This window comes from Brachypodium distachyon, chromosome 1 (genome assembly GCF_000005505.3).
Source record: "Brachypodium distachyon strain Bd21 chromosome 1, Brachypodium_distachyon_v3.0, whole genome shotgun sequence".
NCBI lineage: Eukaryota > Viridiplantae > Streptophyta > Magnoliopsida > Poales > Poaceae > Brachypodium > Brachypodium distachyon.
Window position 1 is genome coordinate 8,995,265 of NC_016131.3, and position 139,782 is coordinate 9,135,046.

Below are 139,782 nucleotides of genomic sequence, written 5' to 3' on the forward strand. Positions count from 1 at the left end.
TTGCAATCATATAGCTTAGGCTTTGGATCAACATACAACCATTTTTATCTCCGGTTAATTCATATATAGCCTACAGACTAAAACCTGTACCACTAATCCACTATAATGCACTTTTGGAGTTATTAGCTTTAGGTGACTAAGATTCTTCAAAGAAAAAAACCCAAGAAATTAAGAACCAGCAAATACGTTCTGAATAATCGAATCCCTCCAAATCTGCCACCTATTTTTTTTTTTGAACTCAAAAAATCTGCCACCTCAGTTCGTCATCGTTTTCTCCCCCACTTCGTCATCTGGCGCCGCGTCGGCATCCGGCGACCGCGAGGCGCCTCGGCATGGGAAGAATCACTATCCGTCATCCGCTACATGGGCCCAAACCCACTGACGCACTGGGCCCAAACCACCAGCTGCGCTTTGGACGTAGCGAACGGTGGCAATGGCAATGGCAATGGCATTGCTGGCAGCACGTCCGCAACTACCAATCCCACGCGGCCTCTCGACTCTCGATCCTTCTTCCCCCACTTCCAACTTCCAAAAGTCCCCACCGCCCACGCGACGCGAGCCCAGCGGCACCCCCACAGAAGCCAAGCAGCAGCAGCACGGGCGTCGCACGGCACAGCCGAGCTCTAGGCAGGCGCGAGCGCGACGCGGCGGCAGATGGCGAAGGGGGAGGTCACGAGGGACATGTGGGGGCAGGAGTACCGCACGGCCTCCGCCGACTGCGCGGCGGCGCTGGACGACTACTACGCGCAGACCATGGCGTTCGGCCGCCACCGCGGGCGCGCCGTGCTCCGCGCCGCGGACGCCGACCCTGCCTGCGCGCTCGCCTCCGCTCTCGCCGCGCACTTCGTCGCCCCGCGCGACCCGGACAGGGCCGCCGCCTTCCTCGCCGCCGCCGCTGACAGCCTCGTAAGCGAAGCGTCTCCCCTTGCTCGTTCCCTTCGCTCTTTTCGCTTTTCGAATCCTGCCTTGACTAACCTGTGGTGTGGCTCGCGCTGTGTTTTTGTTCCTTTGCTTCAAGGGAAAAGCGACGGAGTACGAAAGGGCGGTGTTCCGGACACTCTCTGCGCTGGTGGGCGAGGACAGGGATGTGGAGCTGGCAATCGAGCGACACTTTGAGGTTCGCAGCGGCTCGATTCTCGTCTAGATTTGGGAACTGATTGTTGCCAATAGATTCTGCTATTTCTCAAGGGAAAAGCAAAAAAAAAAAATGGTGATCGAAAAAGAATTGGTTGATGAGTGGTGTGCTTCGGTGCTTTCATTTGGCAGTTGCTCAAGGAATTCCCCAGGGATCTCATGTCCCTGAAGAGAGCGCAGCTCATCTGCTTCTATGTTGGGCGGCCGGATACATCCCTCAAATTTGTTCAACAAGTAAGCTGAGTATAAGAGGTGTGGTTTTATGCTTACAAATTTCGTATTAAACCCCAGGATTAGTAATGCCGTTTCTTTTCTTCACTGAGTACACTTATGTTAAACAATTTCTAACAATACTCCCTCCGATCCATATTAGTTGTCGAAATATTACATGTATCTAGATGTTTTTTAGGCATAGGTACATCCATATTTGGGCAGATTTGAGACAATTAATATGGATCGGAGGTAGTATCAAACAATGACTTTTGATGATTATCTCTAAAAAAATAGCTCAAATGAGTGAATGCCCAATTTCTAACATCAGCGTAGCTCTTAATGAAACTCTGTCAGAGTTGTAGTGCAAAATCACTTTATCATATCAAAATACTAATGCCATACTGACTGCCTGCGCCAGTGATCTGGTCCTCTTCTGCCCTGAGTTGGGCTCTCTTTGTAGAGAGGTCCTTGTACCTTTTCTTTTGGTTGTGCTGGTTGCCTGTAACTCTTTAAGACCTGTGTATTATTTGATTTTTTAATTATTATTTTCCTCTCTAACGGTACAGCTGCAGTATCTGAACTCACGCACCAAACACACACCTCACACACACCACGCGCATGCCACACCCTAGTGCGCAAGCTAGGACCTGCAAACTCTACCAGTATACGTGATCTACTGATTTCCAGAGTCTAGACTCTGTCAATATGGACACGTGTACAACCTCTTATCGAGCGTACGCGTTGAGAGGAAGCCCCATAAAATGGGCGACAATGAAGCACGACAGTAGCGTGGGCTGGTTTAGGGCACCAGCCACCTGCGCGCACACGCACAGTCCTCCCAAGCCCTCCACAAATTGGAGACAGTGAGACACGCGAAATTTGGTCCCGCGGGACTCGAACTCGTGCGGGCAGGCCGCACCACCGCGTGCCTAGCCTAGCGCAGTTCTCCTGTATTATATTTCTTCCTTAATAGATGACATGCAATCTGCCTACATGGTTAAAAATAATAATTTTACCTTATTTGTTAAAAAATTCTGGTTGTGCTGATAGCGCAATCCAGGAACTTTTGAATCTAGCTGTAAGCCCGGTGCTCATCAATGCATCTCCTCTTATAATTTTTTTTAAAATACTACTGTACTATGCATGCTTTCTTACTAATTTATGGCACTCATTGCTGCTCAGGTTTTGCCAGAGAACCAGGATCAGAACTATATATACGGAATGCTCGCTTTCCCTTTGCTAGAGCTTGGAAGAATGGATGAAGCTGAGAGAGCTGCTCGGAAAGGCTTGGCTATCAACAAGAATGACTTTTGGTCACAGCATAATGTATGTATATTATTTTGCTATATGAACCTTATATACTAGGTTACATGGGTATTAGTGAATCAGTATGCGGAGTAGCCTGATGAATAATAGCATCAATCGTTTATGAACCTTTTGTTGCTGTTAGGTGCACGCGCAAATAAATATGGAGTCAGCTATAACTTTCCACATCTGATCGAAAGAGAAGCAACAGTTAAACTTGGTAACTTTGAACAAATTACCAGTAACGAAAATAATGATTGTTAAATAAATTATAACCATAAACTAAACTAAAACTATTCCCCGCAAAAAGAAAACTAAACTAAAACTATGTAATATGAGAGAGATCAAACTGTGCTCATCAAGGTGCTAAAAGATCCTCACCCAGGCCAGGGTCACTTAATACGATAAGCAAATGAGAACTGCAAATTAGCACCTATTCAGGAATTCAGGTTATATTGGCTGGCTCTCACACTGTAATGCTACACAGTTTCAATACTGTTACTTTAATGCTTTGCTCCTGTCATGAGTCCTTCGCCTTAAGTTCCAATGTGAAGTCTTTCATTGCTTGATACAGATTGTCATAACCATGCTCAACTCTGTGGTTAAACAATCAATATCCATCCATGGCTGACTATCAACTGGGCATCCTATGGTGTCAAGTATGCATAAACATATTAAAAATAGCACTTTTTCTTAGATAATGGGCGATTTTGTTTCCTTGTCGTTACATCAATAAGGTGCAACCTATGACTTAAAAAATGAGTACTAAACAGTCGATCAATCCAACGAAAGTGAATAGTTCCAGTTAAACCCCATGCCCAAGGAACAAAATGGCTTACCCCCAACTGGATCATGATGTACCCATTACACAGTTGAAGATGACTAGAAGGCATCAAGGCAACATGTCACTGGATAGCTTATGGAGGGATGCGTTGGAAAGCACCCAGGTGTTGAGGCTTTGTGCTTTCCTGCAAACTAGAAGTTCTTGCAGGATCTTATACTGATGATTGCATATTTTTAACTAGTTCTTGCACGATCAATTAAAATCTGAACAAATATGACATGATTGTTTCTTTTAGCTTTAACAATGAGTTCATTCAGATGAGTATAACCTTATTTCTCTAAGTTTGATTCTTTGTACTCCATGCCCTCACGTTTTCATTGTGTTAGAAGACACAGTAGTAAAGAATTTTTTGTGCAGAAAAGTCATGATGATTTCCTTGTTACTGTGGGACATTTCTGTACGTTCTTACTGAGTTCTCATGCAAGGGCATTTAAATTAAGACACTTACATCAGCCTAAGAGTTTCACTAGCTGACATGTGCACATTACAAACAATAAAACTTTCTTCAATATAAGCTTCATCCCCCATTCTATCTTGCAGATGTGCCATGTTTTCCAGCAGGAATGTCGCTTCAGAGAAGCTACTGAATTCATGGAATCATGTTCTCCATCATGGAAGGCATGCTCATCATTTATGTATGAAGTTCTCCAATTTGATACCCTTTCTTATGATGCAAGTAAAAGAGACAGCACATGTTTTCTACTTCTCTTAGAAAACTGTTTCCTTCTTCCTCATAGGTTTACCCACAACTGGTGGCATGTTGCAGTCTGTTACTTAGAAGGAGAATCCCCTATTAGGAAAGTTCTGGAGGTATATGACCAAAACATCATGAAGGAACTCGAGAGAAGTGACTGTGAGGCAGCAGAGGTATTATTTGTAGTCACTTTTCTTGGCATCGACGTCCGAGACACTGAATAATTTCTCATGCCTTTAGGTGTACTTGAATGCTCTGGGATTGCTACTCCGTCTGTATGTGCGCGGTGAGATAGGTCCTGCGAAAGAGAGATTAAGAACATTGCTAGACGAACTTAAGAATGAGGTACTATCTCAATCTTGAAACAATTTTAATATTCATTGGACAATGCGGATTAACTCAGCTGCCTATTCTCAATAGCATTTAATAGATCTAAACAAAAACTATAAGAGATTCATTCTCTGACTGTTCCAGTCTGAACTTTGTTCAGTCCATTTGGCATGTGGAGTGGCTCCTTGATTTGCTTGTATTATGGGCATTAGCAAGTATGAATGAAATCAGAACAGCAGAAAATTTGTTGGGCTCACTGCGATCAAGGTCAGATATCTGAAAGGTCCTCTTTTGCATAAAACATAAGACTGTCATGTTATAATTCTTATTACTATTGCAAAAACAATTTAATTTTCAGGGTCTCTTCAATGGACACAAAGAGACAGCAAGCGATGCAGAAGGCATTTCAGGTGTGCTAAGTTCTTTGTGCAAGGTCGAGTGATATTAGAGAAGTGTCAAATGCACAGTGTAAATGTGCAAAAAGGTGACCCTGAGGGTACCCTCTGACCGTACCTAGTTTAACAAAATGAACTAAAAATTTAAAATCACACCACTTTTTGGAAAACTAGTTCATTTGTTTGAACGGAGGGTCAGAGGGTACCTTGAGGGTCACCTTTTTGCACCTCTAAGTGTAATACCTACCCAAGAGAATATTGACAGTATGAAGCAAACAAAGTTCTAGTATTTTTGAAAATTGAATTGGTTTCTGAGTATCATTGGCATTCATTCATGTTGGTCCGTGTATATTGATTTTTTTAGCAATCACCAGGGGGCATACTGATTTTGGATATCTTGCTTTCCTATATCTCTTATTATTTTGTAATTTTATTTACTTCATACATGCTTATCTATTGATCGTTAACTTTTAGTGATAAAACATCACACATTTTTACCAGGGAAGTTGATTGATTTTTCTGTTTGTTGCTTTTTTGATACAGCTAGCAGAAGCTGTTTTTGAATATGGAAAAGGAGAGCACAAGACTGTATTTGACATCCTGGGTCCAGACTTCGATGGGCTTAGCTATAAAGTAGGATCACTGAACCTAGTGTTTCCAGACAAATCATTATGAATTTACTTTTACTAAGCATCAACAAATGGTACAATTAGATGATTGGTGCATCAGATGAACAAGTGGACGTCTTCAATGAAGTTTGGTACACTGTCCTAATAAATGCCAGAGAGACTTCTACAGGTATTTGCATCAGCACTTGAATTTTGTTACTGTTTTGTTGCTCATGTGCTAACACGGTTTAGATGGTACACAGCAATTGAGGTGCTTGTCAAACAAATTAGCAAAAGAGAGGGTGCACCTTTCTTGTGGCGCTTGCTGGTATAGTGCTTCCACAATCACATTGCTTTCCTTCCATTTTATCTTGTATTCTCACCGTTGTGTCTTAACTCAGTAAATATTTGAAAACTGTTAACCAACTGAAATACAGTATATGTAAACTCAGTAGCTGTGCCAGTACAAAACATACTTGACATGCACCAAATACATCAATTTAAGGAACTATTTGAGAATTTTATCGAGAATTTAGTACGGGTCATAATATCTTTTGGACAATTGTGATGGTCTTGAAGGCGACACTTTGACCACCAGTTTCTATAAAATATGTTAACACACATAAAGATAATGTATGTATTATGAAGTTGTATTTTCATGATGAATGTAGTAACATCAATTTCATGTTGTTGATGCTAGTAATTATATCTTACTTTTTTTTGCGACAGTAATTATATCTTTCTAGATGGTCTAAAATGTATTGCCTATACAAATTGCAAAAAGACTGTTACTTGGACGGGGTAGCTTATTATTACAATTGGGCGCCCTATTAGACAATTGCAGCTCCAAATATGTGGAAGGCTTTGAAATGACTACTTCCCTAGGATGGCCTTTTGATTTTTTTTTCTCACCACCATTTTGAAAATGTACCAAACTACCAATTCATTGGCTAATTTTGGCCTATTTTTGCTCCAGTCAATTGTATGTTATTCACTCATACGCCCTATTATGAATGAAGCTGCCTCACAGTTATTGGCCTTTTCCAGCTCAACAAAATCACCTACTTTCTGATCATTATTACACAGCGGGATCTCCTAAGATTCTTGAATTCCCATATGTATTCAAGTAACTCTGAAACTCTGGAGTAAGTTTATTTTTTCCCATGTGTTTTGCAGGAGAAAGCATACTCATTGGAGGGCAGAGGTGCAGATGCTTCAGTGGCGTCCCAAAAGGCAAATACTCTGCAGGCTGCTTATTTTCATTAGCATCTACACCGGCTGCTTATTTTCATTAGCATACTCATATGGAAGGTTGTATGTACTTGATATATAGTGTACCAGTATGCTGAACTGGCTGATGCACATCATGTAAGTTTACCCAATAAATGATGAGGTACCGAATTAGTTTCTGGAAGATTGAGCCTGTCTGTTAGGATCACTATGCATTGCAGGAAGTCTATGATGTTTTTTTTCCTTAGACAATACAGTAACTGGAGCTCATGCCTCTGCAGAATGCAAATAAAATTTGGATCTTTAGGGCTCATTCGGTTCAAAGGAAATCAAGACATAGGAAAAAGAAAAATTTAGGATTCTCATAAGGTGGCACTTGCCATCCTAAAGAATTGGTTTAACTTCATTCTTATGGAAAAAAGGAGGTTAGACCTAATGTTCATTTTTCTCGAAAAACAAAGAAATTCCTATGGAGAACTGCGCCATCGGAGGAGCTCAGAGGACAAACCTATGCCGCCGCCGCTGCCAGGAGGAGGAGCGCAGGGTGGGAGCCGGCGGTGCTATGTTTCTACGCGCCCGAGTCGAATGTCAGGGCCGTGTTTATAACTTAGAGTCCAACGGAAAGAGCATCCAAGGAGAAACAGTGAAAAACTTTGCACTGTGGCATGCCCACATGGACAAATAGCATGTACTGTATATCTAAGCCCGTTGCATTTTGATATTTATTGAGAAATTGCATGGCGGGGTTTTGAATTTGGTAGACATGTTCACTTTCATTCATTAACTTGCAAAATTGAAAAATTGGACCCGTAGACTTGTCTCAATGGTTCAGTTTAGTCCAAATCGTCCGGTTTGGAGATAAATCAGCCTCGGTGGCAGCTGACGCGAGCATGGCAGCTTTGGCAAGGTCCTTTTTGCAATTTTCAAGCGATGGAATTTGGGGAATGCTTCTGGAAAGAAGGGATTGGAGAAGGATTTGGGAATTTTGGCGCTAGGATTAGCCGTCAGGTTGGGGATTTTGAGGACTTGGCTGTGTGGATTGCGGGTTCCAGACCCAAGTGTTCCACGGCAGCTGCCAACGTGGCAGATTTAAAGCCCAAATTCGTCCATTTGAACTAAACTGAACCATCGAGCCAAGTTCAGGCCTTGCTTTTCAAGTTTGCAAGTTAACGATGAAAGTGTACCTCCGTGCGAAGTTTAAGGTCCTGCAAGCTGCAATGCGATTTCCTCATATTTATTCACACTTCTAGAGCAGCTGGAATCAATTCCTCCAGTAGGCACTCCTCGGTTATTCTCAGACCCCACATTTTTGTTTTCAATTACACAGACATAAGGCGAGAATCGTATTTCCTCCCTCTTGAATGTTACAGGTCCTGAAACAAAATGAAAGAAACGGCGTCTTGAGAGCAACCGAGATGTAACAATTTTATTCCCATTTTCTAAGACAAGGCCGCGATGTACTGATTGCGGTACCATTCTTCAGTAGCACCACATCCAAATTTTGTTGATGTCTTCACCCTGCCATTATTCAGTACTGGCTTTGTTCTGTATGGTTTCTGCCCTACTGATAGAGGATTTTGCCTTACCGATAGAGGATTGATATAGTACTCCGTATGATACATTTTCTAATGGCATATACAACTAGGTATATTGAATTGCCGATGATGGCAACTATGTTAACTAAGCTCGAAGGGGCAAAGCCAGCTATCAAAAGTCACTTTTATTCAATGCAGCAAGGATATGTACTCTCTTTTAAGGATATCTAAAACTGTCACACAGTGTAAGATTGTTGAATGGTGTCGATGTCCAGGCCCTTCAGCTTCACAACTGACTCTACATGCCCCTTCAGAGTGTGGAGCTCCCTGAGCCTGCCATGTACCATATCCATAAGCACATTGTTAACTTTGCAATGCTCATTGTGGCAAAACATGATAGATCGTAGAAAGCAAAGCACTATAATTGGTTATTGGGGATTTTATCGTACCTTGCAATCTCGGCCCTCCGTTTTGCCTCTTCAGCCATCTGATTCATCTCGCTGTAGCCCGCCTTCTCAGGAAACAGCTTGGCATCTGGTGGCTGCAGCCCATGGAGCGTCCTCTGTGCATGTGCCCACTTGAGTTCTCTCTCTTCCTTACCAAAGTGCTTCTTCCTTGTAAATGCGACCTATCAAAACCAAATGGTCCATAAGTCAGAAATGCATGGAATTCTTTCACGCAGGTTTGAGTAAGTAGTCAACTATGCACTGTTTATCCGTAGCAAAAATAAAAAGGGAAATTATGGGGTGCAATATTACTCTTTGGTCAATGACAAGATCCCATGCTTTCCCACTCAGAGCATATCGGATGAGGAACTTGATGATATCAAGTGGGAAATAAAAAACAAGGTTGTAGAGCCACACGGTACCAGCCCAGCCCCACCCAATTCCTTTGATTGAAGTGAATCCCCAATCAGCGTATACAGCGATTAATGTAGCTATCTGCATGCAGAAGGGGTGAGGGGGGCTTGCTCAGTGGGATTTGACTTGTCAATATATACATGCAGAAAACAGCAAGAGGGTGAGAGAATACCAGCTGTGCAACGAAGAAAGCAAAGACCAGTAGAAAGCCAGGGCGCTCGACAAATGACCAGCTTCGAGACCTTGTGACAAAGATAAGTGCTTGACTGATGGTGCTGACTTGAAGATACACGGCAGAGGCAAGCATTTGGAAGTCATCTTGAGCTGTCTTCTCAAGGCTTTTGACATGAAAGATCCTCTGAAATTCCATTGAACAGCACGTGTCATTACAATTTTGAGGATCAGACCACATAATGTAATGGTACTGATAATTATTAGCTTCATTAAGCCAATTCATACCAAGAGATTCTACGGAAAAAAGGTCTGAAGTCAATGTTTTTCAGCAAAACAGGATTTAAATTTGTTTTGCAATTTAGATATTCCTTACAGGGAAAAAGTTAGTCTTATATGCAGCCCAGAAGAAAATGACAGTCATCATTGCCAAGTATCCCCCAAGCACCACTCCAGTTGTGAAAATTTCAGCCAACTTCCAGCTGTCAGGTAGTGGAGATGGCTTTACTCGATCCTTCGATATAGTCATTATGGTACCTATTTGTACCAGAAAATGGTTGCAGTGAAAATTGGAATGGTATTTTTGCACTTTCTACTGCAGTATTGTGAGACACAGGAGGGCTGGAGCGAAAAGAAAATACTGTACCATCATTCAGAATTGCTATGATCAAGACCATAAATGGCGGGAAATCAAACTCCCATATGAGGGCAAGCAGCATAAACCCAAGCTGTTGGAAGACATAGGAATCAGATGCATCATCACTAACTAAACACAAGACATAGGAGTAATATTTCGGAAATAATTTCACAGATCAAGGGCAACATCAGGGTTAACAGGAAAATAGTTACATTAAATGAATAGTTATAATTGACCTGCAAAATAATCTCAAACACTCAAGAGAAGCATCCACCATTTAACCACAGGATGAAACAATGCACTTGAGGAATCTAAAACTTATAGTTCAAAAGCAAGAGTCAGGCAAACATACCACAATACGTATTGTAATTGAGACCGCATAGATCTGTAAACATGAAGGTGGATTAGCATATAAGATAATTAAAACAGGCAAAAGTAGGGGAAGAGGCAAATAAAATCTCTTCCAAGGTTCCCATCTGACATACAGTGTAGTTTTTCATCCGCTGGAAAATTGCCCGACTGGTAAGGACAGCACTAATGATCACACTGAGGCCAGGTTCTGTGAGTACAATATCAGAAGCACTCCTTGCCGCATCTGTCGCATCAGCAACTGCTATCCCAATATCAGCTTTCTTTAGGGCTGGTGCATCATTTACACCATCACCGGTCATTCCACAAATGTGCTTCCGTGCTTGCAGGCGTTTCACAATTTCATATTTGTGCTCTGCGCAAATACCAAATGACATGGTTATATCATTATCTTCCACTTTCGATCCTTTGATTTTTCTCATCTGACTAACGGATACCTGGAAATACACCAGCAAAACCATCAGCTTTCTCAATTAGATCATCAACTGGTAAATCCGCAATGGACTCATCCTTGTTCTGCCCCAGCAAAGCAGATGAAGGGTACATATTTGTACCCATTCCTAGACGACGCCCCGTTTCCTTCCCAATGGCTAGCTGATCACCTAAAGAAAAAAAAAGATTCTCACAATCAGATGCGGTAACAAAATTGTTGAAACTAACAAGCTGCAGTATAATTTTAGTACTGAGGTTCAGTGTTCCAACTCTACTTATGGCACAATTTTCTTAAGGGATTCTTAAAGCACAAGTAACAGACAAAAACAAATTTTGCACCAAGATCTAACTAAACAAAGAAAGAGAAGTAAGAACTATAAACATCACGTTAGACATGTTAATGGATACATTTATGGGATGCTGAAGGTTTCTGGAAACTGTAAGCATGCCATGTTTTATTTGGCTAAATTTTGAGCTTTTCTGAGTACTGCCAGTTACTGAATCTCAACAGAAAATTTATCAAGTAATGACAGACTATTTTGAGTGATGTAGTTCCGGCATCTCAAAGAAAATGTAGAAAATGCACAGGACCATGATGATGCAAAGTGCAAACTATTATGACAATATATAATTAACATACACATGCACGTAAAGTACGAACATAAGCCACTAGTGTTTGCAGTAAGAGTTACTCCCTTGACAAGATGCAATGACTGAATTTTGTTCAATGGTAAGATCTTGCGTTTTCTACACTAATATATACCATTGGATGTTGTGGCTTACAGTGAGATTTCAAGCAAAGTGCTCACTTTGCTCTCATAATGTAATACACTACGTGCTACAGCATAGAACAAATGGAAGCAGCCTCCGCACTCGTAGACTCCAAACACTACTGTCTGGTGTGCCCTATTATGGTGATCCCAAGTCCCCAAGATTCAAAACATAGACAGAAGAACAATGGATGTTTTTTCAGTTTCTCGTGATCGTCAGTGTCAATTTATTATTTATGATGCATAGGAGTTACAGGAATCCTAAACAGGATAGATGGTCTGGAAGAATCATAAATGTGAAGTGAAAATTTCTAAGAAATCGACTAGAAGTTTACCTGTGATCATCTTCACATTCACACCAAGGTTAAGCGCCCTTTGAATTGTTTCTGCGCTATCATGCCTTGGTGGATCAAAGAGTGGTAAGAGAGCTACAAAATGCCATGGCCTACCTGGACTCTCTTTCCTCCCATCTGGCACATCCTACAAAGCACAAGAGGATGACACCACTATCTGGCCTTGCAAACTTGGGCTGCACTATGAAAGGGGTATCTCAAGAATCCTGCTCACCTGATATGCTACACCAAGTGATCGGAGTCCACGTTCTGCAAACTTGTCAATAACAGCATGGACCTTTTGTTCAATCTCTGACTTGTTGTGGGCCAGATTGAGAATCTGCAGGTCATCAAGTTGTGGAATCACTGGCACAATAACGCAAATAAAAAACTCGGGTAATGCCTTTAAGCTATTTGTAATCAAACAAAATCATACCTGCTCAGGTGCACCCTTACTAACACGGTACATATTTCCATCACCATCTATGTATGTCAATGCAGTTCTTTTGTCGGTAGGATTGAATGGTAGGAAATGAACCTCTTGAATACCAGCACGCGCCTGTGGAAAATGTTGCCAGATGTTCATTTCATCAAATAAACATGACAGGTGTACTTCCTCATATTTGACAAATCAATATACCTCTTTTGGATCAGCTAGCATCCCAACTATTGCTGTATCAATAGCATCTTGATTTTCTATCCGGGATGCTCTAGCAGCCATCAGAATTACTTGGTCCTGAGTCACTCCTCTTTCAAACACCTAGATCAAAAAAGCATACAAGTTCCTTCATGTTCTATGTGAGATAAGAAAAAGTGAGTGCCCAAGTTAACCTCGATTAGGTTCTTGTCCACACTGAGCTTATTTAAAGTCAGTGTTCCGGTTTTATCACTGCAAAGGACATCCATGCCAGCCATCTCTTCAATTGCAGTCATTCTCTTTGTTATAGCTCCCTGCAGAAAGAAAACCCAGGAATTGATTATATACTGCAGAAGTTCTGGTCTGATTAGAATATGGTTGGCACTATCCCCAAAATGATGCAAACCTGTTGAGACAGGCGATGAGATCCAATTGCCATGGTTACAGATAAGACTGTAGGCATTGCTATGGGAATGCCTCCAATGAGAAGCACCAAAAGGTTGTCGATCCCCGGGCGGTATGCCCTGTGTTGGATAGGGTACATGACAATGATCTCAACGAACATTCCCACAGCAATTGAGCAAATACAAAAGTTCCCGATGGCTGTCAAGACCTGCGTGAATCACATGATAGTGGATACATCAATGTAGTGCTGTTTCAAATGGATAGCAGAGTAAGATATAAATGTATGTGAGGCTACTCAATCTTACCTGTTGGAAATGACCAACTTGATTGGTAGAGTCAACAAGATGTGCAGCCTTTCCAAAGAAAGTGTGCACACCAGTTGCTATGACTACAGCCTTGATCTCGCCCTGCTTGACTGTTGAACCAGAGTAGACACCATCACCAGGACCTTTGGTGGCTGGCAATGATTCTCCAGTCAGGGCAGACTACAAACAGAAGACCAAATTGTGAGATGAGGAAACATGAGTTAAAGAAAAGATGAATTTGACTTAGATGTGAATGATAGAAATAAGATTCCTCAAAAAAATGATAGGAAGAACCTGATCAATCTTCAAAGGATCTCCGTCTAGGAGGCGGGCATCTGCAGGAATGATATCTCCAAGTTTGATACTGATGATGTCCCCAGGGACAAGGACTGCTGCCTCCTCCTCGGTCCAACGGCCATCACGGAGAACCTAACCGCCAATATAACAATGAGTTCCACAATTCAATTCGAATGGACTCCATCAAGGTCATACATGCAGAATACAGTGAAACGTCACAAATTATGTGAATAAGGACCTTTGCTTTTGGTGCAAGACGGGCCATCAGTGCAGCAGCAGCATTGCCAGCATTGTTTTCCTCGATGAAACTGATAGTTGAGTTGATAAGTAGAAGTGTGATGATACCAACAAAGTCTTGCCAATCTGGTGGCTTCCCCTGATGAGCAACACATCTCATATATTCAGAAAAGAGTAGGACGTACACTTTCACTCATCACCAAACTAAAAGACAACGACAACGTTTTGTGATATGTGTTAGGCCCTAGACTCTTACCCCACCGTTTGCCAATGCAATGGCCATGATAGCAGCAGCCTCCATGACCCATGACAGTGGATTCCACATGAACCCCAAAAACTTCAGGAACTTGCTCTCCTGCAGCCATCAACATTCCAGAAGAATATTATTGCTATGCCAAGATCAGGAAGGACAAAATCTTCCCCATGTCCCGTCAAACAAAATCTTCCCCATGAATCAATTGTCCAAATGAACCGGACCTCCTTCTCCTCGAGCTTGTTCGGACCAAAGATTTGCAGGCGTTGTTGAGCCTGCTGGGAAGTGAGCCCCTCACGTCCGCATCGCAGATTCTCGAACACTTCATCAACTGGGATGTTCTCCTGAAATTTTTGTTTGTGAAAACTCACTTTAGAAACCAAACAAGTCCCATCAACACGACACACAACACAAGGTAACCAAGAACCTGCACGTTTCAACATGCAAGTACGCTGGAGCCTACTACTCGAGTGAACTAAGAGACAAATTCCAATACAACAAGTGTTTGAACACCACATAAACACAATAATTTTACCAAACAGTCAAATTTCCTACCGGCAAAAAAAAAAACTCGAGATTTTTCTTTAAAGCAAGGCGTCAACATCCGTGCAACTAAAATACGGAGTACTAAAATCCGGCCTTCAACCAGGGCGTATCACGATTTCATTAGTCATTACCACAAAGAGTGAACTAACACGAATCATTAAATTAAGTACACATAATAAAGAAATCATTCTTGTCCTTGATTGGGGTGTTAAAAGGAATTCCAGAATTGACAGATATTGACAAGAACCATTCACACGAGCCGAAGAATGATTGTACTAGATAATAACAATATTTGACCTATAGCGAAGCTAGCAGACCAATTTCGCCACCCTGCAACGCTAAAACCCCAGCCACATGCCGATTTTCGCCAAGAGTTCTACAAATCATAAATCCCCCGCGCTAATCCATCCAAGAACGGAAACCGCCAGGGTGCAGCCTCCGCCCGGGCACTACACCAAAAATCCCAAGAACCACCACCCCAAGAGGCAAGAGCAGGCCATTAATTACCAGGTCGACGACCTCCTTGAGGACGGCGTCGAGGTTTCCCTCCTTGTCGGCCATGGCGACACTGCACTCCCCCAGCTACTCCCTTCTCTCTCGATCCTCCTCTGCTCTCATTCGGATTTATAGAAGCAAAATTCTTCTCTGCGAAATATGTGGTCTTTTTGGGAGAGAGACGAGACAGTGAGCAACTGATGAATCATCGGATCCTGAAAGTGGATAGAGAGGTGGTGGGGATGTAGGAGGGAATGATTTTCCACGTGTCACACAAGAGACAGCAGGAGAAGAAAAGAGAAGAAGGTGGAAGAAATCAAGAGAAGAAAACAACAAGGAATTTATGGCAGAAGAAAATATAAAGAAGAGGAATGAGGAGGGTAGGTAAATGCTGTCAAAAAAAATGAGGAGGGTAGGTAAAAGCGTAAAAGAAGTTCCTTTCCTTTTAAACCTCTGTTTTGGGTTAGGGGAAAAGTTTATTCTTTTGATGTGGCGTAAAGTTTCAGAAAACAACGGTGTGGCACCATGTGTATGTATATTTAGCTGTTCCTATTCGTGGCATATATTTCTTTTTGGAAATACTTGCACAAGTCTTGTATTCAATTATTCAATTAAGAGTAATGATAAGAGTAGTGATAATTATAAAAAAAAACATGTACCGTAGAAGTGAAAAACCCTGCAACAAAAATGCAGACAAACTTGCACCAACCATAACACGAAAAACGCACAAAAGTCTTCAACTAACGTAACATGTACAACCTAGTGACCTTAAACATAAGACACACAAGCGGTGAAATCTCCCGCACCGTTGAAAATGAGAGACGACAATGCCAACAACCTAGATACAATGACGCTGAATTTCTCTCGGCAAATTATTTTATAAGTTGAATAAGGTAAACAGACAGTTGCGCAATGCTAATATACACATGTGACACCACCTCGCTGAACTTGCATCAAGGAGTTTTGTTATCAAGAATAGAGAAATTCTTATATTGGGTACGTGGCATTGGCTTTGATGGGTAGGAATACGAACTTTTTTCTTTACATTGACAAAGGGATATCAAAGCCAATACTCTGTACACCATACCTTTGACACAAAATATGCAAATAGAGATGTCTATTTGGACATACATTGATCCATTAAATGGCGTAAATTGGCCGACTCACTCTCTTGAGGCCCCACTTTGATATAGGATTGTCACGAGCAATTAAGCCATGATAAAGCTTGTTTAACCTCAACTGGTTTCTTTTGAAAATTATATATTTACAATTAACAACAAAAAATTGGTAAGATGTCTTTGCTGGCTCCATGGTTATACTTAAAATGAGAAATATGTAGCAAGTCAAGTGTGCAGAGTAATAGCAGAAATGGGAAATCCTGTTGCAGCGTATGTCCTAGCATGCATGCACAATTGTAAAATATGTAAGTGTTTATATTGCGTATAGACTTTTTTGTTTTGATGGTTACATATCAACAAAGATATAATACTTCCTCCGTCCAACAAAAGATGTTTCAAGTTTGTCAAAATTTGGATGTATTTAGACATGACTTAATGTATAGATGCATTCAAATTTAGTCAAAATTGAGACATCCTTTGTTGGACGGAGGGAGTAGAACTTATATTATATACAATATTTTGACACGAAACCAAGATGCTTGGTGAGTACATGATAGTGACTATCCATGTCATATTGGCATATATTCCATATAGTGACTCCTACCAATCGGGAAATATTGGTCACCTCACTAATCAGTTGGAATGAGAAACCACACTTTTGTGTGAATCCTTTGCGATATGTTTCCGGCTTAGATAACCATTTCATTTTATTTTTGACAGTACAATACCAGTCATGACAATACCTCTTTGAAATCTAGCCTAGGATGGACTTGTAAATATCATAAAGTTGAACTTGTTATCTGGTAGAGTTAATTTGGTCGATAAAAATCAATAAATATGGAAGAACTCTTGTATAAATCATGTTACGGAAATCCAAATTTCAAAAGCCCTTGAGTATGTTCTGTCAGGTGTACCTTCAGCATTTTGGCTCGTATGCTCAAAAAATGGTAGGTGTAAATTATAACTTGGTTACCATATAAAACTACTTTCCTTGGTTGAAGCACCAGCTCACATTTGCTTGACAGGTGGTCATATCCTAAAGTCGGAGAAACTCCGTATTCGATTCCTCTAAAATTGTAGGAATCAGCTTAGCTGGACGTGGCATTCCCACTAACCGAGCGGTCTAAATCATCGTGGGATTATGTGACACCGAAGCAAGTGAGATAAGCTCCCAAGATACTTCCCGTCATTTCTCTCTTTCCTTTTCCTTTGCAACAAGATATAGCCGCAATAAATACATTTCTGCCATAGCACTATTTGTCGTAGGAAAATGATATCCACAACCTAGGTATAAAAAATAATAAAGACGAACTTACTGTTGAAGTGTCTTTTTTTCATCAGCTTGAGCTTTTGAGTGACCTAGTACAGTGCACGAAACTCTTCGCCTACCATAAATAGATAGAGTGGCAGTAAAAGTGTAGTTTTTTTTGAACAAAACGAGATAATACAAAATTTGTTTTTTTTACGGGCTAACATTTGTTCTTGGAATACGAGATTGCTCGTATGATGTAGCGTGGCCATATTTGTGTGGCCCTTCAACCTCCCGCCTACTTATAGCATTGCTATGTTTGGGAGTGGTTGATGGAGATGGCAAAACTCTTGAAATAACTAATCCTAGAAGTGCCTGCGCAATCCGTTGATCCTTATAGAATTGTATGAATAAATTATTTTAAACAAATAAAGTATCCTATTTTATTTTTATCAGATCATTGGATTGAGTTCGTACTTGGTTCCTACAGCCTCGTGCAGATATGAGGGATCCCATGGACTATGGGTGCAACCGGTTAAAGATGGTCTTGTGTTATTCAACTAAAATGAGTGACGTGTTATATCTCACTGTTACATGATGCATGAGTGTTTTGAATAAGATTAAATTTCACAAAACCATAGTTATGAGGAAAACGGTGCCGCAGAATTTGCTAATTTGTCTAAAAACTACACATCTTGCGTCTAATTGTCTCAAGTTGCTCAAAACAGGTTAAGCCATTTTGACAGGTTTTCTTACATGTAGGCCCCACCTGTCAAGCCACCTTGGGCTTAACCCAACCTGACGGCGAGGCAGCGGCGGCGGCCGGAGCCCGAGATGACAGGGGCCGCCATTATTGGTGGGCTATGGCTCGGGTCGGGTCAAGTCCAAGGTGGCTTGACAGGTGGACTCACATGTAAGAAAACCTGTAAAAATGGCTTAACCTTTTGTTTTGGACAAGTTGAACAATTAGACACAAAACATGTGGATGTCAGACAAATTGGGAAAATGTATGATTCGGTGAGAAGAACGCATCAAAAACTATGATTATGTGAAATTTACTCTTTGAATAATGTTGGTTAACTCTTTATTAATGAAATGTGCGGTTATGTGCATCGGCCAATGCACTTTTTTTTCAACAGGAAAATAAATTCACTACACAACTATTCATCGTAAGTGTCTCACATTTAATACTGAGTTGCACTAAGTCCGAGACACTTATTATGGATCGGAGGGTACAAAAACAAAAACTTCATGACGCTTGTCTGTCAGCATAGTTAGTTACTACATACACCAGAGCCGATGGTCCCCCAACTAAAAGATGGGCAATCTTGGCCACAGCCCACGGCGTGGACAATGCCAAACATGCTTACCGTTGGTTTTTCAACAAAACTCATTGACATGCACCTTCAGTCTTCACTCTCCAGAGTAATTACTTGCTCCGGACAAATCGTATATACACATTTACGTGCACAAATTCAGTATGCATGTGTACATGTAACATGCTTACAATTCTCCATGGAGAAAAAAGAGCAGATTAATTTGCACTAGTTACACACAAATCGAACTTAGTTAATCTACACGTGTAGTGACGATGCAGAATCCTCCGGGCCGATCAAACTCAAACGTGCAGACCAATCACATGCCTCCACGGAGATTCCTATATGGAATATATCGCCCGACCCGACGGCGAGGCAGCAGCGGCGGCCGGAGCCCGAGACAACGGTGGCCACCACTGTTGGTGGGCTAACTGCTCGGGCCGGGTTAAGTCCAAGGGTGCATGACATGTGAGCCCACATGTAAGAAAACCTGTAAAAATGGATTAATCCTCTGTTTTTGGCAATTTGAGACAATTAGACACAAAACACGTGATTTTGAACAAATTAGAAAAATTTGTGACCCCGTGAGAAGAACGCATCAAAAACTGTGGTTCTATAAAATTTACTGTTTGAATAATGTTGGAAAACTCTATTAATTAATTATGCGGTTATGTGCATCGGCCAATTCATGTTTTCTTTCAGCGGAAAAATAAATACACCACACAACTATTTAATATCAAAAGGTACCAACTAAAAACATTGCTCCATGCAATCCATAATAAGTGTCTCAGTTTTAATACAGAATTGCATTAAGTCCGAGACACTTATTATTACGGATCGCAGAGTAAAAAATAAAGGTTTCTGACGCATGTCGGCAGCATAGTTAGTTACCACGTACACACGAGAGCAGCGGCTATCATGCGCCAGATGGTCCCCCAACTAAAAGATGGACAATCTTGGTCACAGCCCAAAGCGCGGACAATGCCAAACATGCTTACCTTCGGTCTTCATTGTCCAGAGTAACTACTTAATCCGGACAAATCGTATATACACATTTACATGCACAAATTCAATCTGCATGTGTACATGTAACATGCTTATGATTCTCCATGGAAAAAAAATGCAGATTACTAATTTGCACTTGTTCCACAAAAATCGTACTTAGATTAATCTACACATGTAGTGACGATGCAGAATCCTCTGGGCCGATCAAACTCAAACGTGCAGACCAATCACATGCCTCCACGGAGATTCTTCCTAGCCGTGCCCACAACCACAACCATATCGCATCCCCTTAAAATTGAGTCTCTTGCTTCTCCAATCGTCACCAGATCAGCGCTTCACCAATGGCATTGCTGCTGCAGATTTTCCTGGCCTTGTTTCTCTTGACAGCACCAATCAATCCCCATAACAGTGTCTCCTCTTGCTATAAATAGCACCCTCCTTCTCTCCTCTCAATCCATCTCTAGTTCTTGACACACTGGTCTTACAAGCGCAATGGCGGCCACCACCATGTCCCTTTCTTCCTCGGCCTTTGCCGGCAAGGCGGTGAAGAACCTGCCATCTTCAGCTCTCTTCGGTGAGGCCCGCGTTACCATGCGTAAGACCGCTGCCAAGGCCAAGCCTGTCTCATCGGGTAGCCCATGGTACGGCTCCGACCGTGTGTTGTACCTAGGCCCGCTATCCGGCGAGCCACCGAGCTATCTGACTGGTGAGTTTCCTGGTGACTACGGGTGGGACACCGCCGGGCTCTCAGCCGACCCCGAGACATTCGCCAAGAACCGCGAGCTGGAACTTATCCACTCCCGCTGGGCTATGCTCGGTGCCCTTGGATGCGTCTTCCCCGAGCTGCTTGCCCGCAATGGCGTCAAGTTCGGCGAGGCCGTCTGGTTCAAGGCTGGCTCACAGATCTTCAGTGAGGGCGGGCTCGATTACCTCGGCAACCCCAGCCTTGTCCACGCGCAAAGCATCCTCGCCATCTGGGCTTGCCAGGTCGTGCTCATGGGTGCCGTTGAGGGATATCGTGTTGCTGGTGGCCCACTCGGTGAGATCGTCGACCCTCTCTACCCAGGCGGTAGTTTCGACCCACTCGGTTTGGCCGACGACCCAGAGGCATTCGCCGAGCTCAAGGTTAAGGAGCTCAAGAACGGCCGCCTCGCCATGTTCTCCATGTTCGGCTTCTTCGTACAGGCTATCGTCACCGGCAAAGGACCACTCGAGAACCTCGCCGACCACCTTGCCGACCCGGTCAACAACAATGCTTGGGCCTTCGCCACAAACTTCGTGCCGGGAAAGTAAGGCGGCCTGGCGCATGTCTCTAGGAGGCCATGCTCAGGGTGAAGTGGGCCTAGCTGGTTTCAGTTGTACTTGTACCACCCTGTTGTAAATTACGAACATTTCCATGCAAAAGTTTGCTAGATTTCATGAAGGACACTTTGTGATCGTCGTCCTGTTGTCCTGTTAATTTCATGCTTTGCTATGACGAATGCGTAAGCAATGGAGGTGACAGTGATAGTACTACTGTAAAAGATGCCACTATACAAACTGAAAGAATTAAAATCACCGGACCTGCATGCATATCTTTAGAAACAATAACGCGTACACGGCATTCTCGGGAGAACGGAGGGTCTACAAAAGGCCAAATCACAATCCAACGCCAGGTGGATTCAGGCTTTTGCGTCCAAGAATGTTGACGGAGCGGCACTTTTTGTCTCAGACTGTCTGGTTTCCGAAAGGGAAGGGTGTTTAGCGGGCGTTGCAATTTAGCGCATCTCCAGCCACGCCCCTCGTTTGACGTCCGGCCTGCCACTTTTTTAGGCCGTATGGGGGGCTAGAATTTGTTTTTAAGGTCAAGCCGGTTCCCAGCCGGCGCCCCCAAACGCTTCCCCAAAGCAAATTTTATGAATATTGCAAATTGAAACAAACACATTATTTGATAAGTTTTGAATCACATTTCAAACAAATTTAATCAAATTCAAGCAAATAAATAAGAAAAACTACAGGTTTCCTCGGAGCCTCCACAAATGCTTGACCGGATCATCTTGAAGCTGCTGATGAGTACCGGCGTCTCGAATTTCTTGCCGCCGGCTGAGGAAAGCAGCAAAGGCGGCCGACACCTGGTGATTGACATTGGCTAGAGAACCCATCCTCTCATACAGTTCAGTGTCAAACACCGGACATTCCCGCTCGCTCTCAATGATCATGTTGTGCATGATCACACAGGCAGTAATGACCTCCCACATCTGATCTTTCGACCAAGTGAGAGCAGGGTACCGAACGATGGCAAATCGAGCCTGCAACACACCAAATGCCCGCTCGACATCCTTCCTGCATGTTTTCTGTTGCATCGCAAACCAAGATCTTGCTCCTCCTGCGGGTGCGTTTGAGATTGTCTTCACAAAGGTCGACCATCTTGGATAGATGCCATCTGCCAGGTAGTATCCCTTATTGTACACATGGCCATTTATCTCATAGTTTACCGGAGGAGCAGTGCCTTCAACAAGCTTGGCAAACACATGCGAGCATTGCAGCACATTGATGTCATTGTGCGATCCGGCCATACCGAAGAAGGCATGCCAAATCCACAGATCCTGATCGGCCACCGCCTCAAGCATCACACTGCATGATCCTTTGTGGCTTTTATACATGCCCTGGTGTGCAAATGGACAGTTCTTCCATGACCAATGCATGCAGTCGATGCTGCCAAGCATACCTGGGAATCCTCTTTCTACATTCTGTGCCATGATCCGAGCTGTGTCTTCTGCGGTGGGTGTCCTCAAGTACTGCTCTCCAAACACTGCCACAATTGCCCTACAGAACCTGTACATGCAATCGATGGCCGTGGACTCGGCCATGCGGAGGTAGTCGTCATGTGTATCGGCAGAAATTCCATAAGCAAGCAAACGGAGGGATACCGTGCATTTCTGAATTGATGTGAAACCAAGTATGCCGATGGCGTCCCTCTTCAATTTGAAGTAATCGTCGTACTCCCGAAAGTACTCAGCGATCTTCAAAAAAAGCTTCCGAGACATTCTGAATCGGTGCTGAAAGATCACATCGTTGTGCAATTGATCATCGGCGAAGTAGTCGGCGTACAGCATGCAGTAGCCTTCCATCCTTTGCCTCGCCTTGCTCTTGCAGTGGCCCTTCCTCGATCCTCCCCTTCCCGGTTGTCTAGCGGGGGTGAAGAGGAGGAAGAGGACGACGAAGACACCTACACCCTCGGTTACAGCCCGGCTCCTAGCATGGACAACACCCCCGCTAGCCAACCGGACCCAAGCGAGGGCATCCGGGATAACGATCCGGAGGAGGTAGGTCGCAAAAGGAACCATGTCCTCATTAGCCACATGAACCGTGTAAAGAGCGCAGACCATCTCACAAAGCCAGTCATCAGCATCGAGTGGTTCTGAGGGTAGAGAGAAAGTCCTTGGATTGAGAGAAAGGAAATCCTTGATGGAAACCCTGTCATTAGCCCCATTGTTTTCATTGTTGCCATGATTATTGTGCTGGTTGTTCATACGCTCAAGGATCTGTCCCATTTGAAGTAGTATGTTGCCTAACTCAGGCGGAGGAGGAGGATCACGACGAATAGGCGCCATCCTGTTTGCACAATGGTTTACACAACAGTTGAAACACAATTGCATGACGTAAAACCTCAAAGACAGGATTAAAGGATAACATGAGGATTAGATACCACATAGGGCCATCCAAAGATTTAGTGATTACAGTCATCCAAAGCAAGGAAAGATTACACTACACATCATGCCATTCACATCGCACAGGAAGTGTGGCCATAGATGGAACTACGGATACAAGAGACCTATCCTGACAAAGCTGTCAGAACCTCGGCAGTAGCTGCGGAGAGTACGGGAATACGTATGCATCTGCCTTCTGTTCCCCGTACAGGAACTGACGTGGAAGGAATGTACTCTCGAACACTCTTGGTGGGCCACGTGCTGGAGTAAACCCATCCATTGGGAACGCATGGGTCAACTCAGGAGCAGGAGGCCTTGGAGGATAGCGAACTTCATTCCCGTACATTCCTGCATCGACCACGGCGGAGGATAGCTTGTGGTAGTGCTCGACCTCGGCGCGCATGTTTGCCATCATGTGCTCCTGGCTTGTCACGAAGTTGCAGATATCGTAGCTGTCATTTGCAACCTTCTCATCGGGCAAGCCTGGAAGTGTGAAGAACTTGTTCTCGCACGTGATGAAGCCCCTTGGGATATACTTGAATGGTCCTTTGTCCAGCCTTTCATACTTCCTGTGGAGTAGGGTCACGCACATGTACGCCACCTGTTGGATTGCCAACTCGATGGTATGCCTAGTTCCCACTGCTTTGTGCACTGGAAACTTGTCTGAAGGCACGTCTTGGTGGAGGCGGACAACGGCACGGTAGTACTCCTGGTTGAAGTCACGGCAATCCTCGAATACCGTGTACTCCGGCTGGTATCGAAAACCGATGTGCTTCATGATCTCGCGGAGCACCTCAGGGAAACCTTGGGTTGTCTCACAGTTGGACATCAAGACCACCTGCGGACGAGGAGGAGTGTATAGCGACATCTGAAAGAAAGTGATTGCAGGATTAGAACTTTGGAAGAACTAGCTTTATCTTGCACTATAGATATGAGCTAAACAAGAAGGAATGGTCTTTTCTCTGACAACGAAACCACAACAGAACTTGAATGCCACCAACTAAAAGGAACTACGGGAAAAATCCCCGAGATACCTAGTTTAAAAACTGAGGAAAGAGGGAATTTTCAAAACAAGAAGGGTGGGTGGGTGGGAAAAGAAGAAAAATCAGAGTCTACTTTTCCATTTTTCAAATAGTTTAGAGGTTAAAATAGTTAGTAGACTCAACTTCGACCATTTCTAACCAGGGAGAAACCTAAGGGCAGCGAGGCTAAATTTAGCCCCAAATGCTAACTCGCGCATAAATTAAGCCCCAATGCCTCCCTACAATGAACACTTCACAACATACACGCAATGTGTTCACCGCAGGTTGGAACAAAAATGATATCATGACATCACTCTAAGACACAAGATTAAATTAAGCTCATACAAGGAGCGAAATACCAAGTTATTACAACTCACGGACACATGTCCACAATCATCATTACACCAGCGGAAGCAAATTAGGCACAAGTACGGACAAGTTTACAATTATTGCCTAAGAGGCTGAAACTGAAAGGAGAGCCCGCCACAATTTCACAGAACTCTGCTTTGGAATCTGCTGGCTAAACGTCGAAGCTGTCGTCGTCGAACTCCACGAAGTAACCACTCACCTGCTCCGCTGGGAACTTTGGAGAAAACAACGTTGCAAAGCAACTGAGTACAAAGTACTCGCAAGACTTACATGGAGAACTAAGCTATTTATGCAACAAGTCTCAAAGGATGGATAAATATTGTAGGGTTATGCAGCAGCAAAATATCGGGAGAGACACACTAATGATATCGTCTAAGTAGAGGATAAGAAGCGTCTACTAAGTGAGGTGATCTTCTAATAACTAACACCAACCAAACACAACCTCTTATCACCCCCTCAACCCCTTGTGAGGAAATGATCCAAAGGGACTCACACTTAAGCAGTTTTAAGCATATCCATGATTAAGGCTAATTACTACTCAAGTTTATGAGATTAAGTTGATCAAGTTCTCTATGATCAAGTAATGACCAACCAAGTCGTCCATAACCACGGACACGGCTTTCCGAAAGATTTATCCCTGCAGGGTGCACCAATTTACCCGTACACGTTCGTCCAACCCTTGCTGCCACTCGAGTAGGAACACACGAAGGCGTGTGCCAGCAGGATTGGGCGACACGGCGTTTCCAAACCCCACAACTAATCCAGGGGACCACCCAACTGAGTCTATCCGAAACGAGAGCCCGGCCGAAGCGTCGTACGGACTCAAGAGTTGCGAGGACAGCTGGTAGCGGTTCATAGCCCGCAGGATGACCACTCCAGACTAGTGCCGCAAGCCCTGTATGAATGCAAAGTACAAATAAATCTCCAACAACACCAGTGTATATGCGATATGCCAAATGGAACGCCCGAACTATGTGGCCCCTGGAAGAGCTATGAAACAAGTACTAGGCCGAGGGGGAAGCCATATCTTCACCCACGAGCGGTTAGCGCGAAGAGTCTTGGATCGGCAAAAACGAGAACTCGGTCCTTAGGTCGGCGCAAATGGAACAAATCACCAATGCGTTAGCACGGCCTCCCATCGTTGCCTTGTTGCAGGTAATAACATGTCACAGTTTAACAATTGCAATTTAAATACAGGAAGTAGCATGTGGATGCAGCAATTGTATAACCCCAAGTAAGGATACTAGACTAGCAATCTAAGCAAGACTTCTAATGACCAAGTAGGGCAATAAAACAAACATGTGACATGGTAATTGGACAAGTAACAAGACAAAAGGCATTTGAGTAGAGCTGACTAAAAGCTATGCAATCCTAAAGGCATCGTGACAAGAACCGAGAATGTAACTTAGTGCAAGAATGAGAGAGAGGCGTTGGGTATAAACAACATGGTCAAGGAATGGCTGCTTGCCTGGATCCTCGATCGCTGGGCACCGAGAGAGGGGGTCCGAGTAGGTGTGGGAACCCGGTTCGTCGGCGGAGTGTGGCGTAGACGCTAACGATAAGATCCAAACACACAAGGTACGGATGAATAAGCATACATAGAGTGCAATGCGCAAACAAGAATGCATGGCATGTGATAAAACGATGCATACAATTTAAACAAGAGTTCTAGGCATTTAGGGAAATAGATTATCCATTAGCTAGTAAGATAGATGATAACAGTGGCTACACTTTGCCCAAATATAATAAACAATGACATGGTCATAAAGTACAAGTTTCAAGGAATAATTTACATCTTTACAGAAGGTTCAAAAGCATTACCAATTTTAAACTAGGAGCTACACAAATTTATAAGTTTGAATTTCAAATCTGGGACAGATTTGAAATTCGAAACCTCAAAGTGGAAATCTAACTGCACAGTTAAATTCCTTACATTTTTCTGATTCCAAAACATATATGGTTTGCCCAAATTGGATCTAGCATGCATTTACTCGGATTTAAACAAGATAACACATTTTCTGCAATTAAACCAAAAACCAAAAGGAAAACAAAACAGATCCGGCGCGTGGACTCGGTTCACCGGGCGCAGCAGTGCACCAAGTCGCTGACAGGTGGGTCCATGGGGCCCACTTGTCAGTAACCGGCGAATACCCAAAAATTGGGGTTTTAATCTTGCGCCGGCGGGGAATCGACCCGCGCCTCAGCTCGGTCGGCAAACGGACGAAGCAGGCAGCCAGTTGGGCTGAGCGTTCGGATCTTAACAGATCCAAGCGCTCGGCTTCCTTAAACCAAAAGGAGATAGCAGCTTGCGGGCGCGCGCGGCGGCCACGGCAGAGGCTCGTCGGCGGCGACCACACGGCACCGCGGAGCACAGGCTCGGCCTTTTCGTCGTTCCAAGACCGGCAGAGGCAAGGTGGCTCGACGGCCACCATGCAAGCCTCCCCGGAGCACCGGCACGGCACGGAGCGGAAGCTCGCCTGGAGGGAGGAAAGGGGGCACGGGTGCGCGAGGTCATGGCGAAGCTCACCGAGCAAGAATTCGCCGGTGAAGAGGAGGGAGCTCGCCGGAATTTGAAGAAGATTCGTCGGCGGCCGGAGACGAAGAAGAGGAGCTAGGCGTGGCTGTCGTCGATCTCGGCGGAATTCCTCGCGCCCCAAGGAAGTAGTCGACGTCGGGGATCTCGTGACGCAGTCAGCCGGGCTTGAAGACGACGGCTCGACGCGGCGGCGCCCACGGCTCGGAGTAGGAAGGCGACGGCAGCGCGCAGAAAAGGAGGGAGGAGGAGCCATCTAGGGTTTCCTTGCGCTAGGGTTGAGAGGAGGCGCGGCTATGCTTAAGTAGGCGGCGCGGAGCCCTCCAGTCGTTGTCGTCGTCGAAGTGGCGCGGGCGCCCCCACTGCTCGGAGAAGAAAAAAGCAGAGGAAGAAGGTGCAACTGTGAGAGATGGCGTATTCAGGAGTTTACGCCTTCGCTGCTGGGAGGCGTAACGCGGGGCGGCGCGCGTGAAGTTGGGCTGCGGGGTGCGGGCGCGTGTAGCTAGGCCGAGTGGGCCTGGGCCGACTCGGGCCGAAGGTAAGAAGGTAAGTTTTCCTTTTTCCTTTTTCCTTTTTCTGTTTTCTGTTTTGCAAATAGTTTTGTTTGTACTTTGTTTTCTTGATTCAAATTTTAAATACCATTTTGAAAAGCTGAGGAGCAGGAGAGTTCAAATATGGTACTATTATTTGGAAATATTCAAATGAGGGTAAAGGTTTAAATCAAAACCCATTCAAATGTCATTTGTAAAGGTAGGAAAAAGAAATTTAAATCACAAAAGAGAAAGAGGGAAGATTCCCACTTGAATCTTCTAGCAACTCTAACAACAAGATTTCAAATAACAAGTTGAAGTGGTAAATTTAAATTCATGGGAAGCAAAAGTAGATATGACATGGGCATGGATGCAAAAGTAAATGTCATGGCAACATTAATTAAATTATAAACAAGTCCAACAAGGGCTTAGAAGTAAAGTGTTGCTCTCGGGCTGTTACAATCCCGTCAAATCCAAAACATGGTACAGAGTATCGACGCATAATCGCATAAATAAGGTGACTCAAAATTTTAGTAGGAGTAGTACTCTTTTAAGGAGAAAATAACAAAAGTAGTGACCATCTGGCGTGACGAAAAGGATGGACACAGAGTCAAGAGAGGCATTTGGCCCTGCATCCAATAAACCGGACCCTTCCAGGCGGCAATAGCCAAAATGAAAGAAAAAAGGCTCCTCTTCCATTCATGGATTGTGTCAATATATGTCCTTTTTATATTTAATTAAAAAAAATAAGGGAATAGCAGAAAAAATCATGGAAGAAAAGAAGAAGCAATCCGTTATTTCTTACCTTTGCCTTCCATACTAAATCATCAAATCAGAGAGCGACACTCGTCCATGGCGGTAAGGGCCAAAATTAAATCGTTGTCCAAACTAGGTTGGAGTGACAACTAAAAAAAGGACTTGCCAAGTTTCGCGAGTCACAATGTCTTTGGTTGCTTTGGTCTACTTTTAACACTCGAGAAAATTACTTAAAACCACCACATTTGGGGCAGATGTCGAGGAAAACCATCTTTTTCTTAATTTTTTTCAAATTACGACCACTTTCTCGGTCTGTTTTCCTCCCGCGCACTAATTTCGCTGTTTATCGCGTTTTGACGGGAAAACTGACAGGGAGACCCACATCTGAGGTCCACATCGGCTCCACGCTGGGCCCCGGCCGTCCACCGTGTCCAGACCCGACCCCTAGCCCGAGTTCGTTCGCTCGTTTGCTGAGCCGACTCGTAGTGCAACACTGGCAATAGCCTGAAGTAGAAGAGAACACTTAGCCAAAAGAGACCACCGGAGGGGCTTCCCCCGGCAACCTGTAAACAGCCAATTTCACAGTAATACAAGCTCAGACAAGCAGGCCGTAGGGTTTTACACCGCAAGGTGGCTTGAACCTGGGTAAAAAGCGTGTGCATGTGTCCTTGATAGTGTTCTCAATGCGTTCTTACGCTTCGCATTGGCCCCGCCTGCGATCGCCGAAGCGATCCCCGTAGCCCACTGCCGAACCTAAAAAGGGGGTGCCCGCGCATCCCCGGTGTCGGAGCCCCGTGCGACGACATCTGGCGCGCCAGGTAGGGGGCTGCGTGAGGAGAGCTCGCCGGTGACCGCCGGCGGCGACGTCTGCACCAGCATCGGCTTCGTCTTTCTCGACGACAGAGCCAGCCACCATGCCCCCCAAGCGGGATGGTGACTCGAGGATCGACCCGCATGCAGCCCCAGCGGCGCACACGCGGTTGCACGATGTACCACGGGCATCGCAGGAACAGGGTGATCCTCAGCTTGCCCGAGCGCAGCCATCACAGCTGCCACCGCCGCCTCCTCGACCGTCGGCTGATAACCGGTCCAGAGGGCCGGCGTCTCCCAGCGCTGGAGCCAGCCGCACGAGCGGTCACAACGCCGCCCGTGCCTTGCAGCGGGGTGGCCCGCAGGCCGACGAACCGCAACAGTCACACGAGGAGCACGGAGCGTCACGGGCGACACCAATCGGCTCGCGTCCGGCTCACCCGAGGGTGTCCGGGGATAGAGCGGAGGGCAGCCGTTCGGGGAACCGGCAGCCTCCCGCGCAAACCCCGGCGGAGGCCATCATCGCCACGCGAGTCATGGTGCGCAACAAGCCGCCCCAGGGCACGCCAGCGCACGAGGCATGGAGCGCCGAGTTGGACGCGCTCCTCGCGCTCGCCGCCCAACAGCGACAGGGCGAATGCGGCCCGGCAGGCTCAGGCCGCGGGCAGAACCCGGGGCATGGAGACGCGCCCCGTGCCTCGCAGCAAGGGGAAAACCCTCCCCCGCAGGGAGGCCCGGGAGGCGGGGACCCGAAGGGGTCCTCCGACTCGTCACCCACCGTCGCGCGAGGTGACTCGCGCGGCATCTTGAATGCCCGCCAGCAGGAGGACCTGCGTCCGCGCCTGGAGCACCGGCGAGAGGTGGAGCGCCAACACCCACAGGAGCAGGAGGATGCTCCTATGGGTCCTGAGAATGGCTGCACTGCGTTTACGCGTGAGTTGCGGCGGGTGACATGGCCCCGCAAGTTCCGAGCACCCGCGCTCGGTACGTACGACGGGACCGTGAATCCCGGGAACCATGGCGGAGCTGCACACTGTAGTGCAGAAGCCGGGAGAGACGCTCCGGAGCTTCGTCAACCGTTTCTCCAGTCTCTCCTACTCCATCCCTGAGGCGGAGGTTGCTGCCATCGTCAACACCTTCGCCATCAACGTCCGTGACCCCAAGATGTGCGAGAAGCTGAGCACGCATCGGAATCGGACGACGCAGGATCTGTACGCCCTGGCGCACAAGTGTGCCATGGCCGAGGAAAGGCGCCTAGCACCCGAACTTGCAGCTAAGGCTGCCGCGAGCCCGGGAGAGGGTTCGCAGAAGAAGAGTTCCCGCAAGCGCAGCGGGAAGCAAGTCCTCGCCGCAGAGTCAGGGCTGATGTGAGGCCTGCAAAGAAGGCCTCGCCCGGTGGCAGGTCTGGCGGCAAGCAGGGCAACGCACCCCGCTGCCCCATCCACGCCAATTCTACCCACGACGCGCAGGACTGCCACATCCTACAAGGTATCACGCGGCGGCGCGAGCAGCGCCACGAGGAGCGCCGAGCAGCCGGCGCCTGCTTCAACTGCGGCGACATCGGGCATCTCTCCCGAGATTGCCCGAACGACCCTAGAGCGGGGCTGAAGCTTGCTGGCGGCAACGCTGGCAGGGAGGAAGCTCAGGGGGGACGTGGCCAAGCCCGCGCTGGCAGGGAGCGCCCTCTCCGAGGACGAGACAGGGCTCGCGCTAAGGAGCAGCGCGAGTCCGACTGCACTGGCGGCGACGAGCCGGGCTTCCAGGAGCCTCGCGGTGTCGCTTGCATCCATGGGGGAGCTTATGCTCTCCTATTTCACGCGGCAGTGAAGCGCCTCACCAGCGACGTGTGCACGCTGTTGCCGGACGCGGAGCCGCAGCAGCCGTTGAGGTGGTCGCATGTGCCGATCACCTTAAGCGCCGACGATCACCCAGCGCGGCAGCTGGGTTTAGGGGTCATACCCTTCGTGGTTTCACTGATCATCAGCAGCATGAGGGTGACCAAGGTGCTGATGGATAACGGAGCGGGGCTGAACCTCCTGTCCGCCAGGTTGTTGGAGAAACTCCAGTTGCCGGTAGAGCAGCTGAAGCCCACCGACCTGTTCCGGGGGGTGAACCCCGGGATCGTGCGCCCCTGGGGCGCATCACACTGCCGGTGACCTTCGGGTCCCGGAAAGCGTTTAGGACCGAGCACATAGTGTTCAACGTGGCGCATACCCCGTTGCCCTACAACGGGATCCTCGGTCGGCCGGTGCTGATCAAGTTCATGGCGGTGACCCATTGCGCCTACGGCGTGATGAAGATGCCATCCGTGTACGGCGTCCTCTCCATCAGGTGCGATCTCAAGGACGCGGCCTGGTGTGGTTGCGAGGTCGTCAGAGCCGCCGCCGTGGCCGACGCCGGTGACGAAGACGGTTCCGGGGACGAAGGCTTGCCGGGCGACAGCCCCGCAACAAAGAAGGCCCGTGCTGCCCCGCAAGAGCTTGCTGGGGGAAGCGCAGGCTCGAGCTCATGCCCCGGCAAGGGCCAAAAGCTTTGGGAGGAGGCCGCCAAGGGAAAGAGGCTGCCCCTCCAAGCCGGCAACAAGGAGCGCACCGTCACCGTCGGTGCAAACCTTACTGCCGAATAGAAAAGCGCTCTCATCACCTTCCTTCGAGAGAATGCCAACGTGTTCGCTTGGGAGCCGTCGGACCTTCCCGGAGTCCCTAGGGGGGTGATTGAGCATCGACTCGCGGTGCGTCCAGACGCGCGCCCCGTCAAGCAGAAGATCCACCGGCAAGCGCAGGAGCGAAAGGATTTCATCAAGCAAGAAGTGGACAAGCTCAAGACTGCAGGGGCTATCAGGGAAGTTCTGTACCCCACTTGGTTAGCTAACCCTGTAGTAGTACTCAAGGCGGGAAATAAGCTTCGCATGTGTGTAGATTTCACTGATCTTAACCGTGCATGTCCCAAGGATTCTTTCCCTGTACCCCGCATCGATTAGATGGTTGACTCCACTGGTGCTTGCGACTTGTTGAGCTTTTTGGATGCTTTTTCCGGCTAGCATCAAATTAAGATGGCAGTCGAAGACGAGGAGAAAACAGCGTTCATCACCCCGGTTGGTTGTTACTGTTACACGTGCATGCCTTGGGTTGAAGAATACGAGCTCAACATTCTAGCGCGCGCTCCGCGAGTGTTTGGGACCCCAGCTAGGCCAGAACATGGAGGCCTACATGGACGATATCGTCATCAAATCGAAGTGCGGGGACTCGCTGATTGATGACCTGCGGGAAACGTTTGATAACCTCCGCAGGATCAAACTCAAGCTGAACCCTGAGAAGTGCACCTTTGGTGTAAACTCGGGCCAGCTTCTGGGTTTCTTGGTTTCGCACAGGGGGGTATAAGCTAACCCACAGAAGATAGAAGCTATCGAGAAGATGGAGACTCCCCGCAAGGTGAAGGATGTCCAGTGCCTCAACGGTTGCGTTGCCGCACTGGGCCGCTTCATCTCAAGGCTGGGCGAACGCGCCCTGCCTTTCTTCAAAGTGATGAAGAACAAGGGCCTGATAGAGTGGACCCCCGAGGCCGAGGCAGCGTTCCAAGATCTGAAACAATACCTGAAGTCGCCGCCCGTCCTCGTCGCCCCCAAGCGGGGCGAGCCGCTGCTACTCTACCTAGTAGCGACTGACCAGGTGGTCAGCTCGGTGCTGGTTGCCGAGAGGGAAGAAGATGTTCCGGGGACTGAGACTGCAGGGCAGGGGGCTGAACGGCCCCCGGCAACCGCCTCGGACCTGGGGACCGCCCCCAAGCTGGCAACTTCAGCACCGCGCAAGCGGCCCATGCAGCACCCAGTGTACTTCGTCAGCATGGTGCTGCGCGACGCCCGTACGAGGTACCCGCAGGTGCAGAAGCTCCTCCTGGGGATTCTGCTCGCGTCCCGGAAGCTGCGCCAGCACTTCCAGGCGCACCACGTCACGGTGGTGTCGGGGTTCTGCCTCGAGCGAGCCCTCACCAACCGTGAAGCCACCGGGAGGGTGGCCGAGTGGAGGATGGAGCTATCGGAGTTCGATCTGCACTTCACCAATTCCAAGAGCATTAAGAGTGCGGCCCTGGCGGACTTCGTCGCGGAGTGGACGTCGACGGGTGTAGAAGAGGAGGCGCCGGAGACCAGCCTGCCGGGCAAGCTAGACGAACGCCACTGGGTCCTCTACTTCGACGGGGCGTTCAGCCTCCAGGGGGCCGGCGCCGGGGTCGTCATCGAGTCACCGACGGGGGATCAATTGAGTTTCTCTGTCCAACTCGATTTCACGAACTCCACCAACAACACGGCAGAGTACGAGGGTTTGCTTGCCGGGTTGCGGGCAGCTATCGCCCTGCACATCAAGCGCCTGATCGTTCGCGGGGACTCTCAGCTCGTGATTAACCAGGTTAACAAGGACTACGACTGTCCGCAGATGGCACCGTACGTGGAGGAAGTCCGCAAGCTATAACGCAAGTTCAAGGATTTGCGATTTGAGCACGTCAAGCGGAAGGACAACTTCACGGCTGACGAGCTGTCCAAGATGGCAGCAGAACGCCGGAAGCCTCCAGCGGGGGTGTTCTGGCACAGGCAAGCTACGCCCTCAGTCGCCACTGAGCTGGTTGCCGGGGAAGCTCCTCCGGCAACCAAAGGAAACCCCGCAACAACAGGGGTCCATGCTGCTGACGTAGCGGCATGCATTGGCAGGGAGACCCCTCCCTGGGCGATGGAAATCGCCCGTTACCTGAAGGGGGAGGCTCTCCCGGAAGATGACATCGCTGCGGAGCGAGTGGCTCGGCAAGCCAAGATGTACGCCATGGTGGACGGGAACCTCTACCGCAGGCGTGCAAATGGAGTCAAGCTCCTCTGCGTGCCCCAAGATGAAGGGCGCGCACTGTTGGAGGAGACACATCGAGGCACATGCTCCCACCATGTGGCCTCCCGGGCGCTGGCCGGCAAGGCGTTTCGGCACGGTTTTTACTAGCCCACGGCCCTGGCCGATGCGGAGCAGCTGGTGAAGACGTGAGAGGCGTGCTAGTTCCACTCAAAGAAGAGCACCTAGCCGGCGCAGGCCCTGCAGGTCATTCCGTCCTCATGGCCATTCGCGGTCCGGGGGCTGGACATCGTCGGCAAGCTGCCGAGAGCGGTCGGCGGCTACGAGTACTTGCTCGTGCTCGTGGCCATCGACAAGTTTTCCAAGTGGGTGGAGGTGGAACCGGTGCGAAAGGTGACCGCCCAGGCGGCCATCAAGTTCTTCAAGAGCATTGTGTGCCGGTTTGGTGTGCCTGACGGCATCATCACCGACAACGGCACGCAATTCACGAGCGTGGTGTTCCAGGCCTACTGCGAGGGCATGGGCACCAAGATACACTTCGCGTCCATTACTCACCCAAGGAGTAACGGGCAGGCGGAGCGAGCCAACGCGGAAGTGCTGCGGGGGCTCAAGACGAGAACCTTTGACAAGCTCAAAGGTCACGAGAAACACTGGGTCGAAGAACTCCAGCCCGTGCTGTGGTCAATCAGGACCACACCTAGTCGGGCAACGGACGAAACCCCTTTCGCTCTTGTCTACGGGGCAGAAGCGGTGCTGCCCCTCGAGCTCAAGCACGGATCTCCCCGAGTACGCGCATACGGCAACTCCAGCCAACACGAGCAAAGGGTTGACGATCTGAACTTCATCGAAGAGCTTCGATGCCGGGCTGCTGTGCAAGCCGCGCGCTACCAGCAGGGACCCCGGGGGCTCGAGAACGGAGACCTTGACCTGTGCCGGATACAAGGAACGAAGGCCGGGAACAAGTTGACTCCGAAATGGGAGGGGCCCTTCCGGGTAGTACAGGTGACCAGACCGGGGGCTGTCCGGCTGGAAACCGAAGATGGCTTGCCGATGCAAAATAGCTAGAATATTGAGCACTTGCGCAAGTTCTACCCGTGAAGCGGCGGAGCCCGACCCTCAGGTAATGCCGCCGATGCATACCTCTCGAACTAGTGTAGCCGGACAACCCCTGTGTGTAAACCACTGGTTATTATGAATAAAGATAAGTGCCGTTTCCTGAATGTTTAGTTGCCTCGTTTTATTTGCATGTTCCTTTCACTTCTATCTCTTGCCCTAGGTGCACAGAAGTGTCTTTCCATACTTGGTTGTGAGCAGGGAGCTGCCGAAGTCTCGAAAACATAAACCCGTTGCCGGATCGCTCCGACACGGGACATGCAGTTGCCGGGCTCCCCGCAACGTGCATCACGGGACGTGCAATTGCCGGGCTTCCCGCAACGTGCATCACGCAGTCGCTGCGTCTGGGAAATAAAGTGCTCACATCCAAGTTTGGCAACGACCCTTCCGTACCCGGGGGCTGGGGAGGCAGGAGAGTTATCCATACTGCTGCTTTGTGTTTTTCGTGAATTTTGAAAAAATTTGCAGCCTTCGGGCTTGGTAAGAATCTAATGTGCATGGTAAAGGCAGAATCTTGCGCACTGTAATGCCCGTGGACCGCCCACGGGTCGCGGCATGTAGCAACGCCTTGTGGTGCGGAGCGACCGCACCACGAGGCACTCGCCGCACTTCGAGGCCCCTGATTCAGGAGGAAGCCGCCACATGTACCACAGCAACTTGGCATGCGGAGTGGCGAGGACCATACCGCACTCCAAGGGGTGGGGCACCACGTATACTGCCTTGACCCGGCACGCGTGGTGGCAAGCCCCCCTTCTGCGCCTATAAAAGTAGTGTCCCGGCCATGGAACGACTCAGAGCGAAGCCAAGGAAGAGGCCGCGAAGATGAGTGGTGCCGCAAAGGCGCGATGGTAGTGCATGCCATTAGCGCCCAGCGCCGACGGGTGCACTGCCGTCGCACCCTTGCCGCATCCCTCCACCGAGCCCACTCCGAGGGGTGCCACGGAGACACGGTGGTGGTGCATCCCGCCCGCGCTCAGCGCCGGCGGGTGCACTGCCACCGTGTCCCTGCCCCACCTCCTCTAGTGAGCGGCTTCGGGGCAAGGGCTGCCGTGGAAGCACTCTGGTGGTGCATTCCATCAGCGCTCGGCGCTGACGGGTGCACTGCCGCAGTGCTCCCGCCACACCCCTCCAGAGGGTATCTCCGCAAGGAGCGAGGGTTGCCGCGGTGACACTATGGTAGTGCATGCCATCGGCGCTCAGCGCCGACGGATGCACTACTGTAGTGTCCCTGCCGCACCCCTCCAGAGGGCGCCTCCAGAGGCGAGGATCGTCGCGAGGACACTGTGATGGCGCCGGTGCCGGCGTTCGCCGTTCGCTCCGGCCCACCACAGCGTCCCCGTTGCGCCCCTCAGGTACTTTTTTCCAGAAGCAGCGAGGGCTGCTGCGGGGACGTCGTGATGTCTTCGCCACCCGCGTTCGCCGTTGGTGGCAAGGAAGTCACGACGTCCCTACTGCACCCCTCGGAACAGGTTCCTCCGAAAGCAAGGGCTCTTCCAAAGGTGAGGGTTGCTGCGGAGACACGGCGGTAGCATCGTCGTCGGCACTTGTCGCCGGCAACAATCCTACCGCGGCGTTCCCGCCGCATCCCTCAAACAGGCTTTCTCAAGGGCGATGTACCAGGCGTACACCTCCGGCAAGCGTACCGAGCACGTGACCGAACGAAAAGCTAAGTGCTTGAACCTGAACGATGAACTTTTTGAGAACTAAACGTAACTGAACGCTACCTCGTTAAGTGTGACTCCGAAACCCGCGTGTGGCTGGGGTGTTAGAAGGATGCTTGCGGGGGGAGTGCGCTCCCCGTGCGGCTTCCGGGTCCGTCCCGGGAGGGCATGGCTTGGAGTAGTTACCCCGCAAGCGCAGTGGCTCAGCGTTGCTGCTTGGTCCCAGGTTGGCACTGCGGGTCCGTCCCGGGTCCCTAGTCTGGTCAAGAGTGAGGCGTGCGAGTCCCCGACAACACAAAGCACAACACACAACGGCTGAGGGATCCACCTCGCGAGGCAGCCCCGGGAACTAGGAACAAGGGTTAAGCAGAACTAAAAGCCGGATCAACTAAGTAGCGAATGATTACATGAACTAATGAAAATGTAATTGTTCGAACAGCGCAAAGCGCCATACTTGCAGGACGAAAACAAAGGAAGATAAACAAGAAAAGCAACAAGGGCCAACAGGAGGCTGCGGCAACTAGTTGCCGGCGTCATCCGCCGGGGGCTCCGGGGATGGCTCGGGATCCGGCTTCCTTGCATCCGCTCGACCATCTCGTCGACAAACCCACTCACTGCCTGAGTGTGGGTGGGCGCAGTTGGCAACCTCGTTGGCGCCAAACTTGGCGATCCTAACATCGAGCGCCCCGAACTTCCCCACCAAGTCGGAGAAGAACGGGATCAGCGTGGAGACGTCCGTGCCGTCCACCTCTGCGGCCTGCAGCTCGAACCTGGGCAGCAGGTCGCGCAGTGCCTGGGCGATCTTGAGCAGCTTCTCGGTCTCCAGTTGCCGCTGCCCGATCAGCGTGTCGTGGTGGAGCCGGGTGTCGTGCGCAGCCTTCTTGGCCTTGCGGAGGCGGCTCGCCAGTGTCGCGAGCTCCGCGGCCTTGGTCGCACCGTCCTCACTAGCCTTGGCGAGCTCTTCCCGGACAGTGGCCAGCTCAGTCTCGAGCCAGGCCGCCTTGTCCTTGGCGGCATTGAGCTGGAGTTAGTGTCGGGCTGCCGCGTCCACCGCACTTTTGGTGGCCTTGATCTGCACCTCCAGCTTGACGCGCAGGCCTTGGATCTCGCCGCGATAGTTGGCGATCAGATCGATCTTCTCGTCGCTCCGAGCTTGGGCTACAGCGAGCACCTCGGCGTGCTCCTTCTTGGTTTCCGCTTGAGCCACCACCAGCGAGTCCAGAGCTCCCTGGAGCCCGGCGTGCTGAGCCTCCAGTCGCCGGTAGAGCTCTTCTTCCGGGACGACCGGTGTGTTAGCATCCTCTAAGGTTTCCTGGGCAAGGCATGCCTCCTCCTTGGCGAGGCGCGTCTCCTCTCGCAATCGGGAGAGCTCTTGCCGCTCCTTCTCCACGGCTTGCCGCAGCTCGCCAAGCTGGCTCTTGGCGATCGCATGATGCTCCCTCACATCGTTGAAGGAGGTGACGAAGGCCAGTTGCTGTTCCTTGACGGCGTCAAGGAACCGGTGCCCCCGGTCGAAGACGCACGGATCCCAGGTGATGGGATTCCAAGCCACCCCGGCAAGGGTGCCGAGGTCGGTGTCGAAGGTAGCGGCCGACGACGATGAGGCCCCCGCCGCTACTGTATAGATGGGCGGGGGGTCGTCCGCTTGCAGCGGAGCGTCCTGCCACTCCTCCCCGGCAACCTCCCCCTCACCCGCGCCCGGGGACTGCGGGTTTGATGAGGTTGCCGCGCCCCCGGCAGGGGCCGCCCCCTGCTGGGTGGCGACAGAATCCGCGCCGGCGGCGTCTACGGCCGTTGGCGCGCCGCCGGACGCCGTTCCTGTGGCGGCGGTGGTCGCAGCTGCCGTTGCGGCCGGCGCAGCAGGGCTTGGCGTAGGGGCTACCTCCGGCCCCTCCGCCATCTCCGTAACCTCAACTTCGGGGTTGAGGTCAACCACCGTAGCGCCCGCTTCCGGTGCGGGCGCGCTTGGGCCTACAACAGCGAGAAGGTTGAGAAGCATGAAGCTAAACGAATTGCCCGGAGACAGACACGGGGGCTCAGGACGGTTACCTTGCGGGGCCACTGGGCCTGCGGGAGGAGCATCCCCCTCCTCCTTTGTCCCGGCGAGGGTCTCCGGGAAGTTTGCTGCGGGCGAAGCGTCGCCTACGAAGAGAAGGTACGGTTACGTGATTAATTGACAATTGAAAATGTAGGAAAGGAGGCAGGAAGGAGCTGTACCTGTTGCCGGCGCCGCCTCCGTTGGGGCTGGGTCACCGGCAGGTGCGATGGCGGCACCGCGGGCCCCTGTGCCGGCCGGGTCGGCAGAGCTGCCGGCGTCCGCGCGCGCCTTCTTGCTCGGTGCGGCAGGCGGGGAGACGTCTCTCCCCCTCTTGCTGGCGCTTGCCGACGAATCGGCCTTTGGGGGGTTGCGCCGGAGCGCGAAGCCCCGGAAGACCTCCCGAGCAGGCGGGGCCGTGGGTGCTCGTGGGGTTGCCGCGGCCCGGGGCACCGCAGGCACCGACGACGAGGCCGCCGAGACGAAGGGGGCCGTCGCCGGTGTGGCTGCCGTCGCGGCGTCGATAGCTGCTGTTGAGGTAGCCGCCGCCGGGCCGCTAGCGGGGGGGTCACCGCCGTGGCTTCGGCAACTGCCATGGGTGTGGTCGCCGCCGAGGTGCCGGCGGACGCCCCTAGGGCGGCTGCCGCCGTGGAGCTGGGAGCCGCCGCTGGGCGGATGCCGCCGCAGCCACCGTGGAGGTCGCTGCGGCCGCCGCGTGCGCCCTTGATCTTCGCACGATCAAGGGCGCGTCGTCGCTGTCCTCCTCCTCGTCGTCCACGGGGACGACCACCTGGGACGCGGCAGGCTGGCCCGCCTCGTCGTCCGAAGACCGAAGGGACGACCAGCTTACCTCTGACTCACCCCCGCTCTCCTCAAGCACCTGCTTCCCGCGAGGTGCCAGCGGGGGAGCGTGCAGGGTCCGAGTGGGGGAGCCGTCCATCAATCCCCACTCGTTGCAGGACAGGAAGGAGGCGACAATGTCGTTCAGCCCCTGAACGCCGGCATCGAGGGAGATAACCCCCGGCAGGAACCCAGTAGCGGGAAGGTCCTCGTCGGAGATCCCTTTCACCCACACCTGGAGGGATTCCCGGTCCACGCCCTCGCGATGGAGGCGTGTCCTGTCTCCGTGCCCCGTGTACATCCACGCGGGCCGGGAGCGCAGTTGGAGCGGCGCGACGCGCCACGTCAACATCGGTGAGCCCTGCCAGCCGCAAAGCCTTGATCTTCTCCACGTTTGGTAGGAGATCGGCGTCGCGGTGGTACCGGTCCCGCCAGCCGTTGTGGGGTTGCAGCAGCTCGGTGGGCGAAAGGATGAACTCCTCGGGGTCTTCTACCCGGACCCAGCACCAGTCGCCCCGCCACTCCTTCTCGATCTTCTTCTCCGACCGGACGATGAACTCAGACTTCATCCGGTCGCGGGCGCGGAACACCACCCCAGACGACATCGCATTCGCATTATCGATCCGGGGGTAGAAGTAATGCCGGAACAGTGCCACCGACGGCATTACCCTGACGAATGCTTCGCAGAGGAACTGGAAGGTGGCGAGGAGGTAGAGGGACATGGGGTGGAGTTGTGCCACCCGCAGCTGGTATGACTCCATAAGCGCGTGGAGGAACAGGGAGAACAGCGGCACCAACCCGGTGAGGATGAAGCGCCCGAACACCCGGAAGTCGTTTTCCGGGTGGTCGGCGCCCGCGGGGAAGATCAGGGTCTTCCCGTGCTCGTTGAACCCGGAGGCGACGGCGTGCCGAATCTTGGCCAGCGCCTCGCCCATGTAACCGGGCCGGTAGAAGGCGAGCGTGGCCCTCATCGCCCGCTTCTTCTGGTCTTTGTCGGCGGCGGCCTTGGCGGCCGCCTCGCTCTTGCTGGTCGCCAGTCTCTTCGAGGCCTTCCCTTCCTTTCCCTTCCTTGTGGTGGGGGGCGCCATGGGGAGCGGGGGCGGGGGCTAGCAGAGCTTTTGGGCGAAGAAGATGGAAGACGAAGGCTGGGGAGCAAAGTGTTTTCCCCTCGCTACAACAGTAAAAGCTTTAACACCCCGCCGTTTGGTAACGGCCGGTTCTGCCCCCTACGGGCGCGCTAGGATAATTGCTAATCAAAAGGATAATGCGAAGAGTGGCCTTAACTTCCCTGTTTAAGAGGGAGGTTACAGCGGAAATCTCGCACCCACTACTCCGTCCGTAACGGCGGGGTACGTGGGACGGCGAAGAGACGCGGGCCCGAGGCGAGTCGGGACGCGTCGGTTGGGGCGTAGCCCGGCAATCAACCGGGGAAAAGTTCGTCCGGGAACAGGTGTTGCCGGCCCACGCCTGGGGGCTACTGTCGCACCAGTGGCACCCGAGGTACCATCGTTGCACGATTCGTGGGTCGCATCGCTGGGTTCTCGGGAGGATCCCACCCCGGGCAGCAACGTATAGGCTGCCCGGCAAGCTACCAGCCCGGAAGGGCTAGCGGGGCTTCGGGGAATATTCTCGCCTGGGCACCTCGCGGGAAGGCACTTGCCGGGAGGAGGTGTTCCCGGGCGCAGGTTCCCGCTGTGAGGGTGGGGCCGAGCGAGCAGAGCAGCGACGCCACGTGGGCGCGCGACAGGTGCCCAGTGTGCAGTTTTGCCAGGGCAAGGAGTGGCACACGGCGCATTTAATGAGCCGACAGGAGGAGCGTTACTCGTCTAGTCAGGCGAACAGTGGCTGTCCAGTCCTATTTTTTAGGCCTTAGACCCCTAGCCGCGGGGTTGGCGCTCATGCATGCATGCATGCCAGCGCACCGAGGAGGAACTGCCCAAGCTCCTTGCTCGCCACTTGTAGATCATGCACCGTGGCACCTTTGGTATCCCCTTGGGTATAAAAGGAGGACCTCCGCCAACGGTCAAAGGGTCCGTTTTCTGGTCGGTTTTTGTTGAGTTCGTTCGCTCGTTCGTTGAGCCGACTCGTAGTGCAACACTGGCAATAGCCTGAAGTAGAAGAGAACACTTAGCCAAAAGAGACCACCCGGGGGGCTTTCCCCGGCAACCTGTAAACAGCCAATTTCTTAGTAATACAAGCTCAGACAAGCAGGACGTAAGGTTTTACACCGCAAGGTGGCCCGAACCTGGGTAAAAAGCGTGTGCATGTGGCCTTGATAGTGTTCTCGATGCGTTCTTACGCTTCGCATTGGCCCCGCCGGCGATCGCCGGAGCAATCCCCGTAGCCCACTGCCAAACCTAAAAAAGGGGTGCCCACGCTCCCCGGTGTCGGAGCCCCGTGCGACGACACGGACGCCGTCCCGGAGCCTCGAGGAACATCAAGACGGAGCAGCCGTGGCCTCCGCCGAGAGCACACCGGTATTGAGCTCCGAGACGAGCCGCTTGAACGGGGCCATGTCGTGGTCAGCGTCCCCTGCCAGGCTCGCGGTGCCCGCACCCTGACAGTCCGCGACCACAAGGCGCACTCCTCTGGCCAGAGCTTCCTCGAAGCAGTCTATGGCGACAACACCCCTGGCCAGACACGGTGGATGCTTTGGGCCAGCGTGGTGCCGACGTGGACCTGACATGTGGGCTCCCATGTCAGTTTTACCATCAAAACACGATAAAGAGCTAAATTAGTGCACGGGAGTTCAACGGACCGAGAAAATGGTGGTAATTTGAAAAAAAAACTAAAAAAAAGGTGGTTTTCCTAGACATGTGCCCCAAATGTGATGGTTTTAAGTAATTTTCTCTTTTAACACTTGGAAAGTTGGATCATTCCTCATACAGAAGTCATGAAGAGTATACACTAACTCAAAGATGAAACCTGTGTTTTCTCAGCACTCGTTTGTTTCTCCTGTCTCTATCACCAAATCTTTTGGCAGAAGTATGCATACAATTCAGTTTCTGAAAGATGTAACCATATTACCAAAATTGTGCGGTGTTGCCACCGAATGTCTAACAAGGAGGTATATTCACATGGAACTTATCTCCAGCATTTTGCAGAGTTTTACAGCTACTTGCCATTGGTCACACCCTTGTGAAAAGGCCAGAAACTAGCCAGCCGTTCAAGCACGCCAGCACCTTTGGAGAAGTATCCTAAGGCTTGTGGTGGCGCAGCTGGGGGGAAGTCCTCAGGGGGCATGGCGAATGGCCGCACCATCTTCTCAAACTTGTCCAGTGTCAAGCAAGAACCAACTTCCTGCAGTCTCTCGGGTCCCATTATCGGCAGGGTGTGCTCCTGGAGCAATGGAGAAGTTTCGCTAGTTTTGTCCTGAACAAATATACATTGATCCCCACTTGTAAATCTCGAATTCATCAAGTAACATGCAAATGCAGACTGTTATGTGCTATTAAGGGAAGATGTGGGTGAGTACCTCTAAAGGACTGAGATCAGCGCCACGACTGAACGTCATCTCGATCCTGAACCTTTTCTCGTCTTCTAAAGGAACCTGCAGATAGTAATTTTTGCAAGCAGATTAACAGGGGCATCAGAAATTTACAAGAATTATATGCATAGCCCACAAATAGGCCAAGGCTTTTAACCTGCAAAAATGGTCGGATTGTACAGAAGGCTGGGGAGGCCACTACTTAGCCGCGTAATTATTATCTACCTTGTTGATTGAAAGTCGCTCCACAATCAAGGACTCCGTAGTTAATAGAAAAGTTATTAGATAATTTTTGACGATATTTCCAAAATAACGCAATTCTAACTTATTTTGGAAAAGTAACTTTATTTAAAAATAAACACTTTCTTGTGGTGTTCGTGTTTGCTCTTTCTTAGGCCTGTACATAACTTCTCTGTCTAGCAATGTATCAACATACAAAGCTTTTTGCGTTTTCTAACAAAATACTTTTCAGATAAATGACTTGCCTACTATGCTATTCCTTGTGAGAGGTAACCAGCAGTACAGAAATACAGACAAATATTAAGATACTTAGGTACACAAATAAGCACAAACCCTGTAGAGAAAACAGACAGACTCAAAAGTAAATGATGGAAGGACACACCAGTTCAGTAGGGGAAATAACAAATACTCCCTCCGTTCCAAAATGTAGGGCCTATAACTTTTGCTAACTGTCAAAGTTTCTAAACTTTGACCAACCATATACCAAAGCATATCAACATCTACGGTGTCAAATGAGTATCATCAGATACATTGTAAAATATATTTCAAAGTACATTGGTTTGACACCGTACATGTTGATACTTTTTGCTATAAACTTGGTCAAACTTTTTAAAATTTGACAGTCAACAAAAATTAATACGCCCTACATTTTGAAACAGAGGGAGTAGTATGTCACTTGACATAATCAATAGACGTGCTGACGCAAAATTTCATAAACTGATGAAATACAGAGATCCCAGTATCGTAAATTTTAATGGCAGATATGTTATAATTTTAACCATGAGTAGGGAATAAGAAATATCCAATTGCATCGGATGCTATATAAAATCACCACGGTTTTGAAAGATATCCATACCTCTGTATTTTCAAACATTCTAAGCACGATGTTGCTCATGTAATCGAGCTCCCTGGTTCTATGTAGTCGGTCCAAAGTACTTTGGCAAACAAGGCTATCCTCTCCTTGTAGAGACTCATCCAAATTGCAATACCGAAGGACATTCATCAATGAGTGTATATGAGATTCCTGGTGGAGATATTGCACATGTCATCACTTGGACTTACAAAATGATCAGAAGAACACAAAAATAGAAGTGCTCTGATGTACCGATGTGAAATAAAGCCGTGTGCGGACATGTCGATCAGGTGTCTTCACGTTCGCATACCTGAAGTACATGAGAAACATAAAATTTACATGCAAATCAACAGAAACTTTAATGTTGCAGTGATCAGAAAAACATGCACGTACTTAGGATCTAAGCGGTATTTAGTTTCTCTATCATCTTCATCTTCTTGGTCCATTGACTTTTCACTTGTGGTGCTAGATCTCCTTCCATCCTCATTTCTAAGTTGAATCTTTTGCTGGTGCTCTAATTCTTTTGTTGGTAGGAATATAGCTTCATCCTCAGTAAAATTTGGATCGGCGACACAAATAGCTTCTTCACGAGTGTTCCGTAGATCAATTAGAACTTTTCCCATTAACCGGCGTGCTATCTAGAAAATCCAACAAAAGTGAAGACTCATAAATAATTTATCGTTTGGTAATATCCTATGTGTATACAATGTTTATAACAAACAAAAATGGTGGCATCTTGCTGGACAACAAACCTTTGAGCCAATTTTTAGTTTTTGTGCTGGGTTGATGCCGTACTCGTTTGGAATAACACCATCAGCAAGAAGCTACAAGAATAGTGTTAGATAAGCTTTGACAAACATGGAAAATGTTCCAGAGAACTAATCAACACAAACAAACTATAAGCAAGTTTCAAACTACAATACTGGTATATGGATTTTTATTTTAAAAAATTCAAATCATCAGCCTGAAATAATGAAGGTATGGACACGATAAGTAGAGCTTTTAACCGCTCAATCGACCCACTCACATACATTTCTTGTAAGATTAGAACTGAATGCCGTACGACAGATCTAAGAGAAGCAATGCTCAAACATAGCGAGTCTTCCTCCCAGATCACTTAAATGGCAGAATTGTATAATCCATTTACTTCGAATTTGTGTTTTGACATTTAGAAACACTCGTATAGTCCTGTGATCATGGTTGAATTCAAGATTCAACAAAAGTCTCTAGTAAGAGTGCAAAGCTCTATGCAAACAGATGATACGATAGCATGCCTTTCCCAAGCTTGTGGCTAAAAGTCTAGGAATTAATAGTTCTATGAAATGATATCCCCAAAGCTTTGGCGGTCCTATTTACTCTTTTTTTGTACCAAAATAATGTCGCCATGTGTTATACATGCAAAAATATATGCTTAATCAATATAACTTTGTAATGACTCGAGAAGACAGACTATAGTGTGCTTAATGCATAATTGATTATATACATTCAGGGTTAACTTTCATATAAAATCAAAAGAAACATCAAATAAAAGAGCACTAAATGTGAACTTACTTGAGCAACTTTGTAAAGCTCTTCCAAGCCCTCAAGATTGAGATGAGCATTATGTACCAGATCATATCTGCCATGCCCATTCAGTAGTTAATATTAGGATGATGACGTAAAGAATCTTGAGGAGAAAAATAAGCATATTATATATATGAGGTCAACAATAGCACACATCAAACATTTCTAACCTTCTGAACTTTTTTTAGCTACTTTTTTTAGAACTATAAAAGTTGGATAGCTTCATGTCATATTTAAGCACATACACTCAGAAAGGACATTGATTGTTTCAAATGGATGGCAAGAATCAGAATGCATGCGATATGGGAAAAAAATCTCCTTAAATACGGCAATCAGTTAAGATTACTTACTTGCACGAGTCGTAGACATCTGGAATCTGTGTAATGTCAAATCGGCTGCATTATGAGTTATGAAGCGCCGTGAGTGAACAAGCTCAAAAGTAAGCTCAACTATCAATAAAATTGGTTTATAACAATCAACAAAAATTCTGAAGGTGAAACACTCTACTCACTCCTTTCTTTCATTATATAAATCTCTCTCGTGTTTTTTCCATCGAGCAAACATTAAGAGGAAGCTTTCACTACCACAAGGTAACCCAGCAGCAATACGTGCAACATCAATTGTTGTTTTCCCAAGAGCCTTTGCTTGGTCATATCTAGAAAATGAGCTTGTCAGTGCAAGCTTCTCATCTTCACCTTCAGCAAGCAGCTTGACTTGTGCAGTAACTTCTTTCGTCAGCTTGGCCTAACCAATGTACAACAAGGAAATATTAATTCTGATAGTAAAACAAGATGCAGCTTAGAAACTCCAAAAATCTAGGACTAACCCCTTAAACTTATAAGTATGTGCATGAATCCTCCAAACAATTGTGTGACAATGTAGCAATTAAGGTAGAAGTTGTTAGTGCATCCTTGACTCCCTATGACCTCACACCCTGCACTTATGATGCTAAAATTACAGCCAAAATCTGATAGGGACTCTCATTAGACAACAGACTCTGACACTAGACTAAAATGTTACTCCCTCCATTCCACAAAACACCTCATATAGATTTGTGCACTTGACCAAGGCAGCTCTCATTTCTAGTGTCTGACCACTCATATTGGATTAATATTAAATGTATGTAAACTGTTATTGGCCCGGTGCGGGAACCAAGAGAAAAACGAGCTATATTATGGAACAAACTAGAAAAATCCATGTGAGTTGTTTTGTGGAACGGAGGGAGTAACTCACTACCAGACATCCATTGCATAGTGCATTGTCACAAGTTTTCAACTTTCAACTGGTTTCCATGGTTCCGCCAAAGAGTTGGCACATTTGGTACAACGAATCCAAATGACACCCAAAGGTCACTAGTTGAAAACTAGTGACCTTTGGATGTCACCAGACAAACTTTCTTAAATTATTTGCATGGCAAAGATCTCCTGCGGAATTTTCGATAGCTTACTGAGAAAAAAATATGGAAATATTGTACTTCCTCCGTCCAACAAAAGATGTCTCAACTTTGACTAAATTTGAATGCATCTATACAATAAGTCATGTCTAGATACATCCAAATTTTGACAAACTTGAGACATCTTTTGTTGGACAGAGGGAGTACACATTATCATGCGAAAAAGTAAGAAAAAAATCATCGTGAATGAATCAAACCAGTACTAGTTAGTACATCACTGAATAACGTTGTGTCTAATGCTATGTACGTATGATATGCTTAAAACTAAGGGTCCATCTTAGATCAATTAAATGTACTTTACCATTTTAGGAAGAAGTTGAGAAGCATTTGCAGGCAATCCTGCACCATCAACCATCCATGGAAACTCCTCCGATCCATTGGTATTCTCTGTTTTAGCATTTGAAATGATGATTTCATGCAATCTAGCCTGAAAAGAAAATCAGTTTCTTTGAATTTTAGCCAACAATAGACGATGAACTAAATTCATTATGATATTCAAGACAATCACGAGGGTAGTGGAAACTGGGAAGACATTAACTCTGCAGAAAGATAATTGACAGTTTAATACAGTAGAATTTATGATATTCCTATTATGACTGACATCACATCACATCACATCACAGATGCTTCTTGAGATTTCCAGATAACAGTAAGAATTAAGGAGGTAGCAGCTAGATTTTTCATTCACGGGCGTGAAAATCAAATAGAAATGTCAGCCTTGTGGTCATAGCAGTTCACACAAGCTACATATTGAGGCCCACATTTTCATCTTCCATATGTTCCAAGACAAGACCAAAAAATGTGAAAACGTTTGGCATGGTGGGACCTGCCTCGAGCTAAAAACAATAGTGACTTCATGCATGCGTGTGGTTTCCTTCCCCCATGAACTTTAGGTAAGTGCTAGAACCCAAGTAGAAAAATACAGTGTGTTTATCCAAAATACGAAACAACAACCTCCTTTTCGAAAAAAAAATCAAAATATGAAACACACCTTAGCTTCATCCATCTCAATGCTAGCATCTTCCAGTCCATCTAGCATAGATGAGTCTTTACTTACTAGAGAGACCTGAAAAAGTTAGTATAAAAGATTAATTTGAGATACAGGCGGAATTAAGGGACACAAAAATCTTGGTAATTGTCTTTCTGTGTTTTAGAGCTTCAGAAAACAAGCAACCGACAAGTATAGGCGTTAGTTGTCCTTCCAGATCAAGAAGACCTTTGGCAAATGCGGCAGCAGACATCTGTCATGTACACCATAAGGAACATATAAATCAGGATTGACTATTTAAAATACCAAAAAGAATTACAAATACTTACATGTAATTTGAAATAAGCTGCACAAACCCCAATTTTAAATAAAAGTTACACTTAACCCAAGGGAGCAAAAGAAAATAGGGACAAAATGCAAAGAAGAGCTGCACAGCAGCAGGATCCTGTGGCAGATCCGCTCAGTCTTCCTCCTGCCTCTGATGCCCTAGTGTCTCTGCAAACGGGCCCAACCCACAGGGCCCAGATTGCATAGCATTCCTCGTATCGGGACATCATCATGCTGTCATGAATGCTATTGGAAATACCCTGAAGAAGCTTATAAAAAAACAAGATTTTGTCCTGCTCTCTTCACTCTCCTGCCACCAGTGTCAACATCCTCTTTGGCAAACTCAATGTTATGGTCAAGGCGAACTTCCTCCAGGAGAGCGACCCAAGAGAACTGAAACCCCTTTTCTAGATAGTCCCACCCTGAGGTTTAAAATGAGACCAACCAGGGAATAGTCCCCCCGGTTGCTTTTTGTAGAAAGAAGACAACCTGAGGCACGCTCTGCTAGCCAACCAAGAGAAGCTCGGATCTCCATGCTGTCCTACACTTTTGGTAGTTTGATACATGGCCAGTTACCACAGCACAAGTATTTGATTCCTAACCAATCACCACTACCTAACAACCTTGTTTGCGGCCTCTAAGTCAAGAAGATCTTAAGGACTTCAAATGTGCTATAGACTGAAAGGACAGTTGAAAGTATTACCTGAACACGTCCTTCGTCTGAACTGTATATTTTTAAGTCGTGTCTATACGTGCTATGAAGGCGAAGCAAACCTGTTCCTTCACCTGATCCAGGATTCCATGCTAGTCAGGAAAACATTTTCAAGTACAAAGAATGCAATTCAAGTGCAAGACAAAATAAGTTTCATAAGTATTCAAACAAGTTGTAAATATATAAAACAGAAAGACTTTATGATGGTTTATCTGTTTCATAACCATCATAAGCTACAAGACATCTAATGAAACCAACATGTACCTACCACTTATACTCCTACCTTAGTCACCTACTCCCTCCGTTGAATTAAAACCACGACAAGAAAATTTAGGAACGGAGGGAGAACTAAAACCACAAGAAGAATTTAGGAATGGAGGGAGTATATGGCAATATCTAAAATTGCTTGCCATATTAGAAGATTTCATAAGTGAAAATGTTGGAGCTATCTAACTGCCTGAAGTTAAAGATTAGGAAACTTCGTGACGAATTGGTGATTTTGAAGTTGAAGGAGTAGACAGCTAGTATTACCACTGTTCCAGTTCCACAATCTCCAATGTAGTTTTCTCTTAAGAACATAGAGAATTAGAGATATCACGAACTTGTAAAAAAAATCATTCTCAAGAAGTCCGATATTTCACTTTTTCACAATATTTTAGAAGCAACAAGAATGTGAACAAATAACCTGGATAAATGTTGTTTCTGAAGAACCTTCCAAGTTCTTCTGCCTGAATGAAAAGCATAAAACATTGATTACACTAGATGTATGTTGATTAATAAATACTAATATAACAACATGCAATTTGTTCCTCCATCATATCCAAATTTGCAAATAGCTCGCCTCACTGAACATAAGAATATTTCAAAACTGAAATAACAGAAAATGCTGGTTCATGATAGTAATGTAATTAAGAAATTCCGGTTACAAACACCATCGACTATTATAGTTGAAGCCAACAAAAATAGGCTCTTTGTGCTAGACTGCTAGTGCTAGCTGTTCTCTGAGGCCCTATTGTAAACTGTTTTGACTGCCCTATCTGCCATGCAAGAAGATATGAAACCAAAACGTAGTGCTTCATAAAGCAACGGAAAACTGGAAAAGAACTTCTGTAACTCATAGATCACAAAAGGTGGCATCAATTAAAAAAGTTGCTGACTATGCTTGCATATGCTAACATATGACCGGAACTGAGAAGGTATTGAAGTTATTTCCAAGGAGCCGCCTATCATTTTGGGTTGTTACCAAAGATGGTTGCAAAGGATCAAGTGTATGCTTATCATTGATAAAATACATAAATATAGCTATCATGTACGGTCCACCCTACTGTCCCACTCAAATAATAGTGAAAACGGACCACAGTAACAGAGAATAGGAAAAGGGCAAAACAGTTGCCAATGCTGTAATCCTCTAGAACTTTGGTACTGAATGACCGTATTACTGTCTGCTAGTTATAAATTACATTGGAAATGGATAGCTCGGATAAACTATCATCATAAGTAAACTTGAGACAGAAGATATAATACTATCAGAGGGAAAATCACAAGTACAGACCTGCTTTCTCCCAGCATGAGTGAGTACACCACCATATTTCAGAATCATCAGGGCTTCTATTGGCCGCTCTTCTTCACCGTCACCATTGTGCTTTGGAACTTTAATCCATTTAAGTGGCTTTAGCTGTACTTTCCGATAAATACCAGAGAAATGCCCACCCTGGTATTAATGGTTTGCATTAATAAGATGTCAGCATTCGTTACAACATCGATACAACCTTTCAATAGCATATGTCAATACAATAACTACTCCCTTCGTCCCATAATATGAGGCACGCACGCATTCCTAGATCATCAATTTAGCTAATTAAATGTAAATTAAATAATTAAAAAATTATATCATTAGAAAGTTCTTTCGATAACGAATCTAATGATGTATTTTTCTTAACGAAAATACATATTTAATTGATCAAATTGATGATCTAGGGATACGTGCGTGCCTCATATTATGGGACGGAGGGAGTAACGCAAACCATCTAAAGGGGCATATTTAGTGCAAACCAATAGCTAAGGCATCAAGTCAAATCAAGAAATCGTTAAGGCATAGGTAGTTCAAGTGTCCAGCCAATCTTTAAATTTCATATTTAGAAGTCTTGGAAGACACAAAAAAAAATCTGTGGAAGTAGTGTCTTCTATGTTTCTCTTTGTTTCAACGTTGGTCCTTCGTTACTCAGAAAATTCTCCATGTTTATACTCAGAATTTGAACTTGATTTTTTTTTATGGATGTACATGAGATAAAGGGAATACTCATTTATCAAGTTTGGATATTTGTTACTATTTTATACTAAAAGGGATTTGCATTGTTGCACCTAGCTATCTAGTGCAGATATATCCAGCATTTAACATGTCACATGACCATACAATTGTGATGGACAGGCTGATTTGAATGAATAGACATCACCTCCTCCAGTACTGCTTTGACTTGACGAAGCTTTTCAATATGCTCCAAATCTTCGGCATCACTATCGCTCTCCTGGCCCGACCTAAAGATACACAAAACAACCATTGGTTTCCAGATTTTGACACAAACTATAGTTGAACAAACAACAGATCAAACTAAAGTTGAGAGGTATGTTTTCTTTAAAGTAATTTTGTCATTCCGTAAATACATAGATGAATTACTTCTTCCAGCATACATACCTAGTTGGTGGTACAAGTTGTCTTGTGGCATCTAACAAGTCTTGTAGTTGTACAGCACTTTTCAGTTTTGTCTGCCAGGAAAGCACAAAACTTTGAATCAACTCAAGAACCAACAGGTTATTTAAAAACTTAAGATTCGACAAAAAAAGGATACCTCAGCTCTTGGCTTTCCACCATTGTACTTCAACATCAAATTCAACAGATTTTCCTCTGTAACTTTCAATTTCACTTTCTGCTTTGGTGTCCGATCACCACTAAATAAATATGTGATGTAAGGAATAGTACTAACTCACTAACAGCAATCATTCATGGCAATAAAGCATTAGTAAAATCCTTACTGGCGTATGACAACAATGACACAGCGTAGTTCTTCTGACTGACCAAATGTACCAATTATCCCACTTCCCTGTCGTGTAAGACCTTCAGTAGACTGATCTGGTTCGTTTGATTTCCATGGAAGTGTTGGAGGAATGATTGATGAAAGATGGGGAGCTTTTGCATCAAGAAATATTTTTCGCAATATGCATGCAGCATCATCATAATACCTGGATCATAGAAAAGTTTATCTAAACATTTCAGCACCCATTAAACGTCACGCATGTTTTTAGAAAGTAAAGAAAATTACTTGTAAGAGTTCTTTACAAAGCTCCATCCGTTCACATCACAAACGTACGATCTCCCATCGCACCTTAAGAGATCAAAACCGCAAACCTGCAGAAAACAAAACAGTATTACAGAAGATAAATGGAAATTAAGAAATATCATGATGATGTGAAAAGGTTACCAGAAGAAGAAATCTACACATGCAGTACTTGGAAAACATCTAAAGCATAGACATGGACTTTATGTAACATTGACTTTCCAAACGATGGCACGTAAGATTTGTATACAGGGTCAGGTCATTCAACCAACTTGAAGCATCTGATGCAAACCTCATCGCTATCTCAAAGAAGTGTTTTGTTTGGTTCCTTATCTCCTATCTAAAGGACCACAAATTGGTCTTATTGAGTTTTATCATGATTTTGTAAAGACAAAAAACACTTCTCAACCCCTGAAATCTAGCAAAGTTTACTTTACAACCCTGAAACCTTTTTAAATGCAAACTTGAATAATGAAACAATCTGGTTTTCACACTCAATTGGTTTCGGCTGACATGGTGCCATGTGTCAGCAACCTCACTGTCACGACACTGTCATGTCATCAAATTTCATTTCTTTCCTCTGTTGTACCCAATTTTCTTCCATTTCTAGTAATGTGAGGATGAAGCGACGACTACCGATAGCCTCGCCTTCCTTTGACCCACCTGGCCAAACTTTCCCAGGACTCAGCCATCTCCAAACTTAAAGCTTCCACACCGCTGATAGCAGTACCACCACCCCAACTGACGGTGTCTCCAGGTGTCACATGGCGTCAATGTCACCCAAAACTTTAACCATGAGGGTGAAAAGTGGACTATTTCAAAAGTTCAAGGTTGCAATTGAAACAGATTTAGAGTTTGGGGGTTGGAAATGAACTTTTGCCAGAGTTTAGGGGAAAGTGGAATTCCCTTTTCTAGATGCAGAAGTTCACAAGATAGGTTGATTAGGGGTGGGAGGCAAAATACGGAATAAAAGAGAACCAGAAGATAATACATGACCACAAAAGCATGGAAACAATGACCGAAAACAGTTTTTGGACACTCCAATGCCCAGCAACATACCAGGCAAAAAGGATAACAGATGATAAAATTGGTTGCAGAGTGGTGTGGAATGGAATGGAATCCTGTGAGAATGGAATGGTTCAGGTTTGTTGTTTGGTTGATGGAATGGAATGGAATGCTTCCATTCTTATGTGTTTGGTTGTGGAGATGGAATGAGATGCCAATGACCATAGGAGAGAGGGGGAGAGAGAGAGAACGAAGTTAGGCTTTTTGGCCCGGGGCCCACTCGTTCCAAATGGTTCCATTCCAGTTTTGAGGAAACAATTGAGTCCTTCATTTTTGAGGAATGAGATGGTTAAGCATATTAGGGGAATATTCCCTTTTGAGGAACCAAATGGTTCCATTCCAGTTTCATATATTCTAGACCAAACATGAGAATAATGCTCAAATCTGGAACCATTCCGTTCCACCATCTTCTAGCAACCAAAACTAGCTAAAGGTACAACCAACTAGAATGATAAATGAAATAAACAAGTCCATTTTACCCCTATGAACTCATCAGGAAGTTCAAAACAAAAACTGAACTATGTAACCGGGCATTAAAAAAAACTAAACTTTGAAGACCAGGCATCCCGACCCCCTGGCTGTTTCTCGGTGGAAAGAGAGGGCATGGCCACGTGGCGGTCAAGGGGGTCAAATCCACTCTTCCCACCGAGAAACAGCCAGGGTAGGTGGGTGGTGGGGGGGGGGGGGTTGAGATGCCTCATTTTCAAAGTTCAGAGGTTTTTATGACCGGTTTCAAACTGAAATTGCATCTAAGGCTCTAGGCGGCATATATGATTTTCCCTTTCTAAAGAAAAATAATAAAGAGTACAACTCGAGCTATGTAGTCATGTACTGGATGTCAACGTCTACAATAACAAGTGAACTATGTGGAAATATTATTAGGAAACTAATAACATTATTAGCCCATTGCAGCAGCATTTCAATAATGCACCATCAGCCAATAACTGAGGCTAGGTATTCATTTCCTGGGACAATTAGAAATAAAGAAGAAACAAATGAGTGTTACCATCTGTCTAAAAGCACTGCAGACATCTCTTGCCATTTGTTTCTCCGTAGGGGTCAAAAGAACAGGATAGCGTACCTTCAAGTAATAAAAAGAAAAGTTCGATCAAAAACCCAAACAAGATAATAAAGAAGCTGAACAGTATGAGACCATAGTCCATGGGATATCAAAAGTAATGTCAAAAAGGTCAACCTAATGGTTAACAAATAACATCCAATAAACGCATACAAAATTACACTTTTCTAGATAGTCTGGATCGCATTCAGCAGAATCAAGTATCTTCCAAAAATAAATGAGATTTGTTTTTGGATTCTCGTTAGTTGTAAATGGGTCCCTTTGTGCATATACAGAAGAAGCCTTTCCACTTCCGGCATAAAAATAAATTCCAAATATCTATTTACATAATACAATGAAAACTAATACACAGGATATTGATAAGACAACTTTTTCCTCGTTCCACTATAATACAATCATTTTACATACCATGCACCAACCAAAAATTAATCCCACACTGTCTCTTTGGATGTATTATGACTCACTAGACATTTTCCTGCATACTATTGTACTGTAAAAAAATCGGCCTACAGGGGTAGGAGCTCACATGGCTTTTTATAGTAAGAGAAGAAGCAACCATAAGCCACAACAAGGAGGCCTTGCCTCGAAGAGCCGGTGGGTGTGCTCATGCCACTGGCTTACAAACCGACCTTCTCTGCATATTATGGTACTAGTGCAGCCAGTATATGTTTAACTAGCTTATTTTCCTTTTTTTCTCAAATACAGAAAAGCTTTGTATATCATTGCCTTGGAAAAAGGAGTTTTTTTACATCACAGTTGGGAGAAACTGTGAACTTAGGTACCAAATTATGCTACTCTCCGGATAAGATTACACGCAACCCTTGGTACCCATGTTTAACTAGCTTGTGATAATAGTCAAAAGTGTACTGTGGTGAACAGTACTACCATGTTGACCTGGCAAACAAGTACATCTCAGCAGAGAGACCTATTAGTATGAACTTTACTTGTGTTATAAGCATTGACTACACTAAGTGGGAAACTCATCAACATATCTGGGCAAGTTTTCATACCAAAATGCAACAACACAAATTAATTAGAATTTTATATCAATATTCACATAACCATATGTAACAAGCATTGCATGGAATAGTCGAAAGACAAACTAATGAGTTGTTTTTCCGAGAAAATGCGAGACCTTGCGTCTCAATATATTGAAAAGGTAGAACGGTATTTACAAGCTGAGACGGCGGGGACAAACTACCGAGTATTTGAATCTGGATTATACAAATAGCATGGAAGAGTGTAATGTCTTACTTCTTTCCCATCTGGATTCCTCATAACAACACCATCGACAACTGGTGATTTGCGTGCCTCGGCATGTGCATATCCTGGGCCAACTGTGTAAACCTGAAAAATGTGTTACAATATTTCTAGCTTTAAAGGCCAATTGGTAGAGTAGATATTGGATGATATGATTTACGTCATACAAGACAATATCTTGCAACTAATGAATGGGCCAAAACAAAGCATGCCAGGCATCCAATTTAAGTAGCTGAGCATATTGTATTGTGGCTTGATTTTCATATTGGTGGAAAAGAACACAATTAGATATTTTCCGTGTTTAATGAGAAACTTCTCATCCATAAATATATACTACCTCTGTTTCAAAATGTAAGAAGTTCTGGTAGGCCAAAATACCCTGAATTTCTTATATTTTGAAACAGAGGAAGTCGCTGACAAAGGATATAGAAGAAGTTGCTTTTAGTTTCTTCAAAATGAGAAGTAACAAAAGATTCATGAAACTTTTGAGAACCACCAGAACCATTAAAACATAACTAAGATGTGGCAGCGGACATGTCATTAAAGTATACATCAGCAGACACAAGAACTTCGGAGAGGTGTCTTACTTTCACATCTGTCCCACCAGTAGGCATGAACTCCTCATAAATGTAAGATCCTTCGCGCCTAACTCTCCTGACATCAGGATGAAATTCACTAGAACGGTTACCAACCTACATTTATTCAGCAATATAAAGTTTAAATTTTCATACCAATAAAAGAAATATATAAAAAAAATACAAAAGGCATAAGAAATTTTTTCAGTTTCCTGTTCTCGCTTTTTTTTTTGGAGGGGTATCCTGTTCTCGTTAGTAAGCACCTAACATGTTAACCTAAAACACATATAAAAGACGAGCTAACACTTCAATTCTGCACACGGAAATCACAATGAACCCAGTATTGCTTAGACTTCAAATATGTCCTTGGGGCAAACATGTCTGATGGCCAAATAGATAGTCTTTTAGAAAAGTAAAGGATAGAGGACCCAAATTTCGATATGCTAAGGCCCGAAGTGGCACAAGAAATCAAAGCACAAACCGACAACTTTAAATTAAACTACATTATTTTCTTTTTTACATGGGTCAAAGCATCTAAGAAATTGATAGGCTTTAAACCCTGGGAGACAGGTCACTGTAATAAGCTAGCTACATTCAAATGACATGTTGATTTTCTAGTTTACCTTTCGGAATAGTTCCTTCATTCCACCACCAGCAGAATTAGGATAATAAATCATTATTCTATGATCATCCCCTGGATTAAAAACGCAAGAAAAGGAATCAAATGGAGTAGCTAATTATTGCAGGTGAAATCCAACCTTGTAATATGTACTACTCCTTATATAAAAATCCAAAATCAAATAATCGAGGATGAATATGTAGTTCATCGTCCACTCTCAACCTTCCCTGTAGAGAAGTGATTAGTGCTTCTTGCATACAGCAAAATCAACATACTACGACACCAATACAATTAAGAACAAATACAGGTGCGGGGAGGCAAATGTATAGCGGAATGAAATTAATTGGGTAAATATTGACACATTACCATTAGCAGGTTTCTCCACAAAGGGCTTAAGAAATCGCTTTCCATGGATCTCAACAAAATCTTCTTGCTCAATGAAGTGGTCTAGCTCTTGGTATGGATATTCTCTATTGACAAGAGCATAACTGGGTACAGGAATTCCATACTTCTCAAGATGCTGAAGCATGAAAGTGGTTGTAGTTAGGTCACTTTCCAAAATCTTAAGAATTGTTCCACGGAAAAAAAAAGAGCAAATAGGAAATCATGGAAAGACATTCCGTAAACTGTGACAGAATGAAAGAGGACGTAATGTCTAATAAAAAAGATGTGATAACTAGATAAAAATACAAAATTAAGACTGTTAAACAGTACAGTACTGGACTATCCAAACTAAGCAATTATTACACAGCCAAGATGAAATTATTTAAGATCAAACTCAACCAAAACAAAGTGCACTGTTAGCCTTCAGACTTCCGCACAGAGGTAATGCAAATCTTTCTGAAGAACTTTTCATGATAGAAGGGGAGACTCCCAGCTTCATTTTTTTCTTGTGCACACACCTAAGTGCGTGTCATTTTGTATTCGAAGAGTATATCAAAACGATGCAAACCGTACAAGACTACAAGCAAAGGCCGAAAAAACAGATGCAGAGGAGGCTAGCCTACAACAAATAGAAAGAAAACAAGCCAAAAAACTATAAAGCACCCCTCGCAGCCCAACACCACCGCCGCTAAGCAGCCAAGTCAGGAGGCCTCGCTTGCAGTGACAAGAGCCCAAGGGCTTTAGCTCCAGCAACCATCCAATGGTTGGCTTCACAGAGGATCAAGTTGACCAACGAGGGGCAGTTTGGCATGGCGCAGTCAAAGACACAGTCGTTGCGCAGCCTCCAGATCCTCCAGTGTGAGGATGATGAGAGGTTGTGCTCCCTTAGTCTTGTCAGGACCCGCCCACACCGCCGCGCTCTCAAACCAGGTGTTGACATCATCACCCAGCTGCGGCATGATTGCCTGGAGAACATGGCCAGCACCGAATACCAGACTTAGCGAACAAAAATGCAGCCTCTGAGGAGATCTGAGATTGTTTCATCCTCTTGGTCACAAAGCGGGCATTAGCCCAGGTGCTGCAGGCCAAGGCACTCTAGGAGATCAGCGGTCCAACATTGATTAGTCAATTTAAGCCACGTGAAGACTTTGCACTTCAGGGGATCCAACTTCATTTATTGAAACCAGATATTTGACTCCAATACTACCTAGTTGTACTCCGGCAAAATCCATTTCAAGAGAAATGTACATGAATATGGTTTGTAACAATGATAATCTGGAATTTGGAATACTGTCGTCAACCCTACTCAAACTGCTCCAGAAAGTTGAGTCTCTATTTACTGACAAACTATAATGAAGCACTAACTCGATATAGCATGCAGAAAAGAACGCTGTTGCATCAAGGATAGTGTACAGATAAAAAGAGGAGTGCACTTGACTTCTAGAAGGTATTGAATGAATTCTTCAGTGACAATACCTCATATACTTTTCTGCGGTCATGAAGGAGATATTGGGGCTCCAATTCGTTCACTAAAAATGGCCTGGCATTCATACAAAACAAAATTGATCTTACTGAATGCAAGTTAACTGAACAACGTGAACAAAGTAACCTTGAGTACCAGAGAAGGTAACCTCTGTCCACTTCAGAAAAAGGTTCTATTACTGACAAGGCAACATAGTACTTATTTAAGCTTTATTTTGGTTGTGACTACACAAATAACTGAAAGTACCACTTTCTCCGAGCTTTCTTTTGATCAAGTCATATTCACTGAAGGTTGTAATGACTGGGATCACAGAGGGACAGTAATATAACTGTCCATGTACATTTTAACTGCCAATATCTAGATACATATAGAAACTTTAATAAGACCTTAGAAACCACAACAGTGCTGAAGATTGAATTAGGATCAGCATAAATTTAAACATAAGCTCATCATTTAAGCACGTATACATGTATAAACAGTAAGCAGAACATAAGGTTAAGTAAGTAAGTAAGTAAGTAAGTAACTGAAAAATTAACAAAATACCAAATAGTTTCAGTATGCATTATTCTATTGTTCCTGGCGATAGATATTCAAACCAGCATAAATATTTGCATGAAGCCATGAACAACATTATAATAGGATATATAAAAATGAATATGCGACATAGTTTTCAGACAAGTTATCATTTCGAACAAAAGTTAGTCCAATAAAAGATGAAGATGTGCCTACACCTACTGTAGCAAGCAAAAGAAATTCCCAACCATACCTTCGTAAAGCAGCATACGCCTGAGCTTTTTGAAGAGGAAACCCAGACGAACAGAAGGCAATCAAGCAGTCACATTTTGGCCAACTGAAAATAATTGTAGCTAAGTAAGATGTTACTCCTAAACATACAGCCGTGCAGACATTATGCTTACGGCCTTCAGTCAAAACATGTACTGAAGGAATGTGGATAGACCTATACTCCTCAAAAAGAATTATGATTAAGCAATCAATAACCTGAGTTCTCATTACATACATCTCAATAGGATCCTCGAGAATAACCTTATCTCCAAATATTATGATCTGCAGAACAGTTAAAAGTAATTCAGAATGACAACTGGTCAGGAAGGCTCCAATAACCGCTGACCTATAGCGAGAAATTTGATTTCCTAAAAAACTTAAAATTGCAGATGGAAAAAAGATAAATAAATAAAACAAAATTCATGGAAATTGATTAGATTATAAAATACAGTGATCCTGAGATAGCAGTTGTTGAAATTAGAAGAACTGAACAAATATAGGAGATGGTAAAATTATTTCTGCAGTAAATCTGCAAAATAAAATACAAGAAGCATAAGAGCCAAGGAGTTCAATAGTGGCGTCACAGGTGTCTAGAAAATCTGTGCCTTTCCTAGATAGAGATGAGTCATATCATTATACACAGATCAAAGCAAGGATGAGTGAGTGAACCATGAGCAGCTGCTTAAATTATAGTAATAGTATGATGGAGCATAAAACATGACGAATTATTCCTCCTAGGCAAGCCTTGGACTACACTAGGTGGTCAATGCCCCAGTGGTCCCCCCTAGAAAGTTAGGAGATAGCAATATGTCAAATGGGCTAATATAAACATGTCGTAGACCAAATCTGACCAAATGTTGAAATTATCATTGCATTGTACTAGGCATTATTTACTGGCAAGTAATCCTGAGCCACATCCAGGCATTCCCTAGAGGCTTAAAAAAACTATAGCCTTGTTGATCAATCGAGAGCGAATCTTTAATTTACTGGACAACAGTGCTTAAACTGATAATAAAGTAAGTACCACAAAGATATTATTTGTCAAGAATCTGCAGTGATCATTAATATCAAGTGCATATTCAGGGACCTATTTGCTATAAGCTGGAACACTTAGGGAAAACCCGCAAAAGCAACCACCTCACGATGGAGACCGCACGTATTATATTCAAAAAGATGCAGAATAAATTGGTATCCACAAAGATTCACGGATGTCTGGCAATAAAGTATTTCGAAAAGCTTTTCCCTGGGAAAAGATATCACATTCAGTTCTACGCCATCCACCCATCCCCGAGGGTAGCTTCAATCGCAGTACGCTCGTTTCCACTCTTGCAAATTGATAGCGTAGGGAGGGAGAAATGCGGCGTGGAGAAAAGATCTCGCGTACCTCGAATTCTCCAAACGCACGGAGCCTCTCGAGAATCTGCTCCATTGGGGAGCAGAACACCTGGGCATAAATCGAGAAAGCGATCAGAACAAAACATATCCCAGAACTGCGCACCGGAGACGTCGACAACACGAAGCAATTTTTTCAGAACAGATCAGAGGTGGCAACCACAGAGAGAGACAGCAGGGGAGGTGAAAATCAAGAAGCGCCCGAGCGTTGGAAGATAACGGTGAAACACCAAAACGAACAAAGAAACCAGGGAGGGGAGGTCCCGACCTTCTTCTCCATGACGCAGACGCCAATGGTGACCCTGTCGGCGCCCTCATTATCATCCACCGCCATTGCTTCCTCCTCTTTCCCGATCTGTCCACGAGGCGTGAACGCGGATCCGGAGGGCTCCGCGAGGTTCGAGGACGGGAGTAGACGTCCTGCACCCGCGAGATTTGAAGTTATCCCGGCCTTGTTCGGGACGGAGAGCCTTCTCGTGCTCTTCGGCGGCGGGCGAAACTCGTCGCAGGTGGTGGCGGCTTCGAGTTGAAAGGCAAGAAGAGGGGGGCCGGCTCTTTGCCTATCGGTTGCACAACGGGGGTGTGGTGCCTAGTTGTGAATTGCGAATTTGCGGTGCTGGTCAGTGGTCAGTGGTCACCCTGTTATGTTATGCCCACAAAAAAAAGCAGATTTTTCTGTTTCGGCCCAAGTGAAATACTATTTACATCTTATCGTTAAAACTGAATAAGATGGTTACAAAATACAGTGACACGTCATCGTATTTGTTTCTTAACCTTACGCTCTACTCGTGTACACGATCTAAAATCTGTGATGTCAAGTTTTACAAATGCAACAAATTAAACAAAAGAGAAGATTTATTTTGGAGAGACTCGTGTACACGGGATTATTTAGGATAGTTGAAACAAAAGGAGTCAAGTGAAGAAGAAGTGGGATCAGGGATCATTGTTGTACTCACTGTTGTACTGAATCGCTCCGAGGGATTAGAGAAGTTAACTAACATTTATTTGCTTTGCTTTGCTATATGAGCTAATGTCCTAGTGGGCTATAGTTGGGTACATGCCAAATACTTGAAAGGGGAATAAGTTAAATTTTCCAAAATAAAAAAGGAAATAACTTGACTTTTGGTCTTATAACTATTCTTGAAATCTAAATTTGGTTCCTCAACTAGTCATTGAATTAGGCATAACTTTGATGAATGCGCTGACCATTTTGCACACGGCCTAAGAAGCATGTACTCAAAATAATGTTCTGAAATTTTGAAGATCTTTAAAACTTGGCTAACCCAAAGAAACGAAAGAGAAAAAATCAGATCTAAAAATATGTACATCTCAAAATTTAGGAAATGAATTTCATATAAAATTTATAAATTAAGAAAATTATTAAAACAAAAATGAAAACAAAAATAGAAAATTAGAAGGAACATATGGGGAAAAATCAAGAACATCCTAGAAGTATACCAAAAGTCTTAGAGTTGGGAACAAAAAAGGTGCATCTAGATCTAGAAAGTTAAAATTAGAGAAGATTGGTTAATTATGCTAGTAAGAAATAGTCTCTCCGATCTAAAATAAGTGTCTCAATTTTAAACTAAGCCTAGTTTAAGTTCGAAACTGCGAAACTTATTTTGGATCGGAGGTAATACTTTTTTTCATGGTACTAATAATAGATCTTACTATACCAGAAAGTGAAATTTGTGTGCTAAAGCAAACCAATTAGACCCGGATTGAGGTATATATATTTTTTGTGTGGTACTTAAACCAAAGCTCGTATGTGCCAAGTACATATGAGTTGTGTAAATTGACAAAAATGATTATTACTTTATGAAAGTTCAGCCAAAAATGATTTAGTACGAAAATTTAACCAAATGTAATCTGTTTGCTAAAAATCCATCTATGATGTTGCACGTGACTAGGTACGTCCCATAGTTGGTGTTGAAAAAAGATCAAATTTGATTAAAGTTTCGTGCTAGGTCATTTATGGCTGAGCTTTTAGAAACGATTGTTTTTATTGATCTAGGCCACGTGAACCAAAGGTCAAGCCACATGCGTGCGAACTACTCCCAAAAAGGAAAACTGATCTTTGCTAGCTAAAGCTAAGGCAGGCAGGCAGTCTCACACGGTTTCATTTGACAATTTCCAACTCGACCTGCTTTTCACTGGTTTAGGGCCAAGTAATTGAAGTAAACCCAACTAGCTAAAGCATTACGTACAAATTGCAACATTCCAGCTTGTTTGTCTGCACATACGCACCGGATAGAGAGGAAGACAAATCAGATTCTGGTCAGCCTTTTGGTGAGAACTCATCGTCCTTAGCCAACCATTTCCTTACTTTAAGCCAAGTATGAAATTCTTTGATTGACTAGATTAGTCTGATCAGTCTTATCGATCAAACTTTGTTCCTTAGCCAACCAGCTGCCTACCAAAGAAGCAATTTGCCTGAATCTCTGGAAAGAAAGAAAAAAAAGGAAAAAGTGAAGTTTAAAAAGAAATAATTGTGGTTAGTTCAGTTTGGCCTTTGAACCACAAAAGTAAGTGATAATTTTGCTAACTCCACCGGTTACATCATAGTCTTACACAACATGCTAGAACCAACTCTCGATGGTTGTAGAGTCAATGAGTCATGACTCAACCCGCTAGAGTTTAAATTCAGCACACGCGGGTGCGTTCTGTAAATTGTGTGCTGTCACACGCCAATACAGGCAGCCAAAATTTAGTGAGATTCGTGAATTTATCTTGTCTTTGTTGGTTAAAACGTGTGCATATGTTGGTGTACTGCGTATGTAATGGTAAAAGAACATAACAGTGTGCTAGCATATAGTATAGTTTTCGCTCACAACTTAAATGAATGTCAAAAAGTTCCAGTGATGTTCTTTTTTGTGTTCTCGGTTTTTTTCAAACAATGGACACCCATCGATTTTCATTAAATAAACCGCTGAATTGGCAGTCTTATACATAAAGCCTCTTCTCAATAAATTGTCTTTTGTTAATATGCTATTTTTAAGCATCAGCCAGAGAAAAGAATTAATCTTGAGGGGGATCTTCGGACTCTTTGCACCATTTCGCCCATGTTTAATGCAATTTCTTCCGTGTCATCATAGGTATACACTAATTTTCTCTATGCGTCTGTGTCATAAGATATCGAAAGCTTATTTCTGGAAATAGCAAACAAAAAAAAATCTGATAGGTCTTGATGGAGTTAAGGGCCTCCTTTAACCGAAACATACTAGAGTGGGCCTAGAAGAAATCAACACACTTTTATCAAGTGGAGAGCGAATAAAACTTTCTGCCAGTGGCCTGTATCTCGTATACTAATTGCTGCTCACTGTTCTGCATTATATTATAGCAACTAGCGGGGTGACCCGCGCAGATTGCGCGGTTAGATTTCTGTTCTGTAATAATGTTTTTATAGTTGTTTTAATAGTTTTAATTTGTATATGCAAAGATGTATTGTATTTGGAATACTTAAATTTTTTTTGGAATATCCTGTTTGTTATTTTTTTAATCTAACAAAAATATATATACAGATCGTCTGATGATAAGACCGAATATTTTGAATGCTTAGATTAGTTTGAATTCATAACTATGCGTATATTATAGATAAGATATACATTGCATGTTTTAGCATTAGAATTTTGTTGTTAACATTGTGTGCATACGAAAGAGTTATCTTGTACATGTAACATGTGTTTTTGCTGCATTTAACTATCTTTTTTTTTCATATGAAAGAGTTATCTGGAATTCTTTTATTTTGTTTGAGAAACATGGTACAGACGCTTCACATTAGTATTATATTATACATTATGTAGTCACGACATGTTTTACCAAGGGATTAGGTCAAGTACCAGCATCCAATACGGTCAGCCCGGCTACGGGTGACACGTATTTTGCATGTATCCCTCGATTTTTTTATATATTTTTAGAAAATATTTAATTTTCCTATAGGACTCGATAGAGTTTTCCGATTCATTCTTCACCCAGCGTTGACGCATCTGTCTCCGCCTCTTTGATTCTCACCATCATTCGGCGGCTCCAGCCTTCCGGCCTTCCTTTGTTGTCGGTTGATGCCTTTCATCTATCAGCCTCAGCTCGCCCGTTGCATTCTAAAAAAATTTAGGCATCAACAATAGCACGGAATAATTCACCAAGGGGACTTATCGATTCTTCTCATCCGTCACCTTCCTAGTGTTGCACGGGACTGGTCTATTATCCTCATTACTCACCTGCCGCTTTCGCCTCTGCAATTCCATCGCCGCCGCTTGCCGACCGTCTGACAGCGCTGTCGTCATCTCTTGGCTTCCCCTAGTTGTCTCCTGTCAGCCTTCGGTCGCCTCGTCTTCTCCTCCGTTTCTCCACTCGCCGACTGCCGAGGCCACCCGACATCTCCAGGCTCCGCACCCTTGCACGTTCGGGAGCAGCTTATCGGCCTGCCCATGCCTCGCCTTCTCCTCCATTCCTCCGCTCACCAACTGCGGAGGCCACCTGGCATCTCTTCTCCTCCATTCCTCCTCTCACCGACTGCGGAGGCCGCCCGGCATCTCCCGACTCCGCACCCATGCACATTCAGGAGCAGCTTATCGGCCTGCCCATGCCTCGCCTTCTCCTCCATTCCTCCACTCACCAACTGCGGAGGCCACCCGGCATCTCTTCTCCTCCATTCCTCCTCTCATCGGCTGCGGAGGCCGCCCGGCATCTCCCGGCTCTGCACCAATGCACATTCAGGAGCAGCTTATCGGCCTGCCCAAGGAGGGCTAGCTCGGAGCAGCGTTGTGCCATGTGACACGTGGTGATCATTGAGTTTGATTGTACGCACCATGCATCGCGTGCGCGTGAATTGGCTAGCTAGCTAGCTAGATCTAGCTAGTTTTTTTTATCGATGCATACAACTCTTTATCAAAATTGCACTCGGATGGGATTGAAGCATGACTTATCGCTCCTGATGCTCACAGCTGACGGAGATGGGCTCGGCGGCTGCGCCATGTCGCTCCACCTGACTGTCTCCTCCAGTCAGTGCTTAGATCAGTAGTTGCAGGCCCTGATCTGCATGTCGTCCTCCCGCACGTCGTCTCCAGCGGGCGCGGCGCAAAGTTGTCCGTGCAGAGGGCGCAGAACACGCGGCGGATGTGGTGGCAGTTTTGGGTCGTACAATTGGCTAGTCTGGCCTTTTTATTTTGGATCGTGATGCTCTTTGCCTAGGCTGGTTCAGATTGGATTCCAATTTCCTCTTATCCAATTGATTTATCTAGACCCAATTTCCTCTTAGGCTTCGTTTGGACGTAGATATTCGATGATTTGGCATCGAATTCGGCTGAATACCAAATTACCAATTCATGGACATGTATATATCTTCATGATTAATTATCACTTCAAAATAATTAGTACTAATAAAAATATTCCTGATTGTCAATTTGTCATGCATAATGTTCAAAGCAACATAAAACTTAACAACACCTGCAAATTGAACCATTGGTTGGATTAGAAACCACATAGAACTGACAGAAGAATGGTGGTGGTGCTGCTGCCGTATAGAGGGAGGGAGAGGTGCAAGGAGGAGAAGATGTGGTGCCTTGGCATCGACGTGGTCCAAAGAAAAGGGAATGGAGGGGCTGCCGGTGGGGAAGGAGATGGGGATGGAGGTGGGCAGCGTCGCAGGTCGGGATGGAGGCGGCCGGCGGTTGGTGGCGGGATGGAGGCGCTGTGGATGGAGGACGGCGGCGGCGCGGGTTAGAGGCGGAGGGGATGGAGGACGGGATGCAGTGGGGATGTAGATGAGTAGCAGGCGTCTGGATGGAGATGGGCGGTGGCTCTCGTCGGAGGGATGGAGGAGGGCAGTGGCAATCGCGCTAGCGAGAAAACTCCTGTTAAATTAGTGTCTCCGTGTTGGATACCCATGCGGATCCCAGGCTTTTTTTTTGACCGTGCGATAATTTTCGCAAAATCTAGGCCGTAAAATTTCTGCCACTTTAATTAGATATTAGATAGTATATGTATCGCCTTATTATATCAAAGTCAACTAAGTACTAACCAGAATCTGCTCGCAAAAAAAAATATTTTTTGAAACCAGAATCAAGAAACAGGTCAAGGCATGTCGTCAAGAACATTAATTGACCAAAGAGTCCCTCTCCGTAGACATAACAATACGTTGCAGTTCACTGTTCATCTGGTCTCACTACACTGCGGATCAAATAGCGCCCGTATATACAACTAGAAGCTAGGCATGTTCATTTTGAACTTGTAAACGGAAAGTTGAGAGTGACGAAGCAAGCAGCGAACAAATACCGCTAGTCTACTACGAAGTATAGAAGCCTAGAATGTATGTATACGTATCACTGTCTCTACTCCGGCTCGCTCTGACGCAACGATCTTTATCCGCTGAAAGCGAGAACCTGCTTAAAAGAATCGCATGCAGTGTGCGGCGAGCTGGACTCCTGTATTGGCTCCGGCGATGCGGCGTGCCGCATCATCGGTCAGTCGGCACAAAAGAACGGCGAATATTACATATAGGAGTATAATAAATGAACATGCCCTGCGTCAGGGCGTTGTTCGTGTGGCCGTGTGGCAGCGAGTAGCGATGACGATCCAGGCAACAAAAGGAGGAGGGGAATTGATGACCGATGATGCATTTCCCCGCGGAGCTTGTCTGCCCGATCACGACGGATGCCGGTTTCTGATCGAGTTTTATTTTCTTTTGAGGGAACAGATAAGGATAAGCTAGACTGACTTGCCTAGGTTCACTGCACTTGTAGACTTGTAGTTGAGCCATGGAGCGATCCAATTCATCCGTGGGACCTGAGTCGTCCGTTCGATCGAGCCGCATCAGGACGGACGATGTGAAAGAAAGAAGGAAATAGATGGTCTGAAGTCCGAACTCGAAGATGTGGAATCGTCGCATTATCCGTCCGGCCGAGCAGTACAACCGACGACGACAGGAAAGATTGTCTCACCGTCACATATTGATCGACGCATGTTAACAGCAACACATCCTCTTGCCAACCTTCTTCCTTTTTTTGCGCAAACCGGCCGTCTTGCCAACCGATTGGTGGTCAGGCAACGGTTATCTTCACTTCGACTCAGTCAGTGGAGGAAAATCTCAGAGACATCACCAGTACTTCTTCGTTTTGCTAAACGTTACTGCTACTGCAGCGAAAATCCGATCAATTGAAGGCCTCTGTCACAGGAGGAACAAACGTAGTGCTTGGCTATGCGATTGGGTTTCTGGAATGGTTTGTAGCCTACAACTGTGCCCGTATCATCGCTGCCCGCTCTCTCTGGACAGTGCCAAAAGAAAGGAGCTAATCGGTGGAATCTTAACCTGTTACTTCACGAATTGTCACGTTCTGCGTCGAAAGGAACCGGTGCCGGATTCCACAACTGTCTGCCTGGCTAGCTAATGGATAATCATAATGCCCATAAAAGCAGACATGCATGCCGCGCACATGAACGATGGAATTATTGACTTGTAGGGCCACGAGCAATGTGAAGTAAGCTTAGGAAAGAAGTTAGAGCCAAGTTCAAGAACAGAAAAAAATTGATGTAATGCTTATAAAGGATGCTTTGATGGGTCTCATCTGATAAATATACACTTTTATGAGACATGAAAGAGAGATTAAGTGACTACTCCCTCCTTTTCACAAAGGTTGGCGTATTTTGTTTCGTTAAGACAAGTTTTTGATCAATGATTACTTTATTGATATGTAAGTTATATGATATGGAACTATGATCATTAGTAAGAACTTTTAAAAACGAATATCATTGATATAAATTTCATGTATGAAAAAACACCTATCAATAGAGTTTTCGTTGGTTAAATCATTATCTTAACAAAACAAAATACGTCAATCTTATGAAATGAAGGGAGTAGTTGAGACAGCAGAGAGGTTGGCATGGCCCAGCCAAAGATTTTTGGAGCTTGGTGTTTGTACGAGAACCAATGCTACAAAAAAAATATCTTAGCGGCATGCTCCAAGGGTAAGATTTGGGTCTAAAGTTTTCTTAGCACCAGCTTATTAGCAAGGCTGCATACGGGCACAAAAGTGTGATGTTGAGGTACTCCCTCCCTTCTAATGTTAACTAGCACGAATTTAGTATAATATGAAACGGAGCTAGTACCATATTTATATAATTACTGCAAAAATAGTATGGCCTATGTTCAGTTGGGCATCTTACCGGGCTGGGTGCCGGGCTCACGAAGGATGTAGCTTGAGGTCCTGAACGTCCATCCGATTCATGAAAAGTGACGTCTCTTGTACTAAATTAGTACAAATTTTGTATTAAATGGATGGCATTTTTTTATGGATCGAAGGAAGTAACTAAAAACAAAAACTATCACATACTCCCTCCGTTTCATAATTATTGTCAAAATATTACATGTAGACATTTTTTAGAAATATATACATCTGATTTTTGGCAAATTCGAGACAAGAATTATGAAACGGAGGGAATAGCTTATTTTGACTGTAGCATCATGTCTTCCTGTCAATGCTGGTATGAGCAAAATTAATTATAAAAAATGTGATGAAAAGAAGAAACGTAATAGTACTTTGCTAAGAAAAAGTTGTCGCGTCTTTTTTGCAAAGAGATCATCGGTTAGTTATGTGTAGCAAACATCGTTTTATTTCTTTCTTCCATATCAACTTTTACATTTTCGGCTTTGCTAAGAAAAAGTTAACATCGTCCTCTTGAATATGCCCTAACAAGTAGAGTTCAACTCGACATACTTTTTATGGTATCTAGACTAGGCTATCTAATTTATATAATGAATTTCTCCATTGAATCAATTCATATCTCCCGTTAACAAAATACCATCAAACTGTCAAAGGCCACATGTGGTTGATAGACACCTTCTTTTTACTTTTCTACGCCACTTGAAGATAAAAAAAAAAGCGTTATACAATGAGCTATCACTTATACTCCCTCCGTTTCATATTAAGTGATTCAAATTTGTCCAAATATGAATGTATCTATGTCTAAAAAAGATCTAGATACATGTAATAGAAAGTCATTTAATATGAGACGGAGGGAGTATCACTTAGTGTTATATGCAGCGCGGCCGGTCATTTAAAATTGCGAAACGATCGAAATTACAAAGACATTTAAAATTAAGAGGTGATGTCTCATACAACGGAGAAGAGTGCTCTATCTTGAGCTAATAGAGTCTCTTGGTTATGACTTATGAGAAGTCTTGCAACTTTTTGTCCTTCATCTCCACATTCAGACGTGATTTTTCTAAGTATAGGCAACCTCTTCGTACACTGCACAAAGATGATCAGACGACGTACGAAACGTCCGCGCATAAGGTCAGGTCACGTAGGACATGAAAATAGATTTTTCGTTTGATGAAACAGAACTCGATGAAACATGATCATTTCACTAACAGGGGCCCCGGCGAGGAAGCTGCACCTGCTCTAGACGGGCTGTGTGTGTGGCTTGTCTGGCCGGATCGGCCTGGTTGGGCTAGAGCAAGTTGTGGTCCACTGGATGGTTCGCGAGCAGCGGCGACTGGGCCCGGACGGCCGCACGTTGGCAGGCTAGATTTGGGCTCGAGCTAACCTAAGGTGTTGGGCTCATAGCGGAGGCTAACGCTGCTGCCACGTCAACTGGGCTCTGTGGGCTGCTTCGCCTGGAGAGGCCTGTCGGGTCGTGGGCGACGGCATTGAGATTCGTTGCAGTATCCCGGTAGTTTTGGGCCCGGCAAATGGCGAAAGTGCTTCCTTCGTGTTCGTGGCATGAGGTGCTTCATGGGGGCGGCGCAGCGTGCACAATTAATTCGGGTCTAGACACTTTGTTTTTCTAGCATAGTCAATCAAATCTGAATAGTATTATTTTTCCTGAAGAGGCATCAAATCTGAAATCGAAACAGTTTCTGCAACAAATTGAACCCTTGTGGTAACTTGGATTCCTTTCTACAAATTGAACACCTGTGGTAACTTGTGCAACTAGTTACATCCATGGGCCAACGCATGTTGAAAGACATTTCCCTTTCAATCTTATACGGAAAATTCAGATGGTCTACAACAAACGTAATATACAAAACAAACTGAAGAAGCAGAAGACCAGGAAATTCGAGTGATGTATGCTGTATGCATCAAAAACCAAGCATCGCACATTGACCAGTTCTGAATCGGGACCCTGAAGTCTGAACATCATAAAACAAGTGCGGCTAGCGTTAGCGTGCCATGGAGATCGATCCGTCCTTGATGAGGCTGTTGCTGAGCGTCTTGAACCGCTCCCTGGAGTACTGCCTGGACGCCTTCCGCCAGTCCGTCCCGGACTTCATCATGGCCACGAACTCCTCGAAGCTGACCCGGCCATCCTTGTCCGTGTCCACCTCTTGCAGGACGTGGTCGACGACGGCGTGGTTGGCCTGTCCGTTGTCGTCGGCGAGCGCGTCGGCCAGCTCCTGGCGCTCGATGTAGCCGCTGCTGTCCTTGTCGAAGAAGAGGAACGCCGTGCGCAGGTGCTCGTCATTGGAGAGCCGCTGCAGGTGGATGGTGATGGCCACGAACTCGGCGTAGTCAAGGTACCCGTCGCCATCCACGTCAGCCTGCAGCACCAAAGCATAGAAATGATCAGGTGGGGGATTGCCATTTCAGGACAGGAGAAATCGTTGAGAATGCTAGCTAGCGATCGAGCTTACGGCCTCCATGAGCAGCTCCATCTCGGGCTCGGCGAGCTTGGAGCCGACCTTGGTGAGGCCGGCCTTGAGCTCCTGGAGCGTGACCCGGCCGTTTTTGCCCGTGTCCATGAGCGCGAACATCTCCTTGATCACCTCCACCTCCTCCGCCGACAGGTGCTCCGCGATCACCCGCATCGCCTTCTTCTTGAACCGGTTCATCACCGAGAACTGCTTCAGCCTCGCGCGCACGATGTCGCCCAGCGGCACGTTCGGCGCCTTCTTCGCGTCCTGCAGCCACGGGTGCTCTGCCCACACACCCAAAACATACATGCATGTCAGTCAGAGATCAGCGAACCAACATTCCAACAAACACCTTGCATGCATAGAGTTAGCACGCAGTACCGAGGACTTGGCGGGCGGTGAGGCGCTTCTTTGGGTCCATCTCGAGCATCTGGCGCACGAGGCTCTTGGCGCTGTCGGAGATCCGGGGCCAGGGCTCGCGCTGGAAGTCCACCACGCCGCGCAGGATGGAGCGCGCCACGCCCTGCTCCGTCTCTGCGTGCAAATTCAGATTTCAGAGTCCAGACCATGATGAATGAGGATGCCTTCGATCGTGTGCATGCGTCGTGGTCAATGTCTAGCTGAGTGAGTGAGTACCGGCCCAGAAGGGAGGGACGCCGCAGAGGAGGATGTAGAGGATGACGCCGGCGCTCCAGATGTCCACCTCGGGGCCGTAGTTACGGCGGAGCACCTCCGGGGCCATGTAGTACGGGCTGCCCACGATCTCCGTGAACCGCTCGCCTGTTGCATTTTGCTCAGTTATTTTCTTTTTCTGAGAAAGTAGTAACACATTGCACATGCAAGTAAAAAAAAAAGGAAAAAAAAAGAGGACAGACAGAAATTTGAAACACAGGCCGCGTGCCATTCCGTTGGCACGCGTTGGCGAACTGGGCCGAGAGGTGTGCAGGCAATTACGCGAGCCATTAGGAAGAAATAATCGTCTGTACACAATTGCTCATCTCTCTGGCTCTAATTTCTCATGACTTTGGACGCGGTCGGTTTGACGATGCCGATCGACCTCCTCGACTACGCAATCTGTGGAAGAACTAAAAACACCAAACTAGCTGACGAAATCACGAAACCATCCCGGTCCACGTACTCGCGACCAAGCACTCAACCTGACGATGAGGCGCGCGGCGTGTCCGGTGAACATTGCACCCCGGCCACAGTCCCCGGCAGCTGGAAGCGTTGACATTTTTACGGTGAGCATTTTGTGTACAGATTTCACTGTCGTGATCGTAAGCGGCAGCTGAAAATTTCGCTGTAAAAACGTCAGCCCGCTGCAATTAACGGCCTGATACCCAATTGTCGCGCTGGTTTTCAAACTCGGAGATTTTCTTTAACACATTGGGAGCTTAAGCGGAAATTTTAGATACGGGCCGTGCCATTTATGCTGGCATGCGTGGTGAACTGGGCCGAGAGCGAGAGGTGTGGACGCGATTATGCTTTGAATAAAAGAAACCGTCTGTACACAACTGCTCATCTCTATCTCTAATTTCTCATGGCTTTCGACGTTTTAGGGTTTGACACGGCCGACTGGCCGATCGACCTCCTCGACTACACGATCTGTGGGATGCGATCAGTCAGGTACAGCGAAGGGGAACAAGAAACACTCAAAACTAGCTAAGCTAAGGCTGACAAAACCATGCACGTACTCGCGACCAAGTACTCAACCACTGACAAGGAACATTGCACCCCCGGCAGCCGGAAATGTGGACATTTTTCTCATGGAGCATTTTGTGTGTAGATTTCACTGTCATGATCGCAAGGGGCAGCAGAAATTTTCGCTGTAAGAAAGTAAGCGCGGCACAACGGCCGGGCCGGGTACCCATTACCCAAATGCGCGAGCTTAATTTCACTCATTTTTTACCAAACTTCTGTTTTATCTTTCCGAAAACAGTGCCCCACGGAAAGTACTAACAAAGTCATTCAGAATTGCCGCTAAAAAACAAGCGTAAATAAAGAGACTAGATGCTGCTGCTTAGCTTATACTGCTCCCTCCGTTCTAAAATATTTGTCGCTGTTTTAGTGCAACGGAGAGAAGAGAGTAGTAATTAGGCTCCCTAATATGTAGCTAAAAATAATCTCGGTCCATGTATGGCCGGACTACAGCGCGAAGAAGGCGCGCGTTATACAAAGAACAAGTCCAAATTCAAAAAAAATAAAAGCCTAGAGCAGTTAGGCCATGGACTTTTTAGCGTTGCTTCGGTTGATAATTGCACAAATCATTTTACTTGCACGCGGTTTGTCTACTTGTTGTACTACTAATTGTTTGCACGAATTAAAAAAAAAGGAGGAAGCGAATTGTGCAGGCAAGCAAGCGAGCAAAGGCAGCGAACGATGGAGCTGACCTGGCCGGAAGAAGACGGAGAGTCCAAAGTCGATGGCCTTGAGCTGCGCGTCCTCGCTCTTCCCCTTATACAAAAAATTCTCCGGCTTGAGGTCCCGATGCACGACCCCGGCGGCGTGCAGCGCGCGCACAACCTCGGCCACGGTCCTGGCCGCGGCCGCGGCGGCGCGCTCCGTGTACCGCCCGCGGGCCACGATCCTGTCAAACAGCTCCCCGCCGTCGCAGAGCTCCATGACGAGGTGCACGGCGTCCACGTCCTCGTAGGCGGCCCGGAGCCGCACGAGCGCCGGGTGGTCGGGGAGCGACGCCATGATGGACACCTCCCGGCGCACGTCGGCCACGTCCACGGCCGTCCGGAGCCGGGCCTTGGGGATGGACTTGCAGGCCAGCCGCTCCCGTGACGGGCCGCGGTCCGTGGCGAGCCTGGTCACGCCGAACTCGCCCCGGCCCAGCTCGCGGCCCAGGTGGTACTTGTCCGTCACGCGTGGCCCGCGCGGGTGGTGCGGCACCACGCCGTCCAGCACCCGCGGGCCGCCGGGGCCGCGGGACGGCGACGCCGCTGCGTATGGGTTGGGCTTGGGCCTGGGTCGGCTAGGTCTGGGCTTCGGGTTAGGGCTGGCCCTGGCGGCGGTGGGGCTTGGTTTGCCCTGGCTGTGGCTTTGGCTCGTGGATGGTGTCGTCTGCGGCTTCTTCTTCCTGGTATACGGCGGCGGCGGCGGTGCTTCCGCCGACTCGGGCGCGTGTGGCTGAGGCGAGGTGGTGGTGGTGCAGCAGAACAAGCAAGCGTTGCCCATGCTGTATGGGACGACGTTCCTTGCCTGTCCTAGAAGCTTCTGGGTGCTTCCGGACCTCCCTCAGTTGCCCAATTCAGCTGGCTGGCTTCTTGCTCTCCTCCGCTAGCTAACTACTGCGTGGTGCATGCACTCCAGAGCTCTCTCTAATCTAGTCTGCGGGGTTTACTGGATCAATGGAAGAAGAAGCTAGGAAGGATGTGTCGTTGCGGGGAACGGGTCCATGCACTCCAGAGCACGGCAGCGGGGAGCAGAGGAGGAAGGGATCAATTATATTCCAAGAGCAGTTAAAAACTCTGCTTGCCTCGATAAACAAATCGGAGCGATCGAGAAAAGGGGGAGGAAGGAAGGTTGCTTCGTGTCTACGTACGTTCTACCAATGGATGATCAACGGACGGGAGAAACTTAAAGCGGGCAAGCGCGCGAGGGAACGGAAACGGTTTCTTTTTTCTTCCTCTTTCGAAGGCCTTAACAGCTTTCCGAGGCTGTGCAGTTAAAAAAAGAAATCCTGTCACTTTTGCTGCCTCCCTGCTGTTCTTTTTTCTGCTGCTGCAGTAAATAGTTGTCTGTTTCTGGGACTAGAAAGACCATTACGACTTGCTGCATCGATGCAATGAGTTGGTCTTGTCTTGTCCCCTCGATCCCGTGTCGTTCACCTGCAAAATCTCAGCTGCCGTTGTTGAGGTGTGAAAACCGTGTGAATACATATAAACGAGTGTATATAAGAGGAGAATGACCTGGAGTTAAGGCGTGAGAGTGAAGGATGCTGACGGGGAAAAAATAGCTGTCCTTTTCTTTGAGAGCTACTGGCGCCGAGATAATTAACCACCGAACCCTTCTGGCTACGGTTACATCTATGGAGAGAAATTGATAATTATGATACGTAGCGCATGCTCCAGACGAAGCGCGGACAAAAGAGAGAAATACGAGGATGCTATCTAGAGCCCATCCATGTCATCATCAGAAGCAATTAGGTATATGGTAGTTGATGGATAAGCAACAGGAATCTTCATGGACAGCGACATCGGGTCGCTGGACTGCAGCGGACTAGTAATAATATTAGCACGAAGGCAGACAACGAACAAGCTAGAAAGGAGTGCGCTTTTACGCTTTGGCGTTTCCGCTTTGGGGCACCTTAAGCCAAAAGTTATCGCAGCTTGAGAGGATTAAACAACTGGGAAAGCAGCGGTCAAACAGCCTAGCATGCAGCGGGCATGATTCGACGTGCAGCAGAGCAGAATGATGTATCCAGCGATCCAAGCAAACCCCTGGTATCATTCCGAGCCTTTCTTCACCTTACCCAGCCAATCAAGCGAGTTTACACGCTTAGATAGCTTACGGAGACAACGCGGCAAGTCAATTAAAATCTTAATGCAAATGTCGATATTCACTCAGAGATCTGCTCAGCAGAACTACGCTTTCCCAGAACACAAGACGCGGTATTTGTTCTCTAGGTCAGCTGTCTGATTAAGCCCTGCGACACAATTCCTAACACTAAACAAACCAGGGAGCAACCAACCGTGCAGAAACAAAGCATTTTGCTAGCTCGACGGCAAACATAGCCGCAACTCAGAATAAAGAAGGTGGCACACTTCAACATCATAGAATTACTCACCATTATAGTTGAAAGAAGACAAACAAGACCTTTCATACAAGCCAGATGCAACTACTAGAAACCAGCAGGAGACGACGAGGCTACAACAAACAATTGAAGCCATCTTCGAAGCATCAAACTTACCAGCACCATTAAGTGTCAATATGTGGACAAGGACATAAAACAACAAGGCAACAACGAAACCCAAAAGGAAATCTGGACAAAGCAACAACAAAACCCAAAAGGAAATCTTTTTGACAGACAGGCAGAACATAAGCACATGAAAGAGATCTTTCGAGGCTTAACTTCCAACAGTATTCCACATTATCGACCAACCATATGCAGTCATTGGAGCAACAAAATAACTCACAGATGGGGCGAATTTCGACATAATAACAGGCTAAGTTAGTTCTATAATAACAAAATGGCTCCCAGACTCGACATGCCCTTCCCTCACCTGACACCCAAGAAAAATAGTTAGGCTAAGCGTTTGCGCCTAGCTCAACTCTCCCTGGCTGGGGATGGCCACCTCCCTGCTGACCTCCTCCCTGGTTGTTGTAATAAGAATTGCCACCGGCGCGACCACCCCTGCCTCTGTTGTTGAAGTTCCTCTCTTGGTAGAATCCCTCCTCATAGTAGCCACCTCTGCCACCCCGGCCATTCTGGTACCCACCACCACCTCCCTGGTATCCACCCCCACCCTGATATCCACCACCACCTCCCCTACCATTCTGGTATCCACCACCCATACCCCGGCCTCCACGACCACCACGGCCATTAGAGTAGCCCCTCCTGCCAGTACCGCGACCACCACCTCGCTGGTTCTGGTAAGATCGTCGAGGGGTCTGAAACTGTTGGTCTTTTGGCTCAACATTCCTCTGCTCTTGATAATCCCCATCTTCAAATTTTTCCTGCTCTGCCTCAGCTGAGGGATATTCCTCAGGAGGGTTCACAGGAGCTTCACCATCCTGCAATTGTTAAATCAGTATATGTTGGAAATATATTACATCATGCATAATCAGAAAAAAGAAACAGCAGGTCATCGGTCAATACCACATTTTGGCCATCAGCTGCATTGGACTGATCATTGTAGATTTCTGTCTCCTGAGGATCTTCCTTCTCATCCTGTCAACAAGTAAACATAATAAGTAGAAGATAATAATAAGACAACATCATTTCCACAAGTACAGAACAAACACCACACCATTTTGTTCACATTGCTTCAGTAGGATCAACACATCAATCCAGTGCAGCCAAATCATAGATGTGGATATTTTGTTTCCAGTAGCAAATCAATATCAGTAGATCCATCATGAAATATGTTTTCAAAGCGTATTGATTTGGTATCATGGATGTTGATATTTTTCACTATATGCTTGGTCAAACGTTCAGAAGTTTTTACTTAAGAGACAAAATCTATATGCCTTAAAAAAATGCATGGAGGGGTAATTGTTACTTCTATGATCTACCTAATCAGCTAACATAAACTTCAGAGAAGACAAACAAAACACTATGAAAATAATAAATGCCATGCTGATATTAGTTTGTTCAAAGATTACTGAAAACATCTTGATTTAATTGTTTCTAAGCAAGAAAAACTATGGAGATACAGACACCGTACACACAAACAGAGGTTACCAATTCCCTTGTGTGATTTATGGAATAACATTAAATAGACTATGAGAAGAGAGGCCTACTAAGGAAAAGGAGTGTAAACGGAAGACAATTGCTTTTTGGGAGTGCCCTGGAAGCTATAGCCTACCAATATCTTATACCCAAAACTTAACCTACGTGGCTTTTTGGGAGTGTATGTAAATTCTGCAATCCTTTATTTGCTATTCATCTTCATGGAAAAGGGGTATTTTTTTAAAAGCACTGGATTGATATGTTTTTGCACAGGGTAGAAAATTGTTCCTTTCCCAGAAGGATAAATAGGGCTAATGAATTTCATGTATCCATTTTTCAGGGCTCGTTTTCTTTCTCACACTACTGGATATACCTTTGAATTATAAATACATATATAGATTCACTAACATAGTACAGAACCAATTTTGGATAGCTAAAAGTATTTCAACCACAAGCTAATTTAGTAAGACAAGATGCGAAGAAAATGTACTTACTAAATTCCAACAAACATGAATAATAGTATAAAATAACCATTTTAAGGGCATGCTGAACAACTACGGCCCTCCATTCACTTTACTTGATGTCCTACAATCAGTGACATATTCTAAAGTTTGATCCCAAATAGGTTTAAAACTATCTAGTTAGATGTTGGCCATATCCATATTAAGGTCCAAGTTAGAGTGAATCAAAATAATCTTCACATAATTCAATTCAAGGAACTCATGAGTTAACCTTAGGCCCCATACAAATGCCCGATGTCTTTGACTCGATCTTTACTGCATGACCATCACATAATCAAATCCAATGGCTCAAGAATTGAGTCGAACCACTACAAATTTCCACATAATTGCATGTTTAACAGAGTTAACAGGGAGTTTAATCCTCACATAAGGGAGATTTAATTAATCATTTGTTCTAGGATTCTATCTCCATGTCAGTAATATAAACAGCTTGTTTTAGTGGATATTTGAATAGTACACATACATTCTGTATAACATGTATTTGCAAAATGAGTGTTGCGTGTACTAGTAAAAGTTACAGTACATTCTTTATTAAATACATTTTCATACTGTCACAGTATTCTACCGGTAGCCCAAGTAGCATATCGAACACATTTGTCAAGTACTCCCTCCGTCCCATATTAAGTAACTCAAATTACCTAAAAATCGTCTAGATACATGTAAGATTTCAGCACTTAATATGGTACGGAGGGAGTAAAAGAGAACAGAGGGAGTATTATGCCACAACTGCAATTTTGACTTGCATAACTCACTAAAACACTGCCACAAGAGGAATTTGTCGTAAATAATTCTTTAAATCTGCAATGCACATTAATTTATGCACAGCAGATCATCAGGATTAACATAGCTAAACTAAGTTCATATTTTCTTACGCTACCACCAAATAGTGGTGACATGACACACAAAATTATACAATGACCATAGGGAAGCACAAATATATGACAAGGGAGAGATCATAAAAAAAATAGTGTTTTGTTCCAGGACAATGATACAGAGGCAATGCATGTTATTAGCTCTGCAGTGTCTGTGCACATCCATATGAAATATTTAAAGAGCATATGCAAATTATCAAAACTCACAAGCTTACTACAATCCACACCCTAAATGGTGTTCCCTTAAGGTTTTACCCCGTGAAGTTATTCTACACAAGCAGCAATCAGGGCATCAGGCTAATGACAGAGATGATGATGACAATAACAACATTCTACTGCAGCAAACCAATCATCAACACACCTCAGATCAACAGGATAACAATCACTTGGCAACATCCTAAGAAGGAATTTAAATGCAACAACAGAAAAACCGTCATTTTTACCTTGTGACCTTCAGCAGCTATTTCCTCCACTGCTGGTGCCTCTGGTGACACAGTTATGCTCTCCTGCGGCTGCACACCTCCAGCTCCATAGCTTCCAACAGCAACCGCCATATCACTCATCTCAGTCTGTGCTGTGTAGTAATCTGATGCCATGATCCTGTCCAACTTAGCCCTCACCGCAGCGTCTACAGCCAAAAAATCCAGATATAACAACTGTCAGACATCTATTACCACAAATCAATTTTAAAAACAAGATTAGAAACCTATATAAATCCTCACATGTAACAGAGGAATCAGCACTGATCGGTTCATCAGCACGGCTGAGCCATAGGCGGGCATGGTGGGCACAGGCCTGGAGAGCGTCGCGGTGGGTCACACCCACTGCTTTAGAAGGGCGGGCTGCAGCAAGGGCGGCCACAGTAGCCACCGCGTCGAGGTCGCTCTCCGCGAGCAGCTCCGCAGCATCATCTGTGACATAGTCATAGGTGATGCAGCAGCTGCGCTCATGCGTGCGCGCAACCATGGTGGTGACGAACTCGCTCTGCGGCTTCACATCGAAGAGGGAGCCGAAGTAGACGAGCGCGAGGAGGTCCTGGATGGATGAATCGGAGCCAGAGGAAGAGGAGCCGGCGTCAGTGGCCGGAGCAGCGCTGGGGGCGGGGATGGTGGAGAGCTCCTCGGCGAGGGCGGAGGAGAGCGGAGCGCGGATGCGCTCGAGCTCCTCGATGACGGCCGCGACGATGGGCTTGGAGCGGAGCACCTCCTTCTGCTCTTGGTTAAGCGTCTTGCCGGCAGCGACCGACTCCTCCATCTGCGAGATGCGATTCTGCTTCTTGCGCAGCGCGCGGAGACGCTTCGTCACCACGGAGAGCACCGGGCCGTCGTTGGCCTCGGAGGCAGCCGCCGCCGCCGCGGCCACGGAGCCGGAGGCGGAGGCGGTGGGGGAGGCGGCCATGGCGTGAGGCTAGGGTTTTAGGGGCGATTTGGGGATTTGGGCTTGGATGTCGGGCGGCGAGATGAGATGGGGCGTGGGAGCGGTGGATTTATGAGGCGGGGAGGGAGACGAGAGGGTAGGGCAATCGGATGATCGGGCGGATCGGATCGTCTTGCACGAATCGCGAGGCATTGATACCGCCTTACGAATTACCACTCCTTTTTTTTTTTTGAGTGACCTTACGAGTTACCGCAGGTTGTTTCGCTGGGTTTCCTTTTTTGCGGAAAAGGTTGTTTCGCTGGTTGGACCTGGACTCGCTGTAGATGGGCTTGATCATTTCCTTCGGTTTGTCCCAAAAAGGCCTTCTCGTTTTATTTATATCAAAAGTCAGAATAGCCCTAGCACTAAAAGAAATACTTTTGGCGTATATTGTGACAGACTCTGGTGGGATTGCAGCATCTTGCTCATACGCCCGTAGTAATAAAAACGTAAACGCTTGCAGCATGTCGAAACAAGCTCCGTTTCATAAATATATTTCAAAATTCACTATCTATAGTAGGCGCATCGACCATCACCGTCTTGGCTTGTCTTAGCCCCGCGTCATTGGATCTGTTGAGCCTTGCGCCATTCACCCTCAGGCACCATGATCCCCAATCTTGGCATCATGAAGAACTCTCTCCTTTCAAGCTCCACTATGAGGGCTTCCATGCTGCTAAGAGGTGAGCGTCTTGATTTAGGAAAATGAGAGGCAATAGAAGAGGATGAGCGGCGGAGGTGATCGGCTCGATAGGTTGATTTGAATTGTGTCCCTCATAAAAGTGTTCGAAAAAATATTATAAATCTAACTATTATGTGCATTTAAGATGGCTAAGCTTTGCAGATGTTTGTCGAATTATCTCTGTAAACATTGTTGTCTACTGAGTATGTTGAATGGATGTCAAACTACGTGGTTGCGTTGAGTGGTGCAAATTTTTAGTATGACGATAAACACTCTTTTATGATGATGATGCCGTACATCCATAAGACTCAGGGTGAAGGAATGGGATCTTCTAAGATAAAAGTTCAAGAGGGTTATGAAAGAGGTGTTGCTTCCACGACTTATAGTGTTGTAATCCAACGTTCGAACAATCTTTGGTGGACAGTGATTTAGTATTTTGGCTAGTAGAGAGATTCAAGTAGACAACCCCGTTGGCATGGTTGTTCTCTTGAGGAACATAATTTAATGGAGATATGTCAAAATTACTATTTTTATCAATTAAATTATAATTGCAGCCAACGAGCAACACGGACTAGAATAACAATAAATGGTGAGAAAGCGTTGCATGGACATAATCACCGTGCATCTGATGTTCGATAGTCGACCTTCGACAAAGTATATTCTCTAGAGTGTCGACAATTCCTCAACTTCAAATCGTGAGTCCGTGAGGTGCTCCAGTCACATGAAAAATACGGTTATAGTTCAGTTTGACGATGGAGGCTTGGATATGAGAAAATGCTCAATTATTCATGCATGCATGCCTTGGGGTGTTTTTGATTACGGGCATCGACGAGCTTTCTAGACATGCACGTAGAAGACTCTAAATACGAAACACTAACCAAGAAACAAATGCAATTATCTACTTGAACTTGTCTTCCTCTTGCATTCCTTCCTATCCAGCTTGGCCAAAGATTTAGGAGGGCAATGACCCTTTGAACTAAATGAGTATTGTAGCTGGTTCTAGGAAAGATCCAGGGAGATAACATGCATGTTCGTTTCCTTTTTCATATTCGAACTTGACATTGTAAGGTTCAACCATTAAATTGAAGTTGATGGTAACGAGATGGACAGGCATCCGTTAATTTAAAAGACAGTAACAGATAAGATTCAACATATAATACCAACAGGGAGGGCACCCCCAACGGCGGGGGAGCTACCCACGTTGTTATGCTCGAAGTTTGATACCCAAGATACCAACACTAGAATTCGAGGAGCATGGAAAAGATGCAAGAAGTTGACACTAGCGAAATGACTGTAGATTAACAAAATACACAAAATACTTATACACGTAGGTATAAACGTTCCAAGCATGGACGGATCCAAGAGGGGGCTGCCCCTCTAAGAAATTGCATTTTAGTTAATCGTTACTAATCAGCTCATTAATAATCATTTTAAAAATAGGTGAAGCCTCTGATTCCCCTAATCCTAACTAAATTCGTCCCTGATTCCAAGCGATAACTTTGGCAGGGAAAAGAAAAGAAAATGGTTCCATTAGACGGAATCGTGTGGACGTGCAGGCGCAGCAAGTTCAGTTCCGTCTTCAGTGACGGGCTCGACTGCAGTCTCTGTCCCCGCCCGTGACTGCTTTACCGGCGGCATCTGATCGTGTTCTGCTCCCCCGACGCGCGCGCTTTCGCCGTCGCTTCACTTCACTCCCCTGCTCCTCCTCGTCACGGTCGCGATCGCGCTTCCCCAACCATTGAATCGCGAAAGGGAAGAAAGCTACCGCTGCTCCGCGGCCTCTCGCTTATCCTTCTCCCGTGGCCTCTTTCGGCGCCGCCGACGCCGCCATGTCGGAGCACCTCCCGCTCGGGAGCCGCGGGGGCTCCCCACTCCCCTTCCACCGCCTGCAAGAGACGTCGCACCCTCGCCCGCACGGCAACCCCGACCCGCTCGCCTCCGTCTGGATCCGCCGCCTCCACCTCACCCCCAACCCGCCGCCCCAGGCCAGCCTCGCGCCCCCGCCGCCGCAGCAAGGGTACGACGCCGTCTCCAGCCGCAGCGCCGGGTTCGGCCCCTTACGCTGGAGCCCGCGCCCGCCGCCGTTTGCCGCGTGGGACGCAGCCCACGTCCCCAGTGGGAGCGGGAGCGGCCCGCCGATGCTGTCGCCCTTCTTCCGCTTCCCGCCGCCGCCGCTGCCGGGGGTCGCGGATGTCGGGGGGTTCGCACCCATCAGGCCTACGATCGGGTTTGGCAGCAGCGGCGGCGGGTTCCCCGAGTTGTCGTCGCGGGCGATTGTCGGAGACAACCCCCACGCTTCCTGGCTGGCGACCGCAGCTGCAGGTATCCAACATATTTCAGCCTTGCAGGCATCCCTTGCACGTCGTACTCGTGGGCTCTATTAAATTGCTGTGGTTTCGCTCTTAACTGGTTCGAAGTTGAAACGAGTCCCGCTAAATTGCTGACTCTAAAATTGCCTCTATACTAAATGTGATACTCCTTAATGAAGATCGAACGAATTTCGCCCAAGCTAAACTTGGACTGGGTCAAACAAGAAATCAACAACAAAACATTTTGTTGTAGCTTTTGGTCAAACTAGCTAGAAACCCAAACATATGCTGTACAGAGTTCGGGGTTGTACCGCAAGCCAAATGAAATAATTTGAGGAAAACCCTATAATCAGGATGTATGGATTGTAAACTTGTACACCTTTCTTCACACCCCACTCACCAACTACTTTATCCCCAGAAAACGTATGGAGAAATTGAATTTTCATAATACAAATTAATTGATTCATGAAAGTTCTATCTAAGCGAGTATTCTTACATTAGAGTGAACATTTTCCCCGTATAATGGTGTGACTGTTGTATGCTTTACATGAGTTTGACGGGGAGGAAACAAGTGCAAGAATCCCAAGGATCCCCTGAAGAACTATTATTGTTTTATAGCTCTTCGTTTGGTATATACATGTCATGTTTATTAGTGTGCAGATAGATATATACACCAGGTAGAATATGTTTTGGGTCTAAGAACTTCCAAGGAAACTACACATGGATAAATTGTACATGCTTCACAGTTATCCATTTGGCCACCACAAATACCGTCAGTTTTCCACTGGGTCTCAATTTAAACTGTGATGATGAAATTTCTCTTTGTGTAGGTTCAGCTTATCCTAGACATGCTGTGGATCCCATAAGAACTTCCCATGTAAGATGTTTTAGATTCATTGATCTCATTAAATGGGGGCATGCATGTTTATTGGTAATCGGGTGGTAGCTCTTCTGGTTTTAGAGGCATTACCACAACAACAGATAATAAATACTAGTTGGATAAATCAATATGATATTTTGAAAGGAAAAATAAAAGAAAAAACTATAGTGAAATTCCATTTTTCAACCCTCTAAAACTGTTTGACATGCAACCTTGAATAACTAGGCATCTGCTTTACCAACTTGATCCAAACTAGTGTGGCTTGCTGCTGATTTGTCTTCCATGTGAATGCCAACTTGGCACTTAATCTGAATTGGCTCCCAGCACTCTAGCAGTGAAGTCACTGAGGTGTTTTTCTATACCACCCTCACCTGCCAGTTGACTTCACCCCACCTCCCAGTTTCCCATAGTCACTGAGAACAACATCCCCATCTTCCCCTTTCTCACCATTTGACCCCTTCTATTGATTTGTTTGGTTATGCGGCGGAGATGCATGTGGCATCCACATCAGCCGGAAACCGTTTATGAAACCATGAACCGTCCGAGAGTGGAAACTGAAAGCTGGACTGTTGCAAACGGTTTCATATTGAGGGTCGTAAATCGGACTCTGGCTAGAGTTGAGGGTTCAAAAATGAACATCTTTTTCCCATTCCAAAACTGAAAATTTAGAGAATATAACTTTCCTGAATTTCATTGAAGTACAGCCAGGTACCACTCAGTGAAAGAATTGCCGTGGTTGAGGTGGGTGGGTGGGTGGGTGTGGGCGGGGGCAGTCCACCTTAGTTGCAGGTTTTCGTTAACAAGGAAACACTCGTGCGCTTGGAGTAAGCTAGGCATATATATTTTAGTTTCATACATGATGACAAGGAAAATAATCGAGACAAGCCTTGTATTTGGATATAAGCAGCTGTCAACTTTGTAAGATGTACTTATCTTGATGACAGGTCTTTTTTGTCAACATCAAGTAGAACACATTCAGGATGAACTCATCTTATTCTCGTCAGCTGTTATTGTGCACCGGCTACCAGTAGTTATTTGAGAGAATTCAACATGTAAGACGTGGCAACTATAATCTCTGTTCACTTTGGGTTTTTGTTAATGAGTTCAGTAGATAACCATTCTCATTTTTGTGGTAATCGTGAGTAGTTTATAGCAAAGCACAGCTAGTAGTTAGTACCTACGTCAAGCTTATTCCGCAGACCAGGTTATCCCTAGTTAGCATTCCCCTGTAAAGCTGTACAACCTATATAACTTTTCAATGGTGAGTTCTTATGAGATCTTGGATGAGTTTCAGTACACAAACTAAATAGTGGTTCCAGACTTCCACTAGTTGGTACTTGGTATGCACCAAAGGAATTTTTTCCTTTCACTTTTGCAATAATTCTGGCAATAGGTACATTCCCTAGTTTATCAATCCCCGTCCGCTCCCAATTTTCAACCAGATCTCGCTTATCCCTAGAGATCAACTGCTAAGTTCTTGTATCTTCAAGAGGCATTGCGTGTAATGGTACAAAAAACTTCGGTAGCAACATGATATAATTTTCCACCTACAACTATTCAACTATTGCTGATGGTCCATTTCTTAAATCAAACAAATCAACGTAGTTAGCTGCAGTACTGTGCATTGCTGTTACTGGCTGGAAGAATGATTAACTGTGCTACTGCTAACTACCAATGGTTTTAAAATCTGGCTACCAACTCTTCTCTGCTCGTGGATCACATGGTTACACATATATCTGTAGGGAATTTATCAGAAACAGGAACTGTGGAATTTCAGCAACTGTACTCCTTAGGATGAGTAGCTGACAAAGACCCAGGACTGACTTTCACTATCTGTTGACATGGTGTCGAATCCATTACTAAGAACCTTATGATCCATTTCTTGCAGGATCCCCATGTTAGACAGCACAACATGGCACCACAAAATTTTGCAAGGAGTTGGCCTAGTTCTAGCAGCCAACAGGATGAACCTTTCTCCTATTGGAACATGGGAAGGTTCCAAAGAAGCACCACGACTTCATCGATCTCTGTCGCACCCAGCAATTTTGTGAAGAAGAGGAATGCTGACTCGAACAGTTTTATCCCTCCGAAGTTCAGAAAGTTGAACGGAGCTGGTTAAAACCATAGCTTTGTGCCAAGGTCTTCCATAAGAAGCATAAATATGCAATTGCCTGGAAGAGCATGCAGCGGCGCTACTGCTTCACCTAGTATGGGCTAAAAAAGGCTTGGAGATGCAAGTATATGGCTATCGACCTATCGTGTAAAGTAAATTTGCCCCCAAAATTTTGCATCGCATCCTCTGATAACACCTACGCATTTGGTATGAGATCTCAATGGTACTCACCACTGATGCATGTTTGTAGAATTTGGGGCAATATATAGGACTAATGTGAAGCAATGTGCATCTCTCACAGTGCTGGTATTACTAAAAAAATAAGTCTTGCCACGGAAAGGCTCTTATTTTGTCATCTTTGTATTTGTTGTGAACATACATGCTTCCTATTGTTTGCTTTCTTTTCCAATATTCGATTTTGAGATAGCTGACTGTTTTCCATGTGGTTACAAGTGTTTTCTTGCTGAACATAGTATCGTTTAAATTTGCCAAATGCATAGGCGGGGATGTAACGGATGCATTGTTCTGTGGAATGTTATAACCGCTGCGTTTTAATGTTGAAACACTACGGCACAAATCTTTGCGGTGCAACGAGGAAGACATTTTGAAACCACCAATTAATAAGCGTGCATGTACCTCACCGAAGTGGATGAAAACACAAACTACTGCTCCAACAAATAGGCTACACGACCACCCCGTTTATAATCATCATTATTAATGTTGACATCACATTTTGGTGTGGTAATGCTGCCATGGAAATTAAAATAATCCCATCTACAGATACAGCTGAAATGGCGTCATTACTGCCACAAATTTAGAAAGATTGCATTTATAAGTTGCCAAGAATCATATAATTCACCATTCTTTTCAAGAGCACAAGATAAATATCAAAACACAAGTCCACAGTGGACTAGTCGTGAAAGCACAACAAATGGGCAAGGAAGCTACATACAGAAAAAACCGAACTACTAATATCTAATAACACGAACGAAGAACATGTGGCTAGAACTGTACTACCAACAGGGACCTTTCATAGTCCCATCGAAATTTACTCCAAATATTCGTCGCAGAAGAATCCTTCTCTAGCTACTGCCTATTGACTGATCTTGCACCCACGGACATAGGAGTGCTCATAATTGATGTACCTTGTCCAGTAAGGCCGGTACTTTGTCATCGCAATCTCAAGCCACGGTTTCATGTTTCCGTTGTAGTGGATGACAGCGGCGCTGTCAATTTCTGAGTGCTCGACAGTTGGGTTGTATCCTAATCCAAGCACATGCCATGATTTGTCCAAGGGGTGTGTCAGCTTGTAGAAAGTCATAAGACCTGGTGGTAGTGTCCCCAATTTCCACAGCAGCCTGTTTTCGTTCTGTAAAAGGATGAAGGAAAAAACAGTGTGAAGTAGAGTACATGGATTTGGCATCTCAGTAACGAATGTATATGATTTTATGGTTGTAGTTTTATAACCCAAGACTCCACGAGGATGGTGGTACTGACCCTACATTTGCTAATGAAATATTAAGAGACATTCTAGAAGCTGAAGAGGGCATCTTATTGCCAAATTTATTTATTTTTAACAATGAAGTTGTCCACATATCATGTCAGTATGTCACCATGATATGCTCAAAAGTACTGCAGGTTCATATGCAATTATGCTCATAGAAATTCACTGTATTGCTTCATGTATAAGAATGCTATATGCATGGCTGTGCAAAGAACACTTGACAGAAATCAGAAACAGCAGACATCAAATGGACAAAATGGTTCTGCGAAGAGCCAAAGACACAAGATGGCAAAATGCAATATTCCAAGGAAAAGTGGGCACGGTAAAAGTAATATACATCTTATTTCCAACTCACCATGTTCTGCCATTTATGGTAAATCCCAGTAATGTCCTTCTTCTTCCATTCTTCCAGATCAAACATATTCATTCCATAAGCCCAACCACATGCATTAGGATCAAAATTCTGGGCAATATTTGGGTTTGAAAAATTGAGGTACTTGTCAAATCGGTGGAAACTCTCGCCACATGTTTCCACAGCACCATTTACATTCCCATTAAGATCAACCTCCCATAGTCCAGTCAAATCCTTTTGGACGACAATGTCATCATCAAGGAAAAGGATTTTGTTCAACTTAGGATAGACTTGTGGGAGGTAAAACCTTAAATGATTGAGCATGGACAGATATTTTGGGTTGCGGTACTTCAGATTAGAGGAACCAGCAGAGAGAGTTTTTTGACGATCTGCCTTAAAGTAGTACTCTTTCATGGCTGCAGACTCAAGCTGCTTCAAAACAGGGCAGTACGAAGAGTTTAACCATTTGAAGTCATCCACATTTTCAACATGGATTGTCGCGTCCCCAGGTGGATTCAACAAAAACCACATGTTCATTGCCCCAAAGTTTAGTTTGTCAGTCACAAGATGGAAAACATGTTTCTCAGGCTCCTGCAGTTTTATAGCAAGAAAATCAGGAGTTGCTACTGAATTGAATCATGCAATGGTATACATGACCAAGAAATGAATTTCCAAATCAAAGACCATATTACACTAACCTTTGCATTCACAATGGTTGAGTTGACCACAACTGATGCTGCCAGAACATTGTCCGAAAAAAGAGCATAGTGATAAAGATCAGGATCTTCCAGATTCTCACTCTTAGGGAACTTTCTTTTTTCTGGAGAGAGAAGGTAATAGTCTATTGTTAAGCGCATGGACAAGCAATGGATGCCATTTGGGATTGTCTTTGCTGCCAACTGGCTGAGGAAGGTGCTCTGCTTCTTCAAGCTCCGGACCTGCTCATCAGCTGATTGAAGCATTGCTCTTAAACGCTGGGTAATCTCCTTGCAATCATACAATTGATCCCTTGCTTTTGATAACACTTGGCCCATTGCTTTTGCTCTCTCAGAAGCACTTCAAGTTAAAGAAGAGATAAGTGAGTAGTGCAGAAAAAAGTTCGACAAAAAGAACAGTTCAAGCAAGCCAGTACCTCTTAGGAAGTTCAGAATCAGCGGTAGCTTCCCCAAGGGAGCGCTGGCTTTCCTTGATCCTGGCGAGTAGCTCCTTATAAAGATCTAGCTTGCCCCTGGATTTGGCAAGCACTGAATAGATTCTTGCCATGATCATTTGGTCTCGCATCAAATGAACATTTGAATCTGCCTTCTCATTTTCATTTTCACGCCTCCATAAACTATATTTTCCCAGCACAGCAGAATCAACAGCTTTTGAGCGCTCAATACCTGCATTCTCAAGTTTAACTAGAGCTTCATCATCATCCTGCGGCACTGATTCCATTTTCTTTATTACACCAGTTCTCTCCCCCAATCTCTATAGCAATGAAATATAAAAACATGAACAGAGGGAACAGATATAAAATTTAATTCCAAAGCAATCTGCCATGCAAGAAAGAAGCTACACAAATAAGGATGACTACCACATCTGGAAATGATAAGCATGACAATGATTATCACTAATTAAATTGAAGGGCTTAGCAATGAAATCAAAATGTTACCCTGCGAATTACATCTTCTGGCCTGCTCAGGAGCTGAAGACCATCTGCATCAGCAAGTAAAAATATGACTTGTTAAATGAGCTGCTCTGGGAAAATACAATCATATACAGCCAACATTTTTCATCAATACTCACCCTGTCGACTGAAGGATAAATTCTGCAGTTTAAACTTGGGCTGCTTACTCCAGTTTGGTACCTAAACATCGCAGAATCCATCAATATAAGCACATAAAAAGTAACACCGAAAAATCGGTAACAAGACAGAATAACATTCTGCTAACCAGTTCTCCAGAATATACTGGGTCCGCTCGAGCTGCACAAAGCAGAAACACTCCATCAGAAAGACCCGAGGAAAAAGGTTCTAGAACAAATAAGGGTACATTGCAATGTGGGTTAATAAACTTGTTCAGGTGCATCAACGGGCCATCATTAGCCTAATTTGCAATGGGCTACTGAACTGGATTCAGTGTGACACTCATTGCACATCACTGTCATGCCAAGACATCACCACAGTCCACAGCACACTTCACACAATATACTCCCAATCTAGACATAAATGTACTTGTGCAGATCGCATTCTTCACAGACAGAAAGGTGAAGCGACTGAATTGCGAACAGATCAACACGGGCGCTTGAACGCCACACCTACGGTTCTAACCCAATTACCCTAGAATAAGAGTTCAAAAACAGTTGAGATACTAACTGGTACTAATAGCATGACCGCAAGAAACGCAGTTCCGCACATCAAACCGTCGCTACACCCCGCAACTGCAGATCTTAATCTGATCTACATAAACGACGCGCGAGAAGGGAAAGTAGAACTCCTCACCTACGGCGGCGGCGGCGGCGGCGGCGAGGAGGCAGAGCGCGGCCAGGGAGGCCGTCGCGCTCGCGCGCGCCATTCCCGGGACCGATCTGCGAGAGCACGCAGGCGCTGGTCCCGGAAAATCACCCCTCGCTCCTAATGGCGGTGGATCATATCTCGACTGGGAAGGGAGAGTGTTCCTTGGTGCGATGCCGTGGAGAAGGACGAGGCGGAAGCGGAACAAAGCCGTCGTGTGGGGCCCAAACGAAAGGGGAGCACGGGTACGCTGCAACTGCAACTGAGACGGGCTGGATGGGCTGGGCCCAAGGACCTAGAGCGGTTAGCTGGGCCGAAATCTAAGGGACACAAAAGCGACTTTGAAGACGGGGTACTCTTAGGTCTAAAAAAAACTTCCTCTAAAAAAAAGGTCTAAAAAAACTAAGAAAAGGTTTTTCTTTTTGTCAAGACAAAAAACCTATATGCTCTGTCCAAGACAGCGTCTACTCTTAGCCCCCGTCTTGGCATGTGTGTGTTTTACACGCTCGGGATATTTCTTGCATTCAATAAAGTCAATGTGTGATTTTTTTTCGGACCCGTCGGTGTCATAAACCCTAACCCTAAGCCCTCTATCCATCCTATCTATTTAAAGTGGTATTTGGATCTTCGATCATATTAACACAAATTCTTCGTGCCTTTTATTTTGTGAGTACGCAACATTGTTGCAACATGTCTCATGTGATGGTGTAGAAAATCATTCAAAGATAATTCAGCATTTCAAACACGCTCGTGCGACAAAAAATCTAGTTGTATTAACTCTCCATTTATTACAACCAGAACATTTTAAAACAAGAAAAAAAATGCAACATACAAAATGATCGCATGAAGCAACGAAGAAACATAAATTCAACTCTTCATCGTAGAGGTCCATAACCATTGCAACCCATTTCTTGTTTACACATCAAATGCTACATGTGTCTATAGCATTAGAAACAACCTAGGCAACATATAATAAAAAGAGTAAAATGCAACCGCATTTTTAAAAGCGCCAAGTTAGTTCCATATCTTTGAAAATGCAAGTTTGTGTCTCTAAACTATGTCCAGTGGTTCTCCACCTCACCGGCAAAGCCGAGGCAGACGACACGGGCCACTGCTGTGAGATTGTGGGCGGCGGACGACGATGTACGAGGCATCGCCGGAGTCACTTTCCTCTTCCCTCTATTCAGCACCAACGAGCTTGTCGATCCAATCCAATCGCTGCAAGTTAGGTTGAGAAAGGAGAAGTAAAATGTACCAACTGTTGTGGTGGCAGAAGTCCCGCCAAGTCTGGATGAGCCAACTTGACATGGATCAAAGCGTCATGCCAGCAGGTCAATCGAGCACAAACACAGTTAGGACCTTTGATAAACCACTAAACATAGTTTAGGGGCTCGAACATGCATTTTAAAAAACATATGACTAATTTGGCACCTTAAAAAAACATCTTGGGATGAGAAACGAGAACTTAATAGTCGTCCGTCTTAATTTCCTTGTTACTCCAAACATATTATGGAGTGAGTATAATTTTCTTTTCCTTGTTACTCCAAACATATTATAATTTTCTTTTCAAAAAGGAGGTTGAAACTCCGGCCTTTGCATCAAATTGATGCACACAAGCACAATTTTTGAGTTATTTAAATAGTTTCACAAAATGAATACATCCATCAACAACCAACTCGACCAATCTATGTCTATAAGCCTGACGAAGGAATAGTCATTATCGGAACCGTATGCTCCGACCGCATACCACCGTCTACCGTCAAAATCCGGAGGCCGGACACACCCGATCAAGCAAACCCTCAACGTATACGCACCGAGTAAGTATTTTACTATATGTTGCTCACACGTGTGTGTTTGAAACTTCGAAAGGCGACAAAAAAAATATCGTCATCTCTAGGTTGGAGATTTGTGCAGCTAACGTGCTACACATAAGGTACATCATCATGCCGGTCCTGTCGGTCACTCTGACGGGAACCATGGTCCTTTTCGTGGCCAAACATAATTCCTGACAAGAATCTTATCCGGGAACTGTTCCTCGATTCGAGCCTCTTTTTTCTTCATTTCTGTACATCGATCTAGAACTCTCACTACCGGTCTTCTGAAATGCTGTAATAAAAGAAAACCGTCTTCTCAATTTCTGAAACCCGATAATTAACCCTACTGCTCGGTGTAAAGTCTGTCTTGGCAGGACACCGCGGCCCAACTCCGGGCCGCAGCTCAAAGCTCATCGGAGCATCCGCACGTACTTGGCGCAGAATGTCCAAATCAGACTCATAACTAGCGAACCTGCTCCGGCCGGATTCATAGTCTAATTAAAGAGCATCCAAGTGTGCAGTGCACGCAAACTGTAGATCGATGCAAACGCAAGCAATTTACGAGCTATAGCTAAAGGAGAAAACGAGATGTCAACCAACTCGAAATTAGTTTGGTAGAGATGATTGGTGCCAGCCAGACACCGTCCAACTTACGAGTAGTTAGATTCGATCGCTGTGCGATGTCCTTCCTTTGGCTTTTTGATCCTGGAGTTGGAATGGCTTCGGCTTTGGCTCGCTGGGCAGCACTTGTTGTGTGCATTCGCATCCTTTTGCTTCGTTCGCCCACCCAGAGAGGCCTGATCGAGGTGTTTGGTGAGCTGGTCCTGTGCTGCTGCCGCGTACTTTGCCCACGCCAAGCGACGACAAGGGCGGCGTACTAACAGCTAGCTGCTCAGAAGTCAGAAATACACTCACGTACTGCTGATTGTACGTTCCCCTGAGATTCCCTGTGATTCCGGTCAATGCTTAAGCCTATATATGTGTCTCCTTTTTGCCAAAGAGTCCAACATGTGCGAATGGGTCGTAACTCGTAAGCTACAAAAAAAAATCCGAAGAGACAGTGTAGTTGCCGATTCTCTGCTCGTCGTTTTTATCTAGCCCTGCTGAGAAATAGACAAATGGCACTGCAGAAAAATCTGCGTCATCTCTCGAAGTCGAAGGCGACAATCCAGCGCAGTTGGCCGTAGCCATGACACGATTACAACGGTATATGATTGATACTGATCATGACGCGGGTCACTATAGTCTATAGAGAATCGCGTGCACGCGTCAATAATTAAATTCTGCGACTTGATTTGGGGTCCTCGATATAAATACGTGCATGATCCACGCATGCTTCTTAATCAGGTGGTAAATCGACTGACCGACCGACACCGATCAAGGGACACTTTGCATGCCAATACCCACCAGATGATCATGGTGTAATAACGGATGCACATGTTTGCCTGCTCCGAGCGCGCACGGTCTGGAGAGAACACGTGCAGGAGCTACCTAGTGGAGAAACAAAAGGCACCGCTCGATCACACATCATCATGATCCAGAATTCCCAAGATTCCCTGCAGGGCAGACCACGACAGCCATGATCTGACGCACGAACGCATGACTCCTACACACTCCCAAACCCAAAGTCGTCCCCAAGTCCAAAACCAAGACGGACGTATGTGCCATGCATTAATTCAGTGCGTGCAACAACCGAGATGGCGACTTGCCGCTGTCTGCTACCAAACCCTTCCAAGTTCCGACCGCTCGACCTCATCTCGTAGCTTAGCGCTAGCCACAGCCACACTGTTGCTGCCGTCCACCACCCCGACCGCTTGGGCAAACAAGAGACGGCTCCTCTGCCTTTTTCTTTCTCTTCATGACCACGACTTGAGTAGTGCTCGTACGGAGTAGAACCCAGAGGCACCACCGACGGTTTAAAAACCGGAAAGACTTTAGAAGGAGGAGAAATAGCATGCCATGTGACGCAATCCAGTCCAGAGGATTTTTTTGACAGCAAAAACCCTCTTTATTTACTTGTGGTAACCAGCGTTGCATCGTTTACATCGTTTAATAGAAGAGGGATTAAGCAGGGGAGGGAGAAAGAGACCAAGTACCAATCGGTCTCAGGGTCTTGGAAGCAACTCGGACCGATCGACCGGGTCCTACTCGTACCGAACGGCCTAACCCCGGGACCCGCGGGTCCGAGCGTCCAACTTTGTTTGTGATGGAGGAGAAAAAATTTGGCCATGATCGAGCTCTGAACGAACTGACACCGACGTGCCCGGCCGATTGTAACCTGTATTTTATCGGGAAGCCCGATTCCTCATCTGATTCCTTCTGAATCCATCGAAAATATCTCATGTGAAAACACCGCGTAATGTATGACCCCCTAGCAAGGCCGGTCCAGACGTTTGATTCGCCCGTTTTAGCCAAGTGGTTCCTTTCTTGACAGCATGCATGAGGCATCTAGCAATGGAGCATGTAGATCTAGATGGTTTAAAAGATGAGCCATCGGATCCCTTCTCATCTACAGATCCTTCCTCCAAATAAAATCAAACCTATATGTTATTCATGATGTTCGATTGGATCTGCTGTCAAGATCGATGGATAAGATTAGCTCCAATAGCGCCTGTATATGTCTCCATTGACCACAGGCTCACTGACATGTTAGGATTAGTTTTTAGAGAAAACTATTTTTTTCGTCCCTCAAATTGTCGAAAAGTTCGCTTTTCGTTTCTCAAAAAAATTTCATACTTTTTTCGTCCCTCAATTTTCAAAACCGGACACTTTTAGTCCCTCAGTCCATCCAAAGTGGTTTTCCTATCCCACGTGTCTGGTTTTCGCATAGTTTTTTTTCACTTAATTTTTTTTCCAATCAAGATATGAATGATGCAGATGGATGAGAAGTACAACCAGAGCCTGGAAGAGATCCAGAGCACGACGACGGCCAATTTCAATAGCCTCGGCGGTCACGGGATTAAACCGGACACGTGGCTAGACAAACCACTTTGGACAACCTTAGGGACTAAAAATGTCCAGTTTTGAAAGTTGAGTGATGAAAAAAATACGAATTATTTTTTAGGGACGAGAAATGAACTTTCCGGTAAGGTGAGAAATGAAAAATGTACTTCTCTCTAGTTTTTACGTACTATGTCTCAGTAAACTCGGAGTTATCTCACTACTGGTAAGTCACGAGATTCTTTTACCCAAACCATTGATTGGGTGGTCCTAATGACCTATCCGGGCAGTTCTTGATTTTTAAGGCGGCGCCTATCCAATCCAGTTAGGTCCATGTCAGAAACTGGCTTTGTCAATCCTTCCATTGCACTGTTTCCCTGGCACTGTACTTCCTGCAACGATGTTGATATGATGCTAGCTGTAACTAACTAACCAGTCAACGTTGCTTCTTCCTCTTCACATCTCAGATCCAGTAGACGTTCTGACCATGTCTATGCATATAACTTCTGAAATTTTAAATCTATTTTGTTGTTAGGTCGATCCGTGAGATTAAAAGCAAGCACCAATAATAAACAACGCACCATGCATATGTCACCTAAAAATTAAGCACTGAAGCTTCATGTGAAGATACCCTCGGAATCATTTATAATTAGTGAACCAGCCATGTGCGTCATCGATCTGTCCGTGCAAAGCGACGACATGTTTGGATTACCCGCGTAGATTTTAACCTAAAGAGTCTGAATTCGACGAATCCTTAGGGCTTTTCAGGCGATTGGGTTCATTAAACAACTCATCCATGGTTCACGCATCTCGTTCCATATAAGTATTACAATCTGTATGCACAAAATTAAGAAAGCACAACTTGCAACTTTGCAACAGCTTCCATAATGTTTGGTGGGCACTACACTACCTAGCTAACGGCGGCATTATTCAAACGAGAGGTCAATTGCACTGTGGCCTTGAGTGATTAATGCTGCAGGTTTTTGACTTGACCGTGTAATTAATTAGACCGTGGCGAGATTGGTGCGAGTTTTACCAGTTCGTAACTACTCCTCCTACTAGGTTTTAACCTTTTGTAGCAAAAGGGAAAGGGGGTCCTGATGAGCCTTTTATAGGTGGGTGACCCTAGTTAGGCAAGATGGATTCTTTCATCCATGTCATATTGTGTATGTCCCCTTTTGATAGGGAGATGTGGATGGATGGATCATGGATGGAAGGTGTACCAAAAGAAAATGCCATCGCTTTGCGTGTATCCATGTTCTCAGGAACCTCAATAATTTGCTCCCACTCGCTCTCACGCACACTACTAGCCCGGCCCCGGACAATGCCGTGCTAACAACTTGTCTAAATCAGAAACAATATCTCCTAACAACCCAGAATACCACGGTCTTCGGGCACCTAACCTCTTTGTTAGTTTCTGATGGTCCTACGATTCCTCTTCTCACCGATCCATCAGTACGTTTGGCTGGAAAGGTCAATGCCCCTTCCCTTTTCATTTCTTTCCTTCACACGTCTCACCAGAAAAAGGGAGCACACCAGTGTAGTACAGCCAATTATTTCAGGAAACTATCAAGGGGCAATTAACTCTATCCAAATGAACAATAAATAATCCTTGCAAAGTTGGCAGGATATATAATGAAGAGAGCTTCAAAAGAAGAACATGCATGAGAAATGTGATTTTGTGAAATAAAAAATGAATCATGCATACCGACACTTATTGAACTGTATGGCAAGGCAATCAGATACTTAAATTAACCCATCGCCGATTGCTGTAGCACAGCTTCTGTTTTCAGAGTTCACAACATGTGTCCAAGGAACGACAACGACAGCACCCATGACCCACCGGAAATCCGGTGGACTCAAAAGGCATACCTGCTCCTCCTACCTTAGCAACGCCGCCATGCACCTGACGGTCCTGACCTACCTGAACCGCAAAAGCCGCTTCGTAGATTTGCAATAACAATCAGCCTGAGTGCAATTAGAGCTTATCTTACTCTCTCTATTTCGAAGTGTCTGTACTTTTGGGGTAGTTTTAATCAAAATTCATCAACTTTGAGCGATATTTTAGACAGAAATACCAAAATATGTAATACCGAACAAATGAAATAAATGAAGATGTATTTAATAAGTGCTAATGATACTAGTTTGGTGTTGAACATATTGGTGCTTTCCCCCCACAAAGCTAGTCAAAGCTGTCAGAGTTTGACTTAAAACAACCCAAATATACAGACGTTTATAAACATAGAGTATCTTTTTAAAGGGTATTCGGTATTTACCAACCAAAAATTGTCCCGATGTCCAAATGCCACTCAAAATTTTGGGATTCCAAATCTACCACTTAAATTTTGCATCGCGTACAAATTAACCACCACATTTTGTTGACCATCAAATTTCTGATGAAAAGATAGTTTTGTCCCTAGTTACTATGTTGATTTTCCCCATACGATGTGCTATCAGGAAACTTTTCATTCCAATTTTTTAACATGATCAAGTTTGGAATAAGTTTCACCAAGAAAACAACAACAACATTAATTTTGGATAAAAAAAATAAAAAATCTAGGAGCTAGCACTTCCGCTTAATTAGCTTAAAATCACAATTTTTAGAAAACTGATAACTGAAAGCTTCTATACGGTCAACTAATAGTCAACTGATTGTAGTGGTTTATTTGTATGCGATGCAATTTGAGTGAATTGGAAGCCGGCAATTTTGAGTGGTATAATTGGAAGTCTGAAATTTCGAGTGGCATTTGGGCAAATTCTGGATGGCAAATACGAAATTTTCTCTCTATTTTTTAAATAAGTATTTCCATGGGAGTCAAAATTAAATATGGAGATTGACAGATGCATTTACGAATGTAAATATTGTCAGTCACGAATACCGAGTGAGTCGAACATGGACGAATTCAATAACGCTTATTTAGCAGAAGGTAAACCATGTATAAAAATAGAGATAATGTGTAGTTGGTGTGAAGACCTATCTTAAAGATAATTGCTCTTACGATGTTATTCACTTGGTGTGAAGACCCATCTTAAAGATAACAACTGCTTCATTGCAGGAAGTATAAAAATATAGATAAGGTGAAGTTGCAAATCTAGAGGTGAATTGTGTCGAAAAACTTTGGATGTTTAAACATGTCCTCCTACAGGGACCTGTTTGTGATAAAAGGCAGAGCCGGGGAGTGGAGGTGGAATAAACCCTGACCCGTGACCGTGATGACCACTACCACTGTTCCTCCCTTTGTATAAAGAGAACCGGGTAGGCAGGACACTCCCTCCAGTCTCATTTTTGCTGGTACCAGAAGGAAAACACACACCGACCCGGGAAAACAGGGGAGCAAGAGACAGACAGAGAAAGAGCAGCTGCTGCAGCTAGCAGCGGCAGCTGGGAAACAGAGAGCCAAAAATGCGCAGCGGCGGCGGCGGCGGGCGTGAGGACGACGAGGCCGGGCAGAAGCTGAAGAGCATGGACGTGGACAAGATGGAGAACGGCGCCGACGACAGCCCGCGGCCGCTCGTCAAGTACCACGGCTGGAAGGCCATGCCCTTCATCATCGGTACGCATATGACGCAAATTTTGCTCCAGTCTCTGAAGAAAAGAGTACTACTCGTACAAATGAAATTTTGGTGCGAGAGCATGGCTGAGTGGTTTGAATCTGCGTGCGGCAGGGAACGAGACGTTCGAGAAGCTGGGGACGCTGGGCACGTCGGCGAACCTGCTGGTGTACCTGACGCAGGTGTTCCACATGCAGAGCGTGGACGCCGCGACGCTGCTCAACGGGCTCAACGGCACCACCAGCCTCGCCCCCATCGTCGGCGCCTTCCTGTCCGACGCCTACCTCGGCCGCTACCTCGCGCTCGCCATCGCCTCTGTCGCATCCCTCATCGTGAGTCCTCCTCCTGCCAAGCAGATCCAGCTCCTCAATTTCCTCCTTTCTCGCTACTCCCTTGGCTGCAATTGTGATCGAACCGGCGGCGTCCATGCCATTGGGCTGATCCGCCTCCGAATTTGGGAATCGGATCGGGATTCGAGGCGGATGTCGGGTGCCGGATTTGGGGGTTGGAGTCTCGCGGCACTGCTACCCTGTACTGTACCGCAGTTTCCATTCTCGGGTTCAGATTCAGTTCTCCTCTCTGGTTGGGCTGGGAGTTGGGACTGTAGATCGATGGGAGTTGGTGGCCTGTCCTGTGACTTTCGACTTGGCCGCCTACTACGCCTCAGCTCAATTCTTATTTTTATATCTTCTGCGTCGTTTGGAAAAATTATGGGCGGGCGGCACGTGGGACGATTCGACCGCGTGCTTTTCCTGCTCTGCTCTCCGTGGGAGTATTTGTTTGGTCGCAAATGTGGGTTGGGATTATGAGTAGTGCGATTAGATTTAGAGCGGTGTCAGGGACAGTATACAGGTGTTTTACGAGTACTTCTCTTTGTTCTTGCGGTAATGGCGTTTTACGAGCTTAATCGGCAGATTTTTCAGGCCATTTATTAGTCGGTCTGATAGGTGGGCCGGATCCCACGGCTCGTATTCGCTGATGTTAAGCAACTGCTGAACGTTTCGATGTGTCAAATAGGTTGTTGAGTTGAATTGGTGCTAAGTAGACGCTCTTTTATTCTTCTTCTACGTGTTAACTACCCGATTAGCGTGTTCTACGTAGGCGCCTGATCTAAATACTAATCTACACCATGATGATGATGACGCCGTACCAAAAAGAAGGCGTGACAAAGCGGCCTAATCCAAACATAGCGGCGCAGCAGTGTAACTCATCATTACCGCTCCACTAACCCCTGAGTGTTAATTAACGGGAGTCTAATTATTACGTGGCTAGCTAACTAGGAGTGCTATGTTATTTTTCCAAGTGAGTCGTGCACAGCACATCTAAGCTAGTAAGCTAAGCAAGGCTGCTAGCTGCTCCCCACCACGTCTCCATGATAAGATCTGAGCCCTGGACTATAATTGGTGGAGTAGTACGTGCTCCAGCAAGTAAGATATTGTTAAAGACCCAGCCCAAGCCAAACACATGTGCCTGTCCCATTTTCGAACTCGACCATCATATGTCAAGACGTAGTGTGGACTACTAGTATAATGCCAATTTGTACTCAACGTCTACCCTCCACGATTCCTCTACCAACTTGCACCGCTATGCTGAATGCCGGTACAAACAACCAAACAAACAAGCTGGTTCCTTGTGATACGGATCTCAGCGCCTTTCTCAACGAGGGAAACCTTCGGGTTGGTGGTGCCTTGGTAGTGGATCACCTCACCTCCTCAACCACACCGACCGTGTGCACCGTGCAAGAGCCGAAGCAAAATCCCTCTTCCCCCTTTTGCCGTTTGGTTAAAGCTCCATCTTACCAAAAACAAGGCCGATATAGCACGTGCCGCTTGTAAAAGAGCTCCGTCTATTACACGTACGACTGAATTTTTAAGGTGAATCGTATGGCTGGCTGCTGGGATGGTTGACTGAAATTTAAGGAGCGCATGAGCAGTCAAATGGTTTCAGAGGTTTGGAAATGAAATTCATCCATCCCTCCTGTAGAGAATTCGAGGTGGACCTAACACACTACGAGAGGGTCTATTCACCTATACCAACTACTTTGGTGTAGTTGATTAGTCCCTTTTTATTTCTACTTACTTAGTGCAAGCTTCCGGGCGGCAGAGCCACTCACGTAAAGCAAGTCTTGAATCCGGGCGGCTATGCCACTCACGTTGAAACAAGACCGTTGTGATTCCGGGCGAATCCGCTCACGTTAAATCACAACTTATATGCACTAAGTACTTAGAAATAACAAGGCCTCACCGGGAGACTTATATGAACAAAGTAGTACTATATTGCTTTAGGAATATTAGTACAAGAGAGAGCATACACACCTTACACTTGCTCACACCTTGTTCTCCACCTTCTTCACTTCTTTATTCTCTACTACACAAGGTGTGAGGCAAGAGCCTCTATTTATAGGACTACATGGCCATTGGATCTTTGACATGTATCAAAATCTTAGCCATTGATACAAAATATCTAAAACCTTCCACACACTTCTACATAAACATCTAGATACTACAAGGTTTCCGATTTATTTATTTTAAACTCCTATTCTAGAGTATTCCAAAGCTTCTTCATGCATATCTAAACACTAGAAGGTTCCCTCTTTTATTTATTTTATATTTTAGAGTATTCCATAGTAATGTCTTCTTTCTTGTAATATTGAGAACACTCTAGAAGCTTGCATTGTATTCTCCAACACCTCCTTATCCGGATGTACATGCATGTAGAGTACTACGGAGTGTATGTCTATCTGTCTTTTGTCAGTGGCTGCCAACTAGGAAGTGGCCGCCGGCCGCCATCAACATTGACCAGCTCTCACTTCTAGCGTGGAAAATGGCGCGCACTGTGCAGTCCAGGACACGCAGATCCCTCTCGCTCCCTTGTTTCCTCCCGTTGGCGCCGGAAAGACCCAACCGTGTGTTTCGGGTCTCGAAACGGAACGAAGCAGCCCATGTTGCCGTATCGATGCCAGCCACCTACCTATCTACCTACCCCGATCTCAGGACCCCGATCAGTCTCCACCAAGAAGTGGATGCGAATCGTGAGATGGGCAGGGCACCCCAACCAGGCAACCATCAAGCCCTTGCCTGGCTGGAAGGTTCTATGCTCGACTGATTGCCTGACAGCGAAAGCCGCTGGAGGGGATGGGTTAGTGGGAAGCACACCCAGCCAGCCGCGCGCGCCGTGTCGTGTTCCGAACTCCGGCATGTGCACTGTTCGCGGGTTTGGACTGCACTGGGCCTTGGCTGCAAAGGGTGGCCCAATGGTTTGGTGTGTATTGGGGATTCTGGGGCCCGGTTGGGCGTTTGTATGCTGTAGTGGACGCGCAGGGCCCATACAGGACACTATGTCCCCTCAAAAAAAAATTGGTTGTGATTGTGATCTCACTCAAAAGAACATGAAACATCATTCGGCATGCACTGAGCTCAACATCGCATGAATCGTGTTGCTTGCATTGTGCAAGCGGCCTGATCTTATCAACTCTGCACGGATTGAAATGTTTTCAAAACATCAGTTACGGTGATCAAAATTCAAAAACATCAAATTGGTAATTGCGCAGAGCGATATAACGGATTCAAAGCTACTACTGTTGTTCCCCCTCCAGCATCGACCACTGACGCGCCTTGCTCTGCTTTGTTTCCTCCCAACAGGGCATGTTCTTCCTGACGCTGACGGCCGGCGCGGACAGCCTGCACCCGCCGGAATGCGGCGCGGGCGAGGTCTGCCAGAAGGCGACGTCCTACCAGTTCGCGGTGCTCTTCATCTCCTTCGCGTTCCTGGTGATCGGGTCGGCGGGGATCCGTCCTTGCAGCATGCCGTTCGGCGCCGACCAGTTCGACCCGCACACGGAGTCCGGCAAGCGTGGCATCAACAGCTTCTTCAACTGGTACTACTTCACCTTCACCTCGGCGATGCTGGTGTCCGCCACGGTCATCATCTACGTGCAGAGCAACGTCAGCTGGCCGATCGGGCTCGGCATCCCGACGGCGCTCATGTTCCTCGCCTGCGTGCTCTTCTTCATGGGCACCAAGCTGTACGTGCGTGTCATCCCCGAGGGGAGCCCCTTCACCACCATCGTGCAGGTGTTCGCCGCGGCCGTCAGCAAGCGGTCGCTGAAGCAGGCCAAGGACCCGAAGCAGGATCTTTTCGACCCGCCGCATACCAGCAACGTCGTGTCCAAGCTGGCTCACACGGACCAGTTCAGGTGCCTGGACAAGGCGGCCATGGTGGCGTCCCCGGAGGAGGTGAGACCCGGCGGTGCGGCGCCCGTGAACCCGTGGAGGCTCTGCACGGTGCAGCAGGTGGAGGAGGTGAAATGCCTCATCAGGATCGTGCCAGTTTGGTCCACGGGGATCATCTACTACGTGGCCGTGGTGCAGCAGTCCACCTACGTGGTCTTCTCCGCGCTGCAGTCCGACAGACGCCTCGGCAGCAGCTTCCACGTCCCCGCCGCGTCGTTCACCGTCTTCGCCATGCTGGCACAGACGCTGTGGATCCCCATCTACGACAGGATCCTCCTGCCAAGGCTCCGGAAGGTCACCGGGAAAGACGAAGGGTTCACGCTGCTGCAGCGCCAGGGGATCGGGATCGCGCTCTCCACGGTGGCCATGGTCATCTCGGCCATCGTCGAGGACCGGCGCAGGGACATCGCGCTCAACCAGCCGGTCATCGGCACCACGCAGACCGGGGGCGGCATCTCGGCCATGTCCAGCTTCTGGATGGTGCCGCAGCTCATGATCCTGGGGCTCTCCGAGGCGTTCAACCTCATCAGCCAGATCGAGTTCTACTACAAGGAGATCCCGGAGCACATGAGGAGTGTCGCCGGGGCGCTCGCGTTCTGCAACCTCGCGCTGGGGAACTACCTCAGTGGGTTCTTGACGACGATAGTGCACCAGACCACGGGAGCTGGGCAGAACTGGCTGGCGCAGGATCTTAACAAGGGGAGGCTCGATCTCTTCTACTGGATGATCGCCGGCATTGGCGTCTTCAACTTCGTTTACTTTATGATCTGTGCCAGGTGGTACAGGTTCAAGGGAGCCAGCAACTGATGGGGAGATGCATGCGTGCAAATTGAAATGGTCGATTAAGTTGTGGCAAAGGGGGAACAGGAAGGTGGGGGTAGAATAAGGTCAGATGTTAATTCGTGTGTCTTGGATACAACAGTAGCTATTTCCTTTTTTTTGGTTTTGGTTATGAGTTCAATCTACAGAATTAAGTGGATGGGAAAAAGAGGAAGAGAGGTAAACAAAAGTGGGGCTGTTTCTTGTAAGTTGTTAAATTGAAAGATAAATTAATGTCTTTCTCGATTCAAGCATATGCCTTCAACTAATACTGTGACTCGTGAATTAGTAAAACGGAGAGTACGTTCACATTTCAATTGTGTTTGTCGGAACTCAGCTAGCATGTAAACGGGACCTTCTCAGGGCAGAAGTCAGAAGCTAACCGTCTGCATATCAGTTACCATTGTGTTTGTCAGAACTCAGAAGCTAACCTTGCACATATTAATTTCCGTTGCGCTTGTTAGAACTCAGAAGCTAACCTTCTGCACAAGATACAGCAATCCCATCCAGATATAAGGCCAATGCAATTATGCAAAGCAATGCACATCACAGCAATGCCAGGCCCTGTTTGCTCAGAAAGCTCGTGAATGAATATACTGACAAGCAAGCCACCACCTTCACAAACTAACCAGGACAATTTTGCTATGACGTGATATGTACATTGTTACACACAATGAAGGTGAACTACCCACCACCACAGGGGCATTTTGAGTGAACCGCTATGCTTCTCCAGGGAGAAAGAGGGGGGAAGAAAAGAATACAAAGCTATATTCTTCTCCCATCCCAACGTGGGTAAAGACAACACCTACACTGTTTAAGTTGTACAGGGCTCTAAAAAAAATTAAGAAACAACTTAGGGCAAAGCTGATTAGCTACAAGGAGGAACCGGTCTAATCAGCTGGCACCAATGACGCCGATCATGATCTATAATCTACAAAAACGCTGCAAGGATGCAGCTTCAAGTCAAGTGACAATCAGAAGGTTGTTTTCATGCCCATGGTTGTTCAGAGTGGGGCGCAGCGGGTCATTCCTCCAAACACCATCGACAATAAATTTAATCTGAAGCACAAGCAGGAACTATCAAATGATGTGAAAGTAGTGATGAATGGAAGCACAATAGAGGACCATTACCTCATATCTACCAGGATACAACCTCAGGTTTAAGGAAAAAATGCCTCTTTCTGATTTTTCCATCCTTCTCTGCAATAATGGGGTTTCTGATTAGATTATCTTCAGGAATGAGATGGCCGTGATGAAAATGTGTAGACTGCAGTTATCGTTCCAATTTCCAATTTAAACATGCAACAGGGATCACGTTATAAATTGCGGCCTATGGCAAATATCGCAGGGCTTCTCCAGCAGCTAATAGCAGAGCTGCTCTAGATAGCAGCTAAATTGTGAAGGGAGAGAAATAGCTGGAAATTATTCAAACGGCGCCGCTATAGCTGACTGTAGCTGGCTATTTAAAACCTTTATTAGGCATAGACATCCGCAGAATGTGATTAAGCATGCAAGCACATAACTATGTATTATGATAAGGAGACCTTCATCACACAACTAAAAGCAGACAATATTCCAACAGATGTACATCACATTGTTGGAAAATTGGTAGTTTGAAAGCTATACCAAAAGGATCATGACAAAGAGTGAAATGGCATAACAACTTCATGTCTTCATATTTCCTACTCCGTAACCAGATGTGATTTGTATTAAGATTCTTTCACTACCTTACTGATTGATTTGAATTATTTATGTGCTACCAGGGAATGCAAATATGAAGTACTCCCTCCGTTCCATAATTCTTGTCTCCAATTTGCCCAAAAATGAATGTATCTACTCCTAAAAAGTGTCTAGATACATGTAAGATTTCAACAAGAATTATGGAACAGAGGGAGTAGCAAACATAAATAAAACAGCATCCCATACAAATGTGAAACTCGGATCTATAATAACAGAACTATCCCTTCAGGACTCTACATTTAGTAATTTTCCTATACGTGACCGAACTGAAAAACATCTATATTGATATTTTTGGATATGTCAATCCTGAGACCCTTATCCTGCACTGACTAAATCTTAGTTAAAAGGTAGTACTCCCTCCGATCCATAATAAGTGTCTCAGATTTTGTACTAAGTACAAAGTTGTTCTAAATTTGTACTTATTACTGGGTCTTGCCTATTAAAGGACCCTCGATGAGGAAGTAGTCAAACAAGAAATAGAAGAACAAGTCTTCTATCTTGACCCTGGGGAGAGAGCCCTCCCACCCCCTCCTCAGCCCTACCCAGCGCAGCCTTCTACACTGCCACATCCACGGATCATAACAGCCAAGCTCGTTAAGTTCTCCGAGATGAAGGTTTCCATGTAAATCTTTTACTGCAGCTAATCATATCTGATGCTTTGTTTTGTAAACATATATCATAGATCCACAGATCCATAGATGGATTAATTGCTCAGCATCACAAGGTGTTAGCAGTTAATTGCATTTCCAAACGTGCAAAAGAAGAAGTAATATAGTCAGCTTTAATCTATTTATTAATCCTCAACTTAACACAGCAATACTATGGAATTCTGGACAACAGGACAGAGTGACGGAATTTAAAACCTTGAAATGCCACCCCTTCTTTAGTTACTCGGTACTATTCAAGTATTCAAACATAATAATAGAGAATTGGAACAGGTACTTACTTGACTTGTCCAGCCGTCAAAAGACCCGGTCAATAGAACTTCTGAAGCAGGATTGGGCCACACAAGGTAAACTGTGCGGAGCTCACTCAGAGCCTTCTCAACTTCATCCAACCTCCTCTGCTTCTCCTCAATTATTTTGTTCCTTTCACTGATATCATGATTACAATTAAAAAAAAGAGAATTACATGAAATACAAAGCATAGATGATCAGTACTCGATCATGAGGTGGGCATACATTATTTCAAGCGCCATCTTGCCTTCTAATACTGCTATTTTGGCACGGATTGATCGTAGTTCTTCCTGAGCATGCATTACTTTTGTCTCTTCAAATTCCCAATCATCAGAGAGCCCATTCACCACATTTGTTCCATCACCATTTGACTGGAAAATGAAACAACAAAGACCGATGCTTAGACTGACTAGTACAGTGCTGCTGATCAAAGATGAGATACATCAAAGATGCTATTATTAATTTAATTCAAGGTCTGCTGATCTCAACTAGCCATAGACCACCAATATTCCTCGATTCCGGCTGAGAGCAGTTAATATGCTGATTACCAATAATAAGATAGTTCTACAGAAACCTCATAATGTTGTGTAATAATGCATCGAGTAAATCCTTGCAACTTCTTGCACGTAAAAATGACTAGCACAAATGCATTCGTTGCTTCAAGGGAATATCCTCAGCTATACCATTGGCATGTGCAAAATTACACAACCGCAAGAAAAGATAGGGGATGGATGGAAACGCTACTAAACATATTATTGTGAAAAGTACAGATAATACCAAAATTTATGAGAGTGGTTCTGTTGGCAAATCAACTCATACAATTTTCATATTGCACTCTACATATCAATTAGGACAGTCTTATACTATTAGCCAAAGTTTAAAATATTTGACTGCATGCTTCCCACGGTGGCACTTTTTGGTGATGGGAGAGGGTATGATGCAGGCAGAGGGTTATTTGTATACAATGAAAACTAGAGTTAGCGGCATCTCTGTTTTGTTAGGAACAGCAGAACTATTTCTACTACAAGTAAAAACATCATGACAAATGCAGAACAAGTGAACAAACAATGCAAAACAACACTTGAAGCTCAAGATCACGTAGCCCCACTAGTATTCCACAACAAAAGATAGACAAGTAAAGAAGATAACGTGAAGCAATAGATACACACCAGATCTGTCAAAACACTGTCGAATCTTGATCTTAATGTCTTAAGAGCATCAGTAAGATCCAATTCCAAATTTTGAAGACGTGCATGTATCTCATCTCTTTCAGAGTCTACACCATCACTAGGATAATCACTTATAGCCACACCATTAGATGGTCCTGGAATGTCATCTTGAACCAATGCGATGTCTAGGTCATCATGTTTCAACACCTTTTTGCTGCCAGAAGGATGGATCTCAGCGACTGCGAATATATCGAGTGTGTCAATAAATTAATTATATAGCAAATATGATGCACATCAAGCAAAAGTTAAGTTAACATAAAACCTTGGAAATCAGAAAAACCGCCCCTGTCAAGTGACCATGTTCGCCAAGCATCATTTGTCGAATTCCTTGAGGATTTGTTGTCCGCTAGTATTCCATTTTGCAACTGAGAGCTATGTATGTTTCCATTATCAAACACCCTTCGAGTGCGCATGCCACCAGTTGCAGTGTGACTAGGAGCTCCATTATGGTTCATTAAAACTGCATATATGCAACACATACATAGGATGACTTCAGTTATATATACAAAAGAAGAAACATAAAATGAAGTAGATGCCTAGATGGTACATCCAAACTGAACATTCACAGACATGATTATATCAGCACGTTATTCATCAATAATAAACCAAAACTGTTTCTTAATAACACTGTAAGAGATGGATATCTTACTACCCAAGTGCCCAGTCAAGAGTCTACCATTGGTGGTACTAAGAATTATGCATGTTCACTAAATCAGTAAAATACCTAAAACATGGTAATCTTAAAGGAGACATTAATTAGAAAATTATATTTGCAAGTTGCAGAGTCTAGTCTACTAAGTTAAATTGAGTATGTATATCTCGAAGTATGATTCTTAAATTCCTTTAGGTGTTAGGGTACTGTGATGTAAAAAAAAAGGTCAGCATTGAAGTGGAAATGAATCATCCTCCATGTATTCTGATAGACTGGCTGCAAGAAGCACTGGCTACCAGGCCCAAACACTGAAATGACCCCAGACGAAGACAGTACATGACGAGTAGATTAATAATAAAGCTAAATCATCTGTCTACACACCACTTTGAAGCAGAGAAAAAGTATGCCTACTATCATATTCTTAATTTCTGGAAATCACAGAGCAGACAAAATGATACTTTTTGTCCCCTGTGCAACCTCAAATGGACAGTGCTAGCCTACTGCACTGCTAGTCACTATAAATGCAAAGAGTGGTAACCATTCGTTTAGGAACCTTCTCGCTAAGGGACCCTTCAGATTGAAGAAATTTCATAGTATTCCAATCAATACACATTTTTTCAAATGAAGGCATCATATCAAGGTCCTTTGGATCAAAGGAATGAGCGCACCAAACTTTCTTATCAATTCTAGTCCATATGTATGCATTGGTTGCAACCATAAATCTCCTACACAGATTGAGGTTTCTCGATCCAGCATATAACTGTTCACAAGGTAGTGGCACGGCACCACTGAAAAGTGAAAACAACATATGTTCATGTAGAATGCAGAGAAGCGAGACAGCACGTACCACCATTGTCACCTCCCCCTCCCCCTCCCCCTCGGTTATTGCTCCGTGGTGGTGGCCGCGCACGCTCCCTCTCTCTCTGAAGCCTGGTGAGCATCCCCTCCAGGCCTGCTCCAGAAACCACCTCCCTGCAATCAATCACCGTGCAAAAAGCAACGACACAATAAGGGAACCAACCCAAGAGAAGAAAAAAAAAATAGAGAAAGAGATTTAGAAGGCACGCACTCTGTCCCCTCCGTCTCCGGCGGCCTCCCAGACGGCGACGCTTCTGGCTCCCTACAACACGCCGAATTCAGAAAGAGGTTACACGGAGAAGGGCGGAACAGACGAGGGCAGCACAGTGAGCGACTCAAATTACACACCTCCAGGAAGCCCCCTCCGCGCCCGGTGCTAGGTCCGAGGTGCCCGCCGCCTCGGGAGGGTAGTCAGGGTGCACGCCGGCGCCGCCGTCCAATGACGAGGCCGACGCCGTAACGCACGGCGAGACGGAGTCTCCCGAGGACCAGCCGAGGGAGAGCCACCCTCCGCTGGACTCGACCGCCCGGGCGAGGTCGGCGCGGCCCGCGGCGAGGAGCTCCGCGCGGGTGGGGAACGCGCCGGGCTTGTCGGAGCTGCGCATGAAGTCGTAGATCGCCGCCTCGAGGTCCTCCTGCCCCATGGCGCCGCGCGGGGGCGGCGGGCCCGCATTGGACGGGCGCGTCTGCGGCTGCGGCGGCGGAGGGGCGGGGCGGCGGCGGTAGTAGGGCTGCCGCTGCGGGGGCCTGTAGGCGGCGGCGGCGAGCGGGGCAGCCGAGACACGGCGGCGGCGAGGGGGAGGAGCAGGAAGAAAGGGTAGGGTTAGGGGTGGGAAGGGGAGCGAGAGGAAGGAACATGTGAGGAAGGGGGGCATCGCCGTCGCATTTCTGTGCCGCTCCCCGAGCGCGAGGGCGGGAGGCCGGGAGAGAGAAGCAGAGAGAGAGAGAGAGAGAGAGAGAGAAAAGAAAAGGAGACGAGACGATGAGAGGAGGAGACGCGAGCACCACCAGTCCACCAGAGTAACCTGGCTCGCTGGGGCAGTCCGTCGAGAAGCTGATCCGTGTGGGCTCGCGTACGTGGTGCCGGGCCTTTTCCGCCCTTGGTGATATGATGATATCCGTGTGCTCGTATGTTGCAATTTGCGAACGCTACGCTAGTCTCTGGACCTCAGGTATATTATGCTCCTCGGCCTACTTGCCGAAGCCCGACGGCTAACGTATGGTTAACCTGCTCCAGCTCGTTCGTACACTTGTAAGCTACTGTGCCGCCGGAGTTGAGCGGGTCGACCGACCGCTAGTGAAAAAGGGATTAGATAGATGGGGAAGAAGGAGCTATTGCTAAGAGCATCTTCACTCGTCCCCTCTATGTTTCATCCGGCGCATGGCCATATGGGGAGGCGTCGGTGCTACAATTTGTTTGGGGTGGAACCGGCACCCAGCCGCAGCCCCAAACATCGGCCCCCAAAATTTAGTTGTCTCACTGATAGCGGGGGCCCGCGTTGCTTTTCAGCTTCAAACGGTGCCCCTGCCAGCCTCCCCTGTGAGTAGGGAGTGGGTTGGAGACGCCGGCTAGATTCTTGTGCCACGCCGACTATTTTTTGGATTTAGGAGAGTGGACTGGGTGAGGTTTTCCGTACGGGCGTCCTCATTTAGTGTTTGGGAGGGCCTTTAGGGGGAGCCGGGAGATGCTCTAATCTCATGGTTTAGGCCAAAGACTCCATGTTATGACTGTATCCGTGCGCCCCTCCCCTTCCTTCCACGCGTACGTGGGAAACAAGAAAGTTTGAACGGACTGAGACCGTTCCTCGGTAAGTCGGTATTGTGCTTTTCTCGAATCAAAAGTTGTCGTCAAGCGAGGACGCGCACGACCCAGCATCTTCTTAGTGTGTGCCAGGCAAGCGATCGAGCTAGCGACTTCATGTCGATCGGAAGACTAGAGCTTTTCATCGGCTCGTCGATTGAAAGAAGGAAGGTTTTGACTGTTGACGGCGAGGTGTTTGCTGTGGACACATGCATGATTCCCGTCTCCGGCTACGTCGGGAGATTCTAGAGATTTCGGGTTCGCCATCGTCAAGCATCAATCAGCCGCGCGCGGGGGTCGCGTGTGGGTGGTAAACACTTGCCGCGGTGCATGGCAGCATGGACACGATCGGTGGCGGAGCCGGCCTAAACTCAAAGCCTGGACAAAGACTTGGTGTTGTGCTATTTATACAAGAAACGTTAGCGATTTAGCCAGCATTTTGCTCCCAAGGTGAAACATCAACGATTGAGCCTCGGCAAGTGTCCAGTGTGGCCGGGCAATTGGATGTAATAGTATTCCAACTGAATTCACAAAGATGTGTGCTTCGCTTTCATGCTCGTGGGCAATTGCGCCCACCGGCGAGCGAATCCCATTTGTTCTGTACCGAAAGAGCGACCCTGAAATTGGCCGGTCTGCAACGATGCCCATGCCATGAATCCGTTGTGGTGCCACAAGCTAGAGCTCGGGACTTCACTAGTGGCTGCAAAGTGACGACCCAAAACTGGGAAAAATGTATTTTACGGTGAACTCAGAGCTCGTGATCTTTCGATTTGGGGGCTTCCCTGTCCTTTCGAGATTTCTTTAACTGCATAGCTCCTACTTTTTCGAGGTTTCACGGGATAAACTAGTACTACTGGATTGCGGAGCTCCTACGGTTCAGTCCTGTTCCCTGAACAAAACAACAAGTTAATCCCGAGGAACCTGGACCGCCATTTTAAAGCGTCATCTCAAGGTTGGCTTCAAAGTTCAAACATGACCTGGAGGGCCATGTGGTCTGGCTGGCTGCCTAGATTTTCGCCAACTATGGCTTCAAACATGAACTGGAGCAACAGACAAAGATGATAATCCTATACGAGTGTCCGAACGTAGCCAAATATTATCGAAGTTACCAAACTTCTCAAGGGCATGCAACCAAACAGCCCCTTAACTCATAAATAGGTAGTTATCATTTCATAAACTCACAAGGTTTTCAAATTACCAAAAGGCAAACATGTGTGCAGCGATTATTATAAAAACTTTCATGGTACAAGACAGAAAAACAACAAATACAGAACACTTCTGATATCTTGCCGAACTGGAAGTTTGTTGAAGTAAACATTCAGCAGATGCAAACAGAAGGAATGCAATCACAGTCATTGTGAAGATAACGAGTCCATTATTGCTGCCCAAGTATATCCAGTGGAACCAGACTTCATCACGAACCCTATCTGCACAGAAACAAATTACAAGATCATGAAACCATTCGAGTCCTCAAATCTGAAGAATGTTCAGCACGAGTCGTAAAATCTGAAGAATGTTCAATACAAGTCCTCAAATGTGACAAAAAATGGAACTTAGAGAACACAAGTGCCCGCACAACTGGTTCTCTAAGCAAAAACTAATATGAATTCATAAGCAGTATCCTATTTGTCAGGGAGGACAAACATAAATTTGAACAATAGCTGATCTGATCCCTAATAAAAGCTTGTTGAGCAGGGAGACTATTGTCATCCTCATCAAAATGAGTTAGATTGAGCAGTGAATGGCGATGCAAAGAAGGGACTAACAATCATCTGGACTTGGAAATATTGTACTCCCTCCGATCCATAATAAGTGTCTTGGATCTAGTACAAAGTTAGTACAACTTTTCCCGCAAAAAAAAAGTTAGTACAACTTTTCCCCACAAAAGAAAAGTTAGTACAACTTTGTACTAAATCCAAGACAATTATTATGGATCGGAGGGAGTATGAAGTTAAGCAGTGGCAGAGCTGGGTGGTTGCCGGGTGGTGGGGCGTGTGCTGTCGTATATACTACGATTAATACAAACTAAAAAAAGCCCAAAAAGACCATCTCCTCGACTCATATGTACAGATCGTATCATCGTATCCTAGCCCAACTTCAACTGCACGGCGTAGCGCATGGCATGATTTCATCCCAAGCTAATCGTCGAGCGATTGTACTAGTATGACGACCCGGTTCCTGGTTTTCCCAACTCCCAACGCTGACTCGCCGTTCTCCGATTTCCCGACTCCCGACGCTGCGCTAGCTTCGAATTCGTCTGGCCACGCGCTAGGCGCTTGCAGGCTGCAGCGCGAGGCAGCAGCAGGCGCTGGGCCAAGTTTCAATCTTCATTTTTTAAGCTTTCAAGCCGAAGGTAAGATGTTATGAGAGTCAAGACGATTAACTCTACATTGATATGATTCACGTTCACATTCAAGTCTAGTTGCCCCACCCTGAACCAAAATCCTAGCTCCGCCATTGAAGTTAAGTTGGCACCTTGTTGGGCCTTTGCAAGGGGCCGCCTTCTGTACTTTTCATATGCAGCAACTGTACTTCAGCCAACATTACAGGAAAAAAAAAACTACATAATTCTATGATTGGGTCATAAAGCCATTCCAATAGACATTCTTCTGATCACTGCTTTTACGTGGTCCACTTATGATTGTATAAGCGGCAGTAAGTTGATAGCATCAAACAAACTAGTCACAAAAAAAAGGATGACATCAACTGTAAGGCTAGAAGCACATATCTGCACTTGTGGAATGGACATCGCATGAACAAATAACAATGGTAGTAATGTGGTGTTGCTTATCAGCAACTTAACTCTGGAATTCAGGAGCAGCTTAATATTAAGCTGGTAAATACCCTCTGTTCCTAAAAAAAAAATGTGACTTCAGACCTCAACAGTCTCCACAAAAGCGCACATGACGCAACAAACCTAACAAAAAAAACTCTGGAAAGAAGGGCAGAATTGGGCCGCTCCCTCTTTGTTGAAGGCAGCAAGTTTTAAACAATTTTGAATCTGCCCAGTAGGTTATTCTGTGTAGTTAGAAGCATTGCCACTCAGAACTTGCGGTGTCCATGCTAACGAAGCCTAATTGATCGCGTAGTTAACCGAGAACCTAAGTTATGTCATAAAACCTGATACATGAACTAAATACTATTCCGTACGATTCTTATAACACCTACAAGTTCAAAGCAAGCATTATCCTCCTTGAATCTTCAGAACACTGTCAGCGACATTTCTGGAGTCCACCCACCTCACTTCACATGATTAGTCAAGAACGCTCTATTGCAATGATAGTGTAAGAGCGTCCCAGTTAGAGAAGTTAACAAGTGAGGAAGAAAAGCCAAATTAGACCTTCCAGCCAATAATATCTCTAAAAAAACTAAGGGTGACAAGTTCAACATATTAGAGCAACCTAATGAATAACACAAACTATCGAAAGGCGATGAACTTCGAATCTTCACCGAGATAGCTAAACAATGCATGTGGTATTCATCAAAATATAACTTCAGGTTGCAAAAGAACATGTTCGGACTACCACCAGCAACACATTAACAACATAAAGGCAGGCATGCCAATGACTAACTCATCAGAACTTAAAACTAAAGTCCACTAAGGGATAGCGATCAGCGGATCAAAATATATATACTAGTATATCGGCCCAGATGCACAATGATGCAAAGATATGGCAATTCACTAAGGTCTCCCTATCGACTAAATGGTCAACCACATAAACTGTTCTTCCTTCACCACCGAGCACCTAAAATCTACATACTAAACTTGTTCCGTCTCTCCATGAAAAATCGCTGCAGAGTTCATGGCACAAACTAAACAAAACTTAGCTGAACGCAGAAGGTACAAAGTCCCAAGAAGCAGATGAAGCATTAACCAGGCGTTCTCACTTTATGTCACAAATCATCGAATTCTTCAGAATCCAACGAGCAACCACGCAGTCCAGTCTACCTGCCCGACCAATCGACTATATCCCTAGCCTAGGTAGAGAGAATTGCAGGCGCAGCCACGGGGATGGCACGAGCAACAAGCAAGATCTGGCTAGAAGAAACTGAGAACGTGACGCACCGGATTTGGCTTCAGGACGAGGATGAGGCGGCGGGCGGCGGGCTAGGGCTGGAGTGGCGGTGGAGGAGGTCGTCGTAGGGGTCGCGGCGGCCGGCGGCCTGGCTGATCTGGGGGTCCCAGGAGAGCTGGGAGTTGAAGCGGTCGAAAGTCCAGAAGCCGTAGGGGCGCAGCGGGAGAGCCCACGCCGCCTTGGTGCGCTCGCACCGCTCCTTCATCCGGTACACGTGCTCCCGCTGCGCCTCGTCCCGCTTGTCCGGGTCCTCCATGAGGCGCAGGATCAGGTTCTCCGCGAACTCCATGATGAAACCCATGGCGACCTCAGCTCCCCACTCTCTCTCTCGCCGCGGATCGATCTGTGTATCTTCTTCCTCGGTCGCGGTCGGCGTCTGGTGGTTAGGGATGGTGCGGCGGCTGCCGATGGCGATCTCAACTCAATGCGGTCAATGGCCCGGCCCAACACATATTCCGCGGCCTAAATGTGAGGCCCGGAAGATACTTAATGGCCCTTCTTTTCGGGTTAAGCGGACCCAGCCGGCCGGGTTGGTCCTGGATCCGTCGTAGCGGGCCGGTACGGCCCATTTTTAAACACGTCCGAAGGGTTCGGGCCGGGCTAAGCTCGATTAGTGGCGGGCTGGGCCGGGGCTAGCCCGTTGGCCATCTATAGTTTTGTCCTCCATTGTTTCACTACATTTCTCTTCGCCAAACTCGGGTTCAAATTTTTCTAAAAAAAAACTCGGGTTCAAATATATCTATCGTGAAAATCAAATGAGTGATTCTTAGTTGTGTTCTACCAATCCAAAGACGGTGTCATGTATGAAATGCGCCAACAAGTGTTACAGTAGTTTATACTTTATACAATTCTCACTAAGGGAAGTATTGTTTATGGTGATTGTCCTAGCGATTAATTTTCATGTATGAGAACACGGCGAGTCAGACTTCAGCCAATGTTGCTAAACGGGATGGGAGAACAGCCGTTTGGTTGGGCTCGGGTTTGGCCGAGTTTTTAGCAGTGTTCAACGTGGAGTGTAATTCTATTGTTCGTAAGATTAATATAAGGGAAACGACTGTTTCCGCCCGACCGATCACGTGCGTAGTTCCGCCGTCTCCCGCGCTCGACACGTGGTTTCTTATCCGAAAAAAATTCAGCGTTCCGTGTGGGTCCCACCCACGTCTTTTCCCTTATCGTCTCCTCTCCTTCGCTTCTTTCTCCAGAAAAATCTCCCCCGATCATCTAAATTCCTCCCATCGCTGTTGTCCCGATAATCTAGATTCCTCCCGTCGCTACTGTCGCATGGAAGTTACAAACACCATGGCTCCGTCGGCGGTGCTAGGAGAGTTGGCCGGCGATGCTACGACCGGCAGCCAGCGGTGCTAGGAGAGGCGAGGCAGGGTGGCGATGCTGCAAGAGACGACTGGCTGTGTTGTGAGGAGAGGCCGGCGGTGCTGCGAGGGGCGGTCGGCGGTGCAGCAAGGCGGAGAGGTCGCGGTGGCGACCGACGACTGCCGGGGCTGCTGCAAGCGGAGGCCGGCGATGCTCCGACCAGCAACCGGCGGTGCTACAAGGTGGGGGGGGGGGGGGGGGGGGCGTTGCGGCGAATCGCGGCCGTCGGGGCTCCTGCAAGCAGCGACCGACGGTGCTGCAAGCGACGACCGGCCGTGCTGCAAGTGGAGTCCGGCAACCAGCAGTGCTACAAGGCGGGGAGGGGGAGCGATGGCGATTGCCGACAGGTGCTGCTTTGAACGGTAGCATGCAGATCTGCGATCGACGGCGGTGGTGCTTTGAACGACGGCAGGCGGGACTGAGGACGACGGCCGGCGCTGCTGCGACGGACGGCGGCAGAACCAGAGGCGCCGGGGCGAATGTCGGCTGGCACCGCTACGACCGACCGCTGCGGTACTTCAAACGGAGGCTAACGATGCTGCGACCCGCGACCAACAGTGCTTCGAATGTGGGCCGGTGGTGCTGCGACCAGCGGCCAATTCTGCTTCGAACGGAGTTTAGATGAGAGCGAACTTGTGGGATGAGGCTTGATGAACGGTTGGGGAGGGCGCCGATCCTTGCGCTCGTTCCGCCCGGCCGACGTCTAGCGTCGCCCTTAATATAAACGCCTTTCTCCTGCCCCCCACCAAAAAAAAAGGTTCATGTATGAAAAATGGACGTATTACTTGCATCTTATGTTAGTGTATATAACACAAAATCATTGGTACATTTTGGTCCACACATCATACACATGAATTTTAACATTCTTTACTCCATGCGGGCTGGACATCCTGTTGCCACAGAAGTAGGGCACGACACATTTGCTTAAGCTTACTTGTGAGAATCAGTCAAAAACCATAAGTCCCTTAAATAGTGCTATATATAGCAATTTGAAAAGCATGAGTAGTGGGTTTGCATTGACGAAATGTAGCGTGTGGTAGAAGGCAAATATTCCATTTTCTTTACTCATAGTCATTCGTTTACAACCATCCATCACCTCTTTTCCTACTGTAAGGGAAAACAGAGATAACTCCTTTCCTCCTTCTAATTCAAACAATAATCTACTCAGATGGTACCACTAATATATACAATTGTTCTATCCACAGCAACACACAGCTACAGAGCTAGCATACAAGATAGAAGATACTGAAATATGTCAAGACCATCTTTGGAGTTCAGAAATCTCCTATAGATTGCTTCAAGAATTGAACTGCTTCCTTCTTGGTTCCGGACATTGGGACATGGCATCAGGATAGAACAAACTTAAGCCCGCCCATTCCTCTCCACTCTTTCAGGAGCGCAAGTTCAGAAGAGAAAAACTGTACAAATCACTTACTGCAACCTCTCCATGCTTCTCTCACTCACTCGTAAAGTAATAGATTATACTCAACATTTTTAAAAAGATTTGCTACAATTGTACGTCATATTTCGGCTGGAATGGGTGATGCCTTCAACGCGATCAGAACTTAGAACCATCCGCAGGGTTCACACAAGCTGTATTCATATTTCCTCTGCCACCATCCTGAGCATTTTCCATTGCCCTGGAAGAACTGCTCCGAGTAAGCTGAGATGCTGCAGTGGTGGGTTTCTGGGCCTCGGTGGTATTCAAAGAGGTGCTTGTGCCTCCTGCTTCTTGGTGAGGAAGAGCACTGGCCACTGCAGGAGCATAAGGATTTGCTTCATGAGCTTCACTGGACTCAGTGTGTGTGCTCTTCTCCTTGGAGCTACCTGTGAACACCAAAAAAACATATCAAGGCAAAGAACATGGAAGGTCGGTACCGTTTTAGTATATGTGCAGATGTCAGGAGTTACATGAAATACCAAGAGAAGAAACAGAGCTGTGCGGTGCTGGAGGTGCAACTTGTGATGAAGCTGTCACTATTGAGGCTCCTCTTTTATTTCTTGCCTGCAACAAGAATGAAATGAGGAAGAATGGATGAAAAGCTACATGGTAAGTTCTTCCATCATGAGCAGTGCAGACCATACCTTCATCTCATCACAGTACTTTACAACAGCAGATATGTTGGAGTATCGACCGTGAACCAATGTATATACCCACAGAAGGAGCTTCCTTGGAATGCTTAGGTCAAGTGTATCAACTATACCAGGGGCTTGCTGTAGCCCTTCAACAGGTGCCTGGGATGGGGTTACTGTGTAGAGATTAATACCCGAGGGAAACGTTCCACACGAACTCTCCCGATAAAAGTTGTAAGTGCTCTTCATTACAGTAACAGCACTCTCCATGTTATCTTCAGATGTCTGTCTGATCGCAATGTTTTTGATTCTATTGAGTGTCTCAAACCAATTCATGTCAAGACCTTTGAACTGAGCAGGCCCATCAGGGGATGAGATGAGCAGCTCATCAGGTTGCAAATCAACATAAAGTAGATGGCCCTTGGATATTGGAACAAGCTGATTGGCTGTGTCCACAGATTCAGGCAGTGGAGTGATTGAGGCCAGTTTGATTAGTATACACCGGCACCATGACAGAGAAGCATGCTTACAGATCTTCGCGAAGTTGCTATTTGACAACTTAGGTGTCTTGAAACGCTTTCTTATCTTCTCATTTAAAGTTTCAAGAACATCTAGTCGAATATCACTCTCAAGCAAACGGATATATTCGTGGATATAGCTGCCATAAGGAAACACTATATGACAACCATCTAGCTTAAGAATAATGTAGCGCACTCTGACTGAGTACGTACCTGTAAAGATTGCCTTCTGACAACTCTGGACTGTTCACCTCTGGTATAGTGCTTATATCAGCCAACAAGTTTGCATGGTCCATGAATACACTGAACATTTTCTCAAGTAGTTCCTCAACAGGAGTATCACCACAAATTCGACGAACTTCAGGATCTCGTATTGCTGTTGTTAGAACTTGAAGGTACTTCCCAAGACCCAGAGGAACAATATCACCCAGACATAGAGCAAACTACAGAAGAGAACAAATATTTATAGGATATGCAGAAAATGGTATATATTAACATCATTATGCTGATAGTTAGGAGGTACCCTCTTATCAGTTCGCAGATATGTGTATGCCCTCTCAAGAGTCGACAAGTCACTGTTCTTCTCCAACAGATTCAAGTACAGTATCATATACTTCCTGATGCATGTAATGAATTTTCGTGAACTTTCTGATAAACTGACCTCCAGATTCTTTCTGGATACACCAATATTTGGATTTTTCCTCCTGAAAGAACAGACAGATAATAAGAATTCTTTGGTAAAATTATTAATTTCATAAGTTATGACAGTTGATTACATCGGTGTGTAAGTTGCAAGCAGAGCAAAAGAAACTTCACCTTCCTTTTCGAACAGTGCCATCAATTTCCCACATGTTCACTGTAAAGGAGGACCGGGTAGATTTGAAACAAAATGAGAGCTCTTCCTTAGCCCGTTCCAGGTCCCCTGCTTCACCCCTTCTGTACAATCCTTGTGCAAGCATGTACCTTGCTTTATGGAAATGCTTTAGCTCCCCTTCCACACAAGTACCAAGGGCATACAAACAATCATCATAAAGGATATGCCATACTTTATCAAGTAAATCAGACTCAGCTAACTTATTTTCCTTTTTACTATCAAGAACATTATTGTTCTGGTCAGAGGATGAATGCCTGACATTAGTTATGGACCCCAGCATGCTCGAGACATTTTCCTTTGTCGTCTGATCGTATGTGTAATCAGCAACCACCTAAGAGAAAAAACAATCCAAAAGTTAGCATCTACCCTGTTCCTAAAGTGGTATGTCATGACAAAAATGGTAATTAGCAACAAGACTTCTGGTTAGAAATTAAGAAATAGAGGTTTGATAAAGTAAAGAAATTCAGACTTCAACATTATAATGTTTAAAACCGAGCTGTCGGTAGCCAGGGGGAGTTTTCCAAAACTAAGGCTGGTGCTGGTAGAAAAGCTTAAAGATTGCAAGCTGACTCAGGTTCACTCAGGAAGTGGCTCGACTTGCGCTCATCTTCTATATCTAAATAGGGGATCCCCACTAACTTATTTCTCTCAACATGCAGCCTATCCACCTCAGCAACCTGCCACCTCAACATTATTGGTACTAATTCTATTTCTTCTCCCTTCTTTTAATCCTATCCACTTTTATCAAACCGGTGCCCGTCGACTCCCTCTAGCCCACGCCCGCCGCCTTCTCACTGCCGCCTCGCGTCCTCTCTCCGCCGCGTGCCCGCGTCCGCCTCCCTGCAGCTGGCCCGTCTCCATGCAAATCGCTCCTGCCGCCCCCGCTCTCTAGCCCGTGCCTGCCTCTCTGCCGCCGACCCTGCTCTCTAGCCCGCACCTACGCTGCCGCCTCACTGCCGCCGCCCATCCTCTCCCTGCCGCTGCGCGCGCACGCACCCGCCTCCTGTTCAACCAAATGTACAGTGGCGGATTTTGCAGTTGTGGTTGGATCCGGTCTCTCCGCACCTGGGTCGTGCTCTGTGACGGCTACACAGCCCATACATCCAGCCCACACTCAGCCCATTACACTGTGCTTCTTCTCCTTGCTTCTATCGAACAGTTCCGTCCACAGCAGCAGCCGTTAATGGCACATTCGATTTGTTCCCTTCCTCTTCCTATTCTCTCAACGTTTCCTCCTAAAAACCAAACGCCGGCTGCACTCATCCAAACCCCCACGATCTCTAAAGAAATGAATGCACAAGAAACTGATGGTGGTATCCAATCCATTTGCCCACATATTGTTCCCTCCACTGCTCCACACAGGCTTCGTCTCTGCCCGCTCTCCTTGCGAAGTCTTCCGGTACGGAGAACTTCAGCCAATCCTCCTTTTCTCCTCATTCCCTGTTAGATCCTGTTTGCTACGTATCACATATTTTTGTTTTCTCAGATGCTGGACGCTTGGATGCTAAAGTTTGTGTTTCTTTGTTGATTCTCCTTCTCAGGGTGCTGGATGACTTGGATACTACAGCTGGTGTCTTTGTGCATTTTTCCTTGCTGCGTACTGATACATACTCTTCTTATCTGTTGCTAAAACTATTTTCGTTTATTTGCCTGAATGAACAAATACGGTTTGCAAGTTTGTGCTTTTTTGTTGATTCTCTCTTATTTTGTTTTTCTCAGGTACTGCACACCTTGGATGCTAAAGTTTGTGTTTTCTTTGTTGAGTTTCCCTCTCAGGGTGCTGGCCAACTTGGATGCTAAGGTTAGTGTTTTAGTTGATTCTTCCTTGCTGCATATCGCTACGTATTCATCTTATATATTGCTAAATCTGTTTTTTATTTGTTTGCTTGAATGATATTGCCAGCTCAATCATCCAAGTATAGTAACTGGTCGGTTGACGGTCGATCAATGCATCGTCTTAGTTATATAATTTACTTTTGTCAAATCTTATTCCAAATTTCCGTGAAGCATATCTCAGTCACCTACTCAGTATCTATTTTCTTCTGTTTCAAATTCTGAGTGAAATGATTGTGCATGATAGCCAGAAATCCATTATTTGACAATACCACTACAGCCACTGGTCACCATCTTCCCATGATTCCATCTCATCTTGATTTTAAACATTAGATTCGATCCAATCTTTCACTTCCTTTGTTCTTGCAATTGTTTTGCTGGTACAAGCATATGTTTCTTTCAGTTCTCTCATTTATCTCTCCGTCTTTATTGCTAAAGTATTAACCGAAGGTTCTCTTCACAATATATAATGAACAAGTGGTATCAATTTCTCTCATTTGCAGGAGATTTTCAAGCAATAGAAGAAAGGTGTTGATGGATTCTGGAGATGACCACCTCTCTCTCAACAGTCACTCAAGTAGCAGCTTCTGGAATTGGTCGCTGGTCTCTCTCTCTCTCTCAACTTTTTTTTTTGAATTTTGTCTTATACCATGTGTATAAGGTGCCGTTTATTTTGTTTGAGCGAAGATCCTTGCCCAAACCGTCCATGATAGTGCTGTGTAGAAACAGGTCACTTGGTCGCCCATCAACTGTGTTAAAATGTAATAATACCACTATATGCAGTATGTGATTTTGGTTAAAAAAAGCTTAGTTGTTTTGGCCTATGATGTTCCATGCTTTCTCATCTCCTTCGTTATATATATTAGATATTAAAAGTTGCTAAGCTGCATTCAATCAGAAATCTTAGGTTCCTCTTCCAGACAGTGGCTAATAGTACTCATGACATATGTATGTTTTCTATCTTGCTTGCAGTTAAGTATCGTGGATCAACATAAATATAAGCAAGTAACAGAGATGGAAGGAGACACTATCAGGTACAAGTGACAATACTCACAATAAACGCCTATGCGGTTATATTATGTATGTTCAGATATCCCTCAGATATTATGCTATTTGATTTCTTTCCTATATGCAAACAATGAATTATATACTCCGTATATGGTTATGGTACACGGAGGGCTGGAGTTCCATCATTTTGTTTGTCCTCTAATCTGCTGGCTATTATGGATGGAGAAGAAAAAAGAGGGTAAGAAACTGAATTGTCATTAGCTATTTTGCCCATTTTTGGATGAACAACTGGTTGATAAGTTAACAAGCCTTCTTCAAGTTTGGAATGAATCAATGGCTGATTTACTATTGAACTTTAGGTCCAACCATGTAAACCCTCCTAATTCCCGCTGCAACGCGCGGGGTATCATCTAGTAATAGAAATGAGACCAGCCGAACACTCTTTTCAGCGTGTTAACTTAACGAGCTGAGCTTACCTCATGTGCTGCATGTTAGCTTGTGGGAGCTGTTTTCACTTGCAAAGTTCCATAGGGTCCAGCCCCCCAGCTAGTCTATCCAATAAACATAATGCCACACATTTGTTTGGTAGGCATTCTGTACAAAATATTATGTATGCTGGCTTTTGATCTATGAGAACCCTAGGTTGATGATCATTGAACTCTGAAACTAGTGGCTATGCTGTCTAGAACTTTACTTATTTATATGGTCTGTATGGAACCATTATTTTCTTTTACCAGATGGAACCATTATTTATTATCCTGAAAACACCTTATAGAACTTATATAGTCTAGTATTTACATGTTGTTGATGCCGATTTGGCTTGGAGCGGTCCCCATTAGCATAGCCCCTAATGGCTAGTGACCAAAGGAAAACCACCTGATTGCTACAGGAAACCAAATCTTGTCCAACTTACAATTACAAGTGGAGACTGCTTCAGTAATGTGCTGAACTTGCCTAAGAGAATCTACTTGAAGTCAGCCATTTGAGTATCGACATGGAAATGATTTTGTCGATGGAACAACTCATACCATCACTCACCAGCCAGTCAATATGCAAAAGCTTATTTCGTTCAGGTGTGTACTTAAGTCATTCAATGAAGAGACAAGGGGCTATTTGGATGAAGGCCTAAGAAGATATGCCTGATTGAAAGCTATATCGGAGGGTTGCCTGTAACTTGTTTGGTTGAAGCCCTAAAAACATCCCTGATACAGGCATCTTTTGTCCCTGGCTCGGCACTGGAAATCTCTCGCCTAACTCTGGTTGGTTCACAGTTCAAGAAAACATGGCTTTTGGTCTAAGGCTTCTCGTAAAGTACAGTTCTCCAACCGAACAACATATCTCTATACTCGCCTGGCCAGGCAAAAAGTATCAAAATCTCGGGCTGCTACAGGCATGAATTTTTCTGAGGCATGATGGTCAGGACACCAACCAAATTTATGTTTGCGCTACTTATTGTTTTTCTCTCAAGTTTAAAAATTATGTATGATATCTTAACAAACCTGAATAACATCAAGATTCTGTTTCCCTCGAGTATAAAGTAACTTCATGCGTGATGCGTGTATCCTGTAAACCGGGTCAACTGCAGTAGGATTCAACGTCATGGCTTTGTTGTAGTATGAAAATGCCTTAGCAGGGGAATGCCCCAGTTTCTCACACAGCTTTCCAAGGTAAAATGCATGGAGCCATTGAGCCCTGCAAAGTAAATAAGTATCATATCATTGCATGTATGGCAAACAAAAGACAGAACATGGATACAGGTTAGATTACTTGAGTTCAAAAGCTTTCTCAAAGTGCTTCATAGAATTCTGGCAATATATATTCCATGTTGAATCCTTCACTGGCAAAGTAGCTCTTTGATCATAAAAGGGTACCACATTTTGAAGGCTGTCATAGTAAACTAGGGCCAACAATTCATGTATTTCGATCTGAAAAAAGAAGTGATTAGATGTGTCCCCAACAGTATCCATGTTTTGATAAAAGAAACTGAAGATGCATAAGAGATTAACACAAAGGCATCTCATAGGTGATAGGAAGAACAAAAAGATTGAGGGAACGCACCTGCTCAGTGACAGTATTGGCCAATGTTAAACTCATCAACAGGCAGCGCCGACTATGTCTACGACCCATCTCAACCCTTTGGGTTAAAGCTGTATTTGTTCGCCAATCCAAAATGCTTATATGTTTACTACCATCATTCAGCAACAGGTCAACTTCCTATTGTAGTACAAGAGAATGAACACTGGTTAAGGAACAGCGTGGAGTACTACAAGGAATAACTACAATCGATCGGTATAAGCAGTAAATAATTACCTCGTCATATAGATTTGAAAGCCTTTGCCAGCTTTCAAATCTCAATGGGTTATACAATAAATCATACTTGAAAAGATTAGCACTTTGTTCAACAAATTCACCTCCTTCCTTTTTCAACACAAAACCTGTATACTTATCAGAGGCACTTATATCTTCTGCTTGTACTATGTAGTAATACAGGTTTCCATAAACATCCGAGTAAGGCCCAGAGCTGCATGTCAGTCAAGAATATAGTTAGCGTCTTAGCGAATATCCTCTACAAGATATGTTGGACAAGACTACGTGGGGCACGTGCCCACCATAGTCTTAATGTAGTGTTGTACTCTATGTCTCTATGCCATACGGAGTAATGCAGTGTTGCATGCCAAGTAAACAAATTTAGAAAAGATGATGTCATGAGGATACAATGCAGTGTTGCATGACAAGTAAATAAATCTAGAAAAGATGATGTCATGGATTAAAAAAAAACTTCGATTTCAAATTTTAAAATGTTTTATCTTTTGAACCGTAAATTCAAATCATGTTATGTTTTCGCCATTAGGTCGATTATAACAGGGTCTTCAAAAATCAAAACTAGATCTCATATTGATATGTTTTGGTGATCCTTTTTCTCGTCAGCAGTTACCAGATTATAGTCACATAGTTACCAGGTTATTGAACGTCGTTCTCCACCCATGTAGGACTAACATTATGGTAATTTCATGGTCTGATATCCTCTCTTGCTTCTTGATAACACTTCAATGCTCTCTCATTGGACTTGCTTGGCATCGTAATGCCTACCAACAGATCAATTACTACCCCAGCAACGGCTACTGTTAAGGTGGTAATCACTCAGTACTAACATGGCAACTAGCATATTATAACCTGGTAACTGGTGGCGCCAAAAAAAAAAGTCAAAACTGTAAAGTTGCATGCACCGAACCAGCGCACCTACAACATTAAGCTGATGGTGAAAGGAGGGGAATTCACTTATACCTCAACACCCCCCCTCATGGGTTACTCACTCAGGCCTAAACATGGACCAAAAGCAGGCTGCAATTTTTTATTCAAATTGCGCCAGCTGAGTCTTGAACTCGAGACCTCTTGGCTCTGATACCATGTAAATTTGGATGAACCGAACCAATGCACCCAAAAGCTTAAGCTGACGGGGTAAGGATGGCAATTCACTTATGCTCAACAAAAACATATTCAAATGGGATCTAGTTTTTAAGCCCTCGCCGAGACAAACTCAACGGTGAAGACGGATCTTAAATCGCGTAAATGGTTTGAGTATTAAATAATTTCTAATTTTCACTTTTCAGATTTAGCATGTAATGCATGCAATTTTATCTCTCTCCTAAAGTGTGCATGCTGGAAAAGATTTTGCATGCACGCAACATGCATGTGCTCCTCTGTTATCCACCAATCCATATGAACCCTACGAAGATAGGTGACGCCGTACCGTTAGACAAAGCTGTGTACGTGCCCCAATTAGAATTCCCGATGTTTCACTGCACAAGAAAAGGGGATCTAGGTGCAATGCAAAGGCTAACCTGTCAGTGGAAAGTTTTTTGAATGCTTCATAGCCACTTTCGCCTGGGAACAGTACATTCAGGATTGCTTCCGTAGATCCACGAGTTTCATAAATTTCACAGAGTATCTTTTCACATGAATCAGGTCCATCCAAGAAATTGTCAAGAGGATTATTAACTAGCAAGTCATAAGGTGGCTGGGGAAAGTGTTTCCGTATAGCGCGGAGCACTCTCCGCAGTTTAACCAAGCCAGTTTTCTGAAACAATAAATTACATTATGCATTTTATTTGACACTCCATACCAAACTGAAAACAACAACTTGTTCAGTAGTTACTCACTGATAGAGCTTTCGCATATGGTAGGACATACTGAAAAACATCAGCGCATTGTTCTTTTGTTTGATAGTCACCACGGCTTGTATTTTTATGTACTGCTAGATCATCTTCACTGGAAGAATCTGGGTTTATCTTCAAACCATATAAGCAGAAAAAAGCCTGGTCCAAGGCACTATCAATACTTGACTGTATTTCCTCCAATTCTGCATTAATAGAGCATTTATCAGGATAGACACCGATAGAAAAACTACAAGTTTTCATTTGTTTCTCCATTCACTGCAGCACCAAGCATTGAGGACTAGTTCTACACAGCATAGAGACAAAACCAGCTAGCGCCTAGCATATCTGGCAATGGCATTATACAACATCTCCACTAATCTACTACAAGATATAGACTTCCTCCATGTAGAAAAACAAGTACAACTTTGAAGCTTGAGTAAACCAAGGAAAAACTCCTCCAGAGAAGAGCGTTGAAGTTTATGAGTTTTACTCCCAAGTAAATTTTCCACCTGGCCAACTGCAGTGCAGCATTGAGTAGAGGTGCGATTAATAATCAATCTGGCAGCAAGTAACGAGGACATAGGGGCGTGTGGTGGAACTCAAGGATCAATTTGTCCTTGTATTTTTGGATTAGTCAGATTATAATTTGTCCTTCTATTTTTGGATTTAGGGAGTAGGAAATACACATTGTAAAATTGATTAGGGTAATACGGCCTACCTGTTTCTTCCTCATCCTCAGAGCTATGTTTATCGTCACAAACAGAGGGTTCATCAGTTACACTGTCTTCTCCGCTGTTATTTTTTGGAAGTGCATCTCCTTCCAACCCATTTGGATCTATACAATAAGACAGAGAAGATCAATGAATGCCAGTTGTTGGCTGACAAAGAAACAAGTCTACCATGAAAAAACCCTACTAAGTTGAGATTTTAGCTTCACGTCTAGTGCCATGAGATGTCTGACTGCAAACTTGAGGAAAGTCCCTTCCTCCCCTTCACCATCCATTCCAGCACAGCAGAGCCCATACTCAGCAAGCAAATCATGGACTGCAACAAGTAAGTCAACCTGCATATGTGAACAAAATTAAGTGGGTATTGAATAAAATCAACGGTATAAATCTTATATTCTTATTTTTAATATGAAGGTAACACATACCTGAGTTTTGACAGATATTGTAGGATCAAGGTGCTGAAGTTTGCAAAATGCAATGGCTGCATCTACAAGGCAAGAACTCTCCAAGTGGTCAGCCTGATACGAGGTCCCAGAGCATGAGAGTTTTCTCCACGAGATCATCTTGACAGCAGCGCACATGATTGTCAGGAGCAATGATTGAATACCACCGATGATATGTAAACTCAAACCATCTTGCCCATCCTGCAGGTATGAATATCAAACAGTCACTTTAGTGGCCCTGTTAGAGGTACTGTAATCCAACAAGGTTTTTCCCTGACTAGAAAACACACATAGACGACGTTTGGTAAGACAGTTGTCCAGTGCAAAAAAAGAAAAGAATTAAAGATAGTTGATACAGGGTCTTGAAAGACATGTGATTCCGGCTAGTACATTTAATAGAAAATGGCCAATGCCTACCACAAAGTGCATTGGGTGTTTACAATGTATATTCCTCAAAGTCCATTGCCAACAACATACCCCTGTTAAAGGATATACTGAATTACTCCCTCTGATCCTAAATTCTTGACTCAAATTTGCTCAAATATGGATGTATCTATTCTTAAAAAGCGTCTAGATACATGTAATATTTCAACAACAATTTAGGATCGGAGGGAGTAGCAAATTACTAGGCGACGTATCAGGTGTAAACCTCTATTCAGTGGAAGCTTTCAATCCTATCCATTAGATCTCAAATAAAAGGATGAGATGAAAGGTGGAAGCTCACGTATTTTATAAGAAAAAAAAAACTTAAGACTTTTCCACCCACCTTTCAACACATCTGCTTATTTAAGATCTAATGGTTAGTATTGAAAGTTTTCAAGTTTTCACTGGATAGAGGTTTTCACCTGATAAGTTCCCAAATCACTAATACAACTTACGCGTGCTAAAACCATTTTTCTATTATTGGTTAATAGATTGCACCATTTTACTAACTACATAGAATAAGCATAGCATATACACCCTCAATAAAACAGCTTACCATGGAGCACTTTAAGTAATAAATCCACAGCAGGCACAACATAAACAGATAGCATACAGCTCACATGAAGTTCTTGTGCAAACACAAGAAATTAAACCCTGAAATGCTAAAAAATCCCTGAATATCACTAATTTCCTCTTAGGTCTAGTTACATGGCATTTTGAAAAATCAGGACAGCATAAAGACTTCACTATGATCATATATGTAACTCATAGTAGCTCCAAGTGCGGAAAGCTTGATGCTTCTTATCGAACAACCAATCTACTCCCTCCAGTAGTTTGACTGCTAATATTGCTATGATAGTAAGAAATAAATAAAAAGTAATTAATTAGAAACGACTCGCTGTCCTACGTGCACCAAAATTTTAGAACTTCAGCTTTTCATCTATGCAGCATCGCCAACCTAGATAGAACTATTTACTCATATCATTTAACATCACAAAAACCTATTGAAAAATCCAAAGACTTAAGAATGACTTTCACTTATACACATCTTAATTAGTTAAAAAATTCTCAGTAGAGAACACTAACATGCCTATTGTGCATTAATATAAAAGTGAAATTTGGTAGATAGCCATCGAGATATGGCAAGATTTGAAAAAAAAAAGACAAATAAGGAGATCCATAGAAAAAAGAACAGAGGACTTGACTTACAGAAATATCACGCTGATCAATAATGTCTTTTGCTGTACTCGCATTTCGAGATACATCCTTGACTGCTTCCACAACACTTTCTAGTCGATTTCTGTTCATTGCTTCCACAAAGTCCGCGTCACTTGAATTTTTTTCCTTCTGGGGGGCAACAGATCCAACCATGCCAGCTGCCACAGTTAGAACCTGCAGTTTCCTCCGGTGGGAATCAAGATAGATCTTGAGGTTCATTGGTTTAGCTTTTTCACATGCTGATATTAAGACATCCAAGGCACACAACTCAAGTGAAATCACTCTCTCCCTTTCGCTCTGTGAACGACATGCATTGCCTACGTAGACATCACTGGTGGAAAGTAAAAGTGGAGGAAGCAATTCCTTGAACTCTGTATGAGTTATGTTGTTGATATTTTCATCATTCTTCCAAAGTAAAGCTTCTAGCTTGATCAAGTTAATTTCACGCAGAATAGTATCAGCTGTCGGAAATTTTACAGACTTGCAGTGAGGTAGAAGTATAAACTTTCTACTGCCCTTGGCTTCATCACTACTTCTTAGGAGTGACAAAGCAGCGTTGAACTCCCTGTAAGCTTTTCCTTTGCGGTCTTCTGAAAGAGACAGACAACCACTAAGCCAGTAGAAGCGAATCCAGTTCACGCATTCAGTATTTGAAATACTGTATTCAGATGTTTCATCCCCAAGCATGTTACTGGAAACTAATTCGTTAGAGTTTACAGAGCCTTTGGACAGATCTGTCTTGTTTCCCTCTGTTTTATCACTTGAACATATTTCTGCCCTGCGGATCTCCTTATCCAAATCAAAGCTGGTGGAGTTCATTTTCTCGACACATGCGCTCAAGGGTAGTTCCACAACTATTGACTTGATTACTTGACAAAGATGGTAACAACAATCGAGGAGCTCTGAGGATGCTGATGGGCTTCCAGAACATATAGCTCGATCATAGTACAGTTCAGCAAGAAATAAACTACACAGTGCAGATCTATCTTGACCCCAGCCTCTAGTAAGTTTGTCTAGTTCAATTAACTTAGCGAAGTTATCTTGACAAGGTATGTTAAGATGAGCTATCTCTTCCAATAACATAAATCCAATATGACGAGGACCATAATTCTTGCATATCTTAGAGAGAAAATGCTTAACATCATCAGCTTCATGGTCGGATGTATATGTGACAGTTTCCGGATCAGACATATCCGCATTTGCAGAACAATCAGTCTTTTCTGTATCACTTACCCCCTTCAGGATAAATGGATCTAGAAACTGAGTTATAGCATGTGATATATCTTTGCCATTGGATTCATTTTCATCTTTTCCGGATTTGCGACTACGCAGCCTCTCCAGGCGCCTGCTTCGCCTTTCGTGAGGCTGTTCTCTGTCTGAATTAACATCTTTCTCTTTAGCTGTACTTTTGCAATCATTAGATGGCAAACGTTCACCATCATGGTACAAATCATTTCCACTTCCAGAAGCGGAGTCTACAGTTTTGGATGCGTCTATAGATAAGGCAACATCCATCATGTTATTAGCAACCCCCTTGACACTCCCCTCTTTTGCTGTTAAGGAACATTTGACACCATCCAAAAGGGCACTCCATTTGGCTTCAGTGAGTTGCAATGTAGCATTCTGTTTACTCCTCTTCCTTGTTTCTTGATCCATTTCATCATCTGCAGATTTTCTTTTATTGGAAAAATCAAGTCTGGCATGCTTGGGTTCAAGTATGTCGATACCCCGAGGTGCAAAAGGTACTGGGTTAGTATCCTCAATGGTCTTCTTTACATGTAAAGCACGATGATGCGATGGCCAGCTCCTAAGTATTAAATTTGCTACAGAAAGACATGCAACTTCATCACGGATCGCTATAAGCACCTCCATTAGTTTCTCCATGCAGTTCCCTATATAAAGCATCAAAAATTAGGTATCACAAGTTTAGGATATGGTAGATGAACTGAAAAGTGAAAAGTAGCAGACTAGATTAAAAAAGAAGGGAATGAAAAGAACACCATACAATTGGTTGGGCTGCACACTAGCCCTTGCTCAAATGCCCATCTTGATACGCTCAATAAACCCATCGTGCAAGAAAGTGTCCCCAGATGATTCCATACAACTGAATCATAACTATCAAGCTCCACAGCTTGTAGGTAACAGCAGAGAGCATTATCATGAAACTTTGATCCTTGTTGAAGGAAAACAGATGCAAGGTTTTTCAATGTCAAAAACCTGTGTATTTAAGAAGGCATGTCAGCATTTTGACCAGCAAAAACAACTGTCACACATTTCAAATCAGTCGACCATTGGAATTAGCTCATTACGTCTAATTCAAGAGTCACGATAAAGATCAACTGTGATATGTTTTTTACAATAAACCTTCACCATGACATGCAAGTGTTGCACTTATTATAGCATGCACACGACCGTGAGAAGTGGTCTTATCCAAGAAACACAAATGAGAAAATCGAGATTCAGAAGGCCATGAGCACTGGAAAAGGGGATAGGGTTGTTGGATGTCACATTGATGTCAGGATGAATCTATCAAATGTAATACTTCCTCCGTCCAACAAAAGATGTCTCAAGTTTGTCAAAATTTGGATGTATCCAGACATGACTTAGTGTATAGATTCATTCAAATTTAGTCAAAGTTGAGACATCCTTTGTTGGACGGAGGGAGTACTTGGGTATCTACCTTCTTGTGGAATGCTATATCTTTGTCTCACTTTGCAAGTGTAAGAGTTAGTGCCATTACAACTCATCTAAACAATTAAAATCAAGTGGACAAAGGGGTGTTACGTTGGAGGCCACAATTTGCCACAGCCTGCCACAACTACCCTAAGAAGTTAGTCTAGTATCAGTTCACTCCACAGCTGACTTGCCTTCATGGCCCATGTGTCCTAGACTAAGTTTTTTTTATGTAAGCTTGCCACAGTTGTGGCTATATTTTTCATGCCAACAAGTCAGACAAAAAAGTGGCAAAAAATCAATTAGCACAACTTTGGCACAATTTCACAAGAGTATGCATCTACGACAGGTGGGACTGACAGCTACAAAAGTGTGGTGTGCCACAGCTTTAGCAGTGAACCAAACAATAGTCATACATGATTGCATATCTCCGACAAAGTATGGTGATTTGTGGCTATCAACCAAGCATGCCCTAAGTATTAAGTCCGCTTGCATAAGAAATCAAGCACTTATTTATTTCAAATACTGATGCCTCATATAGGAGAAAATTGTTCCACATACGTCACTATTCATATAGTCAGTACTGACAAACTCAAGATAGAGTTTTTTTTAGAAAAGAAACTCAGAATTCTGCAATTCTTATTCCATCTTATGTCTGGGAGTTTAACCAATAAATAATGCTTTTCAATAGCAAATAAGTACATATATATATATATCATGGACATTACAAAAAGGTGAGAAAAGAACCTTAGCTGCAACAAATGCTGATCGCTGCCAATGTTGTCAACCTGTTGAAATAAACAACCAGCTGTTATGGAAGAGGCAGCAAAATAGCATCAGAAATATTCTTAGTGAGTTTACCTGAATTTGTGATATTAGCGGATCCTTCAAAACATCCTCCAAAAGTTCACGAGCTTTTGCGTAGTCCTTTTCTTGTAACTTGAGGAGACCCTCATGGTACTTATGAGAAAGTGCAGATTCCTGGCAGCATTAAAAGGTTATTTTAAGAACACAATATGACAACAATACTAAAAGCTTCGAAAACTTAAAACTTCAGCATTGCCACAAAATGGGAATTTAAAGAGTCTGAATCAGAAAAAGATTTGATGAGCATCTGCTGAAAGCTTTGGGTTAGTCTTTCAGACTCTGGTCCCTTTTTAGTACTCCCTCCGATCCTAAATTTTTGTCTTAAGTTTGCCCAAATATGGATGTATCTATTCTTAAAAAGCGTCTAGATACATGTAATATTTCGACAACAATTTAGGATCGGAGGGAGTAGCAGATATGAAAAACATTAACATGATATGTTGATGTACAAAGATAGTTAAAGAACAAGAACCTTTCAGTAGGATGCCACTCACTATTTAGCGTATTCTTGTACCAACCCAGACTAAACCATATTGCAACAATAAACGATAATAACTACCCCAGTGAAAATGCTTGTTGAACCACCAGTTCTGGAATGAGCAGTCAGATAGGAAACAGAATCTCAAACAATTATCTCGACGGCAAAAATACATATGTGAACTCTCGCCTTATGTCGTAGCTATGTTCACCAGACTACACAAACAAAACTATACAGACACTTGAACATTATGATCGATATGGTTTAGGTGCCCTTACAGAACACACACAGACTCCCATTTACAGAATATCTGGATGTATAGTGACATAACATATCCAAACAATGTAAGTTCTAGAATTATACCCCAGAAAACTGCGGCAAACCAATGTTTAGATAACGAAACAAACAGTCCATCCTATTAAATTATGAATTACCAATCACATTGCTTCCTAATCTGAGACCAGCAGAGTAACAAGCCCTCATCTGTAGACTGAAGAAACCATAGCTTGGTAAAACCACGCTTAAAGCACCCAAGTCGTCAATGACACCACCTCAAGGCAGCTTATGGTGCTTGCCACAAAATTACGCGCGTTTAAACACATAAGACCCAATTAACACAACACGCGTTGCACTCGACAAATCGAAAACCCTAACGTGGCCCGAGTCAGAAGCTACAAAATCAACGCACTGGAATTTTAGGAATTGGGAACATAGCATGCTCGGAGAAACGTAGGGGACAAGGAGAGGAGGAGGAGGAGGAGGAGGAGGAGGAGGAGGAGGAGGAGTCGTGCCTGTGCTTCCTTGGTCGGCGCGAGCGGCTCCCATTGCCCGACGGTGTCGCTCTCGTTGATGGCGGCGATGGAGAACTGCGAACGCGTGGGAGAGAAGCGGAGAGTGAGAAATATGGCAATCGGGAAAGGAAGACGAGGGGACGCTGTAGGAGAGGGACGGATCTCACCATGGTCGGCGGCGCGGAAGAGGAGGCCGCACGAGGCGACGAGGGTCGCTGCAGTGAGCGGTGGTCGCCGCCAGGAAAGCCCGTTTCCCTGTCGAATCTCGATTGGGGTTTTAGGTCTGTGGGATCGTGCCGGGGCTACAGGGTCATGACAACGGACCAGTTGCGTTTGCGTAGGGGGTCAGGTGAGGTCTGGCCGTCAGGGGTAGAGATGGCCATCGGCCTGGCCTTTTTCAAAAGCCCCAAGGCGAGTGTGCCTGGCCCGGGACAAAAAATAATCGGGCCGGGCCGGCCAGAGGCCCCGCGCTTCAATCTCAGACCCTATTTCAGGCTTCAACATCAAATATAGGTTGAGCCATATTTGAGAAGGTTAATAATCGGTCCAACTTTCTCAAATATGTTTCAATCCATATTTTTTCTTTTAACCCACCATTTCTTCATGTTCTAGCGCAGCCCAACCCCTTTTTTTTCATTGATCCAGCCCATGTGTGAGGTGGCCCGCGGGGCCTTAACGGGTCCGGGGCGGCCTGCGCGGGCTTCGTGGCGTGCCTGGGCCGGGAGGCTACGTTTTGGGGCCCGTCCGGGCCCTCTATTCCCGGGCCACGCACGTTTATTCCTGTTTCGGGCCGGGCTGGCCCGTTGGCCTTCTATAGTCAGGGGATCGGGCCTGCCATTGCTTTTTCATCTCTTTATGATATGAAACGGAAGGTTGGGATCATTTGGATCGTCTAATTACATAGACGAAGTTTTTTCTGTAGCAAAGGAAAAAACCAACATAATCTGTCCAAATTCGGAACGTGTTCCAATAGATTTGGATGAAAAAACAACGAAACACGCCCAAGTTCGGAACGTGTTCCAATAGATTTGGATCTATGAGCGTGAACAATTGAAATGGATGCAGTGTCACATGCTTTAATATCACAAGTTTATACATTACTAAATCAGAGACACTTGTTATGGATCGAAGAGAGTAAAAAGCAAAGAATTTGTCCATGAAAAATGTATCAAAGTTTATGGATCGCGGAGAGGCTTTCCAAAAGGTAATACAAAATCTGGATTATTCTTTTGGAGTCAAGCATGGAGTCATTTACACTTTGGTGGAACTACTAAAATTTCAGCAAAAATTAGAACTCCTTGAAGTGAAGAGGTTGAAAGGTTCAGCCATATTGACTAGAGGGGTGCATAGAAGAATAAAAATTAAGGCGACTTGAAACAGATTCTTGCACAACTTGCTTACTAAACAAAACATAATAGAAACAGAGCAATAACAAAACATGATTCAAGCTTCAAACGACAATATTGGAACAAATACTACAAAGACAGATCATGATTGAAACATGGCAAATTGATGCAAGAACGGATAGTACATACAGTATAGTAAGAACATAGTAAAGTGGGTAAGTCCGAGACATCGTGGCACATAATTTGTTCTTGGAGTTTGAATTGTTCGAAGACCTACGGACATGAAGTCCTGGTCCTAATCTCCTTGAGCTAGGACACGAAGTTCATGCTCAAGCACCGGGGGTTGGTCTTTCCTTTCAAAGGCAATCTTTGGCTTTCACAAACTTCTTAAGGCTGAATCCACACCTTGGATGATCTATGATGTCAATCACCTAGAATAATCTTCTATACCTAAATAGGGGATCCTCACTAACTATTTTTCTCAACATGCAATCATGCCACCTCATTAGGCCCACCATAAAACCATGCAAACCATGCCACCTCATCAAGTCATGCATATCTTTTTTTAAGCCATGCATGTATCCATTTATATTTGTTTGCATTAATCTATAAATTCAACCATGCCACCTCATCACTTAAATCATGTTTTTTTGAAACGTTTTTCTTATTTTACACATTATTTTGTCACATACTTTTTACGTTTTATTGTTTTAAAATGTAAAACAAGAACACGTTCAAATTTTGTTCCCATTAGATTTAGTTAATTTTAAACATATATGAAGTAGAAAATATACCATACTTTCGTAACATGCTTTCAATTTTGAGTACTCTTTTGTTGCTACTTAATTTCACTTATGTTAACTGAAAATTCCTGCAACAAGTGCGGGACATCATCTAGTAAATCTTCAACGCCAGGTATAAGGGGTTTCTGCTTTAGACTCAACTCAGCTTCAGAGAACTTTCTCACAAAATTGTCTCCGACGTCAGGGGAGCCAAGTACCTTATCTTAGTCCAGCTAGAAAATTTTCCTTTGCAGCACCAAACTTTGAATCTTGATGCTGCAACCTAAAACTCGTCACTTCTGACAACATCGTGACAATTGCAATTTTAATGGTTTGGCCACATATGACAAAACTCAATGTAAAACCAATTCAAACACGTTAAGGAAGAACACTCAATGTCATTGGTCCCAATAGAATCCGATCCCTCTGACTTCATCAACCAGATTCGTAGCAAATTGGTTGAGCGTGAAGACATAGGTTCATACGTTGAACTCAGGCACCAAGCCCGAGGCTTCAAACGGTCAAACACAACTCAGCTTCAGAAATCGGACACTCGAAAAAACAAACATATTTTCCTAAGTTGAGCATCTAGCAAGGTTAACCTTAACCAACTTCATATCTCAAACCATCTAGTACAGCCTATCTTATACACAAAGGGAAGCAATGTTTCGGAAAATATAATGTCCTGCCTCGATGTTTCAAGCCTTCTTGTTGTCGGATAACCCAAAAGCTCCACTACAGTATGGTCCATTTTTTTTTAGGCTTCTCGAGGAAGCTTCCCACTCCTCGTCTTCCTGGAGACCGATCCCCAAATTGGGTTATTAGTCTTCCAAACTAGTTTAGATTAAATTAGTTTGGAAGCCTAAATAAATTGTAAGTGCGGCTTCTTCAGAAAGCTAAAAGAGCAGAGCTTATCAGGGAAGCAGGTCCTAGAAGCCAACGCGGCTTGTAATCTCTGTAAACACTCACTAAAATATTAGTCCATTAACTAATCTATAATCTTCTATATCTAAGTAGGAGAAACCACCTACTTGATTTCTCTCAACATGCAAGCATGCCACATCATCACACCATTAATTTGTTCACGCCTATTTAGTGGAAAACTCATATTTTTTGCACATGCATGAATGCTTCTTTTCATCAAGCTATTTCCACTAAGTGAAGAATTTATAATCTATCATACAATTTCATTATATATTTGTCGTCGCACGGGGCTCCGACACCGGAGGCGTGCGGTCACGTCCCCTTTTAGGTTCGGCAGGGGCGTCGGGGATCGCCCCGGCGATCGCCGGCATGGCCGATGGCCTTCGTAACCTGCAAAGTAACGTACCCCAGATGCATGCAAGCTAAGGACACATGCACACACGATTTTATCCAGGTCCGGACCACCCGGAGGTGTAAAACCCTACATTCTGCCTGTCTGAACTGATATTGATTATAAATCAGGTGTTTACACGTTGCCGAGGGGAGGGTCCTCGGGCGTTCTCTCTTTTTGGCTGAGCGCTCTTTGCTGTTTTAGGCTACTCCTAATGGCTAACTGTGAGTTTGACGCCAACTGTAGAACAAGTGTGGAACCGTTCAACCATCCAACCTTTTGACCGTCGGCGGGGGTCCTCCTTTTATACTGAAGGGGATACCACAGGTGCCGCGGTGCATGCACTACAAGTGTCGACCAGGGAGACATGCCACTCCCCCTCGGTGAGCTGGTGGCATGCATGTACGCCACCTCCGCTGCTAGGGGTCTAAAACCCTAAAGGTAGGACTGGACAGCCACTGCTCACCTGATTTGGATGGGTAACGTCCCTCCGGTCGGCTCATTTAATGCGCCGTGCGCCTCACTCCTCGCCCTGGTGAGAC

At 45.3% G+C, this 139,782-nt stretch overlaps 13 protein-coding genes and 1 long non-coding RNA gene across 18 annotated transcripts; 4 read left to right on the forward strand and 10 right to left on the reverse strand.

Moving 5' to 3' along the window:
• Positions 1-454: 454 nt before the first annotated feature.
• On the forward strand, positions 455-7,000 carry LOC100846772 (tetratricopeptide repeat protein 38). Of its 2 annotated transcripts, XM_014897659.2 has the most exons (13): positions 459-906; positions 1,019-1,117; positions 1,267-1,368; positions 2,530-2,673; positions 4,037-4,131; positions 4,234-4,363; positions 4,431-4,535; positions 4,681-4,787; positions 4,879-4,930; positions 5,459-5,548; positions 5,629-5,713; positions 5,787-5,851; positions 6,700-6,927. In XM_014897659.2, exons 1-13 carry the CDS (start codon positions 655-657, stop codon positions 6,787-6,789), a joined length of 1,416 nt encoding a protein of 471 aa, XP_014753145.1. In that variant the 5' UTR covers positions 459-654; the 3' UTR covers positions 6,790-6,927. The 2 variants fall into 2 exon arrangements, with proteins under 2 accessions (XP_014753143.1, XP_014753145.1); XM_014897657.2 differs by having other exon boundaries at positions 455-906; positions 4,037-4,363; positions 6,700-7,000.
• A 1,003-nt stretch (positions 7,001-8,003) lies between these two features.
• LOC100844944 (plasma membrane ATPase 1) lies at positions 8,004-15,355 on the reverse strand. The gene is made up of 21 exons (XM_003561062.4): positions 15,047-15,355; positions 14,218-14,337; positions 13,997-14,095; positions 13,742-13,879; positions 13,501-13,635; positions 13,207-13,386; positions 12,903-13,109; positions 12,691-12,810; positions 12,500-12,619; positions 12,296-12,418; positions 12,095-12,199; positions 11,863-12,007; positions 10,763-10,927; positions 10,442-10,680; positions 10,309-10,341; positions 9,966-10,047; positions 9,696-9,856; positions 9,321-9,506; positions 9,047-9,229; positions 8,738-8,916; positions 8,004-8,621 (listed from the first exon to the last, which is right to left on the reverse strand). The coding sequence occupies exons 1-21, from the start codon at positions 15,098-15,100 to the stop codon at positions 8,525-8,527; spliced, it is 2,871 nt and encodes a 956-aa protein (XP_003561110.1). The 5' UTR covers positions 15,101-15,355; the 3' UTR covers positions 8,004-8,524.
• Positions 15,356-20,128: 4,773 nt separating this feature from the next.
• On the forward strand, positions 20,129-21,163 carry LOC100822184 (chlorophyll a-b binding protein of LHCII type 1). Its single transcript, XM_010233108.3, has one exon. It carries the CDS (start codon positions 20,215-20,217, stop codon positions 21,013-21,015), a length of 801 nt encoding a protein of 266 aa, XP_010231410.1. The 5' UTR covers positions 20,129-20,214; the 3' UTR covers positions 21,016-21,163.
• A 550-nt stretch (positions 21,164-21,713) lies between these two features.
• Positions 21,714-22,832, reverse strand: LOC100822590. Its single transcript, XM_003559514.1, has one exon. The coding sequence runs from the start codon at positions 22,830-22,832 to the stop codon at positions 21,714-21,716; it is 1,119 nt and encodes a 372-aa protein (XP_003559562.1).
• Positions 22,833-42,740: 19,908 nt separating this feature from the next.
• Positions 42,741-62,125, reverse strand: LOC100830891 (inositol hexakisphosphate and diphosphoinositol-pentakisphosphate kinase VIP2). 2 transcript variants are annotated; one of them, XM_003561094.4, is made up of 30 exons: positions 61,772-62,125; positions 61,496-61,555; positions 60,347-60,393; positions 60,095-60,178; positions 59,322-59,385; positions 57,828-57,981; positions 57,466-57,536; positions 56,855-56,959; positions 56,262-56,354; positions 54,936-55,010; positions 52,850-52,935; positions 52,563-52,769; positions 52,379-52,478; positions 52,225-52,295; positions 51,986-52,067; positions 51,085-51,243; positions 50,218-50,260; positions 49,524-49,606; positions 48,684-48,746; positions 48,497-48,571; positions 47,807-47,932; positions 46,564-46,796; positions 46,403-46,447; positions 46,041-46,107; positions 45,242-45,313; positions 44,883-45,127; positions 44,742-44,799; positions 44,493-44,660; positions 43,385-43,459; positions 42,741-43,281 (listed from the first exon to the last, which is right to left on the reverse strand). In XM_003561094.4, exons 1-30 carry the CDS (start codon positions 61,835-61,837, stop codon positions 43,024-43,026), a joined length of 3,135 nt encoding a protein of 1,044 aa, XP_003561142.1. In that variant the 5' UTR covers positions 61,838-62,125; the 3' UTR covers positions 42,741-43,023. The 2 variants fall into 2 exon arrangements, with proteins under 2 accessions (XP_003561142.1, XP_010231419.1); XM_010233117.3 differs by lacking the exons at positions 59,322-59,385; positions 60,095-60,178; positions 60,347-60,393; positions 61,496-61,555; positions 61,772-62,125 and having other exon boundaries at positions 56,855-56,921; positions 57,828-57,887.
• A 9,231-nt stretch (positions 62,126-71,356) lies between these two features.
• LOC100823208 (calcium-dependent protein kinase 9) lies at positions 71,357-75,898 on the reverse strand. The gene is made up of 5 exons (XM_003559516.4): positions 74,524-75,898; positions 72,770-72,913; positions 72,515-72,667; positions 72,134-72,417; positions 71,357-72,040 (listed from the first exon to the last, which is right to left on the reverse strand). The coding sequence occupies exons 1-5, from the start codon at positions 75,314-75,316 to the stop codon at positions 71,663-71,665; spliced, it is 1,752 nt and encodes a 583-aa protein (XP_003559564.1). The 5' UTR covers positions 75,317-75,898; the 3' UTR covers positions 71,357-71,662.
• A 1,243-nt stretch (positions 75,899-77,141) lies between these two features.
• On the reverse strand, positions 77,142-81,324 carry LOC100834871. The gene is made up of 4 exons (XM_003561106.3): positions 80,649-81,324; positions 80,370-80,554; positions 77,961-78,032; positions 77,142-77,875 (listed from the first exon to the last, which is right to left on the reverse strand). The coding sequence occupies exons 1-4, from the start codon at positions 81,322-81,324 to the stop codon at positions 77,390-77,392; spliced, it is 1,419 nt and encodes a 472-aa protein (XP_003561154.1). The 3' UTR covers positions 77,142-77,389.
• Positions 81,325-83,449: 2,125 nt separating this feature from the next.
• On the forward strand, positions 83,450-87,749 carry LOC100838547 (formin-like protein 5). Of its 2 annotated transcripts, XM_024457122.1 has the most exons (4): positions 83,450-84,343; positions 85,161-85,207; positions 86,155-86,262; positions 87,099-87,235. In XM_024457122.1, exons 1-3 carry the CDS (start codon positions 83,851-83,853, stop codon positions 86,176-86,178), a joined length of 564 nt encoding a protein of 187 aa, XP_024312890.1. In that variant the 5' UTR covers positions 83,450-83,850; the 3' UTR covers positions 86,179-86,262; positions 87,099-87,235. The 2 variants fall into 2 exon arrangements, with proteins under 2 accessions (XP_024312890.1, XP_010231440.1); XM_010233138.3 differs by lacking the exon at positions 86,155-86,262 and having other exon boundaries at positions 83,519-84,343; positions 87,099-87,749.
• A 374-nt stretch (positions 87,750-88,123) lies between these two features.
• Positions 88,124-91,857, reverse strand: LOC100836721 (polygalacturonate 4-alpha-galacturonosyltransferase). The gene is made up of 8 exons (XM_010233141.3): positions 91,662-91,857; positions 91,114-91,145; positions 90,968-91,028; positions 90,834-90,877; positions 90,312-90,649; positions 89,878-90,235; positions 89,183-89,770; positions 88,124-88,692 (listed from the first exon to the last, which is right to left on the reverse strand). Exons 1-8 carry the CDS (start codon positions 91,732-91,734, stop codon positions 88,417-88,419), a joined length of 1,770 nt encoding a protein of 589 aa, XP_010231443.1. The 5' UTR covers positions 91,735-91,857; the 3' UTR covers positions 88,124-88,416.
• Positions 91,858-93,693: 1,836 nt separating this feature from the next.
• LOC112269833 lies at positions 93,694-103,596 on the reverse strand. Its single transcript, XR_002961987.1, has 2 exons — positions 102,295-103,596; positions 93,694-98,395 (listed from the first exon to the last, which is right to left on the reverse strand). It is a non-coding gene; the product is annotated as an uncharacterized LOC112269833 (long non-coding RNA).
• On the forward strand, positions 99,690-105,284 carry LOC100843012 (protein NRT1/ PTR FAMILY 2.11). Its single transcript, XM_003561127.4, has 3 exons — positions 99,690-99,981; positions 100,094-100,311; positions 103,621-105,284. Exons 1-3 carry the CDS (start codon positions 99,831-99,833, stop codon positions 105,016-105,018), a joined length of 1,767 nt encoding a protein of 588 aa, XP_003561175.1. The 5' UTR covers positions 99,690-99,830; the 3' UTR covers positions 105,019-105,284.
• Positions 105,285-105,597: 313 nt separating this feature from the next.
• LOC100823517 (protein FLOURY ENDOSPERM 6, chloroplastic) lies at positions 105,598-111,525 on the reverse strand. The gene is made up of 9 exons (XM_003559517.4): positions 110,814-111,525; positions 110,677-110,727; positions 110,455-110,579; positions 109,218-109,415; positions 108,896-109,134; positions 107,952-108,097; positions 107,717-107,864; positions 106,162-106,230; positions 105,598-106,089 (listed from the first exon to the last, which is right to left on the reverse strand). The coding sequence occupies exons 1-9, from the start codon at positions 111,338-111,340 to the stop codon at positions 105,994-105,996; spliced, it is 1,599 nt and encodes a 532-aa protein (XP_003559565.1). The 5' UTR covers positions 111,341-111,525; the 3' UTR covers positions 105,598-105,993.
• Positions 111,526-113,383: 1,858 nt separating this feature from the next.
• On the reverse strand, positions 113,384-116,780 carry LOC100820864. Its single transcript, XM_003561138.4, has 2 exons — positions 116,333-116,780; positions 113,384-113,693 (listed from the first exon to the last, which is right to left on the reverse strand). Exon 1 carries the CDS (start codon positions 116,641-116,643, stop codon positions 116,344-116,346), a length of 300 nt encoding a protein of 99 aa, XP_003561186.1. The 5' UTR covers positions 116,644-116,780; the 3' UTR covers positions 113,384-113,693; positions 116,333-116,343.
• A 1,967-nt stretch (positions 116,781-118,747) lies between these two features.
• Positions 118,748-136,121, reverse strand: LOC100823822. Of its 2 annotated transcripts, none has more exons than XM_010233160.3 (21): positions 135,965-136,121; positions 135,798-135,872; positions 134,523-134,642; positions 134,409-134,449; positions 132,994-133,205; positions 130,980-132,880; positions 129,330-129,548; positions 129,092-129,239; positions 128,895-129,011; positions 128,180-128,379; positions 127,862-128,097; positions 126,330-126,540; positions 126,078-126,233; positions 125,787-125,944; positions 125,519-125,711; positions 121,121-121,509; positions 120,828-121,008; positions 120,518-120,747; positions 119,799-120,444; positions 119,634-119,718; positions 118,748-119,540 (listed from the first exon to the last, which is right to left on the reverse strand). In XM_010233160.3, the coding sequence occupies exons 1-21, from the start codon at positions 135,965-135,967 to the stop codon at positions 119,272-119,274; spliced, it is 5,790 nt and encodes a 1,929-aa protein (XP_010231462.1). In that variant the 5' UTR covers positions 135,968-136,121; the 3' UTR covers positions 118,748-119,271. The 2 variants fall into 2 exon arrangements, with proteins under 2 accessions (XP_010231462.1, XP_014752446.1); XM_014896960.2 differs by having other exon boundaries at positions 119,625-119,718.
• Positions 136,122-139,782: the final 3,661 nt, after the last annotated feature.

Bases quoted from the DNA above. Each gene is read 5' to 3' on its own strand.
- LOC100846772 (XM_014897657.2), top strand. From the start codon at position 655: ATGGCGAAGGGGGAGGTCACGAGGGACATGTGGGGGCAGGAGTACCGC. The intron at 1,118-1,266 runs GTTCGCAGCGGC...TTCATTTGGCAG, and splicing joins CAATCGAGCGACACTTTGAG to TTGCTCAAGGAATTCCCCAG. The intron at 5,549-5,628 runs GTAGGATCACTG...TGGTACAATTAG, and splicing joins TCGATGGGCTTAGCTATAAA to ATGATTGGTGCATCAGATGA.
- LOC100844944 (XM_003561062.4), bottom strand. From the start codon at position 15,100: ATGGCCGACAAGGAGGGAAACCTCGACGCCGTCCTCAAGGAGGTCGTC. The intron at 9,857-9,965 runs GTACAGTATTTT...TGGTACAAATAG, and splicing joins CATAGCAATTCTGAATGATG to GTACCATAATGACTATATCG. The intron at 8,917-9,046 runs GTAATATTGCAC...TGGTTTTGATAG, and splicing joins ATCTTGTCATTGACCAAAGA to GTCGCATTTACAAGGAAGAA.
- LOC100822184 (XM_010233108.3), top strand. From the start codon at position 20,215: ATGGCGGCCACCACCATGTCCCTTTCTTCCTCGGCCTTTGCCGGCAAG.
- LOC100822590 (XM_003559514.1), bottom strand. From the start codon at position 22,832: ATGGAAGGCTACTGCATGCTGTACGCCGACTACTTCGCCGATGATCAA.
- LOC100830891 (XM_003561094.4), bottom strand. From the start codon at position 61,837: ATGGCGGTGGATGATAATGAGGGCGCCGACAGGGTCACCATTGGCGTC. The intron at 50,261-51,084 runs GTCTGTACTTGT...CTTTTCATTCAG, and splicing joins CTCATGCTGGGAGAAAGCAG to GCAGAAGAACTTGGAAGGTT. The intron at 44,800-44,882 runs GTACGTGCATGT...CATGTACTTCAG, and splicing joins AAATACCGCTTAGATCCTAA to GTATGCGAACGTGAAGACAC.
- LOC100823208 (XM_003559516.4), bottom strand. From the start codon at position 75,316: ATGGGCAACGCTTGCTTGTTCTGCTGCACCACCACCACCTCGCCTCAG. The intron at 72,914-74,523 runs GTCAGCTCCATC...AAAATGCAACAG, and splicing joins CTCCGTCTTCTTCCGGCCAG to GCGAGCGGTTCACGGAGATC. The intron at 72,418-72,514 runs GTACTGCGTGCT...GTGTGTGGGCAG, and splicing joins CACCGCCCGCCAAGTCCTCG to AGCACCCGTGGCTGCAGGAC.
- LOC100834871 (XM_003561106.3), bottom strand. From the start codon at position 81,324: ATGGCCGCCTCCCCCACCGCCTCCGCCTCCGGCTCCGTGGCCGCGGCG. The intron at 80,555-80,648 runs GTGAGGATTTAT...TTTTGGCTGTAG, and splicing joins TGCTGATTCCTCTGTTACAT to ACGCTGCGGTGAGGGCTAAG. The intron at 77,876-77,960 runs GTATTGACCGAT...TAACAATTGCAG, and splicing joins CAGCTGATGGCCAAAATGTG to GATGGTGAAGCTCCTGTGAA.
- LOC100838547 (XM_010233138.3), top strand. From the start codon at position 83,851: ATGTCGGAGCACCTCCCGCTCGGGAGCCGCGGGGGCTCCCCACTCCCC. The intron at 84,344-85,160 runs GTATCCAACATA...CTCTTTGTGTAG, and splicing joins GCTGGCGACCGCAGCTGCAG to GTTCAGCTTATCCTAGACAT. The intron at 85,208-87,098 runs GTAAGATGTTTT...CATTTCTTGCAG, and splicing joins ATCCCATAAGAACTTCCCAT to GATCCCCATGTTAGACAGCA.
- LOC100836721 (XM_010233141.3), bottom strand. From the start codon at position 91,734: ATGGCGCGCGCGAGCGCGACGGCCTCCCTGGCCGCGCTCTGCCTCCTC. The intron at 91,146-91,661 runs GTGAGGAGTTCT...TGCTTTGTGCAG, and splicing joins CGCCGCCGCCGCCGCCGTAG to CTCGAGCGGACCCAGTATAT. The intron at 88,693-89,182 runs GTGAGTTGGAAA...ATCCTTTTACAG, and splicing joins ACCATAAATGGCAGAACATG to AACGAAAACAGGCTGCTGTG.
- LOC100843012 (XM_003561127.4), top strand. From the start codon at position 99,831: ATGCGCAGCGGCGGCGGCGGCGGGCGTGAGGACGACGAGGCCGGGCAG. The intron at 99,982-100,093 runs GTACGCATATGA...TGCGTGCGGCAG, and splicing joins GGCCATGCCCTTCATCATCG to GGAACGAGACGTTCGAGAAG. The intron at 100,312-103,620 runs GTGAGTCCTCCT...TCCTCCCAACAG, and splicing joins CCTCTGTCGCATCCCTCATC to GGCATGTTCTTCCTGACGCT.
- LOC100823517 (XM_003559517.4), bottom strand. From the start codon at position 111,340: ATGCCCCCCTTCCTCACATGTTCCTTCCTCTCGCTCCCCTTCCCACCC. The intron at 109,135-109,217 runs GTTTTATGTTAA...ATATATTCGCAG, and splicing joins CGGTTTTTCTGATTTCCAAG to TCGCTGAGATCCATCCTTCT. The intron at 106,231-107,716 runs GTAAGTACCTGT...CCATTATTGCAG, and splicing joins TTGACGGCTGGACAAGTCAA to AGAAGGATGGAAAAATCAGA.
- LOC100820864 (XM_003561138.4), bottom strand. From the start codon at position 116,643: ATGGGTTTCATCATGGAGTTCGCGGAGAACCTGATCCTGCGCCTCATG.
- LOC100823822 (XM_014896960.2), bottom strand. The intron at 129,549-130,979 runs GTAAGTCAAGTC...TCATACCTGCAG, and splicing joins TTGATCAGCGTGATATTTCT to GATGGGCAAGATGGTTTGAG. The intron at 126,234-126,329 runs GTAATTATTTAC...GTACTACAATAG, and splicing joins TTTCAAATCTATATGACGAG to GAAGTTGACCTGTTGCTGAA.